The 113,036-nt window shown below is 37.1% G+C and overlaps 23 protein-coding genes across 23 annotated transcripts; 12 read left to right on the plus strand and 11 right to left on the minus strand.

Annotated features, from left to right (window-relative positions):
• Positions 1-6,672: 6,672 nt before the first annotated feature.
• Positions 6,673-7,349, plus strand: K444DRAFT_363486 (uncharacterized protein). Its single transcript, XM_024872208.1, has 2 exons — positions 6,673-6,800; positions 6,887-7,349. The coding sequence occupies exon 2, from the start codon at positions 7,059-7,061 to the stop codon at positions 7,227-7,229; it is 171 nt and encodes a 56-aa protein (XP_024737991.1). The 5' UTR covers positions 6,673-6,800; positions 6,887-7,058; the 3' UTR covers positions 7,230-7,349.
• A 781-nt stretch (positions 7,350-8,130) lies between these two features.
• Positions 8,131-9,484, minus strand: K444DRAFT_652010 (Di-copper centre-containing protein; the record flags this gene model as incomplete). Its single annotated transcript, XM_024885757.1, has 4 exons — positions 8,131-8,857; positions 8,904-8,989; positions 9,051-9,213; positions 9,285-9,484. 4 exons carry the CDS (start codon positions 9,482-9,484, stop codon positions 8,131-8,133), a joined length of 1,176 nt encoding a protein of 391 aa, XP_024737992.1.
• A 21,857-nt stretch (positions 9,485-31,341) lies between these two features.
• K444DRAFT_611365 (d-lactate dehydrogenase-like protein) lies at positions 31,342-33,779 on the minus strand. Its single transcript, XM_024879926.1, has 4 exons — positions 33,357-33,779; positions 32,018-33,292; positions 31,796-31,971; positions 31,342-31,745 (listed from the first exon to the last, which is right to left on the minus strand). The coding sequence occupies exons 1-4, from the start codon at positions 33,628-33,630 to the stop codon at positions 31,653-31,655; spliced, it is 1,818 nt and encodes a 605-aa protein (XP_024737993.1). The 5' UTR covers positions 33,631-33,779; the 3' UTR covers positions 31,342-31,652.
• Positions 33,780-33,892: 113 nt separating this feature from the next.
• K444DRAFT_652012 (uncharacterized protein) lies at positions 33,893-36,228 on the minus strand. The gene is made up of 2 exons (XM_024885758.1): positions 36,027-36,228; positions 33,893-35,957 (listed from the first exon to the last, which is right to left on the minus strand). Exons 1-2 carry the CDS (start codon positions 36,140-36,142, stop codon positions 34,115-34,117), a joined length of 1,959 nt encoding a protein of 652 aa, XP_024737994.1. The 5' UTR covers positions 36,143-36,228; the 3' UTR covers positions 33,893-34,114.
• A 2,762-nt stretch (positions 36,229-38,990) lies between these two features.
• Positions 38,991-40,275, plus strand: K444DRAFT_719105 (glycoside hydrolase family 64 protein; the record flags this gene model as incomplete). Its single annotated transcript, XM_024888446.1, has 1 exon — positions 38,991-40,275. One exon carries the CDS (start codon positions 38,991-38,993, stop codon positions 40,044-40,046), a length of 1,056 nt encoding a protein of 351 aa, XP_024737995.1. The 3' UTR covers positions 40,047-40,275.
• Positions 40,276-41,156: 881 nt separating this feature from the next.
• Positions 41,157-42,225, minus strand: K444DRAFT_642306 (6-phosphogluconate dehydrogenase C-terminal domain-like protein; the record flags this gene model as incomplete). The annotated part of the gene is made up of 5 exons (XM_024884721.1): positions 41,157-41,433; positions 41,483-41,630; positions 41,701-41,866; positions 41,918-42,106; positions 42,166-42,225. The coding sequence occupies 5 exons, from the start codon at positions 42,223-42,225 to the stop codon at positions 41,157-41,159; spliced, it is 840 nt and encodes a 279-aa protein (XP_024737996.1).
• A 394-nt stretch (positions 42,226-42,619) lies between these two features.
• Positions 42,620-44,693, plus strand: K444DRAFT_587018 (MFS general substrate transporter). The gene is made up of 3 exons (XM_024878007.1): positions 42,620-43,018; positions 43,068-43,851; positions 43,902-44,693. Exons 1-3 carry the CDS (start codon positions 42,887-42,889, stop codon positions 44,582-44,584), a joined length of 1,599 nt encoding a protein of 532 aa, XP_024737997.1. The 5' UTR covers positions 42,620-42,886; the 3' UTR covers positions 44,585-44,693.
• A 1,927-nt stretch (positions 44,694-46,620) lies between these two features.
• On the plus strand, positions 46,621-47,410 carry K444DRAFT_628181 (uncharacterized protein; the record flags this gene model as incomplete). Its single annotated transcript, XM_024882889.1, has 2 exons — positions 46,621-46,736; positions 46,795-47,410. The coding sequence occupies 2 exons, from the start codon at positions 46,621-46,623 to the stop codon at positions 47,408-47,410; spliced, it is 732 nt and encodes a 243-aa protein (XP_024737998.1).
• A 530-nt stretch (positions 47,411-47,940) lies between these two features.
• Positions 47,941-48,195, minus strand: K444DRAFT_526916 (uncharacterized protein; the record flags this gene model as incomplete). The annotated part of the gene is made up of 1 exon (XM_024874590.1): positions 47,941-48,195. One exon carries the CDS (start codon positions 48,193-48,195, stop codon positions 47,941-47,943), a length of 255 nt encoding a protein of 84 aa, XP_024737999.1.
• A 1,679-nt stretch (positions 48,196-49,874) lies between these two features.
• K444DRAFT_487702 (heterokaryon incompatibility) lies at positions 49,875-50,899 on the minus strand (the record flags this gene model as incomplete). The annotated part of the gene is made up of 3 exons (XM_024873148.1): positions 49,875-49,939; positions 50,048-50,333; positions 50,768-50,899. Coding segments are annotated over 3 exons (483 nt in total), but the record flags the coding sequence as incomplete, so codon positions are not given.
• Positions 50,900-60,981: 10,082 nt separating this feature from the next.
• On the plus strand, positions 60,982-63,718 carry K444DRAFT_558943 (uncharacterized protein). The gene is made up of 4 exons (XM_024876852.1): positions 60,982-61,186; positions 61,242-62,318; positions 62,411-63,354; positions 63,406-63,718. Exons 1-4 carry the CDS (start codon positions 60,993-60,995, stop codon positions 63,693-63,695), a joined length of 2,505 nt encoding a protein of 834 aa, XP_024738001.1. The 5' UTR covers positions 60,982-60,992; the 3' UTR covers positions 63,696-63,718.
• Positions 63,719-63,738: 20 nt separating this feature from the next.
• K444DRAFT_363560 (general substrate transporter) lies at positions 63,739-66,348 on the minus strand. Its single transcript, XM_024872209.1, has 10 exons — positions 65,849-66,348; positions 65,727-65,789; positions 65,312-65,669; positions 65,192-65,262; positions 65,050-65,140; positions 64,756-65,001; positions 64,557-64,700; positions 64,377-64,503; positions 64,096-64,324; positions 63,739-64,034 (listed from the first exon to the last, which is right to left on the minus strand). The coding sequence occupies exons 1-10, from the start codon at positions 65,876-65,878 to the stop codon at positions 63,840-63,842; spliced, it is 1,554 nt and encodes a 517-aa protein (XP_024738002.1). The 5' UTR covers positions 65,879-66,348; the 3' UTR covers positions 63,739-63,839.
• A 433-nt stretch (positions 66,349-66,781) lies between these two features.
• On the plus strand, positions 66,782-68,633 carry K444DRAFT_611373 (FAD/NAD(P)-binding domain-containing protein). The gene has a single exon (XM_024879927.1). The coding sequence runs from the start codon at positions 66,976-66,978 to the stop codon at positions 68,593-68,595; it is 1,620 nt and encodes a 539-aa protein (XP_024738003.1). The 5' UTR covers positions 66,782-66,975; the 3' UTR covers positions 68,596-68,633.
• Positions 68,634-70,382: 1,749 nt separating this feature from the next.
• On the plus strand, positions 70,383-72,709 carry K444DRAFT_719116 (uncharacterized protein; the record flags this gene model as incomplete). The annotated part of the gene is made up of 5 exons (XM_024888447.1): positions 70,383-70,451; positions 70,510-70,806; positions 70,845-71,744; positions 71,790-72,132; positions 72,178-72,709. The coding sequence occupies 5 exons, from the start codon at positions 70,383-70,385 to the stop codon at positions 72,468-72,470; spliced, it is 1,902 nt and encodes a 633-aa protein (XP_024738004.1). The 3' UTR covers positions 72,471-72,709.
• Positions 72,710-73,215: 506 nt separating this feature from the next.
• K444DRAFT_642312 (amino acid transporter-like protein) lies at positions 73,216-74,919 on the plus strand (the record flags this gene model as incomplete). Its single annotated transcript, XM_024884722.1, has 4 exons — positions 73,216-73,313; positions 73,486-73,562; positions 73,644-73,922; positions 73,979-74,919. The coding sequence occupies 4 exons, from the start codon at positions 73,216-73,218 to the stop codon at positions 74,917-74,919; spliced, it is 1,395 nt and encodes a 464-aa protein (XP_024738005.1).
• A 1,813-nt stretch (positions 74,920-76,732) lies between these two features.
• K444DRAFT_611377 (potassium transporter) lies at positions 76,733-79,798 on the plus strand. The gene is made up of 5 exons (XM_024879928.1): positions 76,733-77,319; positions 77,375-77,635; positions 77,686-78,450; positions 78,502-78,648; positions 78,700-79,798. The coding sequence occupies exons 1-5, from the start codon at positions 77,047-77,049 to the stop codon at positions 79,702-79,704; spliced, it is 2,451 nt and encodes an 816-aa protein (XP_024738006.1). The 5' UTR covers positions 76,733-77,046; the 3' UTR covers positions 79,705-79,798.
• Positions 79,799-81,594: 1,796 nt separating this feature from the next.
• K444DRAFT_611378 (uncharacterized protein) lies at positions 81,595-82,661 on the minus strand. Its single transcript, XM_024879929.1, has one exon. The coding sequence runs from the start codon at positions 82,611-82,613 to the stop codon at positions 81,807-81,809; it is 807 nt and encodes a 268-aa protein (XP_024738007.1). The 5' UTR covers positions 82,614-82,661; the 3' UTR covers positions 81,595-81,806.
• Positions 82,662-84,987: 2,326 nt separating this feature from the next.
• K444DRAFT_526400 (uncharacterized protein) lies at positions 84,988-86,431 on the plus strand (the record flags this gene model as incomplete). Its single annotated transcript, XM_024874539.1, has 5 exons — positions 84,988-85,370; positions 85,437-85,666; positions 85,716-85,774; positions 85,831-86,094; positions 86,156-86,431. The coding sequence occupies 5 exons, from the start codon at positions 84,988-84,990 to the stop codon at positions 86,429-86,431; spliced, it is 1,212 nt and encodes a 403-aa protein (XP_024738008.1).
• A 302-nt stretch (positions 86,432-86,733) lies between these two features.
• Positions 86,734-87,069, plus strand: K444DRAFT_489983 (ankyrin repeat protein; the record flags this gene model as incomplete). The annotated part of the gene is made up of 1 exon (XM_024873190.1): positions 86,734-87,069. A coding segment is annotated over one exon (336 nt), but the record flags the coding sequence as incomplete, so codon positions are not given.
• A 104-nt stretch (positions 87,070-87,173) lies between these two features.
• Positions 87,174-87,560, minus strand: K444DRAFT_526527 (uncharacterized protein; the record flags this gene model as incomplete). The annotated part of the gene is made up of 1 exon (XM_024874551.1): positions 87,174-87,560. A coding segment is annotated over one exon (387 nt), but the record flags the coding sequence as incomplete, so codon positions are not given.
• An 11,003-nt stretch (positions 87,561-98,563) lies between these two features.
• Positions 98,564-99,367, minus strand: K444DRAFT_363722 (uncharacterized protein). Its single transcript, XM_024872210.1, has 2 exons — positions 99,129-99,367; positions 98,564-99,072 (listed from the first exon to the last, which is right to left on the minus strand). Exons 1-2 carry the CDS (start codon positions 99,323-99,325, stop codon positions 98,676-98,678), a joined length of 594 nt encoding a protein of 197 aa, XP_024738011.1. The 5' UTR covers positions 99,326-99,367; the 3' UTR covers positions 98,564-98,675.
• Positions 99,368-101,644: 2,277 nt separating this feature from the next.
• On the plus strand, positions 101,645-102,652 carry K444DRAFT_642316 (uncharacterized protein; the record flags this gene model as incomplete). Its single annotated transcript, XM_024884723.1, has 1 exon — positions 101,645-102,652. One exon carries the CDS (start codon positions 101,645-101,647, stop codon positions 102,650-102,652), a length of 1,008 nt encoding a protein of 335 aa, XP_024738012.1.
• A 4,128-nt stretch (positions 102,653-106,780) lies between these two features.
• On the minus strand, positions 106,781-108,186 carry K444DRAFT_719156 (uncharacterized protein; the record flags this gene model as incomplete). The annotated part of the gene is made up of 4 exons (XM_024888448.1): positions 106,781-107,142; positions 107,273-107,416; positions 107,489-107,862; positions 107,954-108,186. The coding sequence occupies 4 exons, from the start codon at positions 108,184-108,186 to the stop codon at positions 106,781-106,783; spliced, it is 1,113 nt and encodes a 370-aa protein (XP_024738013.1).
• Between the last annotated feature and the right edge of the window lie 4,850 nt (positions 108,187-113,036).

Consider the following 113,036-nt stretch of genomic DNA (forward strand, 5'->3'; position numbering starts at 1 on the left):
TAATAATATTCTTAATTTATTATTAAATATACTTATTAAATGCCTTTATATTAGTTTCTAAAAGTTTATTTATTTAAGTAATAATTAATAGGTTATATAAAGCTTCTAGTTAATAGATTAATATAATATATATTTCTCTAGTATATTAGGTAATATATTAGTTCTTAATAAAAAGATTTTAATAAATAATACCTCTATTATTTATAGTAATAGTATTTTTTATAGAAATAGTTTAGAGGTTTTTATATTAGTATTTTTATATAAAAGTAATTCTAGTAATATTTATATAAATAATACCTTTATTAAACTTGAGATTATAATTAATAATAAGGTATTTATATTTCTTAGCTAAGAACTTAGCCTTATAAAGCTTTAGTTACTTTATTTTTATAAAATTATTAGTTTAAAGACTAATAATTATAAAGAGTTATTTATTATAGAAAAGGCAAAAATTATAAATTAATTATTTTATAAAAAGCTTATTAATATAATAGGAATAATAAGTTTTAAACTAGTAGTTCCTAGCTTCTAGTATATTATATAATAGTTTTATAATCTTTAGAACCGAATTATTATTTAGATTTAGCTTTCTAGTAAGCTTATAAAATAAGTTAATACAAAAATTATAATTAAATAAGATTATTAATTAGATATAAGCTTATGAGATATTATATAAATATAGCTCTATAATATTTATTATTATAATAATAATACTAAGAATAATTCTCTGGCTAATATATTAAATAATAAGTAATTATATTAATATTATATATTTCTTACTATTATTATAAGCTTAGATAACTAGTCTTGACTTCTTAAGCTCTTTCTCTATACCCTTATTCTTAATCTCATTAATAAACCGGGAATTAAAGATATATATCTTTTTTAGTACCTGAGATCTAGAAATAACTTTAAATATACTTTTTTCTAAAAAGCTAGTAACTTTAACTTAATATAAGTTCTTATATAAATTATTATCTTACAAAAATACTATAATATCCGGGTTCTTATAAAAGTATTTTCTATTATACTTTAGTAAAATAATAGAAGTAATAAAAGAAATTATATTTATATTATTTTTAGCCTTATTATAAAATTCAGAAATAGATTTAGGTTTAGAGCTATTAGTAATAACCTTAATATTTCCTATATAAAAGGGCTTTATAAAGATTAAGTAAAAAGTAGTATTACTATATAGTAAAGTTAGTATATAGTTCTTTCTATTAATAGCTATTAGCTTATATAGCCTATCCTAATTACTAGATTAACTAGTATTTCCTTTATATTATATAAGAATATTCGAATTTAAGAAAAGTTTATAAATATTAGTAATACTAGAACTATTTCGAGTATTTAGGATATTTATAATCTAATATCTAGCTTAAAGCTTCTGAATTTCTATTATTATTATTTTAAATACTACTAATTACTATAAAATAATTAATAATAAGATATTATATTTAATTATTTAAGGTAAAATAATATAAATTAAGAAAATTAGAATAATATTATTAAATCTAGTAAAATTATTAATAGCCCTAAAAGCTATTTAGAATATAGTATTCTTATTAATTCTATTAATTTTAGCTATAATAATAAAATAATTATATTAAATTAGGCTATAATAATATTTTATAATTTTAATAAAATTATAAGCTTTTATAAAAACGATTTTAATCTTAGTTCCTATAGTATTTATAAGCTAAATAAATTTCTTACTAGTAAATTACTTTCTAGTATTTACTATAATCTAATTAGAAGAGCCTAAATAAATATTAATTTAATATTACTTTAAAATATTTCAAATATATAATATACTAATATTTTAAAGTTATTAGCCGGTTTAATATCGAGTGCTTTTATTAATAATATAAAATATAGGCTTATTAGAAATATAGAAAATATTAATAATAATAAAATAAATAAAGTTAATATTATTTCTTAGATTAAACTTGAATTATTTTAGTAATTATTCGAATTTCTAATATTACTTATAATATTTTATAAAATACTTAAAGGCTTCTATATTAATATTATAGCCTGTTTATTCTAGTATATTTTAAAGCTTACTAATAAATAAATAACTAAAATAGTAATATAAATATCATAATTTAATTTTTATAAAAAAGCAGGAATTATAAATAAAGAATTCGGAAATAAAGCTTTATAAAATAGTATTTTAAAGCAAGAAAGAATATCTAAAATATTATATTATAAATATAAAGTATTTACTAAAAGTAATAAGATAATTAGTAAGATTATTAAAGTAAATTCCTAGTTTATTTATATTAACTAAACTAAATAGAAATAGAGTTTTTATAAATATAATATAGAATTATACTTACCTAATTAATATTCTTATTATTATAGATCTAATAAAGAATATAAATCTAATACTAAACTAGATATTAACTTAATTTTTAATAGTTTTATTAAATTAAATATTATTATTAGTTTATTATAAAGCTTGAAATTAGTTAGAACTAGTAATTAAGAATCTAGAAGCTCTAATATTAATTATAACTTTATAAAAGTAATAAGTATTATATTTTAATATATTATTAATTATAAATATCTAAATATTTTCTATTTATTTAATAGGCTCTAAGATATAGTTTTTATTTATTATCTAATATATAAGAAAAAGAGAAATAAGGTTATTTATAAAGGTATTAGTTATAGAAATAATAGAAATAAGAGCTATAAAAGTAGCTAAGAAACTCTTAATAAAAATAAAATAAGAATTAGAATAATATTTCTTTCTTTTATTTATTTCTACTAATAAGGCTTTAAAAGTATTATTTACTAGTTTATTTTTATTACTCTTATTATTCTTTTCTTTTTTAAATTTAGTAATATATTATATATAAGTATTACTAAAATATTTATTAAAGTTATAAATATTTCTATTTTTAAATTAAGTCTTCTTGGCCTCTTATTTCTTTAGTATATACTTTTATAAATAGTATTTAGATCTCTTATATATAAAATATAACTTTAGAGTATAATTATTATAATTATAGAACTTAAAGTAATTATTATAAATTCCGAAATTATAACTAGATCTATATTAATAATTTCCGAATAAATAATAGTTTAGAAGGTTTTAAGAATAGTATTATTAATTAGTAAAATAGGTTTTAATAGTAATAAATAATTAGAGCTTATTAATAAGTTAGCTAAAATTATTAGAAGAATTTGAGACTATATATTAGTATATTAGTAAGCCTTAATAAGAAATAATAATCTTATTATATAGGAATTTAGTACTTTATAAAATAAGAATAAGGCTATATTATAATTTATATAAATTATTAATTAGTATTTAGATAAGCTTAAATATTATTATAATTACTAAGATAATACTATTTTATTTATCTAAATTTTAATAATAGAAACCAGGGCCTTTAAAAAAGCTATAGATATTTATATAAGCCTTTTTATATATATGGCTCGAGAGCTAGTTATTATAGAAGTAGTCTTATACTAGGCCCTTTAATATAATAAGAAAAGCTCTTACTAATATCTTTTCTAGAAACTTTATATATTAGTAAATATTAAGGAAAATAATAAATTTATAATTAAAACTATTATTAGTTCTATTATATTTCTATATTTTAAAATATATCTTTATTACTTTCCTAATAAGCTTTCTAATAGAAATAGTAAATACTAATTAATAATAGTTCGGGTTTAGTAATAATACTAGTAGTAATAAAAATAAAAGTAGTAAATAGCCTTAATTTCTTAACTAAGATTATCTAGTTTCCTAATATCTAGTTTTATCTAAAATAAAATAAATTAATATAATAGGTTCCTAAAAAAGATCTATTCTAATTAGACTATTATTAATAATATTAGCTTTATTTTATATATTCTTTATTTCTTTTTAGGTAAAATTCATAAAGAATTATATAATAATAAGATTTCTATAATTTTATTTAATATAAATATTATTATATTAAAGTTAGACTTAAAGATTCTATATAAGTATATGGTTTATTAAACTATATATTATAATATTAAAGTTTTTAAAGTTATCCTAAAATAGATTCTATAAATTATTATTACTTTTCTTATATAAGATATATTAATATATCTTAGTAATTATATATTTCTAAAATTTAGCCTTTATTATAATTAATAAATTAATATTATTCTTCTATTTCTTAATTAGCTTCTTTTCCTTATTAATATTTATACTAAATCAAGTTTAGGTTTTCTCTAGTATATATATATATATAGTTTATAGTAAGAGGAATTTAAAGATAAAATAGTTTATAATAGATTTATAGAAAGAATTTAGTAATAAAGATATTTAGATATCTGGTTTAGATACCTAATATCTAGTTTAGATATTAGATACCTGATTTAGATATCTAATTAAGATATTAAATACCTGGTTTAGATACCTAATTAAGATATTAGATACCTAGTTATTAAGATATTAGATATCTAGTTATTAAGATACTAGATACCTGGTTTAGATACCGAATACTTAGATACCTAGTAATATATTAAAGTAAATATTTTACTCTTAAATATTTCGTTTATAATAAGAAATTTAGAAAATAAAATATTATAATTTCCGGAAGATCTAAAGCTTAAAGAACTTAATTTAATAGTAAAATCGAAGTAGTAATTAAAGAGCTTTAAGGATATATATAAGGCATATATTCCGGAGAAAGAGTCTTATAAATATAAGTATTATATAAGTAGAAAAGATAGTTTCTAAGAAAATAGTTTTAGGGTTAAAAGAAGTTAGTTTTAAAAATAATAAAAGTTAAATAAATAAATAGTTAAATAGCTAATTATTTACTAATTAATAAGAGCTAGATATCTTTTTTATAGGCTACTAAATATTTTTATAAAGTTAATAAATAATTTCTTTCTTTAATATAAAATAGACTAGATTTATTTTAGGCTACTAAATGCTTTTAGGACTAATCTAAAATCTTCTTTAATTTATATATATAAACTAATTAGTATTAGTTTACTAGTAATATATAATATTATTTATATAAGATTAATAAAGTTATTATTATTATTTAGAAATAAAAATTATAATATTATAGTATTAATATATAATTCCTAAATCTGCTAAGCCTAAAGAAATCTAGTTTACTAGTTAAGTTATATATATAATATAAGGTTATATAATTCAGGAAATTTATAATATAGCTATTCTAATAATTATTAAAAATTATTTTTAGAAAAATAATATAAAAACTAGTAATACTAGAAATAATAAATTATATTCGAGTTATTTTTTTTAGTCTTAATTTATTTAATCTTCTTTTTATATTTTTTATAATTAATATAATACTTATATTAGATTTTTATTATATATATATATATATATAATATAATTAAATTTATAATAATTAAAGTATTAATAAATTTAGGCTTTTTATTAAATTATTAATTTAATTTAAAAGTGTTTTTTTAAATAATTTTTCGAGCCTTAATAATATTATTAGTAATTTCTTTATTATAAAAATTAATTAGACTTATATTTTAAAAAATAAATAATTCTTTTAATTTTATTAAGACTTTTAATAAGTATTTAATTTCTAATAAATAGTTTTATAATAATTTTCTTTTATTTATTTATATTAATACTATTAATTAAAATTAAGAAAATTATTATTTTATAAAATAATATTAGAATTTTTACTTTTTTTTTATAAAACTTTCTTATTTCTTATTATTATAAATAATAATATTAATTATATTTATATTATATATATAAAAAAGATATTTCTATTATTTATAAATTATATTAATTTAATTTAACTTATTATAATAGCTAATAAGCTAATAAATTAAATATTATTATTATAATTATTACTAGTATAATAATAAGCCTTAAAAGCTTTATTAATAATATTTATTAAGCTTTTTAAAGGCTTAAATCTTTTTTTAAAGGCTTTATTATAAATTATAATATAAATCTTTTAGGCTATTATATTATTAAGCTATAAAGCTCGAGTAATAAATAAAAATATAAAAATATAGGCTAGTTATATAAATTATATATAAATATTACTAGCCGGAACTAATATTATTATTTTTACTTATAAGAATAATATTATTAATTTTATATTTCTGTATTAAAAAAGCTTCTAAATAAATATATTTTATTATATATATTAGGCCTTAATATTAGTTTATATTTACTAAATAGCTTGCTATAGCTAGTTCTAATTATTTTTTGCCTCTAATATATTAAAATATATAATAATTAAATTAATAAAAGAAATTATAATAAAGTTCGAGATCTGTCTTTTCTTGCTATTATTATATATTCTATTAGAGTAGGCTTTAAGGAATTATACTTCTTGCAAGAAGATATATATATGAATCTAATAATTTATATTACAGACTTTTATAATAGACTATAATATTACTAGAATTAGTATTATTAGAGGTATAAACCTCAAGGAATTAATTGCAGGAATCAAGAATACTATACAGGATATAGTTATTAAGTTATTTCCAAAAATTCGATTTGGGCATATGGAGATAAATTTTGATTTTTTTTTTTTGATTTTTTCGGTCCTGAGGTGATATACGTGTTGTGCTGCACTAGACTTATTCTGGCTAGCCGATTTCATCCCACCAAAGCGATCGAGCTAATGCTGACCGACGATAGCATTGGCTTCTTGCTCTCTGTCCACTACTACGGTAACAGCTGCACATGATTCAATCGCCGTCGGCGCCCACAGTTCGTCGCCGTCATCAATGTTAGACCTCGAGCCGTTAGGCGGACATCTCTCTTTGCCTAGCCATTACTTCCTGTACGTTGAAGTTAGCAATACGCAAGAGCCCACCTCAGAGACACATATAATATAGATAAGCATAGCAAAAGATTAACACGCTACAGGTCGAGAAACCCCGCTTAGCCTTCTACCATTATCAACGAATACGCCCTTCAATTCCTACTCCCGCCAACGCGAACCCACTTGCCTACCTAACACACAAGCCGACGTCCTACAAAAAATATTACAATGGGCTGAGACAAACGACCACCAGCGATACCTCTCTGGTTGAGTGGCATGGCCAGCACAGGAAAGTCGACAATTGAGCACACAGTCGCGCGTGACTACTTCGAGCAGGGACAGCTCGCAGCCAGCTTCTTCTCAAAAGGCAGCGAAGATATCGGTAATATTAGTAAGTTTGTCTCTACTATTGCTGCGCAGCTGGGGATATATATTGCGCCAGTCTAGTAGTATATTCGTGACTTTCTTACAGAGCGTAGCCTCGTTACAAGCCAGTCCTTCGCAGATCAATGGCAATAGCTCATGCTCGGACCGCTTTTGAAGCTTGATGGCAGTGATATATACCTATTGTATGTTGTGGTATTAGATACCTTGGACGAATATAAAGGTGGAAACGACACACGGATCATTATATGACTATTGGCTAAGTCTTGATCGTTGAAAAGAAGGTCCGGCTGCGGTTACTGCTCACAAGCAGACAAGAGATTCCAATCCGGTTTCTGCCAGATCCTTAACGCTGAGCACCGCGACTTTATCCCCCATGAGATAGAAGCGCGCATCGTGGAACATGACATTTCTATTTTCCTGAACTATGAATTGAGATCGATTGGAGAGAAACGGAGTCTTGGAGCTGGATGGTATGCTGAGTGGAGCTTGTTCTTTTACCACAAATGGATGTGCATTCGTCATGGCCTCGATTACATAGATGATGTGCAAGCCGGCAAGAAAGAGCCATTGGCAACAAGGAGATTGCCGTGGTGGTATACAGGGACGTATGCAGAGATTATCTGGGAACAAGCGAGTCCTAGTACGAGATTCTTTAGAAGGGATAACTTTTGTATCAGTTGTCAATAGACCTTCACTGGGCCAAGTTCGCGTTGCCGTGTCGTTGTGAGAGGTTAGCCGTGGGACGGGATTGGTTGCGGAAACGAGTTGGGCTACAAAGATACTCTCGCGACATTATTTTCCTCTGATACCTTGTAAGCGTTTGGAGGAAGCCACCAATTGCCTCCTTTCAGTTCCAGGGCCTCTACAACGTCGGTCTCCACTCCTGTGTCCCCATCGGCTGCTCATGATCTGTCTAGTAGCAAAGCGTAATTTCGAAAATACAATAGTACTTTTGCCGCCTCTATAGATAGGTGTAGCAGAACGGTCCATTAGTAGTGCTCATCAAGTCTCTCATTGCGATGGAAGTACCGCCCGCATAGCCAATATCAATCATCGTATCCAGAGTGGTGTTCCCTGAGGGTGGGTAGTTCAAGAAAGTACCGGTGCCCGAGATCGCATTCTTGCGATTAGCAAGATCGAGATTTTGCCAGATCCACCACACGCGATCAATCATGCCATGGTGAAGGTAAAAAGCTGGGTCTCCTGGGGAAGTGAAAACATCTGCTCCTGGATCGCCGGCAATGGTGTAGTGTCCTCCACCATGAACGCCGATGATTCCCGAGCCTGGAACTCCCTGCATAACCATCTGGAAGTCTGCGATGTCCTTGTTTTGGATTATGAGGTTGATGATAGACGTGAAGTTTGCGTACAGTTGGTTGACAGCTGTACCAATGTCGCGCTTCAGGCAACGTGGGTTGTAGTCGAGACCTGCGCCTGTTTGCGTAGTTCCGCCACTGAGAGGGAGTGATACTGGTCCAAGATTGACAGTCATATTCTTGAAGGGCCCAGAGGTAACGCAGCCTCCTCCAGTTCCAGGGGGAAGATAAATGTCAGGATAGGGTGGGAGAGACAAAGTCAGAGGCCCACGGCCGGCAATATATGCGCCGTTGCCTGACATGCTCGTAGCACTGCCATCGAAGACTGGAGAAGCGGCTGTGTTTGATACGGAGAGACCCCAGTTCCAGTACCTATGGATATTAGCCGAAATCTGACCAGTACCGTGAGAAGTCATACGGCTGTGTTCCAGTGTATCCACACTCATTTCTGAGAGCTTGTTCATAATTCCACGTGAAATAGCGATGCCATGCAAGGAAGGTTCCCTAGTAACAGAATCAGATGAGCCAGAGGTTACATTTGGCTTGGTGGGGAGGAGTGGCTAACCGTGTAGTGAATTCTTAAAGTCTGGTTGATGTGCGTGCCGACAAAGTCATCGTAACGAGACCTCACACCTGGAATAAGGCTAGTAGGCGTTGAGGCAGTCTTATTTTGGAGGCAAAGGACAGCATTTGTGTATGCGACCCTCTCTTTAGCACTAAGAGTCCCCCTATGTGATGCTTCAGTCAGTGCATGAACAGATCACAGAACCCAAAGGGGTTCCCAGAATTTGCTATATACCATTCTTTACGCACGGAAATGTTGCTCAGGGTACATTGCGTGCTGCGCTTAGTGGTGCTATTGGACAATGCCGCATACTCGTTGTCCGTAGCTTGTTGGGATAATTGATGAAGGAGGTCAAGCGCATCGGGGACGGGCGCAGTGAGTGTGGATGCTATAAGCAAAGCAAAGCTTAAGTTTAGGGGTGTGGAGAGACGCATATTGATTGAAGCGAGGAAGCCAGGTGCAGAGCTGGTTGCAAGGTTTGACACAGCAAGTCGAGATGGCCTGGGACAGGGAAATAGGAAGGAGACGAACGGGAGAGGAGTACTTAAACACCTTCAAACTATCTAGATATCAACGGCTTACTGTACCGTACAGGCGTCTTATTCCACGCTTGCTAGACTCGGCCTGTCTTCCGGTTCCTCCTCCGCACTGCATTCATTAGCCAGGGTTCTTTTACAATAAGTATTTATTTATTGCCAAGAATCGAAGCGCCCTTGCAGCTGAATTCTCCTCCAAGCCAGGATTCTCTCCGGCGGCGCATGATCTACGTGGCCTCCCTTTGATTGCCCCGCGATGTTCGTGCTTTACTTCGTATTGTTCTTAAACAAGTTTTCTAGCGCTGAATCCTGTTAGGCTCGGAATCCATCCCGCGAGCATCGTACGTGGAGAGGCAGGGATACGCCTGTCGCGATTTTGCGACTTTGGCGCTTAGAAAATGCGGAACTTCCAGATGCATGGTCCTTCGTCCGATGCTGCAGGAGATAGCGCCAGCTAGTGCAGGGAAGTTTGTCGACGGGGACGGGAAGGTTGGAAGTTTGAACGTTGAAGCCCCTACCCAATCGCAAGTTTGATTGCATCGCTGCCGCACACTACTCTACCCCAGCAGCCTAAAATAAATTCCTTCCTCCGATGGCCATCCTGCCTCTGTGACCTATTCTCAGAAAACTAGGGCATACTATTAGTCGCAAATAGGGCTATGCTAGTAGCCTAGGAGCAGTAGAATCCCCAAGATTACAGTAAGTAGTGCTTTGAGCATGGCATCATACTTCCGAAACTATGTTGAGGGATTCTTTGCTTGGCCCAAATCAATCAGTCCTCCTGGAATAAAAAAACTATCAAATGATTGGCCCCAACAGCCTAGCAGTGGCTTGCAGGTGCGGCAGAGGATTCGTGCTAGTACTCGTGCTAGTACTCCGAGGCGTATCAAATGTCTTGGACGGAATTTGTGGCTCGTGGATTTGCTTTTTATTACCGACGGTAAGACCTTCACAACCTCATGTGCATGTCTCGTTTTGCTCAATTCAGTGTATGCGGCGTTCTCAATGCAGAATCTCAGGGGAAGTTTCCAGAAACCCTGGAAGCTAAGTTTGTCATGAGCGAGGAACCACCCTTTCACTTATCAATCCGTGTTACGCTCAAAAGCATCATCATTGCCTTTAACTAGTTGCCATTCAAACTTTAGGCTCTACACTTGACTTCATGCTCTAGATTTCGCCAATTCAGTGTCGAGATGTCGACGTTGCTCCTACCCGGGGCGAATGAGCCAAACATCAACAAAGGTCTAGCAATCCTTAGAGCATACAGCGCAGTAACATTGCTAGCATTATTTTCAGTATGCGCTAGGATCATGGTTCGAGTTCGAATGGTCCACAGTACAGGTCCCGACGTAAGAGTCCTGCCAACGCATCTAGCATTCATACTAATAACTATTAGGACTATGCTATTCTTCTCGCAATAGTTTGGGAGCTCTCAATATTGCTTCTGCATAATTCCTAATATTACTACAGGTACTCTCCTTAACTAGGATAGGCATTATTATTCCAGAGGTAATAAACGGGGCCGGCCGCCATTTTGCATATTTGGATCCGCCAAAGCAATAGTCGGCCTGAACCTTAATTTTATAACTCAGCCCGTCTATCTTTAGGCGATTACCGTAGTCAAAGTCTCTATTACTCTTTTCTTCTGGCAGATTATACCAAATAAGTTCTATAAGAAGTTGTTAGTGGGAATTATGGCCTTCCTAATTATCTATACCTTTACATATTTCATAACCATCGTCCTTTAATTTTATACAAATCTGGCTATTCTCTGGGACCAGAGTATCCATATAACGTATTAGATCGCAACTACTCTTAGAGGTCTCGGCTATACTAACTCTTATTAATAGCAGGTCTCGAACTTTATTCTCTAAGCCTTATTTCCCCCTCATACTTTCCTATTAAACTTTTTACTAATCTTTATAAGCTTTAAACATTACTATGGACTTGATTTTCGCCGCCTTGCCAGTATTCATGCTATGAAATATCCAAATAAACCCTCGAACAAAGGCATCTCTAATCTATATTATGGGTCTAGGAGTCTTATAAGATATCCCACTCTATAGTAGCATAGTATATTCTACTAAACATCTTTTTATAGTGCCTATATAGTAGTAATAGTCAAAACTTCCTTCCTTATTAATTACGGCAAAATAGGAGATTTCCTCTGGGACTCAGCTAACCTTACTATCTGGACCGTATAAGTTCATTCTAGACTAAAACCTTTAATGTGGCCTATAACTTATAATCTGTTCAGAACTAAATATAATACGGGCATTATTATATCATATCTTCCATACCTAAAACCACTCTTCCGCCGCATCCTCCAAAAATCTTTATTGGCATACGGATCTAGCAGAAGCAATAACGAGAGCAAAAACAATAATAGCCATTCCCTCTATACTTTTGGCCCGCGACAAACCCATGGCTCCATTTACAACAATTTAGTTATTGCAAGCCATAGCATAAAGAAGGCTCAACTTAGTAGGACAGGAGACACTCTTAGCGAGGAGAGTATATTGCCGTTCCAGAACAATAATGTAATTACGAAGACAACGGTAGTGACCGTGGATAGTTCCGGCTCAAAGGAAGATATTGAGATGATGCCGTGGTCGAAGAAGCTTGATATTACGCCTGAGAGGATAATTGAGGATAGAGTTTAGAAGAGGGATAGGTGGAGTTCAGTCACGATATATATATGGATGTTATATGTATCAATTGCTTCATTAATGTGCCAGGAGCTCAGAAGTTTAGGGGAGCTAAAGCTCTTCCTCTTTTTCTTAGAGTAACTGATTTCTAACATGCTTGGAACAGATCATTCATGTATAAGGAGCTGCCTTCGAATCACCATGCCATCCCTTGATACAATAAATACCATTCATTGTTATATAAAAGGTCCCAGTGCCGTGCTGGGCAAAAAGGTTGGACAATATGTGCGGGCCTACGTGTATTTAATAAACGTTGAACTAATAGAGAAACAGAATCCCCTAATCACCTCGACGAAATTTTCAATTTCAATGACCAAATTGGGGATGCTTTCTTGAGTCGGGATTCTGTGACGGCATGAGTGGCGACACCTGCAGTGTGATTTGAACTGAAAGGGCTAAATCTTCATTCTGAATGCACAAATAAGTATTATACAATAATGTAAATATATCCTCGATACATTATGCTTATTGGTCCAAAGTGAGATGACGTCTACAACTCTGTTAATCCTCAATTCAAAGAGTGACCGCGATACGTGACTCCACAAATCCCGTCGGTATGCATGCCCAAATCAGCATGCTTTTCGGGGTGTGCCACAGCCCCATAAGAAGCCGAGTGTCAGCTCTCGATCAGAGATGCCTTCCAATCATCTGTCTCTTTGGGATTCCTCTCTCCTTCATTTTACTTTATACTCATCCGACTGTATCTCAACCAGAAAGCTCCAATCTGCAGAATAAACGCTCAGAAGATATCAATCTTAAAGGTAAGCAAGATTAATAATATCACGAACAGTGTGGGAAATGAGTAGAGTAGAGTAGAGTAGTGGGCCCTACTCATATTCTACTCAAATTTATTTCTCACTGCTTATACTCTACTCAATACTCTACTCAACTACTCTAGAATATTCTAGAGTAGTTAAGTAGTACGTATATAATGCCGTACGTAATATTATACGTAACAGGCTAGCCTAATTAGGTAAGGCACCGGGCTGGCTCGAGACTAGTACTACTATACTACCTAACCAAGTAGTAGTAATACTTAATAAGCAAGGTAAAACCCTAATAATACCCCAAGGCTTCCTTGGCTACTAGAAACAAATTCTTCTCTTAAGATACTCTTACTATATCTAAATTATATAATAGATTTAATAAGAGTACTTTTAAGATAATATTTTACTTAAAGAGCTAGGAATTATTTAAAGACAAATTAGAAGAAATAAAAAGAAGAAAAAGTAGTATTTAAGTAGCCTTATATAAGGTCTAGCTTAAATTATATAATACTGCTTAATAAATACCTTATTTGTTTATTAATAATTAAATAAATATTAATTTATTATATTTATATAACTTATATATAACTACTCTTGAATTACTCTAGAGTAGTACTCTACTCTACTCTACTCAAGACTACTCTAGAGTAGCTTGAGTAGCTTGAGTAGCTTTTGCCCATACTGATCACGAAGCGTCTCTAATCACCACCACAGAACTGCGAGCGAAGAATCATGTCAGACCAGCCTTATCCAAGCTCTACTCTGGGTAAAAAGCGAGAAGGAACGGACGGCTCCCACAGAGGCAACAGATGCAGAAGCACAAAGAAATATGCACAGAGTGCCCCGAATAAGGGCTAGATATTATTGCTGTAGTTATAGGGGTGAGCAGGTCTTTTTGGACAATAGTGCTCGTATTGTCTGTGTCTCTGTAAGCATATCAGGTGTTTGGAATGCGAAGGTGAATCGTAATCTGTATAGCCTCTACACACGTCCACAAGAGTGTCGAAAGACGAAATAATGAGAAATTACCAATTGAAATCGCATTCGAAATCCTCGCTGTAAATTGGTGCTCCTTAAAAGGACATTATTAATGGAGACGTAGCATTTATCGTACCCCATACCCGTGTGCTTGCTCCCTCAAGGAGGAAACATCTCAAACATCAAATATGATAATGTTCTAAATTACCCTATTTACAATGCTCCCATACATTGAATTGATCCAGTATTGAATTGATCCAGTATTGAATTGATCCAGTATTGAATTGATCCAGTATTGAATTGATCCAGTATTGAATTGATCCAGCATTGGATCGACTCAGTGGCGGTCAGTGTGAGAAATAAGTAGAGTAGAGTAGAGTAGTGTGCACGTGACGTTACACGTGACATGCTAACCTGATTGGGTAAGGCTCCGGGGTGGCCCGAGCCTAGCGCTACTATACTGCCTAATCAAGTGGTGGCGAGGCTTGGTAAGCGAGGTAGAACCTTTACGGCATTTCCAGAACTACTATGGCTTATATATTATATTATATTACTAATATAAAAGTTATATATTAGAAATTAAAGAACTAGAACCTTTGAAATATAGTAATTCTTTCTAATTAGAAGAATAATTAAGAAGCCTTTAGAATATTAGAATTTTCTATAAGAATAAGTTATTTTCCTCGAGTTCTCGCTTTTTTTATTTTTATAATTACTTATATATCTTTAACTATTACTCTTATAATAATACTTTATATTACAAATACCTTTATATATACTTTATATACTCGAAAATGTCTTAATAATCCTCGATTAAGCTTAATATAAGCCAAAATCACTCTGATTTTATATTAAAATCCCTTAATAAAGAATCTCTTTTCTTTAAAAAAGGATATTTAAAAAAGACTTTAAATCTAATTCAAGAGAACCCGGAAGACGCTCGTACGTATATTATTAGGTGCTTAGTATAAGGCTATTCGTAAGTTAATAATCTTAATTTTAATGGTTTTAGTATTATTTAACTTTTTAGAAAAATATAACTAAATTAATAAATATATAGTTAAACAAGTAATTATTTAGCTTATTTTCGGAACTCACATAAATTTATTAATCTTAATACTCTTTCTAATAATAGAAATAATAGTAAGTTAATTAATATTATTTAAAGAATTATTTACTAATTATTTATTAGGTAAAAATAAAGCTTCTTTTTTTTTAAATCTCTTAACTAATTATAAATAGTCTTTTTAATAGATAATCGAGCTAAAGAGAAAATAGCTTTATTATTAATTACTTTAAGAGATTATTATTAAGCTTTATTATTAGTAATAATATCTCTTTTTAAATAATTATTATTTCGAGCTTTAAAGTACTTTTAAAATATTTAAATTAGTAAATACTTATATTATTATTATTATATAAGCTAATATTTCATAGTTAAATACAGCTTTTATATATAAAAATACTTAAGAATAAGCTTAATTTAAGTTATATAGAAAAGAGTTTAAATATTAAAGAAGAATTATAAGAAAATATTAATTCTTAAGAAGTTATTTCTATTACTATAGATATTTAAATAAGTATAAATTAAAAGGCTTTTCTTGGAATTATTATATAAGTTAATTAATTATTAATTATTAATTTTTTATAAAATATATACTAATTTTATTTTAGATATTTTATAAATAAGAATTTTATATTAAAATCTTATTTATTAGTAATAAAAGATTTAAATAATATATATTCTAGTATTTATATATTTTCTATTTTATTAGAAGCTTTAAAATAATATAATATTAAATATAATTACTAATATATTTTATTTAATATTATTCGAAATAATACTAGCTTAAATAATACCTTATTAAAAACTTTTATAAAATGTTATAATAAGTAATATAGAAATATCATAGAAATATTTCTTATATAACTTATATATTAAATTTAGTAATTTAAGATATTTTAAAAGCTCTTATTAAAAACAATTATAATATTTCTTATTTTACTAATTTATATAAGTAAGAAATAGAAGAACTTGAGAATAAAAAAAATTAAAAAAAAGCAAATAATAAATAAGTTTCTTATATAATTTATAAGAAATTTATTAATAAATTTTAGATTTATTAATTTGGAAAAAGATTAGAAAAACTATTATAGGTCTTAAATATACTATAAAAACTAATAATTATTAAAAGCTCAAATTAAAGTTTTTAATATAGAAAATACTCGATTTCCTTAATTTAATAAATAAATAATTTTTAATTAATACTAATTATTTATAAATTAAAAAATATAATAGTTATTAATTTATTATATATTAAAGAACTTTTTATATATATATAAAGCTATTAAAATAGTATAATATAACTAGCTATATTTTCTAAAAATTATATTATTTTAGTAATTTTAAGGTTTTAGTTATATAATAAAAGCCGCGGCCTTTTATATATGACTTATAAAAATTATATAAGAAAGCTAGTTTTTATATAATCCTAAAAAACAATTTCTTTTTAATATTTAATTAATTAAGCTTTTATATATTATATATTATATATATTTTATTATTTATACTTTTAATCTTATTATTTTATTATTAAATTACGTTTTATATTCTAGTATACTTTATATAAGTTTTTGTTTTATTATAGTTTCTCTTTTATATATTTTATAATAAGTAATATAAGAAGAATCGAAATTTCGTAGTTAAGATAATATTTTTATAAAGTTCTAAGAAATATTTATAAAGCGAATTATTAGCTTAGTAAATTTAGAAAAAAAAGAATTATTATAATATTTTAAGCCTAAAACCAAAATATTAAGAATATATAAGTATTAATTTTAATATTTTATATTAATTTCTAATATATTTAGTAATTTAAATACTAGTTAGTTATAAGATATAATTACTAATATAATATATAGAAATAGTAGAAATAGAAACTAATTATAAAAGAAAAAGAAATAAAAGAAATAAAATAAGAAATATTATACTAAAATAATATAAATTAAACCTTAATTAAAAATAGATTTTAATATTCGGAAATAAAATTATATTATTAATTTATATATTATTTTTAATTATAATAAAAACTAAAATAGAAATAGTATTAGTTTTAGTAAAAAAGCTTATTTTTAAGTCCGGAAAAGATATTTAAAAAAGAAAATACTTTTAATTTCAAATAAAATAATAAATAGAAACCGGAAATAAAATTAAAAAAAATCAGAAATAAGAAATTATATAAATAATCTAGAGAAGCTTCTAGAAAAAAAAAGAATATTAAATAGAAAAAAAAATAAGAATTTAGAAAAGTTAGAGAAATTAATAAAATTATATTATTATTTTTATTATTACTTTTAATAATATTATTAGATATATTTAATTTAATAAAATTAAAAGAAAATACTATAGGTATTAAACTAATAAAATAGAAAAGAAAATATAAGTAATAGAAATAAAACTAGAAAAGCTATTATTTTATTATTACTAATACTAAAACTCGAATCTAGACTATATTTATTATTATTAACTAATTTTTTTTCAAATTCCGGTTCCTAAACTAAAAGATATATTTAAATAGGAAATTAGCTTTTTAGGAATCTTATTAATAGAAATCTCAGATATAGAAACTCTATAATTAATTATAGAAAAAGTTATTAAGATTAATATAACTAAAAACAAATATATACTAGTACCAGATTTAAATCTATTATTTATAAAAGTTTCTAGAATATTATAGTTTTAGAAAAATAATATTTCTATATTTTTAAAATAATATATAAATATATATAAAAACTATTATATTTCTAATAATATTAAAATAAAAGAATTATTTATTATATTTTTTTTATTTATAAAAATTAAATTAAGGCTATATTAAAGTATTATATTAATAATTCAGGAAATTATTAGAAAACCAAATTCTTTAAGATCTTATTAAAGAAATTTCAATAATATAACTAGAAAATACTTAAAATGAATTATAACTTTTTTAATTAGATTATTATATAAATCTAGAATAAAGAAATTTCTTCTAAGTCTTATATTAAAAGAATTATTAAAGAGAAAAGAAATAAATAAAATTACTTAATACCGAGAATTTATAAGAGAATTATTTATTTTAGTAAGAGATTATATTTTTAAAAATATAAACTTTAAATTTATAAATATTTTTACTTATAAATATAATAAAATATATAAGAAAATAATAATATTTTATTAGTATAAAAAAAAGAAATACTATTTTAATATTACTAATAACCTAGATATATTTAGATTTAAATAAGAATACTTAAATATAATAAATTATAATATAGTTTCTAAGTCAGAAAATAATTATTCTTTACTAATTTCTTCTATTATATTTCCTAAAACTATTATAGATATAAGTAAAAAGAGAATCTAGCCTATAACTAATTATATAAAACTTATTAAAAATAGTAAACCCAAAAAAAAAATATTAATTAGCTAATAAAAAGTCTAGAAAAATTATTTATTATTATTATAATTTAAAAAAAACTATAAAAATAATTTAATATAGCTATTATTATAATTCGGGAAGATATTTATAGCCTATTTATATAATCTAGCTAATTATAGCTAATATAATAATATTAATAGCTTAATAAATATAATTCGAGTTTTTGGAAAAAATATATTAGAAATTATAATAAAGGTTATAAAAAATAATTATATTCCAGAAGAAATTAGTTTTAAATATAATTAGAGAATATTATTTAAATTAATATAGCCTATAATATAAACTTAGAACTAAAAAAACAAATTTATTATAAATATTATAATAAAAATAAAAATAATTATTATTAGTATAGTTATTTCTTTAGAAGTTATATATATAATTACGAGGTATAAGATACGGGATATAAGTAATAAAATATAAGTAATAAAATATAAAATATAAGATATAATTATATAACCTTATATCTTATTAGTAACTTAACTAGTAAACTAGATTTCTTTAGATACTAGATTTAGGAATTATATATTAATATTATAATACTATAATTCCTATTTCTAAATAATAATAACTTTACTAATCTTATATAAATAATATTTTATAATTATATAATAGTATTACATATTACTAGTAAACTAATACTAATTAGTTTATATATATAAATTAGAGAAGATTTTAGATTAGTTCTAAAAATATTTAATAGCCTAAAATAAATCTAGTTTATTTTATATTAAAGAAGAAAACTATTTATTAATTTTATAAAAGTATTTAGTAGCTTATAAATAAGATATTTAGCTCTTATTAATTAATAAGTAATTAGCTATTTAATTATTTAATTATTTAACTTTTACTATTTTTTAAAACTAATTTTTTTTAGTTCTAAAACTACTTTCTTAAAAACTATTTTTTCTATTTATATAATACCTGTATTTATAAGATTCTTTTTCCGAAATATATATCCTATATATATCCTTAAAGCCTTTTAATTACTACTTTAATTTTATTATTAAATCGAGTTTTTTAAGCTTTAGATTTTCCCGGAATTATAATATTTCACTTCCTAAATTTCTTATTATAAATAAAATATTTAAGACTAAAATATTTATTTTAATACCTTATTAGATATCTAGTATTTAAACTAGATATCTAATATTTCAATTACTAGATATCTAGTATCTTAACTAGATATTTTTATTATTAAACCCTTTTTATAAACCTATTATAAACTACCTTATCTTTAAATTCCTCTTATTATAAACTATATATATATACTAGAAAGAACCTAAACTCGGTTTAATATAAATAATAATAAGAGAAAGTAACTAATTAAGAAATAGGAAAATAGTATTAATCTAGTAATTATAATAAAGACTAAACTTTAAAAATATATAATTACTAAGATATATTAGTATATCTTATATAAGAAAAATAATAATAATTTATAAAATCTATTCTAAAATAACTTTAAAAACTTTAATATTATAATATATAATCTAATTAATTATATACTTATATAAAATCTTTAAGCCTAACTTTAGTATAATAATATTTATATTAAATAGAACTATAGAAATATTACTATTATATAATCCTTTATTAATCTTATCTAAAAAGAAATAAAAAATATATAAAATAAAGCTAATATTATTAATAATAATTTAATTAGAATAAATCTTTTTTAGGAACCTATTATATTAGTTTATTTTATTCTAAATAAAACTAGATATAAAAAAACTAAATAATTTTAGTTAAGAAATTAAGCTATTTATTTTTTCTAAATTAAGGCTATTTACTACTTTTACTTTTACTATTACTAGTATTACTACTAAACCCGAACTATTATTAATTAGTACCTACTATTTCTATTAGGAAGCTTATTAGGGAAATAATAAAAATATACTTTAAAATATAGAAATATAATAGAACTAATAATAGTTTTAATTATAAACTTATTATTTTCTTTAATATTTACTAATATATAAAGCTTCTAGAAAAGATATTAGCGAGAGCTTTTCTTATTATATTAAAGAAACTAGTATAAGACTACTTTTATAATAACTAGCCCTCAAGTTATATATATAAAGAGGTCTATATAAATATTTATAGTTTTTTAAAAGCCCTGATTTCTATTATACTCTACTACTTTACTAGTAAATTTAGTATTATATAAATATAATAATATATATAGCTAGGGCTAGTATTTAGAATACTAAAGCTCCTATACTTAGAGCTTTTTTCCTTAGTTTAGAATTCTCGGATTAAGAGCTATTCTATCTATTTTCTAAGCCTAGAGCCCGGTTTTATAATATTATTCTAAACTTATTCTTGTTCCTATAAAGGAAGTAAAACCACTCTTATATATATCTTATATCTAAATACGATTTTTATAGTAATTTAATAATAGAGCTATTAATATATCCGGTTACGGAACTATATATTTACTAGAGAGATTAAAAGCTTATTAGGCTCTTTCTTACTTTAAGTTTTTTATAATTCTCTCTTTTTTTTTTTTATAGAATAACCTTTATAGATCCAGATTATTACTATAATTACCGAGCTTTAAATAGAGGTATAAAGACAGGCTAAGGTTATTTAGTAATAAGGTAATAAGCTTATTTTTTTATAAACTCGCTTTTTCTTTCTCTTTTTTATAAAACTAAAACCCTCTTTTCTATATCCCGAAAAATTTAATAGCCAGGTTTACAAGTTTAATACCTGGCTCTTATTAATTAAGGTCAAGTTATAAGTTAATAGTAAAGCTATTAGTAATACTACTATTTAGTTCTACTATATCTATTTTAATCTAGAGTTATATATTTAAGTAATAGTTCTTCCTTAGCTTTTTTAGGCTAAAGATAATTAAACTTAGTCCTATCTCTCGATTCTTAACTAACTCTCTCGTATTTATTTGAATTCGAATAAGGTATAGGAAGTAAAGGATAAGCTATACTCTCTTAAGTAAAGTACTAATTCGCTTTATACTTTTATAGCTAAGTTCGAGTAAATCCTATATAAGATATATAAATAAGACTAAAATAATATTAATAAGATTATAGCCTTCTATTAAGGACTTAATACTATAATTAAGAATAGACTAGTATAGTAATTAAACCTCCCTCGAACCTATACTAAGTTTATTAAAACAATATAATAGCTAGCCAGATACTCTAGTATATACGAATACTATAATCCTAGAAAGATACTATATTACTTAAATAAAAATAATACTATAAATATATTAACTATTAATACTATTAGTATAATTACTAAGCCTCTATAACCTTTCTTTCTATAACTCTTTTCTCTATAATACTTTTCCTTTTATATAAATAATTAAATATAATCTATAAGCCCGGTAAAATACTAGCTATTTCAAAAGTAGAATAAGTATATATACTATAGAAATAACAAATACTAGATAAAGAACTATAATATTAAACTATATAAGAAAAAGATATTTCCAGAACCTAAGATTATAATAAATAAGAATAATAGAAAAGTTAGAGTTTATATAATTAATAATTCTAATTCTAATAATTATAATTCTAATTACTTAATTAGACTTTATAGCCCCGATTCAGATTCTGAAAATAAAAAGGAACTAGTATATTAGGAACTAGTAAATTATATAAATAGGAAATACTAGAAGTAGAATATATAAGAGTATATAAGATTATATAATTTTCGAATATTCGGAATAAGTTTTCCTAAAAAAAGAAATAATATTATACTTTATTACTTTACTAATAAATTTAGTATTATATAAATATAATAATATATGTGGCTAGGGCTAGTATTTAGAATACTAAAGCTCTTATACTTAAAGCTTCTCTTTTTAGTTTAGAATCCTCGAATTAAGAGCTATTTTACCTGCTTTCTAAGCCTAGAATCCGGTTTCATAATAGTTTCTATTATCGAAATTTAGATAAATAAAATACTACTATTTTAGTAATTATAATAATAAAGAATCCTAAAAAGATAATATTTAAGCTTATTTAAATACTAATTAATAACTTATATAAATTATAGTATGGCCTTATTTCTGTTTTATAAAATACTAAATTCTTATATAATAAAATTATTACTTTTTACTAAGGCTTATTAATATACTAATATATAGTCTCGGACTTTTCTAATAATCTCGGCTAGCTTATTAATAAGCTCTAATTATTTATTATTACTTATAAGAAAAAGTAATAAATTATTACTAAAACTTATTTTACTAATTAATAATACTATTCTCAAAATTCTCTAAATTACTATTTATTCGGAAATTATTAATATAAATCTAGTTATAATTTCAGAACCCGTAATAATTACTTTAAGTCCTATAATTATAATAATTATACTCTAAAGTCGTGTTTTATATATAAGAAACTCGAATATTATTTATAAAAATATATATTAGAGAAATAAAAAACTAAAAAAACTTAATTTAAAAATAGAAATATTTACTAATTTAGATCTCGAAATACTTATAACTTTAATAAATACTTTAGTAATACTTATATATAATATATTACTAAATTTAAAAAAGAAGAAAATAATAAAAATAATAATAATAAACTAGTAAATAATATTTTTAAAGCCTTATTAGTAGAAATAAATAAAAGAGAAAAAATATTACTCTAATTCTTATTTTACTTTTATTAAGAGCTTTCTAGTTATTCTTATAGCTCTTACTTCTATTATTTCTATAACTAATATTCTTATAAATAACCTTATTTCTTTTTCTCTTATATATTAAATAATAGGCAAAAATTATATTCTAGAATTTACTAAATAAATAAAGAATATCTAGATATTTATTACTTTTATAAAATTATAATTAATATTAGAGCTTCTAGATTTTTAATTACTAGTTCTAACTAATTCCAAGCTTTATAGTAAATTAATAATAGTATTAAACTTAATAAAACTACTAAAGATTAAGTTAATATCTAGTTTAGTATTAGATCTATATTCTTTATTAGATCTATAATAATAAGAATACTAATTAGGTAAATATAATTCTATATTATATTTATAAAAGCTCTATTTCTACTTAGCTTAGCTAATATAAATAAGTTAGAAATTTGCTTTAATAATTTTACTAATTATCTTATTATTTTTATTAGATATTTTATATCTATAATATAATATTTTAGATACTTTTTCCTGTTTTAAAATACTATTCTATAAAGTTTTATTTCCGAATTCTTTATTTATAATTCCTGCTTTTTTATAGAAATTAAATTATAATATCTATATTATTATTTTAGTTATTTATTTATTAGTAAACTCTAAAATATACTAGAATAAGTAAGCTATAATATTAATATAGAAGTACTTAAATACTTTATAAAATATTATAAATAATACTAGAAATTCGAATAATTACTAGAATAATTTAAGTTTAATCTAAGAAATTATATTAGCTTTAATTATTTTATTATTATTAGTATTTTCTATATTTTTAGTAAGCCTATATTTTATATTATTAATAAAAGTACTAGATATTAAGCTAGCTAATAGCTTTAAAATATTAGTATATTATATATTTGAGATATTCTAAAATAGTATTAAATTAATACCTATTTAGGCCCTTCTAATTAGATTATAGTAAATACTAGAAAGTAGTTTACTAATAAGAAATTTATTTAGCTTATAAATACTATAAGAACTAAAATTAAAATTATTTCTATAAAAGCTTATAATTTTATTAGAATTATAAAATACTATTATAGCCTAATTTAATATACTTATTTTATTATTATAGCTAAAATTAATAGAATTAATAAGAATACTATATTTTAAATAGCTTTTAAGGCTATTAATAATTTTACTAGATCTAATAGTATTATCCTAACTTTCTTAATTTATAATACTTTATCTCAAATAACTAAATATAATATCCTATTACTAATTATATTATAATAATTAGTAATACTTAAGAAAATAATAATAGAAATTCAGAAGCTTTAAGCTAGATATTAAATTATAAATATCCTAAATACTTGAAATAATTCTAGTATTATTAATATTTACAAATTTCTTTTAAATTCAAATATTCTTATATAATATAAAGGAAATACTAGTTAATCTAATAGTTAGGATAGGCTATATAAGCTAGTAGCTATTAGTAAGAAGAATTATATACTAACTTTATTATATAATAATATTATCTTTTATTTAATTTTTATAAAGTTCTTTTATATAAGAAATATTAAGATTATTACTAATAGCCCTAAACTTAAACTTATTTCCGAACTTTATAATAAGACTAAAAATAATATAAATATAATTCTTTTTATTATTTCTGCTATTTTATTAAAATATAATAAAGAATACTTTTATAAGAACTCGAATATTATAGTATTTATATAAGATAATAACTTATATAAGAACTTTTATTAAGTTAAAATTACTAGCTTTCTGGAAAAGAATATATTTGAGATTATTTCTAAATCTCAGATATTAAAAGAAATATATATTTTTAATTCCCGGTTTATTAATAAGATTAAAAATAAGAATATAAAAAGAGAACTTAAGAAATTAACACTAGTTATTTAGGCTTATAATAATAATAAGAAATATATAATATTAATATAATTACTTATTATTTAATATATTAGCTAAAGAATTATTTTTAGTATTACTATTATAATAATAAATATTATAAAGCTATATTTATATAATATCTTATAAGCTTATATCTAATTAATAACTTTACTTAACTATAATTTTTATATTAATTTATCTTATAAGCTTATTAGAAAGCTAAATCTAAATAATAATTTAGTTCTAAAAATTATAAAACTACTATATAATATACTAGAAGCTAGGAATTACTAGTTTAAGACTTATTATTCCTATTATATTAATAAGCTTTTTATAAAATAATTAACTTATAATTCTTGTCTTTTTTATAATAAGTAATTCTTTAAAATTATTAGTCTTTAAACTAATAATACTTTATTTATTAAAATTAATAAATTTATAAAAATAAAGTAACTAAAGCTTTATAAGACTAAGTTCTTAACTAAGAAATATAAATGTTTTATTTCTAATTATAATCTCAAGTTTAATAAAAATATTATTTATATAAATATTACTAGTATTACTTTTATATAGAAATACTAATATAAAAACCTCTAAACTATTTCTATAAAAAATATTACTATTATAAGTAATAGAAGTATTATTTACTAAGATCTCTTTATTAAGAACTAATATATTACCTAATATACTAAAGAAATATATATTATATTAGTTTATTAACTAGAAGCTTTATATAATCTATTAATTATTATTTGAATTATTAAACCTTTAAAAACTAATATAAAAATACTTAATAAATATATTTAATAATAAATTAATAATATTACTAGAAAACTAAGATTTATAAAACTAGTAAAGAAGTTCTTATATTTAATTATTTTTATAAATACTTTATTTATAAATAATAAAAATCTCTTTTTCTAAATTAGATATATTTTAGTTCTAATAAATAGAACTAAATATACTAATATTATTTACTAGTTCTTTACTAAATATAAAAGAATTACTAGAAGTATTCTAGCTTTAGAACTTTATAATATAGCTTATAGCTTTAATATAAGTACTTTAATTAAATCTATAATTAATAAAATACTAGAAATAGAACTATTATTAGTAGTTTATATAAATGCCTTATTAAATTAGAAATTATTTAAGAAAAGTATTTAATAATTAATATAATATATTTTTTATTAAATATATAAATAATAAGAGATTATAAAAATTAAATAAATTAAAGGAAAATTAAATTCTACTAATTTTATAATAAAATTAAGGCTAATAAATACCTATAAATACCTAATTAATATAAATATTATATAATTAAATATAGAGAAATAAGTTAAGTATAAATAAGATAAAAAATAAATATTATAAGAAAAGAAATTATATATAAAAGGCTATAGCTTTTAGTATATAACTAAAACCTTAGAAATAATATAAATATATAAAGTATTTAGGAAATCTAATACTAGATTAGATTAGCGAATTTATATATAATTAAAGAAAATATTATTTTTTGCGTTTTTAGAAAGTTTCTAGTATTAGTATAACTATTTCTTTAGGAATTATATATATAATTATAAAATATAAGATATAAGATATAAATATAATTATATAATCTCGTATCTTATTAATAACTTGACTAATAAACTAGATTTCTTTAGGCTTAATAAATTTAAGAATTATATATTAATATTATAATATTATAATTCTTATTTCTAAATAATAATAATTTTACTAACTAATATAATTAGTATTTTTATACTTATATAATAATACTATATATTACTAGTAAACTAATAGAAAATAAGCTATATATATTAATAATTTAATTATATTATTAGTATTTTTTAATAATAACTAGAAAAATAATCTAATAAATAATATTAAAAAAATATTAATTAATAAAATTCTATTATAAATTATTTCTAGAAATCTAATTCTTTTAAATTAATTAAAAGAAATTATATAAGATTATAGAAAAAAAGCTTTTATAATTTTATTAAAATATAATACCTAAATAAAAATCAAAAAAGTAAAAAGAAGTTTTTAATAAAAAGTAAATATTAGATCTAGTTATTTTTATTTTTATAGCTTTTAATTATATAACTAAAAGAAAAAATATTATTATTAATTAAATCTTTATTTATAAAAAGTAATAAAAAGTTTAAAGCTTAAAAAAAAAAGTTATTTTTGGCCTAAAAAATTAATAATTAGAAAACATAAAGCTTTAATAATTCTAAAAAATATTATTTCTATAATTTAAAAAATATTTTTTTTTTTTTAAAAAGAAATCTAATATTCTTTTTTCCTATAAATTATATAATTATAAGATTTAAATTAAAGACCTAAAGAAAACCAAAAATATTAAATACTAATTATTTTAGTAATAGTTTATTTAAGACTTTCTAGAAATTAAATATTTTTTTAGAAAATAATTTAGTTAAAAGCTTTATTAAAATTAGTTAAATTTCTTTAATTTTATTAGTTTTATTTATAAAAAAAAGTAAATAGAAATTTTTACTTTTATATTAATTTCTATTATTTAAAAAAATTAATATTTTCTTTTATTTATTAAGAAAACTTTAAATTAATTATTTAAAGCTAAAACCTATATTAAATTAGATATTTATTAAATTTTCTATTATATAATTATAGATTTAGACTTTTAAAAGCTAATAATATTTCATATTTATTATAAAATATATAAATATAATATTTTTAGAAAGGCTTTATAAATAATTTAGTTATATATTAATAATTTATAAATAATATATTTTAATAATATTTAAATAACTTTTATATAATATATTTTAATAATATTTTTATTTATTTAAAGAATCTAATAAAATATAAATAATATATATAGAAAATACTAAACTATTTATATTTTATTAGCTTTTAAATAAATATTAGAAAATTGAAATTTAAAATTATATATATAAAATATTTAGGCTTTATTATTTTTATATTAAATATTAAAATAGATTTTAATAAAATTAAAATAATATATAACTAGTAAATTCTATAAATAATTAATAATAAATAATTCTTTTTTAAATATTTTATTAAAAAATATAAATAAATTATTAGGTTTTTAATTTTATTTATAAAAAGAATATTTTTTTTTAAATAATTTAAATAATATTAAAAGGCTTTTAATTATTTATAAAAAAAGAGCTATAATTTCTATTTTAGTTCTATAATATTATAATTTAGATCTATTTATAATAATAGAAATAAATATATTTAAAAAATATAATTATTAGCTTATTTTTTAATAGAATTCAGAAATAGGCCTTTAATATTTTATAGTTTATTTTTCTAAAACCGTATTTCTAATAAAGCTTAATTATAATATATATAATAAATAAATATTTATTATAATATATATAATAAGAATATTAAAGAAATAAAAAACCAAACTAAAAAACTTTTAAAATATTTCTTTTAAAGTTTATTTTAATTATTATATTTTAGAATATTTTATAATTACTAAAAACTTCTTTTTTAATAAGCTAAATAAACTAGACTTTTACTTTATTATTATTTTAAGTTTATATATTATTTTCGAAAATTAAATAAATAAATAAATATTTTATTATAAAAATAAAATAAAATAGATATTTAGAATTAGATTAAAAAAAAGCTCTAAATTTAAATATTTTTTTTTAAAAATAAAATTAATCCGGAAATTATTTATAATTTATAGCTTATAATAATATTTTATAAAATTAATTTATTTAATTCGGAATTCGGTTTTAAAAACTTTTCTAAAAAAATATATTTTTATTAAAAATATATTTTTATTAAAAATATAATTTTTTTAGAAAAAGATATTTTTTAAAAAGCTTTATTAATAGTTTCTATTATAATTATTTTTATAAAAGTATTATTAGAAGCTTTTATTAAATATAATAGCTTATAATTAATAAATAGAATTTTATAAAATAATTATATATTATTAAATTTAGAAAAGTTATATATAATAGCCTAAATTAAAAAATAGCTTCTTTTTATATTATAAAAAACTTTATATTATAAAAAATAAAATTATTCTCGAATTACTTTTATATATTATTCTAATTTATAAAATATATAATAAATTTCTTTTTAAATATTCTAAATATATAAAACTTTATTAATTATTTAAAAAATAATATTATTAGCTATTTAGAAATAAAAATATTAATTAATATTATAATAACTATTATATTTATAAAAAATTATATATATATTTAAAAATAAAAAACCTAGTTTATTTTATTTCTTTTTAGTTTCTAATTATTTATAATAATATATTATTATAAATTTTAAGAATTATTTAGAAAATAAAATAGATTATAATATAATTATTATATTTATAAATTACTTATTTAAATATCTAATTATAATTCTTATATAAAATATAATTATAGCTAAATAACTAATATTTTTATTTTTATTTTATATAATATATTAAATAAATATTTTAGAAATAATTATATTAGATTAAGAATTTTAATTTATATCTAATTTTTAAACCTAATTCTATATAAGAATTAATATAAAATTTAAGTTTTTAATAGCTAATTATTTTTAAATAAATAAATAAATAGAAATTATTAATTAATATTTTAATTAATTATTATATTTATATATTAATTATTATTAAAATAATTAGAATAAATAAATTATTATAATTAATTATTAATAGGCCTTTCTTTAATATAAAACTATTAGCTAGTTTTTATTTATAATTAAAAAAAGTTATAAGTTTTATATTTTTCTAAACTAGAACTTTTTTATTAAAGCTAGTTTATTTAAAAAAAAATAAAAAAATAAAAACTAAATAAAATAAAACTAAAGTATTAGTAAATTAATTATATAAATTATAGTAATTTATCTAAAATTATATAAAATAAATATAGAAATAATATATAATATAAGCTAATAAATATTATTATTTAATTAATTTTAAAATCGGAAATAAAATATAAATTATTATAAAATACTAGAAATTTAATTATTTAAGCCAAAAGCTAGAAAACTAAATAAAAGACTTATTTAAGATTCTAGAATAATATAGTTATTTATTTCTTTTAAAATTACCGGAAATTATAAAAATATATTTAGTTTTTTATATAAAGAAATTATAAGAAAACTCTTAAAATTCCTTATTAAATTAAATAAATCCGGTATTACTTTTATTAGTATTAGAAAATAATAAATAAAAATATAGTATTAAATAAATTATTATAATTAAGCTAATAAGAATAAACTAAAATATAGAATCTAATATATTAATTAAAATAAAAATCTAATATAATATTTAGCTTTAATATTAAATAATAGCTTTCTAGTTTTATAAAGCTTTTATAATAATAATATTAATATATTAGAATCTTTTTAAAACTTATAATATTAGCTAAATTATATAAAAAATTATATTTATCTAAAATTAAATAAAAATAATAATAAATTCTTTTAAATTATATATTAAAAATATTTGTTTTTTTTTTATATAATATTTATATTCGAGATATTAGTTTATTTTAGAAAAAAAAAATATAAAATTAGATAAATTAATAGCTTTTATAAAGCTCGGAAATAAGTTTATTCTAAAAAGAAAAATAATATTATAATTTCCAAATATCTAATACCCAAAATATCTAGTTAAATATCTAAAGATTTTTTAGATACATATAATATAATTACTTTATTAAGGAAATATATTTGAAATATACTAGAAATATTTAGAAAACTAAGCTTTTTCGGAACTAATATATTATAAAATATATATATTTCTTTATAATTTCTTATATTCTAGTTTTCTTTTTTTTTAGCTTTAAATTATTATTATAAAAAACCTTTTATTTTACTTTCTAAGCCCTAAATACTATATCTATAATAATTAAAATTATATAAATTCCTATTTAAAATATTTAAATAGTTTTTTTTATTTATTACTTTTATAAATTTATATAAATAAAAAGTTTAGAAAGTTAGTATATTATTTAAAAGAATTATAAGGGATTGCTTTTTTTAAAAAAATAAAAAATAAGCAAAGGCACTTATAAACCTCTCTTATAATGAAAGTATATGCCAAAAGGCAATTTCAGGTCACGTGATTCTTATACACGTGACTACCCACCACATATTTACGGATTCGTAGTGCGGGCTGTCCATGCAATACCTCACCCTCTTCCGGATCTTAGTATATAACTTTCCAATCAGACTTTGTGCAACATGTCCGGGAAGAGCTGCCGGAAAATATAGAGAGTAAGATTGAGCTAAGGAAAGAGGGAGGAAGAAGCGCGAGTATATTGTTATAGAGGGTGGGTGTATGGGTTTGGCGCTGGTTTGTCGCTCACAACACGCCAGGTTCCCTATTTTTGATTATCCATTCGCTTGTGGGGCTTTGTTGGACTGAAGGAAGCGAGAGGGGAGGAGCAGACCTCTGCTATGTATACTTTCTACCAGCCTGAACAAATCAGATCTCGAAGCCGCGCGATCGATTCTCCCACTACACAGCTATGGATTCTGAGTCTAGGTGTTCCTCTAACGTACCAGAATTTGGCGAATCTGTTCTATCTTAACCCGACAAGATGACCTCGGTCTACCACGCAGCAACCTCTCCAGGCTTCGGCTTCTGTACCCGGACGATCTTGTCGCAATTCAGCAAACAAAGAGGATCAAATGCCAACTTGAGCTACTTGCCGTCAGCACAAATGCAACAAGACGATTTGAGTTCGAACTCACCTTTCTCATCGCATCAACCGTCGTCTCCCCCAACTCATGATTCAAATAATCTCTCTTGACCAATCCTACACCGTGTTCACCAGTAACAGTGCCTTCCATCTCAATTGCTCTCTTGACCATCCTGTGGACAGCCTCCTCCGCTTCTTTTCGTTTCTTATCATTGTAAAGCATAATAGCTGCAAATGTTAAGACCACTCTTGGACCCAGACACCTGACACTTACTGTGAAAATTTCCATCTCCAACATGCCCCACAATAGCAGTAAACAATCCACACTTGGCCAGATCCTCTTTCGTCTCCTCAATAATATCTGGCAGCCTACTGATAGGAACAGCAACATCGCCCGTCCACACATGATCACTATCACTCTCTCTCATCGCCATCACGCTCCACAGCGCTTCCTTCCTTGCGCTCCAAAGATCCGCCTGCTCCCGTGCATTCCGCGCAAACTCGAAGCTTTTGCTGCCTGTACTCTTCGCCAACTTCTGCACCATGCCAATCTGCTCCTTGACCGCGTTCGGTGTGCCCGCGAACTTAAAGAAGAGGGTTGGCGCTTCGGCCCAGCTCTTGTCCGTCATTTCCGCTGCGTTGATACACTTCATCTGCACATCGTCCAATATCTCAATCGCTGCGATGGGGACACCTTCTCCAACGACCTTGGCCACACAATCCGCAGCTTGTCTTACGGTGCCGAAACTGCAAACCGCTACACTCGTCGTGTTCGGTTTCGTCGTAACCTTCAGCGTAGCCTCCGTGATCAACCCAAGGGTGCCTTCGCTCCCAATAAACATCTTCGTCAAATCATACCCAGCGCTACTTTTCCGGGGTCGCTGCCTGGTCTTAATGATCGTCCCATCCGCAAGTACCACTGTCAGACTTAGAACCCACTCCCGCATAGTTCCATATCTGTATGCATTCGTGCCACTGCATCCTGTTCCCACCATACCTCCAATCATAGCACCTGGTCCAGGATCTGGAGGAAAGAAAAGATTCTCTTTCGCCAGCTCTTCGTTTAGTAGTTCCCAGCCTACGGCTGGTTGGACCACCACATCCATATCTTCCTTGTGCACTTGCAGAATCTCTCCCATGCGCCCAAAATCAACACATATGCCTCCCCTCGTAGGCGCGAAGTGACCCTCTAGAGATGTACCCCCACTGTACCCTGTAACAGGAATCCTTCTCTTATGGCAAATCTTCATTATCTTCGAAACCTCTTCCGTAGAAGCAGGGTATACGACGAGGAACAGATGCTCGGAGTCTTCCGTCCGGTGGGAGCTCCAATCGCTGCCGGTGTGATACGTGAGATCCGTGTCTTTAGTCGAGACATTCTCCTTCCCTACAATCTGAACAAAGTCCGCCCATGCAGCTTCCATGTTCGAGCCTGATACATCGTGCTTCGGGGGTATGGTTGCGGAGAGAGGGAGCGTGGAGAGGTTTGAGGGCGCGCGGGTGGCGAAGGTTCCGAGGTAGTAGCCGCTGCAGGCTGTTGCGATGATTACTGCAGATGATAGAGGTTAGCAATTGGATATTTGCTGACAAAGAAGTGATGTTGCAGAGTGTACCAAATGTCAATGCTATGTTCCGCGCGCCAGATGGCTCTTTTCTGTCTCGAGAGAAGCGTGCTCGTTCTACTCGCTCACGGGCTAATCGCGCAGCAGTGCTCTCGTAAAGCTGCCCTTTGAATGACCTGCCTTCGCCAGCTGGCTTATTTTCTGTAGATTCGTGTCGTATTTGTCGTGAGGCTATACTTCGGAGACATGGCGAGGGTGCTGGGATGGGAGATCTGCAGATGTGGGAGAGGAGAGCACGAGACGGAGCTCTTTTCGGGAATGACATCGCGGACGAGAGTATGAATTGAGCTCTAATGAGGTTACATGAGGCTTCTTGACGTGAGGGTGCTAAGCAAAGAACGCAGGAATGTCGTTGGAGGCTGCGTTGCTGGTCTGTAGTTGTTATTGGCAGCTCGAATTGTGTTGTGAGGTTGAGGTTGCGGTTGCGGCCCAGAGCTTCCCCACACAGCACGCCATTTCTGGGCGGCGATTGGACATAATGGGCAATGATCAGCGTTTTGAATGAAGCAAAAGCATCAGATCAAATTGTCGCTTTGGTTCAGGAGCAATCATTTCATTATTTTCATGAAGAATTGTTAGCAATGGGCACAGAGCCATAGCAATGGAGCTTTTTGCCACGTTATGAATAGCAAGTTAACGGATCCACCAATTTACTCCAGCAACACCTTCAATGCACAATAAATTGACTCGAACAATCATTTCCCACCTGACTCCAGTAATCAACTAATTCTTCAACAAACATATCACCCTCAATTAGGCTTCCATGCGGATACCAATTGCACCGAAAACGTCGGCTTCACACCATTAATTGCACTCAAGTAGGCTTCTAGCTCCTCATCCTGATCAATGGGGAGAAACATTTCAGCACCATTTGGCGGCTTGATGACACCTTCAACACGGAGAGCAATGGTTCCAGGGAATTTGACACATGCAAGCTGGCGAACTTCGTTGAGGGAGACTGAGCTCAAGGTGCTGACCCAAAGTCTCGCTTGGGATTGGACCTCGGATGCTGGATGAAGACGGAAGTAAACAGCCATGGACGACGGAGAGGGAGGGAATGCAGCTTGGGCGGCTTGGGCGGCATATTGTTGGTCTGCGTAATGCTGCTCTGGGTATGAATTCTGCATTCCCCGTGTCATGAGAGATGGATCATTAGCAGCGGCAAGCAGGAGCGAAGGATCAATCTGCATGTTGTTATGATCGAGCATGACTTGGTTCTGAGATTGGACCTGTTGCTGAACCTGAACCTGAGCTTGTCTAGCCTGGGCTTGAGAGCGATTTTGAGTTCGAGGTTGTTGGCCACGAGTTTGCTGAACTTGGGACTGCAGTTGGTTTTGGGCTTGAGCCAGAGCTGCCGCGCGGATTAGGGCCTCATCTGGTTGGGGGGCTGGTTGGAAGGCAGTGGGAGCTTCGAAGGGATTAATAGTTGGATCTGGAGCCGTGAAGTTGGAGTCAAATTTCTTCTTTCTCGTTGGATCACGCTTTGTCTGGTCGTCCCTCAATCGCTTCATCACATCTCTGCAAAGAACCTCCATAGCCTTGACCTTTTCTGCATGTTGAGGATCGGCATCTCCAGGTGCGAGAATGCTTTGCAGGAGGTCGGAGCTGTTGATCCATTGCGCCTTGAGCTCCTTCCAGTGTTCCTCGCCAGCCTCCAACTTGCTTGTGAAATGGTCACCCTTCAGGACTTGGTAGAAAGCGTTGCGAAGTTGTCGAGACTCTTCTGGATTGACTCCGAGAGCGTTCTTAGCTTCAGCAATTGTCATTCGTCGTTCCAAGGTACGCATCCGTTTCGTAACATCGCTGCAGACAACGTCAAGTGCCAACTTCTTTGCTTCTTGATTATCCTCATTCGCCCAGAATACCGATTGAAGATGCGGACTCTCTTGTACCAACCTATCCTTCGCTGCCTCCCATCGCTCAGGGCCCGCGATTGTCTTCTTGATGATGTCGGCCTCCTCGCAGATTCGTTGAAAGCGTCCGCGAATGTCTCGGTACAGGCGGTTATCGAGGCTCAAGTACGCCTTGCTCTCATCGATCGTCGTCTCCGAAGGGAATCGAGGCGGTCCTGGAGGATCAGCTGGCAGGCCTGCCCAGCCACGAGTTCGACGGCGGCGCTTGCGCGTTGCCCAGCGTTCAGCAGATTCGGCTTCGAGTTTGGCCAGGCGCTCTTGTCTCTTCTTCATGACTTCAGGACTGAGGGGAGGGGACTCAGCTCTGGTTTGGCGCGACGAGGTAGCTGGCATCGACATATCCTCCATGGGTTCATCCTCCGCCTCTGCATCTGCCATTTGTCCATCGGGGTAGAGAGCTTGTTGGAGTTGGTTGATGACATCTTGATCGGAGTCGCGCTTCTTGCTCTTCATGCCATTCGGAACTCGTAGAAGCCATCGATTCTTTGCTCGAACGCGCATGAGCTCGCGCTCCTTGATGTCGAATCCTTCTTCATTGAGAGTACGAAGCATCTCCCGCTGGGAGGTGTTGCAGTCCCATAGCTCCTTGACCCGCTGCACGAGGGCGGCATTCTTGTGCGCAGGATTCTGTTTGGAAGGGAAGTCCCATCGCTTGAACTGGGTCTGGAACGCACGTTTGCTTTGGAGTGTTAATACGGACGACGATATAGTCTTGTACGGGGAGGTACGTCGAGCTGCATCTACTGACCTGGGAGCGAACTTGTGGTGTTCCTTCATGAAGTCCATAATCTCCTCGAGCGACTTCTTCTCCTCGATGTACATGCGATAGCAGATGTCCTCCTTGTTCTCCCAGTCGTACACCATTTTCACGATTGGCGCCTCGGCGGCGATTGCACCAGCTAGGTTTTGATGATTGTTTTGGATGCCCTGGTTGATGTGGTACACTCAGGTGAACGAAGTTGCGGCGTCGAGCTGACCTGACTGCCGTTGGGGATTTTGCTGGGAGGCTTAGTCAGCTACATGTGACTCGCCACCTGAACACTACTCCGTAAGGTGACTGTATCTTTGGATGTCCCAAGTCATGTTGGTCATTTCAAACGCTGCTGCTCCGAAGTTTCTCACACCTTACTGTACATTTACATTTTCACATCTACGGTGGTCCCTGGAGCTCTGGAAGAATTAGAAGCCGTTTCTCTTGGAGAGTCCCAACCAATTCACTCAAGTCTGCCGCTTTCGAGTCCGTAGAGAGCATCGAAAAAGCGGCACCCCGTTTCTGTGTGCCTTTCTCGGGCTGAACATTTCAAGTGCATCTCTTCCCAATATCCCCGAATTGTCTTACATTCAGTCCCTCTTGTGTTTGGGGTATCCCGGAGGCTTGAGAGCCTCGATCTTTGCCCTGTCGAGTCAATGTTCAACTTTGATTTGGGACACTGTAAATTTTAGGGCTGTCAACTTGAGCCTCGAGACTCGCGAGCAACATCAAGTCAGACAGACGACTAAGACGGTCTTCCAACTTGTCTAGGGACAACAGGCCCGCTGCATTTCACGTAAGCACGTGGAACATTGAAGACAAGGTTGACTGGTAGACTCCAGTGCCGAATCTATGGGGTCTGCTCGGAACAATCTGCCCCTCGGAGTGCCGAAGTCGACTCCAGATTTGCCGATGTAGTCCCTCGTCTCGTCCAATTCTGCTCTTGCTTCGCTTCTAGGACTTCAATAATCCTTCTGTTCGTGTACATTCTGCTCTTGCAACGAAAGCGCGCTGGCAACCTAGTTCCCAAATTGCAGATCACATGACTGCGTAATATGGGCCAGTTTCTACAGATATTTCCTGTGAGTTCTTTATAGGATGATACCGACCACAGAAGCCACTGTCATGTGCTCCTCTGTTCCATCGTTTAGTTGATTATGGTTCCAGTTGGAGATGAAAAGGACCAAAAGCCTCGGCCCACGAGGCAGTCCTCGATCACAACAGACGAAAGTCTGGGACGGAGACAAGTGCGCACCCCTCGAGCAGCGCAATATCCCGAGCCCATACTCCAGAAAGACGCTTCAGCTCCCCGTCTCTCTTGCTTGCATATCCGAGCCTGTACAGCAGTACTGCGTGCGAACTTAGAGCCATTGCCAAGAAGCATCTCGGAGTCTTGCCAAAAGCGGCCGTCTCCTCGACTCCCCGCCTTGCCCCAACCTTGTCATGCAACCTCGTGACCATGTGTTATGATTTGCACCACTGCGCGCACCGCCAGCTTAATTTAACCTCAAACCTTGGCGATGCTTTGTGCTCCCTGGAATCTTTCTTCGTTCATGGACCTCACCGTTGAGGAATGGGGTTACAGCTGCAATCGCATCGTTGCAACAACATAGCCATGCACAGACCCGTGATTCTGCCCTGCGTGTAAGGACAGTTCTAATGCGCACCATGTAAGTGTCATTGCCGCTGTTCATGCCACACCTTAACGAGCCTATTCCCGAGTTCAGCTCTTCATCTCGAGTTTTGCTGACAAGGCCTGGAAGATCACAGCGCCTAATGAATGCAATCGCAGGCCCTACATAACCCTCCTTCGTTGCACTGCCTCTTCCCCTATTTCTCCTACTTAATTCTTCCCCTCTTTGATAAGACACTGGTACAAGATACCATCTATCACTATGTCGTCAAACAAACTAGATGAAACAGTTAAAATTACACCAGCGGGCTCAACAGATAGCCTCGATGATGATTATGAGCTCTACAAAAGCATGAAAGGGGTCGAATCAGACCTGCTCGAAGCCAAGAAAGTCTTGAGAAAGGTGGATATTCGAATCTTCTCCATGCTAATGGTCACATACTTCTCGCAATACCTTGACAAGAATTCTATCGGTCTTGCCAGGGTTTATGGTCTTAAAATATACCCATCATGAAAGCCAAGATTATTCTTGGCTCTGTATGTCCAATAAAACATCTCAGAGAATGTATGTCCTGATATTCGATCACAGCTACAACGTTCTACCTTGGTTATCTGGTTTTCAGTTCCCTTTCGGTTACCTTGTTCAACGCCTTCCAACCGGTCGTTTGCTCTCGGTCACAATAATCTGCTGGGGAGCTGTTCTTCTAAGCAGCCCTGCCTGTACCTCATTCGCTAGGATGGCAACAAATCGGTTTATTCTCAGATCCTTGGAAAGTGCCATCAATCCTGCATTGGTTCTGCTGATATCTATGTGGTACACAATAGGATATTAGCCTCTGCGACTTGAGGCATGCTACAGCTCAATAGGTATTGTGACAGTGTCTAGTGGGCTCATTGGGTACGTGATCGCTTCTTGCACGTGGATGTCTCCATACTGGTTGTGTCCTCAGGGTGTTCCCATACCCTGTGAATGTTAAAATGGTAATGGCTGGAAGGAGAACCACAGCATGTAAAATTTAACAACTCTCCTATTTCGACCACTGGAAGCCGTGGATCTGCGAGTGCAGAGGTTATAACTTAACCTTTTCTATTGCTTCCTCGAATTTCAGTGTTTACGGATCCAATCGGGACACGGTCTTGCCATTTCGATGCTGCTTTTGAGTCGCGTTTTTCGCAGCCCCAAAGTTCCACATCCCACCTTCCCACTTTTACATCACGACACAACTACGTCATATCTCCACGTCCAATGCTCCAGCAGCATATTAACTATGTTTCAAAAGGCCAAATTGCTAACAGCGCTCCACTGCAATTCCTGGACTCGCTCGATCATGGCTCCTACACTGGATATCGAGATCCAAAATCGGACGCAGTCCAACCAGGTCATTGCCTATGTCACGGGCCGGGCACTCGAACACGGCAACCACGTTTGCTTCATCCAAGCCGACGGGAAGACGCCATACTTCCCCGAATCTCCATCACAGATCTGTTCTCCAGTTCCCAAAGACTGTGCGATCAAGCTGGGTGCGCCTGGGACATCAACCACAGTCACCATCCCTCAACTTGCCGGAGGACGGATATGGTTCTCAATCGACAAGGAATTGACATTCTTCCTCAATCCAGGTCCTGCAATTGTCGAACCATCTATTAGCAACGCATCTGATCCAAATATCAACGTCCTCTGGGACTTCTGCGAGTTCACATTTGCGAACAACCAGATCTACGCGAACATCAGCTACGTCGATTTTGTCAGCTTGTCAGTTGCCTTGACTCTCATCCCACAAGATGGCACTCCCCAGAAAGTCCTCGGTCTCAGAGCTAACGGATTCGCTCATATTTGTACCGGATTAGAGGACCAAAGTCTTATAGATGCTAATAATTGGCACAAGCTGGTTTTCGAATCAAATAGGGAAAAGCTGCGCTGTTTAAGTCCCAATAACGCCATTGTGATAAGTGGTGGAAATCTGTTTAAGGGTTACTATGACCCTTACGTGTACGAAGTATGGGGGAAGTACAACAGAACTCACCTGGAGGTAGACACACAAGCACAATGGTCGAAACTTATGGCCAAAGTTGCCAGTAACAAGCTTGAATTCCCTGACATTGGAAGTTTCGCCAAGCCACCGACGCAAGATATCTTCAGCTGCAGTACAGGCCCGTTCGTCAGCAATGTTGGAGCATTGGGTCCATTGACCGCTCGAATCAGTGCTGCCTTGAATCGGCCAACGCTCCACAATGAGTATGTCCATCCCAATGATGAGAAAGTTTCAGATTATTACAAACACCCAATCACGAATCACTATGCTCGGTTAGTTCATGAAGCGAATCTTGATGGGAGGGGGTACGCATTTCCGTATGATGATGTATCGGGGGGGGAAGGATGTTGATCAATCTGGCTTTGTGAATGGGAACCCCAAAGCATTTATTGTGGCAATAGGATGAGCCCACTCACCTGAGTTCTAGTGACGGAAGAGAGCAGAATTTTCTACTGGCCTCGGGCTACTCTGCCACACCTCCATATACGGAGGAGACCAAGTGATTATACTCCCCAAATTCGATTTCATACAGTTTCTGAAAGTGATTGAGCGGTTCAAGATTTATGAACCCTTCTTTGTCTCTCCAATTGTGCTCTCGATGACGAAGAATCTGCGTGTGCTGCGAAAGTACGATCTCAGCAGTGTCAAGTTTTTCTACATTGGAGCGGCGCCTTCAGGCCAGGAGTTGGTGGTGGATCTGCAATTAGTATACCCGGCTTGAGAGATGCGTTAAGCGAATGGTTTGGCAGAGAGCGCCACTGTTGTATCTTCGATATCGCATGCTGATAGCTGGTACGGTAGCTCTGGATCACTTCTCCCAGGAGCAGAAGTCAGGATAGTGGCAGCAGATGGGAAAAACATCGATGACCACAACGTGCCTGGAGAACTTTGGTAACAAAAAAGCAACCGGTGAAACATTCGTTGAAGATGAGAGCGGGAGGTGGCTTAAGACTGGCGATGACGGCGACATTCGAGAATCTCCCGAGAGCGGAAGTGAATACGTTGGGATCGTAGACCAAATCAAGGAACTGATCAAGGTTAATGTGAGTAAAATCTGACCCCGTCTGCTGTGCGGCCTACTAATTCTCACGGGGCAATCAAGTCGCTCCCGCAGAGCTCGAGTCTTACCTTCTGTCTCATCCGTCTGTTGCCGACTGGGCTGTCATCTCCATTTCTCGGGAAACATCGGAGAGGCACCGAAAGATTACGTTGTGAGTAAAAAATGTTAGAGGAGGGGACAATGAATAGACGCTCAAACAAGATACAATGGGTCACGTGGAAAAAAAAACACCAGACGAGGTGCAGGTGGGCGAGGGACCCTGAATTCAGTAAGATCATACCAAAATCTCCCTCGAGCAAGATTTCAAGGCGCATATTGAGAGATTCGGACAAGGAGATCAGGGTAAAACCGAGTACCAGAGCCAAGATCTAATTCTTGTGTCGCGGAAATAGGATGAATCATCAATACTTGTAAAATCCTTCCCCAGTCTTAACTCCGAGTTTTCCATTCTGTATCATCCGAGCCAGTAAATCACGCGGCTCCTTTGGTAACCCGCCTCTATTCTGAGCATAATTCTCCTCGATGTCCTTCACTACATCTAAACCAACTACATCCATTTGTTCGAATGGACCTTTGGGGGTTTTGAGTACGTCTTTATAGATACAATCTATCTCTTCCGGACTTGCTACTCCCTCAGCGGCAACATAAAGTGATTCCCGTTTGATTGCAGCCCAGATGCTGTTTGATTTTAGCCAATATCACACTTCTGAGCTGAGAATTCACTTACCGGTTGTAAATGTAGCCACAAGAACTCTTTTTCACATGGAAAGGGTTGAATCCATCTTCTCTGCATTGTTTCATTAGACGTGGGATGATATCAGGCTTTGTGATGTTAGTTCCCATTACTTCTATCGCTGCTGTTTCCGGAGGCCAGTCTGCGCAGGCGTTAGGGAAAGCCCGACACAAGAGTGTGGATATTGGTAGAAAGCAAGAAGACAAACTCACAGGAATGCAAGCTCACACAGCGATTCGGATGCTTTAGTTCTAAGCCATCAATAATTTGCTGTATCGTGAAACTGCTGGAATTGGACGCTATGATCGTGTCCGTATGTGACAATCCATCAAGCTGCTGGACAACAGAGCACTTGAGCTCCATGGATTCGGGAACATTCTAACATAGGCTTTGTCAAGTTTGGAATAACGTTCTTGGAGAAGTTCGCACCTCAACAGCCAGCCAGGCACCTTCTAAAGCAACATCTAGCTCGTCTAGCCCAAAGATCGAGACAACTCCGTCTTTGTGTCCCGTCTCTCGCCCACCTGATGTCCTAAACTTGTCGATCTCAACCAAGGCAGCTTCGAGGGCGTCAGGTTTCTTGTCAATCAGTTTTACTGGCCGTCCACGGCTCGACCACTGGAAAGAGCCAGTCAGTTCATGTTCATGCACTAGTAGAAGGGCGTTAATCTGCTAACCATATACGCAAGTCGTCTTCCTTGGGTTCCAGCACCAAGAATAGCCACCGCACCTTTCATCTTCAAGTATGACTTGGATCTTGGGCTTGTGAAAGCAATAAATGATTTGGAACTAGTTCTTGAAAAGAAGTCCTACTGTCAGGTTAATAAATTTAGGGCAACCCGAAGCTCGCAGCCTCGCTCCGTGACTTGACTTCCCTGCTATGACGAAAGATGAAAATGAGGCTGGATTCGTAATTGAAGCAACAAAGTATCCAACTCTTATGTAACCAATCAGGACCGAGAAAATGAAACGCATATCCCCCCACGAGACTCCAATCAAAAGACTGCCCGCACTGCCCGCGCCAGCCGCGATGCCCGCCTGTCAACCCCGCGCCGCCGACGTACAGAGGCGAGCCCACTCGTGCAATATTTCCTTCCCGCTCCACCGACATTGGCCTTGGATGACTTCCAGGAACAGCTTCTCAAACCTGTCCAATGGTAACATCCCGTTGACATCGGTGATTGTATGAAAACAGTTGGACCGGAATATGCCTGTCTGTCTGAATGCGGGGCCCCACCAAGTCGATTGTTGAGGTGGAGGTGAACCAACGATTCTAGAGCTGACAGTGGGAGGCTGCGGCCGAGATGAAGTTGGTTATAATACAAGGCGATGCCTCCCTCATTTTAACCCATCCATACGATCTGCTCATCATTAGGGCCATTCAATTTTGCATTCAAAATGACGGCTTCACTTGATAGTCCTAGTCAGCACAATGCTGTATCGACCCAAGACCATGGCAAGACCGCTTCTTCGGAAGACCTCAGTGAGAAGGGTGTTGTTGCAAACGACGAATTTGCTCAGGGAAATGTCGTGAGTATCTTCACAATGCTAGAGTGGCGTTCCTGACGTGTCTCACTAGGTATCCAGCAAGCACCACGACCCCAACTGGGCTGGCGATGGAATCAACACTTCCCGTGTTGATCCCGCAAAGACTCTTCGCAAAATGGACTTGCGCTTGATTCCCATGCTGGCAGCTTTGTATTTACTCTCCTTCCTCGACCGTGGCAACATCGGCAACGCCAAGATTCAAGGTCTCCAGACCGACCTCAAGCTCACCGGGTCCCAATACAACCTGTGTGCGACGATCTTTTTCTTCACCTACTGCGCCTTTGAAATCCCATCCAATCTCCTTCTCAAACGCTTCAGACCGTCAATCTGGCTTCCGAGCATCATGGTTGCGTGGGGGACAGTCATGACACTCATGGGACTTGTCAAGAGCTACCACGGACTTCTGGTTGCTAGGATATTCCTTGGCGTCGCCGAAGCTGGTCTATATCCTGGGGTTGCCTACTACCTAACGATGTGGTATTGCACCGAGGAGCTTGCGCTTCGCCAAGGCCTCTTTTTTAGCGCAGCAAGTGTGGCCGGTGCTTTCTCGGGACTTCTGGCCTACGCAATTGCGAAAATGCATGGCGTTGGTGGCCTTGCTGGCTGGCAATGGATTTTCATTCTGGAAGGTCTTTTAACAGTTGTTGTAGCTGTCTGTGCCTTCTTCATTCTTCACGATTTCCCGGACACTGCTGGGTTTTTAAGCGTGGAAGAGAAGGCTTGGGTTGTCCATCGACTGAAGTATCAGGGAAGTAAGAGGAGCGGAAGAAATGTGGCTGAGACAGAGCACTTCGAATGGAAATATGTTGTCAAGGGTGAGCCTTCATCAGAAAGTCTTATCTGCACATCTGCTAACAGCAATTAGCACTCACCGACTGGCAGCTATATCTCAGTCTCCTCATGTACTGGGGTATTGTCTGTCCACTTTACGGCATTTCGTTGTTCCTACCTACCATTATTAAACAACTCGGCTATACTTCCACTACTGCTCAACTCTTGACCATCCCAATCTACTGCACCGCTGCAGTTCTCGCCATCATCGTGTGCTGGTCGTCCGACAAAGCTGCCAAAAGTGGAGCCTCACGATGGCCGTACATCTTCTTCCCAATGTGTGCCATCCTTGTCGGCTTCCTCATGGCTTTGGCCGGCTCTGCTCACGGCGGTGTTCCCGGCGTCGTCTATGCGGGAGTCTTCATCGCAACCTGCGGCATCTATCCTGCATTTCCAGGTAACATTACTTGGATCAGCAACAACCTTGCAGGGAGTTACAAACGTGCAGCTGGGATGGCATTCCAAATTGGCCTTGGAAATCTCGGTGGCGCTATGGCCAGTAACTTTTACCGAAGTGTTGACGAGCCGAAGTATTTGCTTGGTCACGGATTGGAAATTGGGTTTGTTACATTGGGATTGTGTGCTTGTGTTGCTTTGAGGCTCAATTACGGGCGTATAAATGCGAAACGAGCGCGAAGTGGAGAGGCAGAAGGTCTCACGGATGAGCAGCTTGCTGATCTGGGTGACAAGAGCCCAACGTTCAGATATACTTTGTAGGGTAATATGAGTTCATTGTATTGGAGCAGGGCTGGATTTCAGTCCGATATTGTCCCAGTGTGAAACTGGTAGCAGTGTGGGAAATGAGTAGAGTAGAGTAGAGTAGTGGGCCCTACTCATATTCTACTCAAATTTATTTCTCACTACTCATACTCTACTCAATACTCTACTCAACTACTCTAGAATATTCTAGAGTAGTTAAGTAGTACGTACGTAATGCCACACGTGACGTTACACGTGACAGGCTAGCCTAATTAGGTAAGGCACCGGGCTGGCTCGAGACTAGTACCACTATACTGCCTAATCAAGTAGTGGCAAGGCTTGGTAAGCAAGGTAAAACCCTAATAATACCCCAAGGCTTCCTTGGCTACTGGAAACAAATTCTTCTCTTAAGGTACCCTTACTATATCTAAATTATATAATAGATTTAATAAGAGTACTTTTAAGATAATATCTTACTTAAAGAGCTAGGAATTATTTAAAGACAAATTAGAAGAAATAAAAAGAAAAAAAAGTAATATTTAAGCAGCCTTATATAAGGTCTAGCTTAAATTATATAATACTACTTAATAAATATCTTATTTATTTATTAATAATTAAATAAATATTAATTTATTATATTTATATAACTTGTATGTAACTACTCTTGAGTTACTCTAGAGTAGTACTCTACTCTACTCTACTCAAGACTACTCTAGAGTAGCTTGAGTAGCTTGAGTAGCTTTTGCCCACACTGACTGGTAGTCTTCGTAAGGATAACATTGTAATTGTGTCTGAAAGGTCCACAGTCTGTTACTTCGTATAAGACTTAACAATGTAAAAGCACAAGTCTCTAGATTTTAGAGCTGTGATTGACTGGCCTGAAAGATGTCAAAATAAACGGCATGAGCACTAGAGCAGAAGTTGAAACAATCTCCTTACAGAACTCGTAACGGTGGGCTTCAGAAGAACAAACCTCGCTCACTAAGTCAAATAAGTTCGATAGAGAAAGGGGAACCGAAAGTAAGCGAGGCTTTCAACAGAAAGTACCTTAAAAACCACCATTGAATATACAAAGTTAACAAACTTGTTTCTGGTATATACATAACGCGATAGTATCTTTCTGCGCTCTAGTTGTCCCAGCTATATTAACCTTGCCCAAACACTCTCTCCGGTTCCAAGATTTCAAGCCACCGCAGTTGAGTAGTAAGGGAAGCGAGCCGTTGGCTGCCATACCGTTTGCACTGCCCCAGACAGTGTTATCGCACCGCACCGCACCGCAGCATCATCCCCATTCTCTGTTTTTCCTTCTTCTTCTAGTCAGCCAGCCCTGACTCCAGCACATACCTGCTCAGCAGTCATTGCGTGTCTCGGCTCAAAGCATCCTAACCGTACCATCCTTTGCATTCCAATACACCAAATTACAAGGGCATTGATCATGCCATCAGAATCAGATCAACGCCTTGACTCGAGTAATATTCACTCCAGCTTCGCCGACAGAAACGAGATTCGACTTCTTCATCTCCACCCATGTTCAGATACTCGGTGGATAAATTGTACGATTCAGCATGTCAAACTATTCGAAAAGCCCTCAAATGAGGCGTCATCCTACTAGGCAAGGAAGTGGTCATCAATTTTGGCCATGAGAAATTCAATTGTTTAGACTGTGTTGGTTCTTCAATTCCACCGGCGTCCGTCGAAAGATACTGTGTTTTAGAACAAGCCAAAATGAGGATCTCAAAGCTCTTCTTAAAGATATACGTGCAAGAATCCCAGCACGGCTCTTCCTTCAGAAAGGCCACACACTGAACCTTTACTCTGGCTTTGTGTGGAATACGGCGGGTCAAAGTGAGAAGACTTGCGAGACAAAATCTTCGGCTTGCATAGTTTGTTGTCGGATTGTTGTAAGCACGCTATTAAAGTAGACAACTCTTTGAGGTTACAGGACCTCTGTTTAGGAGTGGCTACGCACCACTTTCGATGGAATAAAAGTTATTGCTACACCACAGAACGGGCGCATTGTTAAAGACTTCAGGCTCTTCCATCTACATCTAAGAATGCCTTTGAAAAAAAGAAATTTGAATGTCGACTCTGGCGCAAGTGGTACAAAAGATGACATGAGAGGGAACAAAGATCCTTTCGAGCCACATTTCGGTCCCAACAGTTGCAAGAGGTAAGATTTCATGGATCAGTTCTCCATTAAACGGCAATAGCTGTGGAATAGGCGAAAGTTTTTCTAAGTATGCAAATAAAATTTTGATCAAGTGGAACTGTATCAAAGTTCTTCAGGAAGGAGGCCAAGAAAAATGTGCTGTTGCCAATGACGAATTGGATCTCGTGCGTTCACTGAAAGGTCAAGGATATTACGTTCCACCTCGCGGAGCTATTCGAGTGCCCGTCGAGGAACCTTGGGAAGTACGTGGTGGACCATATGACGTTTACGAGCCCGATGGCCACCTTCGAGACGGTACTACGTGGTGCAAGTCAACCTCCTCGGATTCGAGCCTGAAACTTTGTCGTCTAGCTTTCGATGATCTCAGGTTTTTATTCTTCTGTCCTATTAATGCGAAGATCGGCGACATAGTGCGTGAATTTCCAAATTCCGATGTCTTATTCGTTTTGAGGATGACTGCCTCTACGGACGCTGTGTCAAATACTTCTTATGTACCCGTCGGGCGCGCTTGGATTTTTTTAGCACCAGGACCGGGACAGCTGCTGCGCTGGCCGGCAAATAAAAATTCGCAAGTCAACAATATTCTAAACCTTGTAGCACTCCAATTTTTACCGGGCACTCAGCAACTCGCAGCGCTGAAAGAGCGACTTACAAAAGATCATTTCCTCAATTAGCTCGTAGTGCGACTTTGCAAGGTCCGGTCTCATTTCAATATACCCACATGGAAGAACTCCCACCCATGCAGGACAAGTTGTACGGTGAAGAGAGACAAGTGCTCTGAGCTGCAGAACTGGATCGGCCACTGAGCCTTACTACAGCGACGTCTCTACGACAACACCTGGATCACAACGCACATGAATTAGCGAGTATATAGACACTCATAAGAGTATTTTTAGCACATGTTCTGCAGTGTTGACTGCTTCGTAAGTGATGCTTCGCGTATATGAGCTTCCACTAATTAAACAATAGTCGATTTAATCTGTTTTCCAGCCCTCAGGTCAACGTTCGCATCGAATCGACAAGTCGCGAATAGAACTACCGGAAGTGTTTTTTGGCATGGAGTCCCTATTCTGGAGGTTACAATCGAAGAATGTTTCAGGGAGGACGAACAGTAGTCCACCACTTTGGGAGAATTGGACGGCGTTGCTTCAGCAAGAAGCTTCTAAATGGTAGCGGAGTGAGCGTGCCGTCGCTGCATCACCCCTCACGCCAAGATGAACTTCTCTACCCGCTCCTTATGTTCTTGACCGAGACCTAACGCCTCGCCGTCCATCAACCCATGTACATAGCATTCCCCAACAAACTCCCACTTTCCTTCCCCTCGTTCCCTCAAAACATAAAGGACCTGGCCCCCAAGTAAAGGACAAATCTTATCTCCTAACCTCGCCGCAGCTGGAGCAAGTCCAATCTTCCCTCCCTCTGTCCACATAAACCTCCTCCCATATGTTGCCTTCCTCATGCCTTCAATAACATCACTCGCGTAGATTGATAACTTCTGGTTATCCAATGTGAATCGCTCGATTCCTATGGCATTCCAATCGAAACTGTGTGGGCGGATAGGCATGATGTCGTTTGAGGCATCGATTGTATCCGCGGTGACGGTTGTGAGGAATGCTTCTTCGATGGTTTCAGGATGTGGAGGATTATATAAAGCTGAAGAGTTGGAAGGCAGCCAAAATGATTTGAGAATATTGAACATTTCTCTCCGGGTGTTGTCCCGTACAAAAGAAGCCGATGAGAGTAATTTAATACTGTCGGCCACCATTCCTTTGATATGCAAAGCCTTATTCTCAACGAAGCCGGAGACAGTAGTTCCTTTACTAGCGTTATAAACAGTTCCGATAATGCGATCAGATTGGATGTCAATTTGATGCTTGTAAAATGGGTAAATATTGAGTTTTACTCGCCAGTCTGGTACCCAAGAAGGAAGCTCGTTTGGAACATATTGTAGAAGCTCAGAGTCGACTGCTGGCCGAGTTACAAAGCCAAGAAAATCTAGTTTATGACCTGGCAGAGACTTTGATAGAAATGACTCAGCAAAGCCAATATAGATATTTTCAAAGGGTGTCGAATAATCTGGCACAATGTCTCCTGGTCCGATGTCCGATGCTAGTCCCATATATCTTGTCTCGCGGGTCTGTGCTTTCATACACTCGCAGCTCGCCACAGAGATTTAACAGTAAACACCGAGTCTTCGACTTCTTCCAGTGTGGGCAAAAACTACTCAAGCTACTCAAGCTACTCTAGAGTAGTCTTGAGTAGAGTAGAGTAGAGTTTGAGTAGCATAATATGGTACTTGAGTAGAGTAGAGTAGAGTACTACTCTAGAGTAACTCAAGAGTAGTCACGTACAAGTTACGTAAATATAAAAATTTGATATTTATTTAATTATTAATAAATAAATAAGGTATATATTAAGCAGTACTATATAATTTAAGCTAGAGCTTATATAAGGCTACTTAAATACCACTTTTCTTCTATAAAAACTAGATTTCCCTCCTCGAAATCTTTCTTTTCCTGCTTTTTTTATTCTTCTTTTACTTCTTCTAATTCGTCTTTAAATAACTCCCAGCTTTTTAAGTAAGATATTATCTTAATAGTACTCTTATTAAGTCTATTATGTAATTTAAATAATAAGAGTGCCTTGAGAGAAGAGTTTGCCCTTAATAGCTAAGGAAGCCTAAGAATATATTAAGGTTCTACCTTGCTTACCAAGCCTTGCTACTACTTGATTGGGCAGTGCAGTGGCGCTAGACTCGGGCCACCCCGGAGCCTTACCTAATTAGGCTAGTATGTCACGTGTAACATCACGTGTAACATCACGTGCATACTACTCAACTACTCTAGAATATTCTAGAGTAGTTGAGTAGAGTATTGAGTAGAGTATGAGTAGTGAGAAATTTATTTGAGTAGAATATGAGTAGGGCCCACTACTCTACTCTACTCTACTCATTTCCCACACTGACTTCTTCCATTTGCTGAACATATCAAGGACAGTGAAGAAGTTGAAGGGGGCGGGATTGAGCCTCGTGGTGGAGTAAAGCGTGAGTTCGTGTGCAACGAAAGAAGTGGTAATAACATGCGCCAACTTGACGAGTCTATCTCCACAGAAAAACGTTCGTTCATTCGTTGCCGTCGCTTCTTGAACAATCCAGGCACGAGTGAACCATGGCCGGTCGAGGAGTTTGAATATAGCTTGCCAAGCTGCCTGGCATTTGGATCCGGGTTCTCTCCAGAAGACCGAATCTTCTGGCGAAATGTGAGATATTAACGTGGACTCTTGCCACGGGCTTTCATCCCCAGTTTTCGCACTGATTAGCTCAACAAGATGAGTTGCAATTTCGATGAGTTTCTCCACTGCCAATATACTATCATCCGCATGTTCCCCTAACCAAATGGCAACCATCGTGGCATCGGAGTAGATTTGTGTCATAAGCAAAACTTGCGCTCCTCGCTCGGATAGATCATGTTGATTGATGCAGATTGCATCGGCCCAGATATAAGCTTCTTGTTCTCTGATATGCGCTCCGATACGAAGATTGCGGCATAAAGTGACGGGATTACAGGGCATTCGTACTGCAAGTCCATTTTCAGGCCACTTTCTACCACACTCACCCACTGAAGCCCCCTATATTTCCAGGCTACTCTCCTGTAAGCACGCTATAAACTATAAACAAGGGGTACCACACCTTTAGAAGGCATGTCCCCTGTGCTTACAGGGGCAGAGTCGCTAAAGGGTCCTATAATAGCTCTCTCACAGCGTCCGAGCGCTATAGTTGCTCCGCCAGCAACACCATAACCCCTGAAGATCTTCAAACCCCTTGCAAATGTCTCACAGCCCTTGTTTTAGGGGTTCAGGCCTGGAGTTACAATGCTTATAGCGGGTGTAGTCCCTTAAACCACACCCTGGAGTCCGCTAAGACCCCTACGCAAGCGTAAATGCCCTGTAATCCCGTCACTTTATGCCGCAATCTTCGTAGAATGCAAGGCTGCCCATAGGTTGTAAGCCACCGGGAGATGCGTATTGTTGACTAGAATGTTCTCATATGCTTCGGCACTACCCCATGCATATGATAGAGCATAGTAGATCGGAGCAGAACCCATGAGGACATGGACAAGTTCGCAGTCGAGAGTATCGCCAGGGAGAAATCGCAGCAGACGAAATTCCCCATCTTTGAGTAGTGTGTATTTGAAGCGGGGTAAGTCTCGCGGTGGGGTCCGAGATTTGAAAGGTTTCATCTGCATAGTGATAACAGCTATATTTGCAGAGACCGAGGAGAGGTTGTGCCATACTCCGTAAACAATACAATGGGGGAAAGGGGGATGATCTGGCTTGCCATGTAGTTGGCGTTTTGTGGCGCACGGCCTGGAATATCTTGGCTAAAAGCTGAAACAGCCTACCATATCCCCCGGTTTAATTGCTAGTGCATATGTTTTAAGTATAGGTGCGGATAGGAATCCAGGGTATTAGGCCAGTGCGGAAGTCCCTTTTAAGCTAGCTAAGAGCCACTTCCAGGGTAAACGGTCTTCGTGAACCTTCTACGCTCACCCCTGGCTTAATACGCAGACCTCTTTTTACTCTGTGCAATACATCCAAAAGCCCTGCGACCAGGCTTATAACCACTCAGAATAGGAATTCTGTTCCTCTAACCCATATTAGGTGCGCTAGCAATTAAACCAGGGGGAGGATAGTGTGGTAGTAGAAGGCCAGATCCATCCCTGTACATACAGAACTTCGCTAGTTGAAGTGGTAATTAAAGGATTCGCGAAAGCGGGAAATTCGAATTTGCTGACGGAGCTCAAATAACACAAAACCCGAAGGGAGGGATTCTAAGATGTTGATAATATTCATCACGTGATCAGACACACCCCTGTCTGCTACCCCGCCCCCGCATTTCTTACCGCAAAAACAGACATCACGTACGGAAAGCGATAAGGATCAAGTGATCAAGCGATTTTCGAATCCGGTTTTCAATATCTAATTTGTGGCACGTGTACACCCCACCAAAAATCGCCTGTAACCAAAATACCGCATTTTGTATACGTAACCATACCTAACTTAAGTCCCTTTATTACTATCTATTATAAGACTCGTATATATAATTAAATCATATTTTTAAGTATAGATAATTTATAATATAATTAACTATAATACTTCTGAATTGTTCTTATAAGGTTATACTAGTCCCGTACTACTACCTATATACCCCTCTGCCCCTTTTCTCTACTCTTACTAATATATAACTAGCTTTATATATATAAGGTATATATAGAAGGACGGAATTATATCGGATTAGAGAATTTATTACAGAGGATATATTTGGAATAGCTAGTTAGTAGGAGGCATATCCGAAACCGGCAAAAATAAATCAAGATATATAAAGTTACTAGTTTATAGGAGGTATATCCGAAACCGGTAGTACCGAATAAGGATATACTTGAAGTAGCCGGCTAGTAGGAGATATATCCGAAACTAGTAGTAATAAATAAAGATATATATAGAGTTACTAGTTAGTAAAAAATATATCCGAAACCGGTAGTAATAAGTAAAGATATACTATAAAATAACTCGGTATAGATCTATATCCAAAATAGAGATAGATAGTCCTACTAATTCTTTAATATAGAGGGGTTTTCCTACTATATTCTTGTTCCCTAGATTACTATCTTTGCTCCCTTTTACTCCTATTCTTAATCCAATCTCTTTAAAACTGCCTTTATCTAAGACTTTATATATTATAATACTATAGCCTATTATAAAAAGTACCAAAAGCAGAAGGGTATTAGTCCTTTTTATAGCTACTATAGTATTATCTTTCCCTCCTCAAGTCCGACCGAATCTATCTTAGAGGAGGAATATCTATAGAAGGCCCATAAGCTAAAGCCAAAGCCTCTTACCTCTTGCCCTTCCAAGAATAATAAGAGGGATAATAATAATAATAGTACTAAAGAGGTAGGTACTAGAAATTAGTATACCTATTAGGCTAAGTTCTAAAAGAATAAGGAGAAGAGGGAGAAGGAGGGAAAAAAGGAGCAAATAAGGAAGGAAAGGGAAAGTCTCTAAAGAACTATTACTAGGAATACTCTTTATAGTATATAGGAAGACGATCTCGCCTCTATTAGGAAGAAGAAGAAGAAATCGAGGCTCTAGGGAAGAACTTTAACTAAGGCTTATAGTTAGCAAAAATTAAAAATAAAGGAAGATAATAAAAGAAAGTATAATAAAGAAGGGCTAACTAGTAGATATGGCTATAACCCTGCTAATAAGCCTTTACTAATAGGTTTATTAATAACTATCTATTACTATATTAGCTACTCTGGGAAGCTATTTAAATAGACTACCTTTTCAAAACTCCTATTTTTTCTTAATCCTTATAAGACATTTATAAGGCTTAGTAACTAGGTACTTAATTACCTCTAAAAGTCTAATATCTGGAAAGATATTAGAAGGGCTAAATACTATAAACTTGATCTTAAGAATTAAAGCCTAACTATAGGCTACCTTACTAATAGGGTTACCTGCTCCAAAGTTCTGGACTTTCCGGTTCTATTTAGAGAAAATCACACTTTTAAATAGTTCCTTAAATATATAAAGAAGATATATTCTAGTATAAATTATTAAGAGCCCAAACTCTGCTTCCTTATTCCCGTTAAAAAAAAATAGCCTCTATAGGATTATTAATTATATAAAGGGCTAATAGTTAATTTAATAATAACCCCTAATACTAATAACTTATTAAAAACCCTTAATACTAATAACTCTAATAGTAATATAATTAGAAATAATTATATATCTAAAGAGAAGCAGTATTAGTATTAAAGTACTAGTAAATAACTTGATATTATCTATTAAGAGAACTATAAGAGATCTAAGTCTCTATATACTCTAGCTACTAAAACTCCAGCCGGTAAGCCTATTCCAGCCAGTAAGCCCACTCCAGCCAGTAAGCCTACTCTAGCCAGTGAGCCCACTCTAGCCAGTAAGCCCACTCTAGTTACTGAGCCCATTCTAGTTACTAAGCCTATTCTAGCCAGTAATCCCGAAGAGCCCTTTAATGAGATATTCGACAAATAATATAAGTAGCTAAGGGAGTCTATAATAAAAGGTTATATTAATAAGTATTAGCATATATTAAAAAAGAGGCTGGCAGATCTTGAGAGAGAAAAGAAATAATTTGAGATACGAAAACAGAGCTTTAAAAAGAAGAGGGATATAATAATTAAAAAAAGTAATACCTATATAAATAGGCTCGATAAGAGAGTATGGCTTTTAAAAGCTATAAAAGAGGAATTTGAAATTAAAAAACAAAGTCTTGCCAAAATCTATATAAAGAATTTTAAGAAGCTAAATATAAAGATACTTTCTTTCCTTTTAGGAGATTCTCAAAACAAGGCAGTTAAAAGAGGGCTTGGCAAGCTAGTTATTTAGTAGGATAAGAGCAAAAGCTTAATATCTACTATATAGGAAGCCTTTTAGGCAGCTATATAAGAGACCCAGGGCAAAAGCTCGGGATTAGTAGTACTAGTAGTTCAGGAAGCTTAGGGTAAAGGCTCTGGATCTCTCGAGATAGCTAGGCCTAATATTAGCAAAAGCTTTCTATAATTTATTAAAAGTAAGGGGAAAATATATAAGTAGTAAGAGACTATCTAGATTTCCTAGTATTATTAAATTAGTTATATCGAGAATCTTATTACTCTAGTAGCTAGTCAAATTAGAAATATAAAAAGTAATATTTACTTATTTCTAATTAACTAATTTCTAGTTAATTTCAAGAACCTAAAAATTATATAATTATATATCTTTCTCTTCCGGCTATATAATACCTTAAAAAACAGATATTATATATCTGCTATAATAAAGGGCTTTATTATTAACCTAATTAGGTAAGGTATAATACTATTTTATTATATTACTAGCTATTTATATAGCTATTCTATAAGTAATTCAAATAAGTTTTAATATCCTCGGATCTCTATATATAGCCTAGTCTATAAACTAAAATAGCTCTATATCTAGTAATACTATAATTTAATTTTTAATATAAAAATAATTGCCTTATTTCGGTATATTTAAATATATTAGGTTTGGTTTTTTTAATAGTATTATTATTAAATTATTATTTCCTAGAAATACTAAGTAATACTTTTCCCTAAGAAATATATATTCTTAATAAATAGTAAAAGTAAATATAGAATTTAATAATATAATTATCCCGTATTAGTATCTTTTTTTTTTTATAAAAGTATAATTCTATTTTATTTTTATTTTAAAACCTTTATTTTTCTTTTATATTTTTTTGACTTTACTATTAATACTAAGAGCTAGTATCTAACTGCCCTTTACTAATACCTCTATTAATACCTCTATTAATACCAAGAGCTAGTATCTAACTACCTATAACCTTTTCTTCTTCCTCTTTCCTCTTTTTTTTTAATTCTTCTACTAATAATACCAAGAGCTAGTACCTAACTACTACTTCCGGATCACTTTTATTCGGAACTCCTATACTATAAGTCTTTAACCTATTTGCTTTTTAGAAAGCTAAATTTTAGATCCCTTCTCTCCTTTCTAATACCTCTTATATTTTTAGGCCCTTTGGGAATACCCTTTCTCAAACTTCTAAAAAGAGGCTAATTTCTATTTAGATCTTCTCTTTTCTTTTCTAATACCTTCTCCCCTCTTTTAATACTTATAAAACCCTTTGGGCTACTACTAAATACTTTTATTCTTTATCTTGGAATATATACTAACTTATTCTTATAGGAAATAGCCTTCCTTTCTCTAATCTCGACTCTTTTAATATATACTTCTTATCTTTAGGCTATTTAGATATCTCTTCGTTTGCTTTTATAGAATATATACTAACTTATTTTCTAGTTTTCCTTATTTTACCTCGCCTTACCTCTTCTTTAATATTACTATATATATATCTAGTTAGTACTAGTTCTTATAACCTATAGTTAGGCTTTCTATTTATTAAATATCCGGATATTTTATTTTACTTTTACTTTATATATTTTGTTTTATATATTTTACTTTTCTTTTATTATAGGTTAGAACTCAAATAGTATTTATTTTAAGTACTTATATTCTCGGGTATATAAGACTTCTATAGATCTTTCGGAATTATAAACTAGCCTACTTTAGTTCGGGAAAGCTTTCTCGAGAGTATTTCAGAAGTTATAGTATTTACTATAACTCTTCCTAAAAATTAATATAGTATAGGTATTTCTGGTTTATTCTCTTTCTATAGAATAAACCGCTACCCTAAATCTATATAAAAGTCCTAATTATTTCTCGAGTTAAAATATAAATACTTCTTATTTCTATTAAATTAGGTATAAAGGATAGCAGGTATCTTCGGGCTAAACTATAGTACTAGTTAAGTACTAAGACTTCCTATACCTATCTTATAAACTTATAATTCGAGATATATTATATTTAATAAGGCTTCTATATCTAATTACTTTATATTATAGTAAAATATCTTAGTATTATAATTAGGGAAGTTCTGCTTTATAATCTTATTTACTATTTATAGATTTTCTAGCTAATAAGTTTTGGCTAATAGCTAAGAAACTTATTAGTTACTTTATCTAAAGCCTCTAGAAATAGGAAGTTGCCCTAATAAAGACTTAGTATTAAAAATAGGTTTAACTAATTAATCCAAACGAGGAGTTTATAATAGAAGTTTCTATATCTAGGTAATTTTATATAATGAACTCAAGTTCCTATTCCTGATTATACGAGTTATAATATATAATAAACTCAAAATTTTCTGGCCTATTAAAGCTTGGGTTATCTTTAGAAGAATTAGTAAGCTTTTCTAGATAGACTTATTAAGGCCTTGGTTTTTAAAGGTATTAGTCTAGCCTTCTTATTCTTTCCTTAGGTAATAGTTCAGCTTTCAGGAATTATATATAAATGTCGGAATAAATAAGGAGATATATTATATATACTTTTTGGATAAATTAGGATAAAACCTATAGGATTCCTATAATATTTATATTAAATCTATAATACTAGCTAGTAAAGACTTTAATAACCTTAATAAGACTTGAATTATAAGCCCGGCCTTCAGATTTCTTATTTAACTTAAAGGTTAAGTAGTCTATAATAGGTTACCTATTATAGAATATATTATACTCTTTTCCTAAAAAGTACTAGATACTAGTAATAGTCCGGATACCCCAAAGCCCTTAAAACTCTTTATAAGTTTCTGGCTTTGAGGTATTTTTATAGCTAGCTAATTCTATAGAGTTATATAATTATATAATTCCTTATATTAATTTAAAGAAATTATATCTTTATATATAGCTATAATATTGCCTTTAAGGAGCTTAGTATAAATAAACTTTTATAGCCCAAATATTAGTTATTAAATAAGTTATTCAAGATCCCTTTATTCTTTAAATTCCCTAAATTATCCTTATATTACTTTTTATTATTTATAGAAACCTTACTATTAAGATTATTCTCTTTAATATTCTCTAGTCCTCAATTTACTATAATTATATCCTCTAGTCTCTATTTCGCCTTTTAAACTATCTTTAATTACTTATCTCTCCTATAAGGAGGCTTAATATTAAATAAGAGCTTTCTAACTCTCTCTTTATAGAATTTAAGAATATAATAAAGAAACTAATATACCCTAATATAGTCTTAATCTAGCCCCGCTTTAAGCTTATTTATATTATATATAATACCGGTATTTTTAAGAAAAGTTATATAAAGCTCTTTAATTTCGGGAGTTTAATATATTATATAATTATATCTCGTAATTTCTTCTTTAAGCTTAGAAAGCAATTACTTAGCCGCTCCTATTAGGGAAGTACTATAATAACAAACTCCCTAGTAATAATTATATAGCTTTTCTGAAACTCTAGGCCAGAGGTAATTAGCCCTTACTTACTAAGAGCGGATTAGACTAATATTATAAAGGAGAACAAAGTTATTAATTTATTAGTAGAAGGTATTTATATAAATAAATCGAATAGTAATTAGGTTATAATAAGACTCTCTATTAAAGATACTTATATTATAAAAAGATTTAAAGAACTATCTCTAGGTCTCTATAAGTTTACTAGCTAAGGTATTTTATTATATCTTAATATACTAATTCTTTATTAAGGGCCTATAAATAAAGGCCTTTTTTTATAGTAAATTATAACCTTTTACTAACCGCCGGAGCTCGACTTATATAATTACTATAAGTAGTATCTCCTAGCCTTTATTAGCTCGTAACTTTTTTGGAAAGTAGCCCTATTCCCTAATATAAAGGAAATAGAACTTTAGGATAGTAATCTATATATAATTTAATATATTAATAAAAATACTAATTATTATTCGAGAATATATATTAATAATACTATAGATCTGAAAGCTATAATAGAATAACTTATTATATCTATTTATAAACTAATATTAACCTAGTTCCTTTATAATAAATCTCCTATACTTCTAGTCTTTATACTTATCTCGCACTTTTACTTCTATCTTATCTAATATCCTAAATATTTACTATATCTCCTTACGAGATATAAATTTACTAATATTCTTTTGGACCTAGTAATATATTCTCCTATAACTATACCGGATTAATTAACTGCTTTTTAGTTCCTTAAGAATGAATTCTTTAGCTTCCTTAAGGGTATTAATATACTTGGTATTAAATTAATTTCGTCTTAGCTAAAGCTTATAATAGTAGTAAATTATTTTTAGGGTATATATATTAAGCCTAGGGTAATTGAGTTTATAATTAAAGATCCGAAGTATATATTTAGGCAAATAGTTCTAATACTAGAGGTAATATATTATCTTAACTAGCTTTTTATTATAAAGATATTCCTTAAGCTTTATTTGCTATTAATCCGGAAAGAGTTTAGTATTTCATTATTATAGTTAGATAATATAGCTAGTCTTACTAGTATTAAACCTTTCTAATTATAAGATATATCTAATATCCTAAAGAGTTTTCTCTTAAATATAATAAAGCTCTTTAATTTGAGCTTAATACTATTTCTATAATTAAGGATTAATTCTATTAGCTCCTATAATATAGTATAGTTTATAAGTTATAGTAATAGTAATTTGAAATAAAAAGTAAAAAAAGAGAGGAAATATATAATTCTTTAAATATTAGTTTATACTAGTATGAAAACCCTACTTTTATATTTATATAAAATATAATATTATAACTACTAAAGTAATTATAATTATAATTTTATATAGAAGTAGTTCTATATTTCAGAATTCCAAATATAGTCTTATTTTTATATTATATTATCTAGATTATTAAATAATACTAATATTTCCACTCTTATATATAAAGAAAGCTTATTTTCAGTATTATATAACTATATAATTCCCTGGATTCGAGAAACTAGTATAAAATTTAGAGAAGGCAACTTGCTATTTATATAATTCCAAAGTTATCTAGGCTTCCTAACCTAATTCTATATTCTTTAGGCCTAACCAGGAGCTTTCTATCTATATCCTAGTATTATACTAGTAGTAAAGCTATAGATATAGTTTACCTAACCTACTATTTGGCTCCGGAATTATATCCTATAATTCCTTATTATAAAAGTAGTACTAATATAGTAAATACTATTACTTATAAAGTTAATTCTATTTTCTAGTTAGCTTATTAATCCCATCTTTACTTCTATTTGCGAATTTATTATTACTTTATAAGGCAGAGAGCTTGAAAAAGTTAATTCGATTTCCTAGATTATTTATAAATCCGTTCTTTTATATTTTTTGGGCCTTTATAATATAAAGGTAATTCCGAATTTGTAATTACTTTTCGGAAAGAGGGTATTATAAAAAGGCCTTCTTTTTTTTCTAACTAAGCCTTCTTCTCTTAATTATAATATTATACCTAACTTTTTCTTTATCTTTCTTCTTCTTTCTTTAAGTATTATTTAAGTCTTTCTTCCTACTATAAGGTAAATATAATCCTTTATTATATTACTAAAGAAGTCCTTAAAGAGAAAGAAAAGATATAATATATATAATATTAATAATATTAATAATCTATATCTATCTAGTAAAGATAAGTAATATAATATAGCTCAAGTATAAAGGTTTCAAGCCTTAAGAGACTATAGAAGAATAGTAAATTATACTCTCTTTATATAAAAAGCTAGAATATAGTACTAATTAAATATTAGAATAATAATTTATTAAATCTACTAAACCCCTTTCCTTCTTTAAATACCTTATAACCTTCTCTTACTACTACTAATAAATAGTTCTATCTCGAGCTTTTCGATATCCCTAATAAGATAATACAAGTTATAAAGAATATCTATAAAATACTAGAGGTTTAAGATATAAAGTTTTATTCTAGAAAGAAGCTAGCTAACTTGGATAATTCAAAGATTATAGTAAATCTAGAGGTAATATATAGTCAAACTCGAGGCTATTTAGTATCTATATCTTATATTAATTATACGAAAAAGAACCCCAAAAGCCTATAGTAAAAATATATATAAGTTCAGGGCAAATTCAACCGAGCCTATTATAATTACAGATATAATAATAGTAGTAAAGTATATATCTTATACTGCCTTAATATAGTACTAAAAGATCTAGCTTCTCCCAAGTTAGCCTCTATAAAACCTTAACCTTTAAAGCTATAAATACCCTTGAAATGAAGTAATAAAGTAAAGAGACTAATAAAGGGAGAGGAAGAGAGAGAGGAAAAGAGTAAAAATAAGAATAAAGAGAATAATAGAGATAGAGATATTTCGAATATTATAGGAGATAATAGCAAGGATAATAATAGTAAGGAAGGTATACCTCGTAATCCATAGGATCTATTATACGAACTATACAAGTTAAAGGGGGGTTAATAGTAGTTAAGAAGGGGGGGCAGAGGCAGGAGCGGGGGCAAAGGGGGTACTAGAGATATTATAGTAAAGACAAATACAAATATTGGTATATTTAGTAACTGCAAATAGCTTTATTTTGGCTACCTCTATATAAGTTATATATACGAGTATAATAATAGTTGCATATGCAAAATACGGTATTTTGGTTGCGGGCGATTTTTGGTGGGGTGTGTACGTACCACAAATTAGACATTGAAAACCGGATTCGAAAATCGCTTGATCACTTGATCCTTATCGCTTTCCGTAATCACGACATCCACAAACGATCAACCAATCTGGCATCGTTGTAACAACAGAAGCTTCTGATGCAATAGCTCTCCCAACAAATGTTGCGCGAGGTTTGAGGTTTGGGGAGGAGATGGACAGCCCGGCACCGCCCTCAACTGCTGCCGGCGAGTCTGGGAATAGTGGCAGGAGAAGGCCCAAGACTTTCCATTGCCGATACTGCTCTGATACTTTCCATCGACTGGAACATATCCAACGCCACGAGCGTACGCATACTAAGGAGAAGCCATTCCCGTGTGCCACCTGTGGTAAGGCGTTTGCGAGACGGTACGCCTCCTAGGAGGTACATGTAGAGAAACAGCTTGACTGATAACTTTTGAAGAGACCTGGTACTTCGACACGAGAAGCTCGTCCATGATATCGAGCCAAGCAAAAATCCGAGAAGGTTAAGTACAGTTCCAAATATTGAGACACAACTTCCCGAAACTGAGCACTCGTTCGGTCCAGCCGTCATACAGACAAGTTGGGCTCCCCAGAATTCTCCCGCTGAATCCTCGAACACTGTAAGTCAATATGCATCAAATGATATCCAGGATTCTCAAGTCATCCAAGCCGGGTTTTTTTCCGGCCCCATCAACCAACCGGCAGAAAACGACTCAACCCTCCCACCAAACATGGGCAATCTCGACTACGCCATGCCTGTGACCACAGAAATCCCAGGGGACTACAATTTATTCTTTGATAACTTCGATACTTCAAACTTCTATCTACCTTCAACAGTCTTCGACGCCGAGTTGCCGGTTTCACTGTGGTCGAGACCAGACTTTGGAGGCAATGTGGAGCCTGAAAATGGCAACAGACGCATTCCTTTACCACGAAGTGAAAATAACGCTCTCAGCCACCTCGGCTCACGACTTCCGTCATTGCAATCACACGATCAAGATCTCATGAGTAGTGAGCCTGCTCCTCAAGCAGACTTTCTTCGAGCTGGTCCCCCTTGGAAAACATCTGGAGAGGACCACAGGCAGATCCAATCCAACTTGAGCAAGTTTGCTCATGTGTTACCCAAAGGCTTTAGTGTGCCATCGCGGCATACTCTGTCCCGCTTTTTCGAAGGCTACATCACTGGATTCCATCAACATCTTCCTTTTCTTCACATCCCAACCTTTTCCGTGTCGAGGTGCGCTCCTGAGCTATTCCTTGCTGTTGCAGCGGTTGGTGCCATGTATCGATTTGAGAGTACAAAGGGAAATAAGCTTTGGTATGCAGCAAAAGCGGTGGCTTCGGAACAGCTCAGAAGACGGCAAAGCCAACACGTTGCTGATATTCTGTCATCACCCACGCCAAGTCGTGCTTCTCTCAGCAAATCTCCAGCATCTTGTCCCCCGCCTGAAACTCCGCATGATACTAGTCGCAGCAATCACGTCTCAGAAGCCACAGGACTTTCAAATGATATACGGTAAGTCAGGTCATGTCATGGGTATAGACTTAAATTATTGCAGTCAATTTGAGTGGCATTATTTCACTGGTTCTAGCTAAGTCGTAATATAGGTCGCCATCCGCACAAGCCCGCCTTTCCACAATCCAAACATTTCTCATTTTAATGGCAATGGGCATGTGGGGACCACCAGCGTTGCTTCGAGAAGCCATGGTAATTCAAAACCAGCTGGCACTTCTCATTCGAGAGCACGGTCTACGCGCACCCGATAATCCGAGTACGGGATCTAGCTGGGAAGATTGGATCCTGTTTGAGGGCAATTGCCGTACTAAATGCATTGCATATTGCTTCTTTAACTTACAGTCTATTGCGTATGACACTCCTCCAGTCCTCCGCACATCGGAGATGAAGATCAATCTTCCACACTCTTCGGAGGAATGGCGAGCAGGATCCGCTGAGGAGTGGCAGCTCGCCCAAAGCAATACCCCGCAACATCCGCTCTCATTCCAACACGTCCTATCTAGACTTTTTTCAGCTACTCGAGAAGAAATACCGCCAATATCTTCCTTGGGAAATTACGTTCTCATCCATGCCATTATTCAACAAATTTATGCTGTTCGCCAAGCCTCTATGATGACCAGTCCGCCAACCGGCAATGGAAGCCTACCACCTGCGGACATTGAAAAGTTCGGGCAGGTTCTGAGGCTTTGGCAGATTGGTTGGGAAAAGGCTCCGGAGAGCAGTCTCGACCCAATGAATCCGTATGGGCCAGTGGCATTCAGCTCTACCGCCCTATTGAGACTGGCCTATATCCGACTACACTGTGACCTTGGCCCATGTCGAGGACTGGATACTAGAGATCCACAGATAATTGCGCGCACTCTGAAGGCTTCTCTGCCACTTACTCGCAGCCCACTGCTCAGCCGGGCAATCCTTCAGGCAGCTCATGCGTTGTCGATCCCTGTGAAGATTGGTATCAAGTTTGTGGCGCATACACATACACTTCTTTGGAGTATGCAGCACAGCTTGGCAAATCTTGAGTGCGCCTTTCTACTCAGTGAGTATATGCAGTCTTCGTTCACTCCCCAACCTCAGAGCTAATTGACAGGCAAATGGCTACACATAATTGCAGACTGCATTCCAGAATTGACAGTCGACGAAAGGAATCTGCTAGAGATGGTTCGCAGTATTGTTGGGGAGACTCATTATGCGGTCGACCCTGAGAATAATAATGAGATGAATAGAGGTGTGGAGATCAAACAGTTGAGTGTGGCGGTGGTCAGAATTTGGGCTGAGGTATTCACCGGCAGCCAACATGTATTCCGACTGGTAAAAGTCATTGGGCTGGCTTTGGAAGTCTATGCCGATCTATCAGAGGCAAACGAGTTTGTAGAGTAAAAAGATGCTGCCCAGAAATCAAGTTGCTTTTGAGTTTTCCATGCTCCTCAAAAAGAGTTTATACGATTCCCTTATCGCACCAAGCCGGTCGATGTAAGATTATAAAAGCGTCCGTTATAGGGTCAAGCCATTACTCATCCAGGATTAAACAGTTTCAGTACTGTTCTCGCCCTCTACCTCAATGTGCACCCTCTGCGGAGGTGTGTTCTTGTCCAAGTCGGCATGCTCGATATTGTGATCCCCGTTGATGAAGTCCTTAGCATTCTCGATATTGCCGTACATATCTACAACGTCATCGCCAAACACTGCAGACATCTGCTCTAAAGTGAACCCCTTAGTCTTTGGGGACATCGTTAGCAAAGGTCCCCCCCCCCCCCCAAGAAAGGAGCGAAACACTTACATCCGGGAAGAAGAAAATCACCACAAGCGCCATGACAGATGTCAGTGCAATGAACACTACATAGTAGAGAGCACCGATATTTGCGAATGCTGGTCCAGCAGCACCTGTGAAGATACATCCCCAAAACAAGACTGGTGAAAGTGATACAGAAACACCGATGGCGCGATACTCTCCAGGATACAACTCAGAACTGTATACCAATGAGGCACACTCAACCCCAGTGGCATAGCTGGATCTCTGTTAAGTCTTTTGTGTCGGACGGTATTGAGGTGGCGACTTACACGATAATCATGAGGAACGTGAACACCGCAGCTGCGGTATTTCCAGCTTTGTTGTCGGTTCCTGAGTATAGATATGTAGTGGTGCAAAGCACGATTAACATACAATCAAGAATAACAAGGGACACCGCTGCGCGAGCCAATATTAGCTTGGTCCCTGGCCAGTACAACAAGGAGACGCACCAACAAGTTTCTTCCTTCCAACATAATCACCGAGCATTCCGCCGCAAAAATTACCAGTGCCGTTAAGGACAGACCAAATGGAACCAAATATCCCGGCCATGAAAGCAGAGTACCCAAGAGATTGATAGATTGTTGATTGGTAAGCTATTTGAAACATGTCAGCTAAAGGTAACGTTGTTCAGAATAGAATTTAACCTACTGAGCACTACAAGCAGCCCACTGCATTGGGTACAACTCATCGAAAGAAACCCAATCAAGAACCTCTTCTGCAATGACCTCTTCTTCAAAGCCTGCCACATCGGCAGGTGGTTTTGATTCTCATAGTCAATCTGATTCTTAATGACGAACAGCTCTTTCTGAGCAAAGAGGTGATTTGGATCACTAGCTTTCTTGTGGAGAGCGATGAGAACTTTTTTGGCTTCTTCGGCACGGTCGTGCATGTATACTAGCAATTTCGGTCAGCTTTTCTTGTGTACAGAAAGCAATAACTTACGCCATCGTGGACTCTCAGGTAGGAACCAGACGACGATAAGGAGTACCAGTGGAAAAATTGTCTGCAACGCGAGTGGGACACGCCATCCAACCTTCAAATGTGAGCGAGGGTTTCAACAGTGAGCATGAATAGGAAGACTCACATTTCCTCCAGTGTGAAAGAAGCCCACACCAATCCAACCGGAGATCATCGAACCATATCCGATCAGCGATGCTGGTAGCATTAGCCCCAAGCATAGAGATCATTGTTTTCTACAGCTCACCATGTATACCAACAAGCAAGCCACGATTTGACGGCGGAGCAGTTTCGGCTTGGTAAAGTGGCACAGCAGGTAGAAGAACACCCATGCCAGCTCCGACAATGAGTCTAGCGACAATCATCATAGCAGGATTGATACTCCCAGCCTGCAATACGGCTCCAATTACGGATACTGTGGCTCCCAACGCTATGCCGCTCTTGCGTCCGTAACGATTTCCGAAAGCCGTGTAGGACACGCAAGCGAAGAAGCCGCCGACATAGAGAATAGTGTTCCACCAGGCGATGATGCTGGTGGTGTTGGCTGCTCCGGGTCCCTCTAGCTCGAGATTCATGTACTCGTAGAAAGCTGCTTTCTCGAGCGTCTGCAACACAAGCCAGTCAACGTCTTTTTTGATACGGAAGGAGAGTTGGAAGCTTACATTGCCCAGAATTGCAGCTGCATAGCCATATGTTAAACTACCAAACGCAGCAGTTACCGAAACCTGTGGATGCGTTCAGTTTAATTCTGTCAGCGAGTGTAACTATGTAAGGATACACAAACCAGAATATTGTATCCAGATGGATTATTCATCTTGGGTATTGGTTGTTTTACTTCTAAGGACTATGTTTCCTAGATAGCGGGTCGAGCTCGCTGTGATTCAGGAAACGATTCTTTGGCGATGGCGATGGCGATGCCTAAACCTTTCTCTTCGATAGTGAATGATGGGTGTACGGAGATTGCGGCATAAAGTGACGGGACTACAGGGCATTTGTACCGCAAGTTCACTTACAGGCCACTTTCTACCCCTGAGGATCTTCCACGACCTTGTAAATGTCTCACAGCCTTGATTTGGGGCTTTAGGCCTAGATTTACAAGGCATAGCGGGCGTGGTAAACCTTAAGCCACTCCCTGGAGTCCGCTAAGACCCCTACGCGAGCGTAAATGCCCTGTAATCCCTTCATGGGCGGTGAGAAGGGGGGGGAGGCGGACGTAGTATTGACATAAAACGGAGCAGCTAAGTCGATGAATGCCTCATTTCTGAAACCAGTTGAATTAAATTAGATTCAGGAAAGAATTGGGACTCCGCGGGGAGGACTCATATCCCTGGAGCTCCAATCACCACATGAATTGGGCAGGAAAGGGGTGCCATGCATCAAAACTGTTCCCTGACTATTGGACGCCTTTCGAATCTTGTTGTACGACTTGGATGTGTCCATAGGTGAAAAGCACTAGCAAGTTGAGGATCACTGGATGCCAAGCTAGCAAGGTCACTCACACTCCCTTTTAGCCCCCATTCTTGCCGTAGCTGACTGCCGAGGAAGTCGGGCTGCGGACCCCACACTAGGTGCTACCAAACTCCCCTGTTCCTTGCTCTCACAGCCCCATTCTCCATTCTCCATTCTCCATTCCCTAATCTCCTTTTGGATCTCGGTTGCTATAGTGCAGAACATCCGATATGTACACCCTGAAGGTCTTGACGTAATAAAGTGATACCTTCAACGGATTGGGATGCTGAGCACAAGGAGTTCGAACATCTTTAATTATAAGATCATTTTCACTTCCAAAAACCAACTGGGAGAATATTTCAACACCCAATCCTCGCTGAATTTCACTCCTGCGCCCACTCTTCTGAACCGTTGCACCACATCCATCACAAAAAAAAGGAGCCGGGCATAACCCTCGTCGCCATGGGAAGCATCACAGAGCCTTCACTCGACTATGAAGTCATCATCATTGGGGCTGGCTTTTCCGGAATCTACTCTCTCATCAAAATGAGGGAGTTGGGGGTGCGGGTAAAGGTGATCGAAGCAGGCAGTCAAGTGGGGGGCACATGGTACTGGAATCGTTATCCCGGTGCTCGATTCGACTCTGAAAGTGTTTCCTACGGTTTCTCTTTCTCCAAAGAACTTCTTGATGAGTGGAAGTGGGAAGAGAGCTTCTCACCTCAGCCGGAGACCGAGAAATACGCGAACTTCGTTTGCGACAAATTCGACCTTCGTCGGGACATTCAGCTTGACACTCGAATCACCGCTGCTCAGTTTCACGCCAGCAGTCGGTCCTGGCAATTAATGAGCGAAGTTGGAGAGACTTTTACCTCGAGATATCTCATCACGGCCATGGGGCCATTGACGCAGGCAACTTTGCCGAATGTACCGGGCGTTCGTGATTTCAAAGGCCAAGCGTTTCACACTTCCCGATGGCCAGATGATTCTCCGGATCTATCCAACAAGAGAGTGGCAGTTATTGGAACCGGGGCCACCGGAATACAAACCATCCAGACAATCGCCAGCGATGTTGGACACTTGGCTGTGTTTCAGCGGCAGCCTAATTGGTCAAAACCGCTTCACAACACCAAAATATCTGATGAAGAGATGGCAAAGATCCGACTACGTTACCCAGAGATCTTCCAGCGGTGCAAAGAGACCTCAAACGCTTTCATACACGGAAATGGGGACACGAGAAAAACAGTAGAGGTTCCTAAGGAGGAACGCGAAGCATTCTGGGAGAAACTCTATGCAGAACCGGGCTTCGGAATTGTCCTATCCAATTTCCAGGATATCCACAAAGATAAAGAAGCAAACGGCCTTCTCAGTGAGTTCATTGCAAATAAGATTCGGTCGCGAGTCCACGACCCTGCCATTGCCGAGAAACTGATTCCGAGAAACCACGGTGTTGGTACGAAAAGATTACCGCTTGAAACGCATTATTTCGAGGTTTACAACCAACCAAATGTCGAGTTGGTCGACCTTCGCGATACTCCTCTTGAGTGCATCACGGAAAAGGGAATCCGGACCACGGAGAAAGAGCATGAATTTGACATCATCATCTACGCCACTGGCTTCGATGCCATTACCGGAGCCTTTGATGCCATCAACTTCATTGGCGTAAATGGTACAAAACTGCGAGACATGTGGAAGGAAGGCCCCAGAACATATCTCGGCATAACGGTGCAGGATTTCCCTAACATGTTCATGATCATGGGTCCACATCAAGCCATGGGGAACATTCCAAGGAGCATTGAGTATGCTGTTGCATGGGTATCTTCTCTCATCGCCTTCTGCCGCGAACGCGGTATCACGTGGGTGGAGCCCACGCCAGAGCTTACGGAGGAGTGGTATGAGCATGTCAATAATTGTGCTGTTGGATTGCTGGCCAACGATGTTGACTCGTGGATGACTGGCGTCAACAAGAATGTGGCAACTCGGCAGAAGCGGATCATAATGCGGTATCAGGGCGGAATTCTCGTTTTTAGAAAGTACTGTGATAGGGTGGCGGCAAGTAAATATGCCGGCATGAAGCTGTTGTAGAAGAGATAAATTGATTTATTATGGAGTTATACTGAGCGTTCAACCGTTAATTCATTCATTTCGATGATCTCCATTCTGAAGAAGAATTCTGCTCGCGTGATTAGAAAGGGTGAGATGAGACTTCCGAAATTATTGTTTTATGTCTTCTCAACATTCGCATCAAAAACGGGTATGACGAAAAAATTCTAAAGACTCGTATAACTGTCACTAGTGAGCTATTATTCTTTTCAAGTAGAAATACAGGGATCGTGTTGCAAGGTGACAATTTTTTGTTCAGTCTCCCTCCAAGCCTACCAGCCCTCACCTACATCTCCCAATTCCCGACTGCCGACCTCCGTTTCCATCAGTTGAGGAGGGTATTGTTTCGATACTTTGTCGAGTGAAGGCGGATTCTGCTCCTGGATCGTCGAAAAAGTTGGTATGATCGTTGTTAACGTCTGCTACCGACACACTTCAGACTGGAAGTTGCCTGGACTGCGAAAAGATGCTTTCGATGCTCTGAGTTGGATATTGGTGACTTGGAGATGATTGGAGAAGATCGAGAGAAAGTGCTGGTTGGAGGGAGATCGGGTGGATCGAATCTTGCTGCAGGGGTTGCTCTTCGTGATAAGGAAGTTGCAAGTGCCTTCAATGGCCACAGAGATTTTATTGCTGATAGCAGATAGCATGTCAAGAACCACATCAAAGGGTTGTTCCTAGATCTCCCTCATGTCGTTCACACAGATGCTTCCCTTAAAGAGCTCATCGCGTTAGGCAAATATTCCTACGAAAAGAATATCGATGCGCTAATTCTCCCGTTGAGCATGATCAACTAGTCCATTGAATTCATTGATGTGAAAGCCCAGAGAGAGAAGTATTATAGTGCTCTGCTTGCTCCTAAGGATGAGCTGGCTGGATTTCCAGCTACGCATTTCTCGCTTGCCGGACGTGATCCGCTGAGAGATGAAGCACTGCTGTTTGAGGAGAAATTGAAACGAGCTGCGTGAGTGAAAACCTCTAGTCCCTTGTCATTTGTGATCATGTTTCTGACCAATTCAAAGGGTCAAGGTTGGTGTGAATGTATATCCTGGTGTACCACACGGATTTAGTCGTTGTGGAGATCTGCGGTCAAGCTATCAGTATGACAAGGACCTCTTGAAGGCCTTTCAATGGTTGCTCCAGCAGCAGAGAAGAACTGGCGGGATTTCCAGTGCCCAAGCGAAAGTTGCATATTCACTTCTCCAATGTTCAAGTAAGGCAAGGTTCTTTCGACTTCGAGTCCCCTCGTAGTTGTAAAAGACTGAAACTCTTCGGCGGCTTTTAAGATCCGACTTCAGCTGGCAAATAGGGATATTTTCTTCCTGCTCGGCCCGACTCGCAAACGAAACTCGGAGTTGGCTGTTGTGTTACTTCGATTCTGAAGGGCGTGGGGGCGCCGGAGCCCAAGAAGCCCCCACAAACGAAGGCAGTAGAAATATACCTGCTTAGACGAGTCTCGTGGAAGGTTTCTCCTAGAGAACAATACGAAACATCTTCGCCATTGTTAATATTGTAAAGGGTGGTTGAGGAAAAGGGGGGCAATTGAGTGCTGATAACGTGGGGCATCTCCGACCCCTGGGCAGCATCGGACCGAGCTTCCGGCGCTTCGGGTAGCACTCACTTTCTGCCGTGATTTATCCGGAAGCTCGACGACCTTCAAGAACCGCGCCCGCTCGCCTCTCCTCTCCCACTCCCGAGACACGACCTCCCAGAACTGCGACAAGACATCCCACAGCATCCGAATCGCCTCCCTTCCATTCCCGAGAGCAATGGCGACTCCACCGCCCCGCAAACGCGTGTCTCAGGCGTGCCGGCCATGCGGGGTCAAGAAGATCAAGGTGCGCGATCCTGTGCTGCAGCCTGCCTACTTCCGCAGAAACTGACCTGCCGTTGCAGTGTGACGGACTATATCCCACATGCAGTCCTTGTCAAGGCAAAGCCATTGAGTGCTCGTACGGAACGTCGAAACGCAGGTTGGTTGCTCGATCCAGATCCGAGCCTCGCGGCGGATATAGACTTCACGGGAAGCGGCGACACTATGGACAAAATGTAGCTGACACAAGCTTGGCAGATCACGACCCCTCGATACGGAAGGTCCTCGTCCTCGAGCCCCAGTCTCGCACGCGTATCGCGACAACATCCCCACATTCCACCCAATCAATAGCATACAGCCGATTGCGGACCGAGCCTCGAGTGCACAGGGACGGAAGCCGCGAGGGGGGATCCGCGAGGTCTCGGCCGAGGTTTCGACAAGACTGCTTCTGACATACTTCAATTGCATCCATCCTCTGTGGCCACTCCTCTACAAGCCTCTTTACGCGTCCCTCGACTATGCTGCTCCGACGGATGCCATCCCGCCCGCGCTGGTTGCAGCGATATTCTCCATAGCTTCCTGTGTTGACAGGTCGCAACCGGCAACAAATTCGATAGTCCAGAAATACCCAGAGCCCTGGCAATTCATCGAGGAAGCCTTGGAACTTTTGCAAGTTAGTGGCGAAGGCGGTACACAGCAGTTTGGGAATGTCCTGACACCTTCAATCACCAATTGTCAGGTCTTGACCATACTCTCTCTTCAACAGCATGGAACTGCGGAGTACTCGCGAGCTGCGATCCTTTGTGGTCTTGCGTCCGCGATGGCGATCGAGATGCGTCTGCACAGAGCGTTGGAATCAAATGATCCAATTAAAGGCGAGGTTCATTCTCGGCTTTGGTGGAATCTTTACGTACTTGAGAAGATGATCTCTTGTGAGATGGGTAGGCCGGTGTTACTGAGGCGAGAGGAAACAGACTGTCCGTACCCTTCGGCGGACGAAGCAGATGAATTCGAGCTGATGTCAATGAATTTCGGGCGGGGACCAGCGCCGTTTCTAAATACGCCGATCAAGTTACGCAGCATCTCTGGATTGCATACAACCATTCAATTGAGCTTTATTATGGAGCGAATTGCGAGGGAGATATATGGAATTGCTGCTCGCAAACGGATTCGTGAAGATCAAGCAGTTGGAGAAGCCAAAAGACAAGAACTTCAGTACGTTTTGCAGGATTGGGAACGTGAGATGGATGCGTCGCCCCTGCGACTTGATCTGAGCAAGAACCTTACCTCGGTGCCTGCCTCTGTAACGAACTATGTTGTATGTTGTCTTGCTCACCTCTCCATTCAATGCTAACGAGAGTAGATTATGTGGCATGGAACGATCTTACTACATCGCCCTTTCATCGCTCGTTGGGCATCAAATCCAAGTGCCTCAGAATCCATGCCAAGCCCACAGCTTGTCTGCCTTCAAGCGGCCAACCATATTATCTTCGCCCTGGAACAATACTTCGACCGTCTCCTTGGCCTACCTTGCGACATGGTGTTCAGTATTTTCACAGCTGCCAGTACGCTATTGTATCAATCGAAGCATTCTAAAGCGGAGGAGCCCGACACTCAGCGACGACTGAAACTTTGTATTCATTGGCTTTCAGCTTTGAGCAAGTCTTGGAAGAGCGCTGGAGCTCGTCAACAGTTGCTCGTTGACAGTGAGTATCGATCCCAATGTTCTAGACAAGTTGCTGACTGTATAGTGTTCGACTTGCCAAGAAATTCCCAGGAGCCTTTGCAAACGCCACGTACGGTTCCCGAATGGAGACCTGGTACACCGCTTGCCCCTCAACCTCCTGGTCAAACACTATCACCAGTGCCGCCTCGCATGCCAGACAATGGAAATCTCTCCTCTACCTTGGTGCCGTCACCGGATGACTGGGGCTTCCTACGCGATTTTGGTGATGCAACGGACGAATTCTTCGAGCTTGACGTTCAGCTTCGGGGCCTTCTTGACGGCGGTTTCGATCCCGAACAGTTCAACTTTTCAACCTGAGAATCTTTTGCGACACGAAAATATTTGTTGTCTGGACGCGAAGTAATTAGATTGCAGCCTCTATGGCAGCGCCTGGACCGCCATATTAATTAAGAACTTTAATTTATTCTCAGGATTCTTATCTTTCCATTCAACTCCTCGGTTCGTACCTCAATCTTTCTCTTGTTTTGCAGTTATCACGTTATTTCGATGACCTTACCGCAAATATTTAATTTACGGTAAGTAATTGTTGATCTTGGCCGAATACTCAAGTCGAACAGGATTGACTTCTAGCTCTCACGTGCCACTTTTTTGCTCTACGTGCTTTCTAATTATTTTCCGGCATTGGATTTCAACGAGCGTTCATGATGATAAGCTCCCATTCCCGAAATCGCTGGCCGTACCCGGTCCGGCCCAGTCCAACCCGCTCTTCTTTCCGGAGTCGAAGGCCCCCCTCAACGCTTCTTTTATCTACCCGATTATTATATCCCGGACAGAGCTAACTTTCAAATAGCTTCCCACCGACAGGATGTGGTATCTTGGTGCGGAGTCTCAGCCCGTCAGGGGAGGAGGGTCTGTGTAGCAGTGCGGAATCGCTCCGTTCTGAATCTTCCCTGGTCAAGATAGGGAGGACAAGAGATGAGAAAATAAAGCATAAATTTGCATGCATCCCCTTCCCTAGATCTCCCTCTATGTCTCCAGAATCTTTCAATCATCAATCCTCAGTAGAATGACTTCCTTAACTCCCGTAGACAACACCCTCAAAATGCCCTCCGAGAAATCGGCCTCTTCCTCACCAAGCGACGAGGAAGCCCTTCCAGAACGCGGCACCACAGAAGAGCTGCGAAGAGATTTCTCTCTGTGGTCTCTCGGCTCGCTCTGACTCCGCTTGTTGGGAACTTGGGAAGCATTGACCTCCGTCGTGGGAGCAGCGCTCACAAACGGCGGCGCGCCGTGCCTGTTCTACAACTAGTAAGTTAGATGATGCCCCTCTTGTCCCATCCAGTTCCAAAAATCTGACCAGGCTGTGCAACAGTATCATCACTTTTCTCGGCACAATAGCGATTGCTTGCTCGCTGGCGGAGATTACTCCAACCTGGCCTACAGCAGGAGGTGAATTCCCCTTCCCTTCGCACAAACCAAATGGAAGATGTTTAATTCTTATGCTCGAGAGAAAGTTCTGACACAAATCAGGACAGTATCACTGGGTTCACGTCCTAGCCCCGAAATCCCACAAACTCCTCGCATCCTGGTTCACAGGTTGGATCTCCATCGGCGGCCAGACAGCGCTCACGGCCTCCGCGGCCTTCGCTGCAGGCTTGCAATTCCAAGCCTTGATTACGCTAAACAATCTAGATTCGTGTGTACCGGCACGGTGGCAGGGGATGTTGTTTTATTGGCTTGTACTGGTGTATTCTGCGGCAGTGAATATATGGGACAGCAGAGTGCTGCCGCACACGAATCTTGCTTCCGGTACACCCCTTTCCTCTACAGGAATTTCAGTTATAACATTAGCTAAAAGGTTATAGGGGTCATACATGTCGTTGGCTTCGTGGCGATCATGGTAGTAATGGGCGTCATAGCTCCGAAACACGATGCACGTTTCATCTTCGTCGAGTTCTCGAATACGAGTGGTTGGGCGAGTGACGGGACAAGCTGGCTTGTCGGCCTTCTGAGCACAATCTACCCGTTCCTAGGCTACGACGCTGCGTGCCATCTCGCAGAGGAGATGCCTCTCCCTTCTCGAAATGTGCCGCTCGCGGTGGTGGGAAGCGTGTTCGTGAATGGCGTCATGGGATTAGGCTTTGCCATCATGCTGCTATTCTCGCTCGGCGACCTCAACGATTTGCTTACCTCTCCCACCGGGTTTCCGTTCATGCAACTTTTCTTGAATATCACAAGCAACAAAGCGGGAGCTACGGTGCTGATTTTGATTGTGAGCCTTGTTGCGGTGGCGGCGAATGCTGCGGGTTGTACCTCGACCTCCCGAACATTCTGGGCCTTTGCGAGGGATTCTGCAGCGCCTTGCTCGAGACTCTTCGCGCGTGTTGACCCGAAGCTGCAGGTTCCTGTCCCGGCAATCATTGCAGTTACGGTGTCCCAGATGCTCCTAGGATTGCTTTGCCTCGGGAACAGCACGGCGTTTAACGTGATTCTGTCGATGGCTATTTTGGGGATGTACGCCTCATACATCCTCCCAATTATCTACATGGTGCTTTACGGCCGGAAGAAGCTGAACCGAGAGCAGTTTGGACCATTTAGTATGGGCACTGTATTGGGACCAGTTGTGAATACGGTGGCGCTTGGGTGGCTGGTTGTCGCGATGACTTTCAGCACTTTCCCGAGTGTGCAGCCTGTCACACCTCAGAATATGAATTATGCGGTTGTGGTTATGGGCAGTTGGCTTGCGATTGGGACGGTTTACTTCTTTGCTTTGGGGAGGAAGAAGTATGTTGGGCCTGTCTTGTAAATTTTCGAAGTGTGAAGGGATGAAGGAGGCGGATATAGAAGGAGGAGAAGGCAGGCTTGACCGAAAAAGGAGTGGAAAGCATAGCTCTTGTGAGGCAGATCTCCTTTTGAGGAGATGTTTTTGGATGGGAAACAAGCATTTAAGACTCTCCTCACACGGTTCCTCAAGTGACCATATCCGTGTCCACTCTCCATGTGACTCAACGGTCACATCCATGGATGCTATCTATTTAATAGTCGGACTTAACGTCGCGACTAAAGGGGCCCAACCCTTTAGTCGGGGAAAGCGAGTTGTCCCGGGAAAGCGAGTTGTCCCGGGAAAGCGAGATGTCCCGCACCAAATAAAATCCTTAATAACGAGAAACCTTAACCTTTTTAAATAATTCTAAGTAATAGAATTAAAAATATAAGCCTTATAAACGAAATGCAATTCTTTAAATCTTAAAAAAAGATGTGGGTAGAAAGTTATTAAGGTTTTAATAATAAAATCGCGAGGAATACAAAAATCGTAAGAATTATTTGTTCGCGAGTATTAAACCTATGACTTTTGCTTAATTATAAATTTTTATTCTTTTACTTAAAACTTTAGCCCTTAAGTATGCAATAGGTAATTATGAGATCGCGAATAAAACGTATTAATTGGATTTTCTATAGCTAGTTCTTAATATTGTTTTTTAGAAGGCAAAAAAGGCCGAAACGGGACATCTCGCTTTCCCGGGACAACTCGCTTTCCCCGACTAAAGGGTTGGGCCCCTTTAGTCGCGACGTTAAGTCCGACTATTAACGATCATGTGATTGTTTGTATCACGTGGATATTCACGTGACTCGGGAAGCTCAATAAGCCCTATAAGCGCTGATAACTACGGAAAGCCGTAAGGATGTGATGTGCCAGCGCAACTTCGAACTTCGAACTTTACACGTGCTCACCCTGGAAGGCCTCACTGGCCAAACGCCCAAACTGCGAACCCGCCCGAAACCGCAGTTTGACCACAACGCCATAATTTAAAGAATTTAAGCTTGTAGACGGGCTATTTAAAGTCTTTTTTGTAATACTAGAAGTTTTTAAAAAATTTCTAAGCACTTTAAAAAAAATAGGCAAAATTTTGGAGGGGTAGGCGTGGGCGGTTGAGCAGTTGGGGCGCTTGGCCAGTGAACCCTTCCGGGGTAGGCACGTGCAAAGTTCGAAAGTTCGAACGAAGGTGCGCTCGCCCCCCTTTTCTCCCCTAATATCCCCCCTCTCCTGCCCTTATGCTTCTGTAGCCTAGAATCAATGAGAGAGTGTGAATATTTTAAGTAGTAGTAGAGGCACAAGGAGAGGAGGGGCGTGCTAGGCGTGAGCGATGTTTGGTAGGGTTCGAAGTTCGAAGTTGCGCTGGCAGATGTGATCCTTACGGCTTTCCGTATGATAACGGCCAAGAACGCAGTTTCTCGGTAATGTAGCCCTTTGTCGGGCTGTGGGATGACGTAGATTATCAGCTTCTGAAACGACACTCACATTTTCTCAAGCACGCAAGCCATTGTTGTCGGACCACCCCACTCTCAATCCACCCTCTATCATGAAGCCTAGCCCTCGTTCTCCGATAATAAATCCCTCAAAAGACCCCTGCTCCATATTCGTTGGATGTTCGTTCTTCCTAGCTGACTCTTAATTCGGGAGTGATTGGCTGAGTTTAGAGTTTCTCGCGCTTCCCGGCATGAACGTGCGTTGGAAGAAGGTTTAGCGGCTCGGGGAAGTGATATTCTGGAGATGGCGGCATGCCTCGGTCCCGCCCCTTGGATGCCGTTAATCGGCGCTCCACTGAATGACTGGGCAGGCGCAATTAAGATAAGGAGAACTCGCGTTAGTGCCAGCCACAGGCCAAGAACCCTTCTATGCGGGATTAATGCCGTTCACCCTCGTCAACCCAACATGTTAACCCGGCACGTCAACCCAACATGCCAACCCCGTCCACAAACCCACCTGCTATTAAAGATATGACACTTCTCACCGTCAAGAATGTTGGTTTTAGACCTTCATTGTTTCTTCTCAAGACAAAAATATCTACGCCCCAGCTGTGACCGCTGTGTAGTGTACATCCGCTTGCACGTCCCGAGGGCTGCCCCTCCTTGTCTTTCTCCATCATAAGCCATGGCAACGATCAGAATCGCCGATGTCCCACACCCGAAATCTGAGCATCTACGCCCCAATTTGCAGGATGGAGTTACCCCTGGCGGAGGGGATGGCATCTATGGCAGACGGTCGTTCTCAAGATCAGATGCAAGCGGCCTTCACGATGACATCTACAACATTCGCTCCCGGTCCAGGGCTCCTTCCTCCAACAGGCGTAGCAGAATGAGCATGACGGATCGAGAAGACGATGACCCTGGTTTGCGAACACCGGGTGACTTTAAGGAGAAGCAGGTACCAACCGAGCCTATGACTAATTTGTGTGGAACATCTGTCTCATTCTTAGTAGGTATTCAAGGGAAAGTTGCTTCTGTGGCTTTCCTATCAATCAATCGGAGTCATCTATGGCGACATTGGGACCAGCCCTCTCTACGTCTACTCATCGACATTCAGCTCGGCGCCTTCACGTCAAGACCTCATTGGAGTGCTCTCGATAATCATCTGGAGCCTGTTTATGATGGTAACGGTGAAGTACGTGATCGTCATTCTCCGTGCGGATAATGATGGCGAAGGGGGGACATTTAGCACGTATTCACTGCTTAGTCGTTATGTAGGATTCATTCCCATTTCCAAAAGCGAAGCTGACTTTCGTGCCTCCAGATGAACATCACCAACCGTGATCCACGAGAGGCCTCCCTTGTTCGACTTCAAAGACATTTGTCCGGTGATCTCGAACGCGCGGGCCAACATGTGCGCCAGCGCCTAGAATCTAGCAGATTCGCAAGGGGCCTTCTCAAGCTTATGGGAGTATTGGCAGTGACAATGGTCATAGCTGACGGCCTCCTTACACCAGCCCAATCAGTATTGGGAGCTGTCCAAGGAATCGAGGTCGTTGATCCTAGTATCTCCAAAGGGACCGTAATCGGGGTCACCGATGCTATTCTAGTCCTCCTATTTATCATCCAGCCGCTCGGTATTACTAACATCACGTTTGCATTCGCACCAATTGTTATCATCTGGCTGGGGTTCAACGCCGTTTTCGGGATATATAACCTCGCCAAATATGACGCTGGCGTTTTCAAAGCTTTCAACCCCGGGTACGGGTTTGATTTCTTGGTCCGCAACGGGGAACCGGGTTGGAGAATGTTGGGTGGCGTATTGCTGGCCTTCACTGGGGTCGAGGCTCTCTTCGCCGACCTTGGTGCTTTCAGCAGGAGAGCGATTCAGCTCAGCTGGCTATGCTACACGTTTCCATGTCTGCTTTTGGCGTATATCGGGCAAGCAGCTTATATCAGCGTCCATCCAGAGGCATACTCAAACCCATTTTTCAATGCGGCGCCGCCAGGAACCATTTACCCAGCCCTAGTCATCGCAATTCTGGCCGCCATTGTCGCCTCACAGGCCATCATAACTGCAACCTTTCAGGTGAGAATCCGCGAACCGAGCCACGAAATCGATTCTGACTGTTTTCTATAGCTGCTTGCCCAAGTGATGAAGCTCTCATACTTCCCACAAATCAAAGTGATCCACACTTCCACAATCTTCCATGGCCAGCTTTATATTCCCGTCGCGAACTGGCTCCTCATGATTGGAACAATAATGGTAGCATCGATTTATAACAATGTAAGTCAGGCTGCCGATTCTTGTTGCCTCAAACCCTAACTCCGTCTTTAGACTACATCTCTTGGAAACGCGTATGGAGTCTGCGTTATGTTCGTGACCAGCTTTGATACATGTATAGTCTCCTTGGCAGCTATGTTTGTGTGGCGCATCAGCCCTTTTAAAGTCATCCTGCCATGGATCATAATTGCTTGTTTGGATGGTACATACCTCTCTTCTGCGCTCACAAAGGTCCCCACTGGTGCCTGGTTCACCATCACACTCGCCTCCGTTCTCGCCTTCGTCCTACTGTTGTGGAGATTTGGCAAAGAGCAGCAATGGTTTGCCGAAGCTGAGGATCGCTTTCCCACTTCGCATTTTGTTACGACCGGTCCAGATGGCCAGATTCGTCTCACGGATCGATTTGGTCGCATCCCTCTCAGCACTACTAAGGGCTTCGGAATCTTCTTCGACAAGGCCGGCGAGACTACCCCAATAGTCTTTAGCCAATTCGTTCTCAAGCTTACTGCGATGCCAGAAGTTGTTGTTTTCTTCCATCTACGGCCGCTTGAGACTCCTTCGGTGGCGCCAGAGAACCGGCATGCGGTTTCACGGCTTGCAATCCCCAACTGCTACCGCCTTGTAGTTCGCTACGGCTATAATGACGAAATCATAACTCCAAATCTTGCGTCCGTCGTCGCCGACCAGATTCGCAGATATCTGGGGGAGAAGCATTTCCCTCTTCAAAGACATGTCTCATCAGACTCACCTGGAACCCCTTCGCTCGAGAATCCGGCTAACTCTACGAACCACGTAACGGTCCTCGGCCCTATAGAAAAGGAAGTGGTTAGTGAGGAGGGATACAGCGAAGAATTGGCCAGACTTGAGGCCGCATACGCGCATAATGTGCTCTATATCATGGGCAAAGAGCAGATGAAGATCAAGGAGGGTACGAATTACGCCAGGAGGGTATTGTTGTGGATCTTTTTGTGGATCAGGGATAATACAAGGAACAAGATGGCCAATCTTAGGATTCCGACAGACAAGATGGTCGAGGTGGGATTCCTGAAGGAGATTTAGCCCGTATAGATGCCTGGGATTGTGCTTCAAGGGCCTTCAAGCTTCAGCAAGAGCCTATTATTAAGGAGTCGACAAGGAAATTCTACTATGAAACCTTGATATATTTTGTTCAAGTTCAAAACCGTGACTATGACGTGAGATGGATTGTTAACGTATGCTTTCATCGGCCACGCCCGAGATATCTGATCCCTCCCCAGTCCCCCTCCGCCGCCCCCGTTTTTGGTGGGTGCCCAAAGGGGCTGCCTCTTCTCGCGACAAGAGGTGTCAGTCGCCCCTTTACACAAAGGCTCACAATTGAAATCGCTACGACTACCAGGAAGTACGGAGATCGGGCATAAAGTATCGGGAATACAGGGCATTTTGACCCTTGGTGCTCTACAGGGTAAGAGTTTGGAGCAGGGGTTCGCTCTAAGCCCCTATACTAAAGATTGATCGAACAAACTTGCAAGCTAAAATAATTAGTGAGTGGGTGGCCAGTTGACTAAGGTGGCCGGTTGACCAGGGAACCCTTCTAGGTTTTTGCGGAACGTGCGTGCACAGATCGCGTGCTAGAGCAAAAAAAAACCCCCCCGATTTCTTAAACTGCTTAATAATTACGCTTCTAGGATAAGCGCACCTTACCTTAAATCAATAGGGAGCTGGTCCCTATCAAATCGATAAGAGAAATAGTAATTAAAACAGAGATTGTAGTGTATTCGGTAGGTTGTAAAATCGTGGTTCCTGCAAAACGCGTTTTGGTTGGTCCTCGCTAAGAAAAAAGCGCATTTTAAATGGAGTTTCGCATACGGCTGCAGCAGAAAAGGGAGAACAGCTATGGAAGTTTGATTAGAATTGAGTACGTCAATAAGATGTAGGTATGGGGGATATCTGTATATGATTACAATTTGGTGAAGTGTTATTAATGCGAGTTTTGGAAGAAACCTCAGCACGGAAGTGGTGGGGTGTGGATCGGCAGTTGATGCGAGTCCCACTCGTTTCTCAGAAAAGTTAAGCTTCTGCTGCGTATATCTCGATACTTTCATCGAGCATATAATTCTCCGTGTATTTAGAAGATGGAAGGTGCTCCTATGAAGTGAAGAAACTATTAAACACCTGAGAACCTAAACAAGAGTAATTATTTTCTTTTTCTTTCATCTGGAACATCCTCACCAGCTAGAGCTGATAATGGATACAAAAGGAGTGTGCCCCTGCCAATCCCTGTAACATCCCTGTTTCGCTCGCGTAGCATTCCTAAAACATGGGTGTACGCCCAAAACGGCAATGACAGGAGGCCAACTCTGATTGAGGATACATAAGCACCCTCTCTGGGTAAACCCTAGAACGGGTGCTTATGCAATTGAGAATTGGATCCCCCTCTAGCCCCCTTCCCCCGCATATAGTAAGCTAAATTCTGTAATTTTATCGTAAAGTAAGACTTTCTTTTTCGGCTATTTTTTAGCCCGTAGCGTGCGCACAGAAGGTGAGCAAGACGCACGTCCCTCCGTGCCTTTCTTACCTTCGCTTAGGAAGTATAATCCTCAAGGTATACGCTCCTGTGAGGCGCCGAACGCCTTGCCCCTAGCCTACTAAGCTCCTAGTATTAGTAGAGAATATACTTTAAATATAGATGTGCTTCGTACGCAGATGTGTCCCGTGCCCCACACGCCCTGCCGCGCCTTCGGCGCGTCACGGGCTGCCCCTAGCCTATTAAGGTCCTAATATTAGTAAAAATGAGCTTAAGAACTCCCAGAACTAGCGCTCTGTCTAGTTCAAGTAGAAGTTGCTGTAGCGTGAAAGCTAATAGGTGCCAGTGTGATATTGGGAATATCCGTCCCGAGGCGGTGCATGGAGATCGAAAGATCGGCCGCTTTCTCCACACCTGTGAATTATGTGGGGGAACCTGGTGAACGGGGACATTATCTCGGCATCTTCTCCTAATGTGAAATTAAAAGCATCCTCTCAACCGATCTCCCAATATCCTCGAGATTGAATATCTTTTGCATGTGTTTAATCTTTAACGAAACCTGACAGTGGACTTGAAACAAGGTGCCCATTTTCCATCACCAACCTTTCAAAACTCCATTTCCTGAATGTCTTCCAACAAACACAGAATCATTACATTCTCACGACGGGTAGTATGCCTTGTACACTTGTAGACCTCCCTCAACACATTGAATCATTCCAAAGAAAATTGTCAGAGCAAGGACAAGAGCAGCCACCCAGAACGTATACCACTGGACCCTGCGTCGTCTATCACACCACCATTGGGCAATTGTACCAGGCTCAGCCTCGTCAAAAACTTGCTTCAAGATGCAAAGTCGATCATGCCAAAAGACAAAGTTCTCTATCTGACGCTCTTCGGTTGTGAGATGGCCAGTAGACGACGCCATATAATCGAGTCCGAATTTTCTCTGCTGAATCTTGAACCAGCGAGTAGAGTTTATGTCGTATTGGGGTATTAGAAGTGCGAGCGTTCGTTCTGTCTCCTCAAAGAATCCAGGTGGGAACGGGTGACATTCCTTGTTGTGGTGTTTGAGGAAAGTTGCGTGATAGAAGATCGCGACCCTTGTGTCGTCATCCTTTAGCTTCAGGTGATCCGAAAGATTGCTGGTCCAGACTATCTGGAGCCCTGCAATACGTTCCAGATTACGTGCTGTAAATAGCCTCTCCAACTTAACTCTGATCCCTAGCTTCGATGGGCCTGGATCCCCGAAGCGATTGTGCAGGAGCTCTGTCAACTTGCCGTCTTCCCACTGCATTGATTTTTGGCCTGGAACAAAGCCCCATGACAGTTGTCCAATATCAACCATTATCCAAAGTCTGGCGGCCAAGTCAATGGCCTCACACACGAGTGTATCGCCATCACGTTCGACCAAGTCTACCACTAAAACACTAAGGCTGTCCTTGAGATCATGTCGACGTGCATTCATAGTCTTCAGTTTTGTAACGATGTCAACGATGTCTGAATGCGATTTTATAATTGTATTCAGCCTCTTTGAGTGCAAAGCGGTTCTGCATTGATCGTGGTAGTAGGCGAAATAACTTTCGGCAAGCTGGGGTTCTCGTATAAAATCTTCTAGCTTGAAATTTGACCCCCAGATTGAATTCAATACTGTGCATTTCGACTCGAGTGTGAGATCATGCATGAGAAGGGTAGGATCGGTAGGATCCTTTGTGATCGCAGTCATCTCCATAGTTGTATGATTCGAGGGTGACTGATATGTGTCGTGGTGCTTAAAGGGTCGAGAAATCCAGCGGCGAGACATGTGAGCAGATCATGTGTGAATTTCTTTGGACGGAAACTGATTTGTGTAACACACCATTGTTGAAAGTTCTTCTGGCAATGCCACCACATTGTGGAGGCGAAGTGCATGAGAAAAAGGGATGATAGGGCGGTGACGAAGACCAGTGCGCGTGATTAGTGGACGCAAGCGAAGGCAGGCCCAGTGCTAGCTAACAGGCACGTTGAGATTCCCCCTCTTTTCTTTGGTCTCTGTCTAGACCTCATAGCCTGCACACTTTGAGTTGATTCTTTGCTTCCATTTTCTCTTCCCTTGATTATAAAATTCCACTCCTGGATCGAGTACGTCTCATTGCCACCCCCAAACTATGAATCCATGTCTTTCACTTCCAGCAATACCCGGACCGGTTCATTCCCACGCCGAGTACTGGGGGTCACGACTTTTAATCGCAGACCCCGGTTTCCTCGGCCAGAACTGTCGATTGGTACAAGGTGCTGTCAGCTGGGGAATCATCAATGCTGGGAAGTCATAGGACCAGCACAAGAAATCACGGAAAGCCTGTTTGGACCGATCAAGAAGCTTCTTGAGTCTCGAGACGAATATCTAAATGAAGGAGTCTGCGTCCCACGAGCTCTTCTCTTCGATATGTACATGATTGGCCGTACAGAGCAAGTTGCGACTCCTACAATCATGTTCAGTTGCGACAACAAGGTACAACGACAACGAGCCTTGAAACTTGTGAGGCAGAGCTCGCTGTTGGATCCTTATCCCTGTGTCGCGCTTGGCGATTCATCACACCCACCCAGGCTCTCTTGTCAGCCTCTACAGCTTGGAGAACATGGAGAAACAGAGAACATTCCGATGGGTGAAGGTAATCAGCACAAAGGAAATCGAGGAGCGGTTTACTCTACGAAATCTGTGCTGTCCGAGTATGGATTTCCGGTCATGGTCATGGTCAATAACTCCCATTTTCGAAAGGCTACTATTGGGGGGTTTTTGTGTGTGGGAATAGAAGTGCTCGGCCTCACTGTTGCCCATGTTCTCTCAGAGGATTTTATAGACACGGCAGAGAAGGATGCCGAGGCTATAGAATTCTCATTAGACTTTGACGAAGAGTTTGAGACTGTTGGTGATGGCAATATGGAATTTGTCAACACAACAAGCCGAGGTACACCCTTTGTACCGCTCCGCCGAAGATGAACCCAGTAAAAACTAATGGATGCATAGGCAGCATATCACCGAGATCAGACATGGAAGATACACTGTGTTCGAACGACGGTTTTGATGACGTCGCTCCCCAAATGCCTCCCTCAGAATCGTCTAGTGCTCCAAGGCAGGGCTCACTTCGTCTCACAGGCCACCAAATTGACCCAAACACAACGAACATGATCGGCACAATCTTGGCTGTATCTTCACCCTCGTCGTCGAGTAACCTTGATTGGGCTTTAGTTCGGCTAGAGTCAGAGAGCGTCATTTCTAACCTTAAACTATCCTCAAAGATAGCTCGGGTCAAACATTTTCTTCCATCAGTAGCCTTAAGAGCTGCAGTTTTGGTCAGGACAGCATATAATGGCGTCTTAACTGGGTATATTGGCAAAACTCCCACTTTCATGCAGTCACCGCCATGTGTGGCATTCCAGGAAATGTGGGTAGTTTATCTTGATGGACATCTGCGTGAGTATCCAGTACAACTCTTCTTCATAATCATCGCATCCATTCTCATTTCTTCTGACATACTATCGCAGAGGTTGGCGATTGTGGGGCGTGGGTAGTCGATGCCAACAACATGGGACTGTATGGCTACATCGCAGCAGGTGACCCAGGAAAGTCCATCGCATACATAATTCCCGCATATCAAGCATTTGCAGACATGGAGGAGAGGTTAAAGAGCAAGATTGTTTTTCCATCCGAAGTTACCTATACAGACAAGGAGAGCCTGCATTTGAGCTGCGAGGCAGAAGTGATGCCAACTTCTACAGAGGCTGGCGATATTCCTCCTTGCGAGAAAGTGGAAGAAAATCCCTCGGATTCAAACAAAGTCAACCGTTCCCCGAGTCTGGGTATGGAAATTCGAGGGGATAACTTTGCACCCTCGGCTGGCGGAGACGTGTCTTATGGCAAGACATACAGAGTTCAGGGAATACCAGCCACATTTACTAGAGAAGACTGCAGAACACTCCTCTCTTCAGCTTTGCAATCGGAAAACGAGAGCTCGGAACCTGTTGTCCACTCTCTGAGTGCCGATCCTTACACAACAAAATTCCAGATAGCTACTGTTACCTTCAAGCAAATCCCGGATAGATTTCAAGACGGCAAGGACGAATGGACTATCCCCGTGACAAAGTCGAACATTCTAGGCATAATTTCTTCTCTCACAGTCGACTGCCATTTCTCGGGGTTTACACCATTGAATTCTGTCAGAGATGCCTCGGATCATAAAATAGAGTAGGTGGTATATATTCATCCACCACGCCCCAAAATCTGGAGATAGTTATCACTGACCCAAATTAGCTGCATTGCAATTACTGGTCTCGGAAGCCACCCGTTCGGCTCCTGGAAGCAGAGAAATGGGGAGCATATGTGGCTTAGGGACGGCCTCCCTTATGATCTGGAAGGGGCCCGTGTTCTCTCGTACGGCTACAACTCCAAACTAATCCAAAGCCAAACATTCCAAAGCGTTGAAGATATTGCCACTGCATTTCTTATCAGCATGAGAAGTATCAGAATACACGACAGGGTCAGTGCACTGTTTGAAAATTTGTCCTGAAAGCTCACTTTGACAGGGTGGAGTTACTCCTCGGCCTTTGATTTTTATTTCCCACAGCCTCGGGGGGATAATTTTGAAAAAGGTACCGCCCCTTCACCCATCTAAACCTCATGCGCGACCGTTCTAACTAGTTGCGAGGCCATATTATTAATGAAGGATGAAGACAAAATCTGCCAGGAGATTTTCAAGTCTATTTACGCCGTGCTATTCTTCGGTGTGCCGAATCAAGGGTTTAGAGTCGATCACTGGCTATCCATGGTCAAAGGACAACCAAATGAGAACCTCATACTAAGTCTAGGGTCTAATTCAGTTTATCTGAGAGATCTCCACAGAGATTTTCGAATTGCGTTCGACTTTCAAGATTCTCAAATTGTCTGTGTCTACGAAACAGAGCGAACAAGAGTGGCGAAGGTATGGACTTGATATATGTTACTGTATTGGCTGCTAATTCTGGCATCTACAGCAAGAAGCGCTTGGGAAGTGGAAACTGACAGGAGATTACGAAATCCTTGTCCCTAAGAGCTTAGCGACAGACAGTCCCGCAAATGATCAGGGTTATCGCGATTTTCCCATCCGCCAAAACCATTCTGACATGGCCAAATTTTCGAGCCGGTGGGACGAAAATTACAAAAACATCCGAACCTGCTTGGAGGAGTTCAGTATGGCTGCTCCTGACGTGATTCGCGCGAGGTTTTCAAGGGCGCAAGGTAGAATTCGACTCTTCAACCCGTTGTCCTAGGACGTATTTTGGAGGCTACATAACAGTGTTTGCTAACTCACCTGGCAGACAAAGGTCCAAGTCAAGAGCCTACAGATAGTGCGGGGTGGACGAGATTGCATCTCGCAGCCTTTTATGGGGATGAGGATAGACTCAAGCTACTACTGAGATTATCAATCGACAAAGAAACAAAGGATGCTAGTGGCCGAACACCATTACATATTGCCGCATATCACGGGAAAGATGCTGTTTCGAAAATTCTTCTTGACAACAATGCTGACCAAAACGCAAGGAACTACAGCGGACAGACACCGTTGTATAGTGCTGCATCTCGAGGATACGAGTCCACTGCAGCGATACTTGTGGACAGAGGAGCCCACATGGAAGCGAGAGACAACGAGAGAAAGACTCCGCTATATACTGCGGCTCGCTACGGGCACGAACCCACAGCCAGCCTACTAGTTAAAAAGGGGGCTAACAAGGAAACGAGGGCTAATGGGGACTGGACCCCACTCCATGCGGCAGCTTGGTTCGGCCACGAAACCATCGTGCGCCTGCTGGTGGATAGCAGCGCTGACATGGAGTTGAAGAGCCAAGACGGACTCACCCCGCTGCATTGTGCGGTTCAGAATGGACATGAGGCAGTGATGTCGCTGCTGATTGACAGTGGCGCCGACAAGATGGCCAGGACCACAACTGGACAGTCGCTATTGCATATTGCAGCGCATTATGGACGCGACGCAGTGTCAAGACTGCTCCTAGATCAGGGCAGCGACATAGAAGCGAGGGACCGAGACGAAAAGACTCCTCTATACGCCGCTGCAAAGGCTGGGCACGAGAAGGTGACAATGCTGCTATTGGATAGAAAGGCTAAAAAGAACGTCAAGGCACTAGGCGGGTGGACTCCACTGCATGCTGCTGTGTGGTATGATCGCGAGTCGACGTCAAAAGCGCTGGTGGAGCACGGCGCTAACATAGAGACGAAGAATGAAGATGGAGAGACTCCGCTGTTTGTTGCGGCAAGCCATGGGCACCTGGAAATCGTGAAGTTGTTGGTTTCGGGAGGCGCGAACAGGAAAGCGAAGACGAATATAGGATGGACCCCGTCGCGAGTGGCAGAGGCTAATGGGCATTGGAGGGTGGCAAGATTCCTGAGAAACTTTTCCTCTTGAACTTATTGCTTAATTGGATGGATTTTTTATTGTGAAGTACGCCGGTTACATGTGAAGTTAATGTGAATTGAATCAACAATTGCTATATCTAATGGAAATTAAACAAAATTGATATATAAAGACAATTAGACCATTTGACTATTAGACCATTAGATTAAACATTCCCACAAAGATATATAAGGCGCTAAATTGTCTGAAGTAGTCTGTGCTGGCCGATTAAGAGAAAAAAATGCTCGTTTGATTAGGAAAAAGTAAAACGACCCCCCCCCCCCCGGTGTCGATTGGGGGTGTCGATGGCAGAATCTTTTTCTGGCTTAGTGCTCGGCCTTCCCCGAGTTTATTACTAAGGAACCGATTTAGCCTTAGAATCGCATAAATTAAATATTCCTAATAAAATAATACTACTAAACCTTTAAACCTCATTAATATTACAACTCGATTCTTTTACAAAAGCCTCGAATATAATAGCCAAGTATTATTCTATATAATTTACTCTATACCAAAAATATAGCGCCTTTATCTACTATATTTTGAAATTATAATATATTCGCCCTCTATACTTTGATTTACGTTTCGTATACCTACCTACTATACCTCTAGCCAATTTAATAGCCCCTCAGGGCACTCCTCAAATACTATATACTTATAATAACTACTACCCTCTAGGTATAGGAGAATAAGAGATTACTTTAAATGAGATTATTGAGGGTATTAAGGAGGAATCCGAATTTCTCGAACCTATAGCAAGAGAATTTCTTGCTACCATACTACCTCTTATATATATAGCAGATTTTGATTTTGCTTCCGGCCCTATTAAACCCTTCCGAGATATAATTAATACCGTCCAAGAGGATCTACTCCCTCCCGAAAACATATATAATAGTTTTAAAGAGCTTTTGAAAGATATAAGAGATTAGGCCAAGTAATATAGATATAACCTTTTAGTTTTGCAAAGCAAGAAGATACCGGGAAAAGATTCCCAGGTTAGGGTAAAAAGGTAGCTGGGATATAATAGAAGGGAGAAGGAGAGAGAGCCTCGAAACTTTCTAATACGAAATAATAACGGAAAAGAAAGAAATACTAAGGCTCAAGGAACAGGCTATTTCTTCTTAATAAATTATAAAGAGGGCCCTAACCGCAAATAGATATTATCTTATTAAGAATACAAAGAATATAGGTAGTATAATTATTAGCTTAATACTCCCAATAACCCTGGCTACTATCTAGTTTGCTACTATCTTAATATTAAGATAATGAAACTTATTCAAGTGCTTTCTAATTCCAGAATTATATTTCGATATATTATAACCTTTTTTCTTAAGTAATATAATTTGACTATTAAACGTGAAATAATAGTAAGGGCTATTAAAGAAAGCAAGATCTCTAAATATTATAATTGGAGTAATTATTAAAATTTGGCCAAGAATCTTAAGGAAAAAGGCTTTATTTCTCGGATTTATCTTAATAATAAGGAAGTAGTAATATTAATATTCTTTATATATTGACTTTCCTTGGCTTGGCTTTATATATACTAGGTAATACTAGTTTTGGATACTACTTATAAAACGAACCGGTATAATATACTACTTTTGGATATAGTTAGTAAGAAGTCTTATTAACTCCTTACTTTATACTTAAAATATAGTATTCTTATCTGCTATATTTTTATAATATAGTATATACGTTTACTATATTTTCAGTTTACTTACTCTTTTTATTCCTATAAAACTATAGTACCTTTATTTACTATATTTTTATAATCTAGTATAATTGTCTACTATATTTTAAGTATATATATAGCTAACTCTTTCTAAGAAATAGATACTACTAGGGCTACCTTTTATATTAGATTCTGCTTTATAAGTAGCGAGATAATATTAGATTACTACTAGGCCCTTTAGTAATTACGGGCTATATATAGTCTATAGCCAAATATAATGCCTTTTATTATTCTAATGAACTCTACTCCTATTATTATTACTATTATAGCAGAGATCTTCCCGGAGGCAGCTTACCTCCTTTATAGTTAGTATACTAATTAAGACATAGAGGCAAATTATAGGATAAGCTTTTTTAAAGGTAAGAAAAGTAAGGTATTAAAGATAATAGTTATAGCTTATAATGAATTTTTCTTTATATAGTATATAATTATTTAATCTACTACTAAAGAAGTATATATTAAGAATCTAATAGAGATAAAACGCAAGTATAACCAAATATTATATACTAGTTATATATTATATATTAAAGATTAGTGGCTTATACCTTATAAGAAGAAGCTTATAAGGTTCTGGGTTAACTAGTATTTGTATTTTAATATAACTATCTCGAATACTATAAAAGAATTATACTCTTTAATTAAACTAGATCTTAGTAGATATTATAGTAATCTCTTTAATCTTTAAGAAAAGATCTATAATATGGTTATAAGGCAAATTATCCAGCTTTAAGGCAAGTAGTCTATATAATGAATGTAATAGTAACTCCGTATTCCAGAAGCTTTCTACTCGAACTATAGGGGCCGGATATTATATAAGGTAATAGATCTGGTATACGAGTAAGTATAATTAGAAAGTAATAATAAGTATACTAGCAGGTTTACTAGATAGTACGGAATTATCTATATATATAAAATTGCTAAGAGAAAGGCTAATAGGAAGAAATTGGATATAGAGGACTTCGACCCTTAATAGTACTTATATAAGTCGACTTATTATATATAGCCTATATATAACCTTTAGGTAATTACTTGTAAATAAATAAGAAGGACCGATTTCATCTCGAATTATAAGGCTATCCGGAGCAAGAGGCTTGAGCTTTAGGGGAGCGAAACTCGCTTTAGAAAGGCACTAATATATAGTCTCTATTGGGATATAGGGGAAGTCTTAAGCATCTATACTAGCTATATAAAGGTTTCAAGGTCCTGCCCTACGAGAATTACGAGGCTAGTATAGGAAGTCAGTAACTTCCAATATCCCTTAAATACTTAAGAATAGCTTTAATACTAGCTCTAGTAAGAAAAGTCTTATATAAACTCAAGATCTCAAAACTCCTTACTAGTATCTAGTATAAGTACTCCTTGCCCTTGCCTCCAAGTACTATAGCCAAGTAAAGCGAACGTATAAATACCTTTAAGTAGGCCCTGGATACCAGGCCGGCGGAAACGGAGGGTAAGTTACGTTTCTAATATAGATATTATAGGAGATAAGCCAAATAAAGAGGAGTTTACTAGCTTTAGTAATAATAAGACTTTACTACTACCTAAGGGTAATCCCTTTAATGACTCTTATATTATCCCTAAACGCTCTCCTAATAAACCATTAATACCCCTTTAAAAACTTCTATTAATATCCTATTTCTAATTAATACTTCTTTAAAATTTCTAATTAATACCCGATTTCTAATTAATACCTTACTTCTAATTAATACCTTACTTCTAATTAATACCTTACTTCTAATTAATACCTTACTTCTAATTAATACCTTACTTCTAATTAATATCCCTCTAAAATTTCTAATTAATACCCGATTTCTAATTAATATCCCTTCAAAATTTCCAATTAATACCTTATTTCTAATTAATACCTTTTTAAAATTTCTAATTAATACCCGATTTCTAATTAATACTCTCCCTGAATATTTAATTGAGAGTATAAGCTAGACTATCTACTACTTATACTCGCAGATCCCCGTTACTACTACGACCTCTTCTTCCTATTTTCCGTACTAGAGAAATGAGAGAGGCAGAATATATTACTAAAAGGTTATTAAAAAGGCCTCTTAAATCTGAATCCAAAGCTAAAGCCGAAATTGAACCTGCTATAAGATCCCTTAATATATACCATTTTAAAGTATACCTTTTGGTTTAAATATAAAAAGCAGATACTATTTTCCAGGATAATATTAAGAAAGCCAGTTCTATTAAGGGGATATACTTTCGATATAAATACTATAGGTATTAGTATTAGGGTTATCTAGCCAGGACTAGTAGCAAAGATCTAATAGATACTAGTTTCCGGAAATCTCTCGGCCTATCTTAATATAATATTCAATATCCAGACTAGTATAAGAGTATTATAGGATTTTACTAGTCAAGGCCATATAACTACGAAAATATAATAAACTGGCGGCCCCTATATAATTCAAAAACGGAAGCCCGCTCCCTAATTACTATAAAGCCAATATACTTCCTATAGACAAAAGATAAGATAAACACTTTCCTGGATTTTCAGGAGAATAAGATTAATTTAGAGTAAGAATATAGGACTGGCCCTAATAGAGAGCAGGTTCTTATATATAGTATAAAGGAGATTTCTAAAGAGTATAGAAGTATTCTTGAGGAATACCAAGCGAATCTCGAAAATAAGAAATATAAGAGTATACTCGAACTTAAAGTTATAATAGATATTAATAAGTTACGGTATACTATTAAAGTATAATCTTCTTATCTAGCTACCCTAGAGAAGCTAGACCTAGATAAGACTAATATGAGTAGTATATTTGAGATTAAGGAAGGCATTATTAGGGATAAGGCAGGTAATAAGAAATAGCTAGTTAATTAGTAAGGGGAGACTATATATTACTCCGAAGATTGAATACTAAAAGGGAAAGGGAAAGAGAAAGAGAAAGGAAAAGAGAAAGGGAAAGGGAAAGAGAAAGGGAAAGAGAAAGGGAAAGGGAAAGAGAAAGAGAAAGGGAAAGCAAAAGGGAAAGAGGAAAGGGAAGGGGAAGGGAAAGAAGATTAAATATTATATGTAATTACGCTACTATAATTAACTAAAAGAGCTATTTGCAAAGCCAATATTATACCTGTTATAATTTGTATAAAACCTACTCTAGTAAGCTTTATACTTCTACCTATCTAACTCGAAACAAGTATTTTACTTAATATCTCTAGTTTACTAGGGAATTAAAGGCCTAAGCAACTAGCTAAAGCCCTATCTCGGGATCTTATAAGCTTAGTATAGAAGGTAAAGTTTATAGCTTAAGTAGAGGTAGAGAAAGATAAGCCAATTACTTCTAGTAAGGGAGGAGCTCGAGTTTAGGGTAAGGGCAAAGGGAAGAGAAAAGATAAGAGGGGAAGAAGTTAATAATTATTTAACTAGTACTTTATTTTTATATTTTTATTTATCTTTTAATTAGGGGTTTTAAGTAAAGGTTAGCTATTATATAAGATATATTATTAGAGTAGGTATCCTGCTTTAGTTCCCTTTATTATTTTACTTACCTGACTTATAATAAGGCTTCCTGCTATATCTTCCAAAATATAGAAAAGTACCTACTATATTTTCCAAAATATAGTAAAATAGTCGTCTTATTAATAATTCGCTTATAAAGTAATACTCTTAATAGTAATAAGAAGTAAAATAAAGGTCAAAAATAAGGGGCTCTAAAGTATAATATATTAGGAAGGCTAATTATATATATAGATAGAAGTTTTATATAACTCCTTAAACTAGTACTAGTATACCTGGGAAGCAGGATATATAATAGTAGTTACGGGTCTAATATAATAGAGGGCTTAATTACTAACCTAATTAAATAAGATACGATACTATATTATTATATTACTAGCTATTAAGTATTACTTTCTATAAATGATTTGAGTTGGCTCTTGCCTCCTCGAATCTCTATATATAGCCCAGTTTATAAACTAAAATAGCTCTATATCTAGTAATACTATAATTTAATTTTTAATATAAAAATAATTGCCTTATTTCGGTATACTTAAATATATTAGGTTTGGTTTTTTTAATAGTATTATTATTAAATTATTATTTCCTAGAAATATTAAGTAATATTTTCCCTTAAGAGATATATATCCTTAATAAATAGTAAAAGTAAATATGGAATTTAATAATATAATTACCCCGTATTAGTACCTTTATTTTTTTTTTATAAAAGTATAACTCTATTCTATCTTTATTCCAAAACCTCTATTCTTTTTCTATATTTTTTCGACTTTACTATTAATACCAAGAGCTAGTATCTGATTGCCCTCTACTAATACTTCTATTAATACCAAGAGCTAGTATCTGACTGCCTATAATCTCCCCCTCCTCCTTTAAATCCCTCCTCCTTTAAACCCCTCCTCCTTTAAATCCCTCTTCCTTTAAACCCTCTTTCTTTAAATCCCTCCTCCTTTAAACCCCTCCTCCTTCGATCCCTCTACTAATAATACCAAGAGCTAGTACCTGACTGCCATTTCCGGGTTACTTTTGTCCGGAACTCCTATACCATAAGTCTTTAATCTACTTGCTTCTTAGAAAGCTAAATTTTAGATCCCTCTTTTCTTTTTCCAATACCTCTTATACCTTTGGGCCCTTTAAGAGTACCCTCTCTCAAACTTCCAAAAAGAGGCTAACTTCTATTTAGATCCCCCCTTCCCTTCTCCGATATCTTCTCCCCTCCTTTAATACTTATAAAAGCCTTTGGGCCGCTACTAAGTACCTCTATTCTTTATCTTGAAATATATACTAACTTATTCTTATAGGAAATAGCCTTCCTTTCTTTAATCTCGATTTTTTTAATATATACTCCTTGCCTTTAGGCTATTTAGATATTTCCCCGTTTACTTTTACGAAATATATACTAACTTATTTTTTAGTTCCCCTTGCCTTACCTCTCCTTTAATATTACTATATATATGCCTAGTTAGTACTAGTTCTTATAACCTATAGTTAGGCTTTCTATTTATTAAATACCCGGGTATTTTATTTTACTTTTGCTTTATATATTTTGTTTTACGTAATTTACTTTTCTTTTATTATAGGTTAGGACTTAAATAGTATTTACCTTAAATACTTGTATTTTCGGGTATATAAGATTCCTATAGATCTTTCGGAATTATAAACCAGCCTATTTTGGTTCGGGGAAGCTTTCTCAAGAGTATTCTAGGAATTATAGTATTTATTATAACCCCTTCTAAAGATTAATATAATATAAGTAATTCTGGTTTATTCTCTCTCTATAAAGCAAACCGCTATCCTAAGTCTATATAAAAGTCCCGATTATCTCTCGAGTTAAAGTATAGGTACTCCTTATTCCTATTAAATTAGGTATAAAGAATAGCAGGCGCCTTTGAGCTAGACTATAGTACTAGTTAAGTACTAAGACTCCCTATACTTATCTTATAAACTTATAGCTTGAGATATATTATATTTAATAGGGCTTCTATATCTAATTACTTTATACTATAGTAAAATGTCTTGGTATTATAGTTAGAAGAGTTCTGCTTTATAATCTTATCTACTACTTATTTATTTTCTAGCTAATAAGTCTTGGCTAATAGCTAAGAAACTTATTAGCTACTTTATCTAAAGCCTCTGGAAGCGGGAAGTTGCCCTAATAAAGACTTAGTATTAAAAATGGGTTTAACTAATTAATCCAAATAAGGAGTTTATAGCAGGAGTCTTTATATATAGGTAATTTCATATAACGAACTCAAGTCCCTGTCCCTGGTTATATAAGTCGTAATATATAATAAACTCAAAATTTTCTGGCCTATTAGAGCTTGGGTTATTTTTAGAAGAATTAGTAAGCTTTTCTAGATAGACTTATTAAGGCCTTGGTTTTTAAAGGTATTAGTCTAGCCTTCTTACTTCTCCCTTAAGTAATAGTTCAGCTCTCAGGAATTATATATAAATATTGACGGAATAAATAAGGAGACGTACTATATATACTTTCTAGATAGATTGGGATAGAACCTATAGAATTCCCGTAATATTTATATTAAATCTATAGTACTAGCTAGTAAAGACTTTAATAACCTTAATAAGACTTGAATTATAAGCCCGGCTCTCAGATTTCCTGCTTAACTTAAAAATTAAATAATCTATAACAAGTTGCCTATTATAAAACGTATTATACTCTTTTCCCAAAGAGTACCGGATACTAGTAATAGTCCGGAAGCCCCAAAGCCCTTGAGACTTTTCGTGAGTTTCGGGCTTTAGGGCTTTTTTATAGCTAGCTAATTATATAGAGTTATATAACTATACGGGTCTACTACTAAATTAAAGCAATTAGTATTCTTATATATAAATATAGTATAGTTCTTAGTATAGCTAGCTTTATTTATAATATATTTATATATAAATGCCTATAATTTAATAATATAAATATAATATTTTCTTTAAATAAAGATAAAATCTTTATTTTAAAGATAATCGGAGCTATTACTTTACTAAAATATAAGGGCAAAATATAATAGATACCTACTATATCTTCTTACTATAGTTTGGAGTAGATTTACTAGTACTTATATAATGGCTGGTATAATAGTATAATCTGCCAGGAATAGGGAATCGGAAACAGGTATAAAATGAAGTTAAGCCGGAATATTTGGATAAGAGAATACTAAAAGATTAAGGTAATCCTTCCTTTTTTGCTTTCTAGCTTAGTATTTTCAATATATGAAATTTATTAAACTTTAAGCCTTTAACTATTATATTAATCCCGCTATTATAACTGGGATCTGTTACCCTTTTACTAAAATATAGGGGCAAAATATAATAGATACCTACTATATCTTCCTATTATAGTTTGAAATAAGAATAAAAGAAGTACTAGGATTTGCTATTCCTTTACTAAACTATAAGAGTAAAATATAGTAGATACCTACTATATTTTCCTACTATAGTTTGAAGTAAGGATAAAAGTACTAGGATTTGCTATTTCTTTACTAAACTATAGGGGCAAAATATAGTAAAAACCTACTATATCTTCTTACTATAGTTTGGAGTAGAGATAAAAGAAGTAAGTTTTATTCCAGAGATTTGCCGGGTTAGTAAGGATTTATATATTTAATAGAATTAGATCCGGTCTATAATTAATTCTTTTTAGTATATAGTTATATTAAAATATAAAGCAAATTATTATATTAATTAAACTATCTTATATACCTCCTTGAAATTTACAAATATCCCTTTACTATATTTCCCCTTATTATTAAGGAATAGATATACCAAAGAGTGGCCTGAAATTCGCAAGTATAAACGTATCTATAGCTGCCTTTAGTATACTTCTATTACTGCCATATTTATTCTCCTGTCTCAAGATTATCCTAACCTTAGTATAGAACCAATACTCGTAGTTTAGTAAATCTCTCTAATAATACTGAAACCCTTGGACTAAGGCATTTATTATACTCAATTACTGCTCTAATTCCCTTATATAATAATCCAAGTAGCTAATGCTCCAAGGGGGTTCTAATACGGGTTCCTAATTCTCTCGGTTATAAATATCCTCGACGGTAACCGTTCCACTACGAGTGGCCGCCTAATACAGAGTATTAAGGCAAGGAGCTGGATTCTAGTAATGGAGTGGATTTTGCTAAGAACTTAAAAAAGGTTATTAAGGGCCGGATATTAAGGGAGAAAAGCTATTATAGAGAGAATTCCGAGGTATTAGGGGGTATCTAGAAGAACTAGGGGGTCGTTGGCTGGGAAGGCTCGACAGCGGCCTAGTATATAGTAGGCGGGATATAAAATCAAGTAATATATTACCTAATCTATTAGAAGCTATAGAACTTTCCAAATCCGTATCTATATAGAAGTCAGGTATTCTATTATTAGATAGAGAGACTGATCCTTTTTTTCTCGGAACCAAGGGCGAACCTGTAATAGGACCGGGTTATTATTAAATATCCTGAAGCGAGGAAATAAAGGGATCCGTATCTTGTAGCTAAAACTGAGGTTATTGGGAAAAAGGCAGAGGTTAAGACCCTGATCTGGGCAAGCGAGGAGGAGGGCAAATCGGGGTAACCGTAGCAGGTACTAGTAGTATAGGAAGAGGCTGAGAAAGAGGGCCAGGATTAAGTGGATTGATAATAGTGGCTCTGTACCGGAAAGCAGGTGAGTTGGAGTATATGTAGTTGGTGTACTTGTCAAAGAGAGGAATGTTATTACTATTGCGAATAGGGCAGAGGATAGTATTAGTAAAGTGCTCGACCCGATAGGCAATATGACGAGTATATCCTTGAGCTCGAATACTATGAGTATAAGCCAGAATTGCCAGCTACTACCAGATTTGCGGTGGCTGGGGGCTCAAGCCAATATAGTCTGCAGGAACTTGAACTTGATCCCAAAGTAAAGCTTGGCTAAAGCTGAGATTAGTATTAATTTGAGGAATTATCCTCAAATGAATATGCTTGCTAGTTATTACTATTTTGACTTATTAATGCTTATATTAAGGGTAAAGTAGTATTTAAAGGTATAAAAGCAGGAAAGGTTAAGGCAGGGCGAGGAGGTTCTTTTATATTTATAGAGCAGGTATATAAGATATTTAAATTCGCTTATTTACTCGTATAATTTATACTCGATATACTAAATTTTGGGAATATGAATAGAGGGAATATATTCGGAACCTGTTATAAATCATTATATTACTTCAGACGAACTAATTTGGGAAGGTACTCCTGCTCCTTAATATATATATCCCGAGATGAAAATATAGTACCTCCGTTTACTATATTTTGAGCCTATAGCAGACGAAGGCACTATATTTTACGTACTACTAGTTCCACACTTCGAAGGTAATAAAGGGGCATTATATGGTAAATCGCTATATCGAATAGCTTAAAAGGCTCTTAATTATCGGTCAAATATCGGAGGTTATACTTGCTGGCTGACGTCGCAATTCGATTACAAATTAGAGAGCAGTCTATTATATTAAAATAAGGACTTTCTGGCAACTTACTCCAGTCGTAAAGTCACGGGGTCTGGGGTAAGCAGGGTCAATGATTTAAAACAATTAAAACCTAATACCTCTGATTCTGCCAGTGGTTAAGAGGAAATATGCATTGCCACAAGCCTATAAGATCCTAATTTTTTTTAGACTAATTGCGATGCAACCAAATTTGTCTGGAAACGACGACGACGACGCCATTCAGAGAATGCGATACACGCATTAGTATACCAATATATATTAATCTACACACATTGGTATATACAAAGCAATATCTACAGGCACCTGCCACCGCCTGCTGATTTCGGTTAGTGCGCCCCCCATCGACACCCCCAATCGACACCGGGGGGGGGGTCGTTTTACTTTTTCCCGTTTGATTAAGCGACAGATCGACCAAATGGAATTCCATTCTACGGTGTCGGTACGGTTGAAGGCGATGAACCCAAATCTCGCGGCGATCTTCCCCTGCCAAAATATGGACTATGCTCACCATGCTCCCCGTGCTCCCCACGCCTTCTCCTAAAAAAGAACCAGAGTAATGCAGAACCTGCCAAAGCCACTGCAGCCACCGAACCGACACCAACACCCGCATCCGCTCCTTTGCTAAGACCGGACGGACGGCTCTTGACTGGGTAGTTCATTGCATAGACGACGTTAATGACGGTGCTAGTGACTGTCTCCGGACCTACCGAAGATCCAATGTTTGTGGTCGAAGATACGGGAATAGGCGGGGGTGTTAAATAATTAGATGTGGTGCTATAGCACGGTGTGATTCCTCCGAGAAGGGTGTCCCAGAGTAAGTATCCCCTAACACCAGTCATGAGAGGTTTGTCGTCTCTAGTGATACTTGGTTTCAAACTTACGAAGGGCAGCAGAAGGAGGATGAGATGGTTTGGTAGTCGGCCGGGCAGTCCGGCAGGGTAATTTGATCAGTTGCGCTTGCAGAAGGAAAATCGAATTTAGTTGTGGGAGGGCCAGCTCCAGCGGCTGTTGCTGTTGCTGTAACGGTTGTGGTTGTACTAATCACTTGAAATGGGCAACAATCGTTTTTATCCCCCATACATCCCACTACTCCAATATAAAACACTGATGTAGTTTGAGCTCCATTGACAAGAGAAAATTCGGGAGTGACACAGTACCCAACAAGGAGAGGTCCCGTCCCGCCCCATTTTGGAATTGATGAGTGGGTTGTGGATGATATTGTAGATGTGATAAATTTTGGAGTACTGCCTGAAGTCACGCTGACTATTCCAATTGAAGACTGTGTAGAGGCTGTTGATGTTATGCTCTTCGGAAAGGTTGATAAAATGGAGGTAGTCGTTGGAGAGGTTGATAAAATGGAGGTAGTTGTTGGAGAGGTTGATAAAATGGAAGTAGTCGTTGGAGGGGGCGGTGGGGTGATAGAACTCGGCGAGGATGTTGGGGTGGGGCTCGGTGGGAGTGTTGAGGTAGGAGGGGTGTACGAGGACGTTGGGATTGCAGAGCTTAGCGACGTTGTTAGACAATAATAGTTGTCCTCTGGGCAGTCATTGAAACCAGTGCAGCATTGTTCATTGCCTAAAGGCATCTCTTTGTTAGCGGTGATCATTCTTTACACAAATACAGGGTTTAATTGATTCATACTTTGACATGCTGCAGCAATCAATAGTAAGATGATCCAGTACATCGTTAGGGTTTGTGGGTACATGCGGTGGCCTGTATTACTGACTAAGGGCGAGGCCAGGGTGGAAGAGAAGCTATATATATGGCAGCTCCTGTTGGTCTTGATACCACTTCTTTAAGCCATTGGTCTGGGTCAAGTGCGGGATATGCCGCCTTTCTCGGTCTCAGCTCTCCTCCCACCAACTAGCTGTGCGGACGGATTTGGGGGGGGAGGAATATTAGGGCAGACACCACAACCGAGTACAGAATGAAGGGTCAGGCTGCATCAATGGCAAGACCAAAATTTACATATCAAAAGAGTGCAGGTGTGGCAGGAAACGGGCCCGGCAGCAGTGGCAGCCGGAACTAATTGGTCACCTTATCGTGGGTTCCCAAGCCACTTGAGCGGCCCGCTCGAAGAGACAGACCCTAGACTCAAGCGTAAGACCATTACTGTAGCACAGCATATGCTCCTTGAGTATTTTCGACCAAGGAGCTTGCAGGCTGCATTCTGGGCTTGCAACACGGGATCAAAGCCCAACGCCCCGCTCGAGGCTGCCAAGTGCACGAAGCCGATCTTGGGATCATACAAAGATTTCTCGTGTGACCATTGAGCTGCACACACTACTTGCAAGGGCCTGCCACGTGGCAGGCATAGAAAGGTGAGAAAAGCTAATCGTTTTCTATAGATAAAGGGCGGCAATAGAGGAAGATAAAAGAGATATCCCGTGATCTTGCGATTTTACCAAAGTCCCTCGCCGCCTAAAATTAGTCAGCACCGACCCCTCATCGGCCCAGAAGGCGGGGACGGTTCGTTTCCTTACGGAAAGCCGTAAGGATCAATCGTCCAAGCAAGCTTTCGACTTTCGACTTTCAACTTACGACTCGGCACGTGATCACCCTACCAAAAGTTGCCCATAATTAAAATACCTCATTCTGCATATATAACTATACTTAATTCGCGTCTCTTTATTACTATTTATTATAAGACTTTTATATATAATTAAATTATTTTTATATTATTATTTATATAAAAGAATAGAATTATATTAAATTAAAGAATTAGTTATAAAAATGTATTTAAAATAACTAGTTAATAAAAGATATATTTAAAACTAATAATAATAAATAAGAATATATTATAAAATAACTTTATATAAATTTATACTTAAAATAAAAACAAATAATATATATTAATTCTTTAATATAAAAGAAGTTTTTTATTATATTTATATTTCTTTTTACTTCTATTTTTAATTTAATTTTTTTAAATTACTTTTATTTAAAACTTTATATATTATATTATTTTCTTTTTTTAATCTTAAATAAATTTATTTTAAAGAAAAGCTTTTTACTTTTATTTTTCTAAAACTAATAAAAGAAATAATAATAATAATAATAATAATTACAAATAGCTTTATTTTAGTTATCTTTTTATAAGTCATATATATATAATGAGATGTTTTGATTATAAGCAAATTTTTGGTAGGGTAATCATGTGCTAAGTCGTAAGTCAAAAGTCGAAAGTCGAAAAGCTCGCTTGAACGATTGATCCTTACGGCTTTCCGTCGTTCCCTGAACCCCCGCCTACCATGATAGCTTGCGACTGCCAAGCCCAACCTCCCCCAAATATTGCGCCGAAAAGCTTACCTGTTCCACAATCTTGAATATCTAGTTCTACATTAAGGTGGGGTTGAGAACATTCAACGTTGCTCTTTCAATGTGCTAATCCTTTCAGATGCTGAAACCACCCTTCTCTCGAACCATCATTCACCCGCCATTTTCGAATCCGCTGCGTCTCAACGAACCTGCATCTGATGGCCCAGCCATTTCACCCACGACTTCGATCCGCTATACTCTCCCTGCCACTATCCGACATAGAAATACCCTCGCGAGAATCAAAGACGATCCAGATAAATACTATATAACTGAGCTGCGGACGTCACGCCTTGATGAGATCAGGTCATATCTGTGGCTAGCGGGCGTGCCTAATTGTGGGAGACCTTTGCATCGACAACAGCTATTGGGCCGCGAGATTATTATTACTGAGGACCCAAACGAACATCTTGTTTGGCACCAGATACGAATATTTATAAAACCACTCCCAATATTCCTACTTGATCTCGACTGCTGGACCCGGAAGATTTGCAAAAGCAAGCAACTGCACGAACCTGCTTGTGGTCTTTTGCTCTCGTACGCATGGCTTGTCAGATACGAGAGCGACCTCCGAATTGCACATGAGAAGGGGTTGCTGCCGGATTTTATCCACCTGGCGACTTGGACAGAGTTCATTAGTGAATTCCTCGAGCACATCGACTTGCAGTCTTTAAGCGGTGTCTCGCCCAGATATCAATACGGGGAGTTGCGACTATCGAGGTTAAATAAAATATATTATATAACACGTTTTACTTGGAGGGATTCCGTTCGAGGATATATGACTACTTCGACATGGTACCAGGACTTCTTTGCTCGCAATTTTGCATGGCTTTTAGCAGTCTTCGCGTTTATGTCTTTGGGTCTATCTGCGATGCAGGTTGTTCTCGCTAGTACAAGAAACAACTGGGCATTTGAGAACGCATCCTATGGCTTCTCTATTGCTGCTCTATTCCTGGCAGCTGGAACTGTGTCGGTAGTGCTGCTTATCTGGGCAATTCTGTTTGTATATCATCTTCTTAGTGCTCAGATAAATAATCGACAGGTTATGCAAGAGAGGAAGCGCTTTGCAGATTCTCGAAAAGAACCCTAGATTTAGAAATATATTCTTGCTTAGTATATATACTTTAGAAACTTAAGATCCGGCATATGAGTCACGCCCGCCATCTACATCTACTGATAACTTCAAGATCCTCCGTTGAAATAATTCAGCTGGCGCATGAAGAGGCAGCAGCAATCTTCACCAAAGTGCTCACCAAAGATGAGCAGAAGCGAGTTTGGTGTGGCAATCATCTATCGATGAGAGATGTATTAGATGCCGTCAATACTTCGAAGAAAGCCTATGGGTCGAAACCAAATTCAAAGGCAAGGAAATGGCTCTCCATCCTCTCTTCCAGAGTCATCCACTATGGCGATATTATGGATGTCCTGGTTCAACATCATCCGGAGTATGTGTCACTCGCTTGGGGAGCGATGAAGTTCTTATTTTTTGTAAGTTCCATCAAGACTTCAGGAAGCCGAAACACGAGACAAATTACTTACTGCTGATTATACTAGGCTATAACGAACCATGAGGAATTGACCAAACAAATCGCAAAGGCATTCTGTCGCATAGCCGAGGTTCTCCCTCGAACAGAGCTCGTTCTGATCTTGTAACCAACAACTCCCATGCGAGACGCTGTCGCATATCTATACGCGCAAATTATCAAGTTCATACAAAAAGATGTGACTTGGTATAAGATGGGTGCGCTAGCCCATGCGTGGGGGTCAATTGTAAGACCATGAGCATTGAACTTTCAAGGTAATGTCGAGGATATCAAAGTCCTCTCTCAGCGCGTTGATGAACGCGCAACACAGCAGAGAAAACCGAGCTCCGAGATGTGAACCGAGAGATCTTGGAGATGCGCGGAGAAATGCAACTAGCCCATGGTCAGATTGAGAGTCTTCGAAAGTTGTTTGGGAATAAGGTTGAAGAAATCTTGTAGATCGTGACTGGTATTTATATCGCGCCAAACCTGAGATTGGAGCTTGAGCTAATAGTTAATAAACGAAACTCGAACACTGCAACAAGGCATGCATCTCGGTCTCAGCGACCAAACAGAAATGAACCACAACATCGAACTCACAGAAATCCTTTCCTTGAGCTTCATGTGCAACCTCCCCACCTCAGGTGAAAGGCTAGGCTACTGTCAGTCCGTCCGCGCCCGAGATTCAGTGCACTTATCGCCTCCCAGAACTCTCAACCCTCGAAAAATGGTCATCAGAACCTAGGAGCTCAATGCTGTTAACCCAAAACAGCCCAGCACAGACAGCGGAAAACTTCTTGGTCGACTTCATTGTATTGATTCAGCAGAACAGGTACCCAAGAATCTGAGCCTTGCGATTCCCAAACTTTTGGGATAAGATTCCCACGTACAGGGATATACTAAGAATGTTAGTCATTCAGGCTATACAGATGAACCCCTCTGCCATATCGGGTCCTACACCCATCACAGCCGTTCACCTGCGAGAAGCAAACAATGAAGCCGACTTGCTCAGTATCCTCAAACGAGCACTCACCGGAATCGCTCAAGTATACATCGTTATCGATGCCGATCTCTTATCTTTAGCTTCTGAGAATAGCACATATCGTGCGACGAGAATGATTGAGAAGTTTCCTGAGATTCTGACTGGGGTGAATGTTAAGATTGTGGTTTCGATGGCGAATATCGATCAAGAATATGCAACCAAGAATTGGGATCCGAAAGCTTGGTCAAGGCTTCAGACTGGGACTGCTAGGAGAGGGGGTTTTAACACACGTCGGAAGGCGAGACGACAGCGTAAGATAAGATCGAGGGTAAATCGTCCGGGAGCTTTTTATTAGAGGAGAGTTTCTTTAAATGCGACTTACTATTTACTGATTTTCCGACCACGGCAACCGGCCTGCCGTGACTGGTCAAATGGAGACTACGCGACTATCTGATCTAAATTGTAATACCCTAAGGTACGGTACTACAAGCTAAGCTATACCGGAATTCACTATAATAAATCGGAGTACTAGGAGCTGTATTCGTTTAGGTTATTGTCTTGCACGAGGCTAAGGCTAAATAGCTAGAGTCACGTGCAATAATGCCAGAGCTAAAAGTATTAAAATTAGGGGCCTGAGGCCCCTAATAAGTTAAGCCCTAGAGCTAAATATCTTAAAGTTAAATCCCTAAAGTAAAAAGCCTTAGAGGCTAAATCTTATAAGGCTATATATTAATAAAGCTTAAAATATAAATTTATTATTTAATATATTATATTTTATAAAATTAATTAATATAATTAATATAAAAGAAAAAGGTTATTATATTAAGAATATAGAAAAAACTTAATATATTAAAATTTATAAAAAAAATTATTTTAATTTTAATAGTCGGTCTCTCTTCTCTATTCGCTTTACTTATAAAGCGAACAGAGAAGGGAGACCGACTATTATATCTTATAATTATAAAAGATATTATTTATAAATAATAAATAATATATTTTTAAACTCGAGTTATTAAATTAATTAAATTATAAAATATAGTTTTATAAATTATTAAATTAAATAAATATATATATATATTATTAATATTTATAATATTTAATATATTTATTAAAATAAAAAATTAAAATAATAAAGTTATAAAAAAGCTTAATAATAAAAATAAATTTATTATATTATATTATTTAATTACTTTTTAATAAAAATATTATTAAAGTTATTCTTATAATTTAAAATATTTAAAATATAAAAAACAGAAAATATTAAAATATTAAGAAGAAAATTGAAGTTTTAATAAATAAATATTTTATTATTATTATATTAAATTAATTATAAAAATATTAAAAATCATTCGAGAAATTATTAATAAATAATAGTTTAGAAAAAAAATTAAAAAAGGCCCGAGAGCAAATTCGCGATATTTAAATAAATTAATTTAGATTATTTTTAAGAGAAGCCAAAGTTTGATAAAGTATTAAATTTATTTGCTAATTAAATAATAAGAATAAGAAATAGAACCTTTATATAATATAATAATAAATAAAGATTATAAAAGCAAGTAATTCTCTTATAAAGTATAAAATGTAATATAGCAAGTATTCTAGTTATTAATTAAGGCTTCTTAATTCTTTTTACTAAAAAAAACTTCTGAAAAGATATTTTAATAAAGTATTAAAAATGAAGTTCTTGGCCCTTAATATACTTCTTGCTACTATATGTGCGATTCCAATTCCTGGAGCAATAGCCCTAGTAAAAGAGCGACAAGTAAGTATATAACTTCAAACTTGTACTTAGCGAAGTAGTTATACTCCTGAAGTAAAGTACTAACGCGTATTTTGAACTATTAAGTGTCAAACGAGCTACTCATATGAATGTAAGGGGCATACCTGGCAACCTTGTGACGGGTTCTGCGAGTGTGTAAGTGCATGGCTTTTGTAACTATTAGTATTAGTTATAGAGGTACTAATGTACTATCTTTGAACTTGCAGAATGAGGTTACTTGGTGTGCCGCAGATGGGACTGCTTATTGCGGAGGTTTCGGCCAAGATCAATGCCCTTGTACCTATAAGGTAAGTCGATAACAATTTTTAATAACTATTTACTTAGTACTAATGTGTATCTTTAAACTTATAGTGCAATATTAATATGGCAGGTGGAACAACTTGCAATGTTAGTAGATAATCCTTCTAGTATAGAGATTTCAGGTACTAATAGGTATTTTAAAATTTATAGGAATGCTGTGGGCTGTAAGGTATCTGACTCTATTTCTACTTGGGCGGATTAGTCTAGTAGACTAAGTTTTGGGGGTGGCCAGATTGCGTATTCGTGCTGACAATAGTGGTGATTAAATGGGGGCTCGGGACACAATTTCTTAGTTTTTAAAATCAAAATCTATATATAGAGTTAGCAAAATATCTGTTGCTTAAATCGGACATAACAATAATGTATGTTCGTGACCTAACTGTCTCATTAACAGATTAGAAAGTGACTTGATGTTCAGTTTGAGAACGCTGCATAAATCCGTCCTACGGTGTGTATGTCATATATCCGCCTTGACATTCGAATTGCAGAGGCATGCTGAACAATTATCCTGCATTTAGTTGTGCCAGTTCTTGTCCCAAAAGAGTCCTATTCAATTCAGAGAGCTTCCAAGGCTAACCGGAAAGCTCTGCTTGAAAGTTTCCAAATCTTATAACGAGGTCAGGCTATTATTGCTTAAGTTTGTAATTGTCGTCCCAGTTTGCATGGTGGATCAAGCTTTCGTTCTGGTTCGACGATGTCTTCAGTATCCAAACCTAAGCTTTGCGTATACTTGATCGGGTCGGTTGCTATCGGGTCACTCTGGTCCATCGCAGTCATGCCCCCAGCGAAGTCAGGGTGGTCGTAATCCGCCCACCCTCGGCGCCGAATTTTACGGAAGAAAGAGGGTACAGGGCCACGGTGATACCCATAGCGGGCATCGAGATGCCTGTAGAGCCATTTAAAGGCGGATAAAGGTGAGTCTTCCGAATATTGACTCGAGTATCGAAAGTCATGGAAAATTACTCCAAAATAGGTTTTCAGTAACAGTAATAAACCTTGAGAGAAATTTCAGTTTGATCGAATGCAATGGATCCCCGACCGGAGCGTTGACGTCCACACCGTGGCTCAACGAGGCATCAAGGATTACCACATGTCCTCTATGAGCTACCTGCTGAAGTATCGTACCTTCCGAACCGCTTCTGTCAAGCATCTTGATATCCTCGATCAGCTTGTAGTGCTGGAACCAATATTCGACCGCGTGCTGCAGGCAGCGGCGATCCGATCTTCTTAGCATCGGATTCGGCGTCATCCTCGGCAGTATGGTCCAGACTGCAGGCGGTCAGAATTTCGAGGCAACGACTCGTCATTTCCAGGTTCACATCCTCATTCGAGAATACAAACCGTGCGATTTCCGGTTTTCTGATTCGGGGGATCCCAGCTGGACTGTCTCCAGGTAGTCTTTAGCGGAAAAGTGGGTGAATCGCAAGACCTCCAGCGCTTGAACCTGGCCACCTACAGTTACGCTCTGGCTCCACTGCTCCACAAGTGCTTTGGAGCAGATCTGAGCGACCAAACCTGCTTCGGCGAGCCCAACCGCCGCGGCAATCTCATCTTTGTGCAGCAGACGGAGCTGTCTCATAAGCCAAATCAATATTGACTTCATCGAACTCCCTCTTTCTTTCTTGACATTTTTCAAGGTCTCCTCGTAAATAACGACCATATTACCGGGGACTCTGTTTATAGCATTGCGGATTTCCGCCGTGGCAGTCGGCCACCTCGTTGAGCAAGGAAGTTGCATAAAGAAAGTTCTTATGCGAGATCACCCTGAGAAGCGATTTGGCAGGTAAAACTCAAAGTACCTATTACCTGTCATTGCCCTTTCCTAGCTTTTGGGTGATATCTTGCTTAATATGGGATGTCAGGAGCTTAATACCGTCCATTTTGCTCCCGATGAAGCTGTCAAGATCTTTGTTGAGCTCCTTCTTGATATAGGGAGCATCACGCCACCAAGTGAGTAAATTCACACACGCGACGAAAAAGGGCCGAACACCGATTTGGGGACCTAGGGATCCAAAGCGCCCAACTCTCCAATACATCATTATTGCTTGCTGCCCAGTTAGATCCGAAGCTACGCCTTTATACTCGATTTCGGATTTCTTGGCTTTACGCTTGGAAACAACGCGTGGCGTGAATGGGCGGGTCTTTATGCGGACAATCCTTTAATCATTGATGCTTTTCACTTTCAAATGAGAAGTATCGAAGCATCAAGGGAAGCAATGTAGCTTTGGCTTTTGCTCACATGCCAGAGGACCCGAGGCAGACTTTAGTATAGAATGAAGGAAAGAGCAGCGACGCGTCGGATATTGCACTAGAGTCTGGCTTGATCAGTCTCACCATATGGTGGCGAACACTGATATAAGATTCAGAAATTAGTTTATCACTAGGCTCTCGCCTGACTCCGAGCCAGAATCGTCGCTGCGCCAATGCATATATAACGATCTTTGAACTTTCAGCCCTCGTGATCTGAACTGAGAAACTTGTTTCTTCAAATTAAAACTCATGACACAATTCCCCACTTGCTTAGAGGGTTTGAATTATAGATGCATGTCGAGTGACAGCAAGTAATTCCCTGACAACAAGGCACACTGATGTTATCAAACCGAACTATAAAGCAAGCGTACAGGCAGGTGAAGTGAAATTCTGTGCTGGGCTCAATTTTAGTGAAGTGTTTATGAAATTGCCACATCTTGGATAACGAATGTTTCAACATCCAGATAGCTTTGTCTGCTCTCCAATGAAAGATGTGTGTTGCGAACTGAATCAAATGGTGATGAAGCAGTTTTATTTGCTACGTAGAAATCTGCCCTTTACCCCGCTTCGCTTAGCGAAGTGAAGTGGGAAAGGGTGATAATCGGTCACCGTTAGCGAGTATATAAATACTCCACGAAGCAGATAGATAGGCAGACAGAAACCCGTCGGAGACATAATCGGAAAATAAGTTCTCGGGGATTGGCGCGTCAAGCATAGCGGTATCCCAAATCCGTTTCGTTTTCGGTTCCATCACCGACGGTGGGGAAAGAGAGCAGAAATAACAAGACATATAGGAGAAAGAGATATCTCGAGGTCATATGACAAACGATAAATAAGTGGAGAGTGAAGAACGACAATAGCGGGCTGAGTGCCGGCAACTTCATATCACCAGTGAAGATAACAGCAATATACTTTATGCTCGGTCAGCTCACTCGAGCAAGAGCAAACTCTATATAATTCCCTCAACTCTCGTATTGTGCACCAAAACAGCACTTACTTCGTAATGAAAGCAAGGCACAGTGGAGGGGCTACACCAGCCATATCGAAGTATGAAAATTTCAGGTCTTTGTCCTTGCCAAAAACCCGTCTGAAGGTACCTGAATTTATACACCTTTTGTTCGCAAGGAGGAAGGCACTTGCAAATGCCCGAGATGGGAAAAGACACTTTGGGTAGACAAAGTGCTCGAAATGATATAAGGGAAAGAGGACTAGAAGGAAAGGGAGATATTTCTGATCCCACATCCCTGCTCTCGAATCTCCCGGCCACTTTATAAGATCTGCTGATCCTCTTTAGATCTTGCAACGCAGTTGGATCCCGATGAGTTCCACAACATTGGAGTTCCAGAGTCGACACCCGCCTCGAGGTCTGTGCGTCCCGTTCAGATGAGGCGAGAGAGCGCGGTGATAGTAAGAAGCTGGCAGAGAAGATGTTGTGAAGTATTGCCAACTGATAAACGTATATCTAGTACTGACAAGAGAATTGTTCGTGACAGTACACGCCACCCAGACCGATCCCAATAGAGGAGTGACAGCAACACGCTTGATTCGAGCGGAGAATCAAGAATGGCCAAGGCATAACCCAAAGCCGCAACACGAATACGAACGGCCTTGACTCAAACATGAATGCGAACAGAGCCCTTGCAGCTTTGAATCAACCATGCACAAGTAAATGCTGCCCTCGCCGGAGCCGCCACTTTGGCCGTGTGGTGGGCGCCAATTGGTGCAATAGCACGTCTATCTATATTTATTCCGTTCATCTGGGAAGCTGGAGTGCTTCGCCCAACGATACAACAAGGAGCCAGTAACCGCGAACTTGCAAAGTGTATGGTACTGCCCCCCTTTGACATCTCATATAAATGCAGTACTAACACAATTGGAACCGGCGTTGCGCAACTGCGGCAAGTAGAGGTATTACGACGGCTCCTGGTACGTATGCGATCCCAAGCACAATGGCCTCGACTCGACTCGCTCGAGACGTCAAACTCAGAAAGGGGCTTTCTGGTGAAGATTGAAGGATTCCAGAGGCACAATGATTACAGAAAGGATTGCCATTCGAAGGCGAGGGCTCAATGGAGTGACAAAACATTTCACTTGACAACACATTTCATCTCGTCTGCCCGTCTCAATATTGCACAGAGCCAATTCGACTATACCCAGCCCGATACAAACCTCAAAGTCCAAAGAAGAAAACTCGTGGCTAAACCACTGTCCCAAGCCAGCGCTCATTATCTCCTTGCTCTCCAGGTTACGTGTGGGCCTTCTTTGGGAAGAGCAGACACACAGCATCTCCCGCGCTCGGGAAAGGTAAGCGTCTCTTACCCTCCGTGATGGGGATAGTAATAGTGAAAAGTGCCAACACCAGACCAGTGTCAGCGTCCGGGACAACATAGGAGACAGGGGTTGGACGAGCTGGCCGATGCCGGCTAAAGGCGGAGCGAACCTTCTGGCTAACTGCCTTCTCGTCCTTAAGGTGCGCTGCCGTAACGCAAGATTCGTACTCCCTGAGATGGGCAAACGAAGCCTTAGTCTGGACTCGGAGGGACCCCTCGGTAGCTGCAGCACCAGAGTCACCCCAACCTTTGGGTCTCTTGCCATCCATCTCCTGGTCGTAGAAGTCGGTCATCGAGCTCACTATTGCGGTTTCTGACTAGTCGTGACATCCTTATCTCCAATTTGCTGGCAGGCCGAGAGGGGCCTCAAGCACACGATGCCAGGCGGGCTGGAGAGGCGCCATAGAACGGATAAATACCTGGAGTTCCACACTGGCAACGGGTTCCAATGGGAACTGTCTGGGCAGTTTGAATGGGTGCATCTAACTGGATGAGCCTGAAGACGTCGAGGAGGAAGTGAGCAAATATCCTCTGCGTCGTGGCCTTTATCGAAGGAATTGGACATGTCCTGGCACTTTCCCCGAGAACGTGCAATGTGGGACGTTTGATTTGTATCCAGGACTTCGTGGAAGACCCTTGCCCATCTCCCGCAATACAATCCCACGAACCCAGAACACACATCCCACCAGCGCAACTTCCTTGGCCCGTATCTGGTGGATCCCGGTCGCCTCTTGGACGAGACTCTGGTCAAGAAATCTCACGTTGAACTTGAGACTCGGTACCGTTGTACACGGAAAGCCTTGACTGCTCCAAGAGGATGGATGTATGTACGAGATAGTGCGTCCCGAAATTTTGGCAACGGTTGTTCAAGTGACAACACAACACTTGTCAACTGTACCAACAGCACAGATTACCGGAAGCACAACTCCCCTCAGGCTCACATCCGAATGAAGGCAAGGATAGCGCTTGCATTCAACCGTAAAAAGGAAACCAAGGACGCTGAAGAAACCGAGTGGTGCGAATGAGCCAAGGAGGAAGACTAAGGGGGCTCCATTCCTAGTGTTCACGATGCTACGTGAAGGCTGATGGGAAAGGGAAATTTATATTCGTCGGCTGAGGGGAGGGAGGCACTTGCTCGCCATCGCGCAAAAGGAGAGAAAGAATTTGGGCAGGAGCAGGATGCTCGAGTCCTTGGAGTGAAAGAAAATAACGGGAACGGAGTGGAGAAAGCGTCCCAGGTCGCTCGCGCCGTCCGATACTTCGACCGCTTCTACTTAAAACCATTCCTCTCCCACCGAGATCCCTCAGATCAAAAGAAAAATCCAGGATGGGTTTACACTCCTGCTCGTTCGCCTCAACCTTCTCCCCGGTGGCTGGCCGTGGGTGTTTGACTTCAGTGCTTGGTGTTTGATCCTGGAAGCAGCGGAGGATGACGAGGAACAGAGGGTGTTGCTATGACTTCATATCAAGACTTACAACAACCTCCCCGCTGACAGCAGTTCTCATCCTCGCTTCCTTGCCGCCTCCTCCCTTCACGCACCTCACCGTCTTCAAAGCCAACGCTCCGGCGGAAAAAGTCTTGGAAGAGACCTCCGACGAGTGTGGAAGATAGAGTTATGCACCAAACTTTGCAGATTCCACAGAGTACGGCGAGATTCTCCAGTTGGGTTTGCAAATCCTGAGTGTGGCAACGAGAGCAGCTTGCGTATCAGGCCCATGCTTTTATATTCGCAAGAAGGCTGGAAGGTGAGGAGGAGCGTCACCTGCACCAAAGTCAATACCCCCAAGTTTCTTCACGAGCTTGGAGAGAAACAGTGCCTCGCGGTATAAACCGCGCCCTCACCGAGTCGCGCAACTGAATGCAAGGGATAAAAGACTCGGGACGATCGCAGACGGCGTGTTACCGGCTGCACTTGGGCCCTTCACTGTCCGTGGGTTTCTATCTCGTGTTGTGCGGCAACAGATCGATGTCTGGAGAGGTATTCATGGGGTGAGGAGGTATGAGTTGAACCGTCGGTTGAAGAGCCACAGGTTTAGACACAGTGCCAACGAATTGCAAATTGACGGCAATTTTCATCCCTTTACTTCCTGCTTTCCTAAACCCACTCGAGAAGCAAGCCACGCGGATGCCACCTGCGCTCTAGACTCCAATACTGGATCCCGAGCGCATCGAACGCCCGGCAGCTGCCGTGATAGAAAAGTCGGCGAGCACCAAGCCACCGCTCCTATTCGTGCCGCAATCAAACCAGTCCCAAGCTCATGTCAAGACGATGGTGGTCGAAGTTCTTCTTTCTCCTCGCGAGGAAGAT

The sequence above is a fragment of the Hyaloscypha bicolor genome (genome assembly GCF_002865645.1).
Source record: "Hyaloscypha bicolor E unplaced genomic scaffold K444scaffold_56, whole genome shotgun sequence".
In the NCBI taxonomy this organism is placed as follows: Eukaryota; Fungi; Ascomycota; class Leotiomycetes; order Helotiales; family Hyaloscyphaceae; genus Hyaloscypha; species Hyaloscypha bicolor.

Coding starts and splice junctions, on each gene's coding strand:
- K444DRAFT_587018 (XM_024878007.1), top strand. CDS start 42,887: ATGACGGCTTCACTTGATAGTCCTAGTCAGCACAATGCTGTATCGACC. Junction 43,019..43,067: donor AATTTGCTCAGGGAAATGTC/GTGAGTATCTTC, acceptor GTGTCTCACTAG/GTATCCAGCAAGCACCACGA. Junction 43,852..43,901: donor ATGGAAATATGTTGTCAAGG/GTGAGCCTTCAT, acceptor AACAGCAATTAG/CACTCACCGACTGGCAGCTA.
- K444DRAFT_363486 (XM_024872208.1), top strand. CDS start 7,059: ATGGCCAGCACAGGAAAGTCGACAATTGAGCACACAGTCGCGCGTGAC.
- K444DRAFT_363560 (XM_024872209.1), bottom strand. CDS start 65,878: ATGAATAATCCATCTGGATACAATATTCTG. Junction 65,670..65,726: donor CAGCTGCAATTCTGGGCAAT/GTAAGCTTCCAA, acceptor CTTGTGTTGCAG/ACGCTCGAGAAAGCAGCTTT. Junction 65,263..65,311: donor CTTGCTTGTTGGTATACATG/GTGAGCTGTAGA, acceptor TAATGCTACCAG/CATCGCTGATCGGATATGGT.
- K444DRAFT_611373 (XM_024879927.1), top strand. CDS start 66,976: ATGGGAAGCATCACAGAGCCTTCACTCGACTATGAAGTCATCATCATT.
- K444DRAFT_611378 (XM_024879929.1), bottom strand. CDS start 82,613: ATGAATGCACGTCGACATGATCTCAAGGACAGCCTTAGTGTTTTAGTG.
- K444DRAFT_363722 (XM_024872210.1), bottom strand. CDS start 99,325: ATGGGGGATAAAAACGATTGTTGCCCATTTCAAGTGATTAGTACAACC. Junction 99,073..99,128: donor TCCTCCTTCTGCTGCCCTTC/GTAAGTTTGAAA, acceptor GACTGGTGTTAG/GGGATACTTACTCTGGGACA.
- K444DRAFT_652012 (XM_024885758.1), bottom strand. CDS start 36,142: ATGGTGTACGACTGGGAGAACAAGGAGGACATCTGCTATCGCATGTAC. Junction 35,958..36,026: donor CACCACAAGTTCGCTCCCAG/GTCAGTAGATGC, acceptor AACACTCCAAAG/CAAACGTGCGTTCCAGACCC.
- K444DRAFT_611377 (XM_024879928.1), top strand. CDS start 77,047: ATGGCAACGATCAGAATCGCCGATGTCCCACACCCGAAATCTGAGCAT. Junction 77,320..77,374: donor GTGACTTTAAGGAGAAGCAG/GTACCAACCGAG, acceptor CATTCTTAGTAG/GTATTCAAGGGAAAGTTGCT. Junction 78,649..78,699: donor TAGCATCGATTTATAACAAT/GTAAGTCAGGCT, acceptor CTCCGTCTTTAG/ACTACATCTCTTGGAAACGC.
- K444DRAFT_558943 (XM_024876852.1), top strand. CDS start 60,993: ATGGACAGCCCGGCACCGCCCTCAACTGCTGCCGGCGAGTCTGGGAAT. Junction 62,319..62,410: donor GGACTTTCAAATGATATACG/GTAAGTCAGGTC, acceptor GTCGTAATATAG/GTCGCCATCCGCACAAGCCC. Junction 63,355..63,405: donor TGAGTGCGCCTTTCTACTCA/GTGAGTATATGC, acceptor GCTAATTGACAG/GCAAATGGCTACACATAATT.
- K444DRAFT_611365 (XM_024879926.1), bottom strand. CDS start 33,630: ATGTCATTCCCGAAAAGAGCTCCGTCTCGTGCTCTCCTCTCCCACATC. Junction 33,293..33,356: donor GAACATAGCATTGACATTTG/GTACACTCTGCA, acceptor TATCATCTGCAG/TAATCATCGCAACAGCCTGC. Junction 31,972..32,017: donor TGGAGATGGAAATTTTCACA/GTAAGTGTCAGG, acceptor TAACATTTGCAG/CTATTATGCTTTACAATGAT.